Here is a 144,179-nt window from a genome sequence, read left to right as displayed (position 1 = left end):
CTTTGGTAAAACGTTATACTAACAAACAAAAACTGACATAAATGGTTACTGAACTCATGACAAGAAGTGAGGAAATTTGTGTTTGAGCGATTATTTCCTTGATGTTGCAATGCTCCTAGGTAGTAAATCTTATACCATAGAAAAGCCTGTTAGAAGATGTGTGAACTGCCATTGCACAGGTACAGGACAGCACAGGTACATCCTGTGGGACGGCATCCCATTCTTCAACCAGCATTTGTCACAAGTCAGCCAATGTGGTTGTGTTGGTCACTCTTGCACCAACAGCATGCCCAAGCTGATCCCACAAGTGTTCAGTGGGATAAGTGGGATTCAATCCTCTTCACTCCCAAATTCTATAGGTAGTCTCTGATAAACCCCGGTCCCAGACTGTGGTGATATGGAATTGTCACTGGTTGCAGAATCTGCGCCTGATTTTTAGGACCTGGGGCCCGTTGCACAAAAGTAGGATTCAGACATCCAGGAAAAATGACTGAGCTGGGTTCAACGAATCCAAAACAAGAGTGTCCAGACTTAACTGGCTGCACAAAGACCAAGCCAGGATGAGCAGACACGGATTCATCAAGCCAGGTGAAACCAATCCTGGATTAGTGTGCACACGCAGCTTCCTCAAATAGACCCCACCATCGATCACAGATTCATAGATTCACCTTGACAAGAGCGGCGTACTTTCCCCCGTCAGAGGCAGAAATCCTTATGGAGGCTTAAGAGGAGGTAAAGGACCAAATAAAAAGGAAAGACAACACTGCAACATTTATAAAACAACGAGAAAGCATGGCAAAGTATTGCAGAGTGCCTGAATGCAGAAGTAGTGCGAAAATACACACTCACTGCTCCGCTGAAACCATCACAATTACAATCCAAATAGTCAATTAACATCTCCAAAAATGTAGTTGTACTCTGATTATGAATCATTTGAAATTGTAAGTGAAATTGACTGCAGATGTGAGTGAAATTGTGTAAATGTAACTCCATCAGATTGTAAAATCTTATCTTAGCTCCTCATGCTCCATGCTCCTCTGCTGTTTCATTAGCCTATATGTATGCAAGTGTGTTTGTGTGTGTGTATAGATTAAACATGACTGGGCCAAAACAGACATGGCAGCAAGTCAAGATTAAAGACAAGAACATCCTGCAGAATGGTAAGTGCGCTGACTAATACTTCACAATGCACAAGCGTGCATTGTACCCAGAGAGTGCCTGCTCACACATCGTCTGTACTGTTTTAGCAGTCAAAAAGAAAACCCACAGGCAAGGTACGGTGGTGGGTCACCAAAAGCTGACCTCACCCCAGCAGAGGACATAGCCTTGGCACAAAACAAAGGCAGGCCTGTGTTGGAGGGGATCCTTGGGGGGACAGACACGAACATATGTCCCTCCCAAGATGCCACCCGCTTCATACAAGGTACATTCTTCCATCTCTACATGGGACATAACCACATTCATATCGAATCCATTTGGGCTGTCTGATTTTGGTTTGCCTTGCAGTTTCTGGCAGCATCTTCACACTGCTGGAGTCACCAGCACCAGGGTCACCAACACAAACACCAGAAGATGCTGATCCAGTGAGTACTCCATAAAAGGCACACTGTAGGCTTGGCATGTCTGGTCTACTAGCTTCAATTTGAATCCCATTAAATGTTATAGGGTGAAGGCACCAGTGCAGCAGCAGCAGATGGTGGTGACGATGAGACCATCTCTCTGGATTCCAGAAGGCATGAAGTATCATGTCAAGCTTGTGGAGGTACTACTCAGTCTACAATTGTGAGAAGTCATCATTTGGTGCCCACACAAAATTTCATTTCTGTAACAGGACCCAGATGCTGTGCAGGGAGAAAGCCAGCCTGGAAACATAGTGAGTATTAATGGAAGGACATTCCCATTATGTAAAATTCCCGCTGTGCTAATTGTCATGTGTTTACAGAAGTCACAAGCTATCAGACAGCTGTATGCCAACCACCTACGGTGGCAAAATCACTTTTTAAGATGCCAGCAACTTCGCTCTTCGTATCTGCACATCTATGTGTAGCTCAGAGGATTAAATGGGCTCGCGCTGCACATATACAGCAGTTTTTGAGGTGACAAGAGACTTTTATTGCCTTTGCACCTCCTCTCACTGACTCCAACTTGAGGTCATCTGTAAGGTGAGTCACAACAGACCGATTAGGGACTGGATTCTGATGATTTACGCTTTTTTATTGAGGAAAAATGTGAATAAATTGCCACCCTGTTGAAAGAAGTTTAGTTTTTACGATGACGTCATAAAGCTGATATGATGCTCTGTCAGGTGTCCAAACGTGGTTGCGTTCACATCTCATCCGAACCGTGCCAGAGTCCACTTGAATTGCGCCTGAGACCCCCTCCCCAAGTGGGCCTGGGCCCGGTTAGTTTGCATTCACACTACCAAAACGAACCGAACTTTGGGCTCAAGTGCACTTGAATCTGGGACCGGGCCCCTAGTGTGAAAGAACCCTAAGAAAAAAAAAGATGGAAGACCTCACACTTGTTGAAAGACTGGCTGTAATATTAAGGCTAGAAAGGCACATAATGTACCCTACAATGCAATTTCCCAGATACTATATATCAAAACACCATATGGCAATAAAAAGTGAGTAGAGGAAATGGTTTAATTAATTATCTATTCTTTAAGGTAGTAGGAATCATGATGACTCAAAAAAGGTATCATTACTAAATAACCATTTGCAACTTATGCGGCGTGAGGGTGCGAAGGTGTTCCTCGTCATTCTAGAAGAAATCAGACACAGGAAACCTGGGGTCTCATTTAGAACGCTTGCTTACGCACAAAACAGGACTTGAAAGTGGCATACGCCACTTTCCATGCAAAGGTTACCGCGTCATCCCGGTGCGTATACAGGTGCTGACCACTCTGAGGTTTCTGGCAACCAGCTCCTTCCAGTGGAAATTAGCCGACAGGTATGTGTATGACATGATTATCAATATATAATTTCAGATTTTCTGTCTCAAGCTCCTTTGGGGTCTGATATAATACAGTTAAATTCTGTCCTTAGGTCTGGGATATCGCAGCCATCCCTCAGCACACTAATGCCAGCCGTTTTGGATGGCATTATAAACACGACCAGTCGATCGGGTTTTCTTACACTGTGGGTGAACAGGCCAACATTAAAAGGCAATTTGCAGCAATGTCCAGTATCCCAAATGTAATCTTAAATGTAATTTATTAGTGATGCCACGACTGTGACCACCAAATAAAATAATTTTTCTGGCCTCCACATCATCCACAAGCACCTCTATTTCGGTCTTTGTAAAATTCCTTTTCCTTGTTGTCTCTGCCATGATTGAGCGTAAAATGCTGTTGATCAGCAGGATTATTTATATGCAGAAACATTCATGAGGTACTTTGCATTGACCATACATGGTAAAATGTGGGTGTGAAGAGGGCGGGGTGTGAGATGAATCCACCTACGCAATCTTCCAGATGGACTGTGATTTATAAAGGGAAAAGTGCTTGCGGGTTTGTGTACATATGGTTTAAAGACCCATTTATACTCCCTTTACGTACTAAAATGTATAAGTCCTTTTCAAGCCATGTTACCGTGACTGCTCACTGGGGTTTGCACAACTTGAAAATGTTTAAAGTCGACTTTCATGTGATAAAAGTCAATTCGACTTCTACTAGTCATTGATGAAATCATGAATTATTGTATGAGAAGGGTATAGTTTAAAATAACCAACAATTTATATATTTTGAAAATCTTAATCCAGATTCTCCTTAGAGCAGGCAGCTAAACATTTTTTGGTACGAGTGAAACAACAAAAGGCTAATATGGTATATAACATACCAGAATAAAATAGGCCCTAAGACTAAATCTTGAGGCAAGCCTTTAGGACCTCCAGAGAGGAAGAGGTGGATCCAGCCATCTGAACATATTGCCAATCAAACAGTTGGCAAACCATGATGCTGCTTATGACATGCCAATGTAATGAAGCACATTTATCAGTAAAATGTGGTCTTCAGTGTCAAAAACCTTAGATAAATCAATTAAAAGGGTTACACATTAGGCATTGTAATTGCCTAATCTTGTGATGAGTGACTAGTAGACTTCAAGTAAAAAGAGTCATCACACAGCAGTAAAGTCAACTAGTCTATGCAGCCCCTACTGCTCACATACTTCCATGCAACCTTTACGTTGGCATGGATGTTAACCAATACATCCACCGGGGGGGCAGCCGGGAGTCAAAAGTTTATGACAACAACAAACTCAAAAACAAACATGGCGACTGTGGAGGAGGTATTGATCATGTACCTCTTGCATAAAAGACAAAAACGGAGGCAGCGTTTCTCACCAACTTGCACAACTTTTCCTCAAAAAGTTCTGCCATTGTTATTTCTTCTTCATGTCTCACTAGTGCTACGTATCGGGTAGAGACAGCAACACTGCCCCCACAGTTTCCGGTGGTACTGCTCCGTTTGGCCAGTATCCGTAAGCTTTATGGAAACGTGCAGAAATACAAACTAAATGAACGTGGAGCACGGACAGAAGGCTCCGTCCGTGCGTTCGTATTTAACATTGAGCATAAATGAGCCTTTATAAATCAGATTATTTTTTGGCGTATGCCATTTTCAGCTTTTGAGCGCACGTACACTTTTAGTATGGATCCTTCGCAATGTTTTATAAATGAGGCCTCTGGTATTTAACATAATCCTCACTTCTAGACTTCAACACACAAACACTAGCTTGAGATCAGCAGTCTGCCGTCATATAACTGGCTCTTCTTCAACACCATGGTGTATGGGATTGATTAACAGCCAGAAATGTCAGTCCTCAGGCTTGGAAAAAGCAGGCCAGAGGGTACAGGGGAATTCTGCCTGGCCTCTGATCAGTTCCCTGCTGATCCATGATGAATGGCCTGCATGAATCATTGAGATGGGATGCCTGTGAAATAGTGCATGAAGGTGTGTCAAAGCAAATGGGGGTTTAAATCAATAGTTTGAGGTAGAAAGAGTATTATTTCATTGACGTATGCAGTGTCACCAATAAGTCAGACTGATAAGAATGTCCTGTCCCTTTTCTGTGCCTTCTTATATGGCATTGGTTCTCAATGTTGGGGTCAGGGCCCCCATGGGGGTCGTTTGACACTGAGAGGGGGTCGCAAGATGCCCTAAAAAAACTAAGAATATTTTTTTAAATTACAGTGTTGCCACTTTACACCAATTTTGCCAATTTTAACACATTTTTGCCTCTTAAACCCCTTTTTTTTCCCATTTCAAACCCTTTCTAACACTTTTTCTTCCTGTTTATGACACTTCTAAACAAAGTCTTGCCACTTCACACCTATTGTTGCCTCTGTTGGCACATTATTGCCCCATTTTTTGCCCAGTTTAACCCATTTCTGCCCATTTTTCTGTCTTTGTTAATTCTTTTGCTAGTTAATATTAATCTTCATCCCATTTCACCAGATTTTTTCCACCCATTTATGCCAATTTTAAGTCATTTCAGACACTTTTTAATTCCCCTTACCACAATCTATGCCCGTTTCTGCCACTTTAACCCATTTTTGCCACTTTTAAAATCCAATTTCACTTCCTTTTCCACCATTTTTTGCCATTATTAACCCATTCTATAACTTTTTTTTACCCATTATATTTCTGTTTTTAACCAAACAGATTTGGACCCATTTTTAAGAAGACTATCACACAAATGAATAGAATTATTCTTTCTTCGTAAATATCTTCTAGTTCGTAGTGCCACTGATGGAGTACCCACAACAACCAATGAGAGCAAGCAGACCAGTTAGCATCACAGCCAGATCATACGTACTTTCACCACTCACAACCATGAACACAACTTTAACTTAATTTCAGCCAGGATTTCATCCTGAGTCTTTCCCTTCTATTATGATTGTTGCTGTAACTGTAACGTGTGCCAGGACAGCCTGTTGTGGAGAGACAGCAAGACGGTATCAACAGACACCCGTGTTTTGTTTTGTTTTCCTGAAGTCACGTGATCACGCAAGGTTGTAGGCAGGTCGGCAGGTGTGTGGTCTCCAGTGATCTGACAGTCTGGCTGAGTCGTCTAGTGTGTGCGTTCACAGGATGAAAGATGAAAACTCTTTGGAAATTGTCCTGAAGTCTGTGGTCTCCCACGGTTTAAAAACTGGTCCAGATTAAAAAAATCGTCTAGTGTGTGGCCAGCCTAAGATTGTGGCTCTTGCAGAGGTAATTTCCAATAATTTGTCTCTTTGGTTGAGCAGGGTTGGGTAACGCTGTCCTGGAGGCTGTACTGTTGGGAGCTTTTTCACTAGTTATGATGTTGGAAGACTCCACATGAGTGTAAACAAATGTTATACCTTTTACATTTATTACCGAAAATTAACATGACAGATGAATCAACACATGTAGGACACATGCATTTTATGAGCGAGAAAGTCGGTCTAGCAACATGTAAACTGTATCAGGTGTAAATTGTGTCAGGTGTAAAGCCTGTGCATTTTCCAGGGAGCTGTCAGAGGCTCTTTTCTGTATCTTTCTTTGGAAGTGTGTGTGAGTGTGTGTGTGTGACTGAAGTGGGCCAGGACTAGACTGTTTGGTGTGCAGAGAGAGCCATGACCTGCTAAGGCGACCTAATATCACAAATTGAGGCACGAATTGATTTTGGAGGATGGATTTTGGAAGGACATTTTTATCAAGCAGGCTTGCATATATTTCGTGCAACCTTAACCCCCCCAGGTAGAAAAACCAGAATGGCAATCCATGACCTATAAATCTAAACTGACAAATGCCAAGTGCAGAGGAAAATAGTCCTCAACCTCCAAACTCCAGAGCATTGCTTCACAGTGATGCAAAAGGAGAATGCAATCCCTACAAACTGCAAATAAAATCATCCCAGGATATATAAAAAGTCTTTCAGAGCAAAGTCATGATAAGAATGATGGCAGAGTTGACATGGTAATTCTGTGACTGCAGAGATTCATTTCAGAATGTGCCAATAACAAAGAGCAAACATCTGAACTAGTGGTGTAAGTCCTGACAGGGCTACCCAGGGGTCTTTGATTTTTCATGGTTTTTCACTTCAGAGCACAGATAAAGAGTCTCATGCTGAGCTTTGGCCTGCGACCTCATAGCCCTCGTCTGTCTTCCATAGAGGTCTGTCAGTTATAGGACTATTAAAGACCCTTTAAAGTGAAACCCAAAGTTTGTCTTCACACTCTAGATATGTTGGAATATGGTTGCCGTAAACATGTGACAACATGGAGCTACATGTGACTGAATTCTGAATTTGGACTGTTAGAAAGTTTTTCACCTCTTGGTTTAATGTAGGCGGGGCCAATATGTGGACTCATGATGTCATGAGACCACAGCAGGGAATGGCCCCGCCCCTCTAATGCTACAATTTAAAATCACAAAGCAGTTCATCTCAGTCCAGTCTGTTGTTAGCTGATGTCACTGCCTTTATTGAAAGTTAACAGTCATTTAAATACTGTTTTTTTGTTCATTGTGAGGTAAATTTACCAAATCTATCAGCCACAGTGGTCTATGGATCATTTAAAGCATCAGAACAGAGATTTGAGCCAGAAAACAGACTTTGTCTCTTCTCTGGCACAGAGACAGCAGCTGCATTCTGCTCACAGGGTCTACATTCAGATTGTAGCGTTTTTTAAATCTGAGAGGATCGTATTTCTCCTGAGTGGGCGTGGCCTCAGCTTATTCAACAGACACACCCACACCATCCTGGAGCATATTTACTGCCTCATTTTTCATGATTTTGAAGCTTAATTGTATAAATTTAGAGATGTTTTAGTTGACTGAAATTTGACTTAGAGGTTCATAACACTGTGACCTGTTAAAACAAACCTAAATACAGATTAATTTTCACTCTATAGGATCTTTAAAGCCATATTGAAACAGCTGGACCTCACAACATGACAAACTGACCACATGTGGCCAACAATATCCTGATGTGCAATCACTTGGACTATGAGGAAAATCTATCATATCCTCCCTGAGCTCACTGTGCCAATCACAAACTAAAATATGCAGTCAGAAAAAAGGAATATCAGCAAACTCACTGACAGATGCAGACCTTTTCTATTTTGCAGACATAGCCCATCATGTAGGTTATTAAATCTATTTTAAACATATTCCTCTCATAGCCTGCGGGCTCTATCACTGACTCTGACACCGTGGTGAAAGAGCGTCGGTCTCCTTCCTGAATGTTCACGGCAAAGCTGCTGAAGACGTCTGAGTGCGTCACAGAGAGATTCGGCTGCCGTTGTCAGAGTGCAGAGTTTTAAACAGTTGAGTACTTTACATAAACTGTAGACACGGTCTCATAATTGGTGGCTTTAATTTTGGCTGGCGCAGAAGTTTCTCATAACTCTTCCCCTCTGACACTGTCCAATTTCAGTACCTTCTCAGAAAACATCAGACCCACAGCCCACAGACTAACATTTGATGAGTTTTTACATGTTTTGTTCAATAAAAACATGAAAACATAATTTTTTGTGCGGTATTAGTTTAAGCAGACTGTGTTTGTTTATTGTTGTGACTTAGATGAAGATCAGAACACATTTTATGACCAATTTATGCAGAAATCAAATAAATCCCAAAGGGTTCACATACTTTTTCTTGCACCTGTATGTATACATTTAATTTCCTGTATATTTTTTCTATGATAGCTGAGCTGTGAAAGCAGCACATCACATTAATGGTTCTTTTAATTTTTATTTTGCATTCTTGAGTAGCAGCTGGCTGCATTCACTCACCATCATATCAATGAAAATACAGTTGAATGCATACAATTGCAATATGATAATGGACAAAAGGTAAGGTGTTTGCACTGAGTGATGTTTTCATAACGTGTTTCTGAGTCAGTAATCTGACGAAAGTGTCACACAATCAGACCTTAATCTCTGAGTCTCATGTATTTTGATTGTATTCACTGTGAAACTTCGTGGTAAATGTTTTCACACTGGAAAGACAAAAATGTGTGATAATTTCTTGCCTCCTTGAAAAAACAAGCTGGGTCCATTCTCCCTGATGGAAAGCTTCATAGCAGTGTGAAGTATTGAATCCAAAAAAAAAAAAAAAAAAAATGGAAAGATACATCAATACATATTTTTTTATGGCAGTCTTTACTGGAGGGTAGTTTTTACTGGTAGGGACACGGGTGTCACACTTTTTATACAATCAGACACTACACAAATATTACAATTTGTTAAAAATCAATCTTGATGGCGCGCCGGTAGTCAAGTGGTTAAGGCGCACGCCATATACGCAGGCGACCCAGACTCTATCCACTGTCCTATCAAATAAAGGCGAAAAGGTCAAAAATAAATCTTAAAAAAAACTCAATCTTGATGCCAATCTTTGATACTCCAGGGCTCAGATAATTCCACTCCAAAAAACTAATTTTGCATGTATGTGATGGAAAGTAATTCACTTTTTGTGTTTTTTGTTAAAAAAAAATCAAGTTCTCTTCACAAAAGCTGACATTTAAGGGGTTAAATTTCTGAAACAGATACTTTTCATCACATGGTGAGGACTAATGTCACCAAGTATTTATGCAAAAAAAAATTGTAATGATACATAAAGGCAGTCTTTATTGGAGGGTATTTTTTACCCTTAGGGACATGGATGTCACACTTTTTTAGGGATGCAGGAGGGTTAAACTGTGACATCAGCCTGGTAGCTCAGTGAGTGTGAGTCAATCAGTGCACGGCCAGGTGTGTGTGTGGCTGATTGCCTCTGATTGGGGCCAGGTGTGGCAAACTTATACACCTGGGCTGCAGCACTCTGTGCTGGTTTATTATCTCACCTTCAGAGATACTGAGAGCATCTCTCAGGGTTTTCTAGTGTGTGTTTTCATGAAAGAGTTTCATAAGCATTTCCAAAACTTTCAATAAGATTTCTTGGTTTACTAGTCCCCAGAAAATCACTGTGTGTCAGTGCTGAGGGTTATAACTCAGCCATTTTGGTTTCCTTTTTTTAAAAGGGTCTGGTGGCATTTGCATTTAATTTGTAAGTTTTCTCACTCTCCCATGTTGTTTCAGTTTGTTGTCAGCTGCTTGGCAGCAGTGGTTTAGTTTCCTCATCATCTAGAACGGGAGCTTTTGTGTTCTTATTTACCAACATATAGTTGTGGGTTTCTTTACCTCTCCCTATTGATTGTTGGCGATTTTAGTGGTTATCCTTTTTTGGATAACTTTTAGAGAGCTGTTGTCTGCAACATGGATTCATCAGTGAGACACAAGGAAAGGGGCGTATCCATCTGCTTTGCAAGGTTACCTTTGGCCATGTTTTGCCCACTGTTGCCCCCTTTTAAAATCACTTTTAACCCATTTTTACCACCTTTTTACAACATTTAATCCTTTTGGGCCAATTGTAACGTCTTTTGCCACTATTTTGACACTTTCAACAAGTTTTTTGCCAATTTCAACTCATTGTTTGGCCACTTTTTTTTTTTTCTTACCAATTTTCACCCATTTCTGGCTTTGTTTAGCCACTTTTTGCCCAATTTTGCCATGTTTTTCATCACCTTTAACCCATTTTTGCCACCTTTTGCTCACTTTAGCCATCTCCATAATCCCCCAGTTGTCTGGGCCCCAGAAAGCTTTCCCCTTTATCTCCCCTTATAGGCCACCTTGACTGTAACATTATTTAAAAAGTCTATTTTATATCAACTTTAACATGGTGTGCCTTGAGATTTTGGCTTAACCTTAGGTGTGCCTTGGGCGAAAAAAGTTTGAAAATGACTGATCGACAATAAGTGAAAAGGTGCAATCACCTTTAGTGTAACATTTTGTACATGTGACTAACTTTGGCCAGTAAAACCCAGGTATTAAATAAGATACTGTGCAGAAATAGGCAAGTTCAGGTTTTATTTTTAATGTGAAACTCAAACCCAAAATGACAAAGTAAAACAAACAACAAAAATACTTTTACACATTAAAATAATCATGCTCACGAAAGGGAAGGGGAAACTGGTTTGGGGCCGACACTTGTGCTGCAGTCTGTCCCTACGATGCTGACCTCCATTTTCATGTCCATGGTGGGCGTTGAAACTGGCCTCTCACAGGTTCCCAGTATGGTATGTGATGAGGGTCACCGGCACATCCAGGCATGGATAACCACCATCCTCAACAATGAAGTAGCCAGCTGGTTGGTAAGAGCTGCTGACAAGTACAGGACTATTTCTCAGCACCCTGGTGTCATGCACTGAGCCAGGGTAGCCGACGAATACGTCCAGGAATTTGCCAGCGCTCTCACATATGGGAGCTGCACAGAATAGAAGGACTTCCTATTAAGCTTGTCCTGTGCATGTGGGCCATGCAGAGCCTTGATCCTCACATGACACCCATCAATGGCTCCGACGCAGTGGCCAAAGGCAAAGCTGTTTGCCAGAATAGGAAGCCTTGGCCTAGTTTGGAGGATGACCAGTGTGAGCAGGGTCAAGATGGCATGTTTGATGGACAATGTTGAAAACAGTTGTCTTTGGCATGTCAAAACCCTGGAGACAGCTGAGTAGGACAATCCATGTGCCGGCCAGTTAACAACCAGTAGGACCTCCAAACACTGGCTCCAGCCATGGTTCTTGTCCCTCCTGAAGGGTAGCATCAGGGCTTCCATGGACTGCCTGGACAAATGGAAGTCGAGCATTGTCTTTGGAGGCATCCAGATATGTCTGAAAGACAGGGACATGCTCGTTGATGCTGTCACATATGGTCTCTGTATCCTGTCAAAAACAGAAGTATAAATATAATACAGTTCATAAATTCTGTTCCCATTCTTTTTCATGTTGTTCCTTTAAAACCTTGGGATGCACTAACATGGTTTAAGCACAACACTATATCCAGTTGTACACAAAACCCATAAATTATGTAGGACGACTGGCTTTAATAGATGTCAAATCACAACATAATCAGTTAACAACCTCTTACCATTTGTGAACATGATGCCATGGCCCTCCGCAGTCGTTCTCTCCTCCTCTTCTGGATGAAGCGTCTGTTCCTCTGCAGGGTGAGATACACAGAAACGGCAACAAGTTCAGTGTCATCCACACTCCAAAGCTGCCTTTTTAAAGCTGATTGGTTATAAACTCATCACAGCTTGGTGGATAGGTTTGGGCCTTTATTGGCTGCAGCAGAATTTGGCTTGTGATGATGTCATAGGTACACTATATTGCCAAAAGTATTCACTCACCCATCCAAATAATGTAAATCAGGTGTTCCAGTCACTTCCATGGCCATAGGTGTATAAAATCATCACCTAGGCATGCAGACTGTTTCTACAAACATTGATGAAAGAATGGCTCGCTCTCAGGAGCTCAGTGAATTCCAGCATGGTACTGTGATAGGATGCCACCTGTGCAACAAGTCCAGTGGTGAAATTTCCTGGCTCCTAAATATTCCACAGTCAACTGTCAGTGGTATTATAACAAAGTGGAAGTGATTGGGAACGACAGCAACTCAGCCACCAAGTGGTAGGCCACGTAAAATGACGGAGCGGGGTCAGAGTGCACAGAGGTCGCCAACTTTCTGCAGTCAATGGCTACAACCTCCAAATTTCATTTGGCCTTCAGATTAGCTCAACAACATTATGGTAATCACATTATCTATCTCTATACATATATTTATACATACAAACATATATATATATATATATATGAAATGAGAATAAAAGATAATAAAAGGTAATACATTACAGTCCATTAAATTGCTAGTACATTTACATTATCATACATTGTATAAAGAGCATTTTGACCTATTTTAATACTGTAAAATTCAGTGGCTGGCTCTTGTTGGACATGGAGGCTTTTATTTTGAAGTGTTCACCTTTCCCAATGGTCACATGATTTCCTTTTTCTCAAGTATTTCATTGAATGAAGGAAACAAAATAATGGAATTGAAATTGACCCCTTTTTTGTTTTTCCATTTTTGCGACCAAAATGAAAAGAAAAAGAAAAAACAGCTTGTTTTCCGATTTTTTTTTCCATATTTATACAAAAACGGAGGGGGAAAAAACAGAATAACGAGAGTTTCTCCTGATTTTTGAGTCTGGTTTCCACCAGGAAATGGATCTGTCAGAAAATACACTGACCCTTACGCCATTAAAAGCCGCCGTCACATGAATGCGTCACTTACCGTAAGTCGGATTCTCTCGGAGGTTTTCCTTTCCTAAATCCTTCCAATTTTTCCCAACATCTTTCCTTGACCCTGTGACCACGTTTTTCACCGGAGGTAAGGAAAAGTGAATAGGAAACTTAGGAGGTAATTTTTGGACTTTTCTAACAGACCCCCAGCCTTCTAGTTGGTAGCTCGACAGGCAGACGCAACCTATCTATCTGTCAATCAAATGAGACACGCCAATCAGTCCACAGTGAGGATTTTCCTAAATATAATCTAAAGCATTATGGTACCAAAAAATTAACCCTTGGTTCAGTGAGAGCACATGGACATTAGCTAATGAGACATGTTTCTTTTTTTTTTTTTGAACCAGGCTGTAAACCAGTTTATTTCTAAGTAAAAACCTACTTTTTAACGGGTGTTGTGTACGTGACTCTCGGTGTTCCTGCAGCCAGACTCAAGTGGACACTCGCCGTATTGCAGTTTTTTGCACTTCTGCATTGGCTTCATTTTTCAGGACCGGCGTTTGCCGCTTGGCTAAACCCAAGGAAAAAGAAGGCGTGAAAGTAATGCTCACAGGTTACCAAGGCGATCACACACAGAAGGAAGGGAGTGAGGGGTTTAGATACACAAGGAAGACAAAGCCCAGACAATGACCACCAGGTGAGAGGAATCAGTCAGTGATGGTGGGAAAACCACACACATGCAGGGAGGGGCAGGAAGTAGGACCTGAAACAGGACACTAAGGTAAGTATGACAAAATAAAACAGGAAATGACAAAACTGAAGGAAAAACAGAAATTACTTATCTTAAACCGGGGATGTGACAGTTCTTTGAGGAGGCTGTCATGCTAGTTTATGATTAGTCCAACATTTGGTGTTTTATACGTGGCATTAGTGCTCTCTCTCACTTTTTCAGTCACTGGAAAAGTGTTGGTTTAAATGGGAGCCTTAGCCTTGAAGATGGGAGTCCTGCACACACTGGAATGGTGCACGTGCTTATTAGGAAGTTTCCCCCTGAATATGACCCTCTCTCTGCTGAACACAATACCTAACTGTCTGGATCAGCGATACTGAACAAGGGCATTGGTGCTTTACCTCCTACCAGTGAGGTTTCTCTGAAGTACAGGCCGGCATGTTGAGGTAGAACCAGCTTTGCTTAAAACCCTCAGTAGCCCAGTCATTCGATTAATGGCTCACAGGCCAGAGAGCACCTGGACCAATCATCTGTCTCCTACCACATAACTGACCCTTTAAAATGCTGAGAGAGCTGGAAGGCAGAGCGAACGTCTGACTGTACTGCATGCCTTTAATGGATGGTTGGAGGGAGGTATCTTTAAAGTGTACGATAGCGTGAAAAATTGTGGGAGGACACAGAGGGACTCTTGCCAATCCTGGAGGTCGTACAGTACAGAAGACACCTCGATAGCCCCAACCCCCACAGTAAGTGCTTCATCAGTATTCTAGGAAGCTCTCCATCTCCTCAGTAGGTGTAAACGGGGTTGTACATTACTGTTGTTTTCTGTAATTGGAGTGCGCTCACTGAGGATTTACTGCTGTGTCAATAGTGGACGGCTGGAGATAGATCAGGGCTGGCACAGCAGCAGCAAATTGTTGTTGTGCCACGGTGACAGAGCAGTTTGTTATCAGCTGACCAGCAGCCAAAGCTGGCCTGCTGCCGGTACGAGGACTCCAGCGAAGGAGGCGTCAGCAACCGTGATGAAGGAGTAAAACATGAAATAAAAAGAAAGGAGAGTACTGTTAAGTCTTTGAAATAAAAAGTATGTTTTAGATTGTCAGCCAGGTCTGGTTCGGTTTTGCAAATGCATAAAGAAAACATGTCTGCTGGTGTTTTTCTCACAAGAAGGAGCCACCAGAGTGAAAACCACCAGGGCAGCGCAGCACAGAAGCCTCTCTGCTGTTGGCAGCAAAAACTGACACGTAGCACTCCAGCCATAAAAGACCTACGAGTAAAGTGCTTAATGTTTGCTAATGAGCTTGATGTCAGGAGAACGGTAAACAGATGCTTGCAGGCTTCAGCCCTCTATCTTTAAAATAGTCAATGTCAGGTATCAGCAGGTGCACTGGTATTTAAATGAAATGTTGGAGCACTGACGAGCTTTCTCAAAAGTGAAGATTCATATGAAACTCTGCCTTCATTTAACTCTTTTAACTATCATGAACAAGACAGAGGACGTTTCTACTTAAATAACCTATTTCTCATTATATCTGATTGACCAGCACAAAACATCTAGGACAGCGTTACTCAACCCTGCACAACCAAAGAGCCAAACTGTTGAAAAATACCCTTGCAAGAGCCACAATGTAAGTGGTGAAAAGTGGCAAAAACAGCTTGAAGTAGCAATAAAAATAAGTTAAAGGTGGCTAAAATGGTCAAAAAGCAGCAGAAAATGGGTGAGAAGTGACAACAAATAAGTTACAGGTGGCAAAAAATGGTCCAAAAGTGGCAAAAATGTGGCAATAAAAAGCATGAGTGAAAAGTGACTAAAATGGGCAAAAAGCAGTCAAGAGTGGCAAAAATGGGCAAAAATATGGAAACAAGTGGTATTTAATGGCAAAGGTAGCTTAAATGAGCAAAAAGTGGCAACAAACTGTGAAAAGGGGCAAAATTGGTTAAAAAAAAATAAATTGGCAAAAAATTATAGGAAACAAGTGGTATTTAAAGTTTAAAAGGTAGCCTAAATGGGCAAAAAGTGGCAAAAAAATTTTTAAAAAAGGGCAAAAATGGGGAAAAGGTGGCAAAAAGAAGTGACATAAACAGGCAAAACAATAAAGGAAACAAGTAGTATTTAATGGCACAAGGTAGCTTGAGCAAAAAGTGGTGGAAAGAGCAAAAATGGTCCAAAAGTGGCAAAAAGAAACAAAAAGCATGAGTGAAAAGTGACTAAAATTGGCAAAAAGCAGTCAAGAGTGGCAAAAATGGGCATGAAATAGTAAACGAGTGGTATTTGATGGCAAAGCATAGCTTAAATGGGTGAAAAGTGGCAAAAATGGTGAAAAAGGGCAAAAAAAATTCTTTTTTCTAAGGTTTTCTGGGGGAGTAATATTCAAAATGAAGACATAAAAAGCCTCAAATAATCAGGAAAGAGCCACATGTGGCTCCAGAGCCTCACGCTGAGTGTCACTGATCCCTAAAATTAACATTCATGAATTTTTAATGTAATCAGTGCAGCTCAGTCTTAAATCTTAGTTTTGTATGTCTGACCTCGAAGCGGGACTTTAAAATGATGATGTCATCCTGGACAGGATCCATGGGTAGTGAATAACAGGATGACTGGAAGGACAGCAGCTGTAGAGACTTTAGTAGGGCACTCGGACACGTTTAGAATCGTCTGTCACTACCTCAGGATATTAAAGAGGGTTAAAAGTGTGGCTGAGGCATAAAAATGTCCTCATGCATTGATTAACAGTGTCGTATCGTTGTCATAGTGATTAAAAAGAGCATCACTTCAGCCAACCGAACGAACCTGAAAGCACAAAAACATTCCCAATGAGGTCCGTATGCCTGAAGCCCCAACCTCAGATTTGATCGGTACTTTTGGCCAAGTCTAGGGCTGAGTAGGGCCATCATGGCAAAAATGATCATCACCATTAATCAAACTTTTTACCTCGATTAAAGACCGATTATTCCACCCCAACTCAGTGTGTGCTGTAAATATCTGTGTAATTTTAAAACAAATGACTGGCATTTTGTATATTTCAGAGTGTAATGCATGGATTTTGTGTGCTGTGAAAACAAAATGATGTGGCTAAATTTATACAAATGTTCTATTGAAACAATTTTGTGCCCTTGTGCAACCTCATGGCAGGGTAGGTTGTGTGCCTGAATGAGTGCGTACACACAAACACACACACACACACACACACCCCCACACACACACACGGATGGTTCTAACACTTTTTAATGTTATTTTTCTAGATCACTATGAATATTCATTATTATGTTTTTTATTCTGTTTTCCCTCTTTCAGTCTTGTTGAAAGTTGTTCCCCTAAGGCGGCTGTTCTTTTAAATTAGAGAGTCGTGTTTGGATGGGGATCAACAAAGTGCCGCGCACGAGCAAAGCCTGTGAGAGGAATGAGATGTGTGTTAAAGAGATTGGGCCTGCCCTTGTTGCAGGCAACTTTTAATGAGGAGGAAAACATCAAGAAAGAGGAAAAGAAAATCCCCAAATCCCAAAGCCTGTTTTTCACAGCAGCAGTACTTCCTAACTGGTGGCTCAGAGATCCCCTAGAGCTTTGGTTTTGAACAGTTTCAAGGGGTTTGCCAGACCATCTAAGATCCACGGGGTTTCAGCCAGGCGTGAGGTGACTGAGGAGGTGAAGAGAGCAATTATCAGCTAAACTTTCCATCTATATGGCATCAAGAGAGAGATCTTTAAACTCCTAACACCCTTTCATTTTCTATCAGTGCCAACGAGGATACTGGCTGGCTATGAAGCTATGTGGTGCCACTGCAAACATGATACCAAAGCTAAAGGGCACACCCTGAGCTGAGTGTCCTACAGCCGACAAATCCTATCAACCAAATACCGTTAGACCAGTGATACTCAGCGCTTTTGTGATTATATGTGCCTCTGTTTGTCTTAATTTTAAATATTATTCCCCAGAAAACCTTAAAAAGAGAAGGTTTTTGCCCTTTTCACAATTTTTGCCACTTTTCACCATTTAAGCTACCTTTTGCCATTAAAATAACCCTTTTGTTTTTTTGTTTTAGATTTTTTGGGCCATTTTGCTACTTCTTTTTGTCACTTCTTCCCCTTTTCTTCCACTTTTTCCCAATTTTCCACTATTATCCCATTTCTTGTCACTCCTCTCTTTTTTTTTTTTTAACCTTTTTTCACTTTTTTTCCATTTAAGCGTTACAATTAATACCACTTTTTTCCTTATTTCCCATTTTTTGCTTCTTCTTTTTGCCACTTTTTCCCATTTTTTTCACAATTTTTTGGGGCATTTTTCACCCATTAAAGCTTCCTTTTGCCATTAAACATCTCTTTTGTTCCAATTTTTTTGCCCATTTTTGGTCTTTTTGACACTTTTTCCCAATTTTTGCCAATTGTATCCCATTTCTTGTAACTCCTTTTTTTTTTTTTTACCTTTTTTGCCACTTTTTGTCCTTTTAAGCTACCCTGCACCGTTAGCACTGTTTTTCCTTATTTCCCAATTTTTGCCTCTTTTCCTTTTGCCACGTTTTTTCCCATTTTTCTACTTTTTTCACAATTTTCTTGCCACTTTTTGCCCATTTAAGCTACCTTTTGCCATTTCATACCTCATTTCCTATTTTTGCCCATTTTTACCGCTCTTGACAGCTTTTTGCCCATTTCAGTCACTTTTCACTCATTTTTTTGTCACTTCTCACCCATTTTGGCTACTTTCTGACTATCTTTCCACTTTTCCTCCCCATTTTCGCCCCTTTTCACACATTTTTCGATGCGTTTAGACCTTTTTTGCCACCTTTTACCTAATTGTATTGCTGTTTAAGCTGTTTTGCCACATTTCACCTCTTAGATTGTGGCTCTTGCAAAGGTATTTTTTCCACAACTTGGCTCTTTGGTTGAGCAGGGATGAGTAACACCGTGGTAAACAGATAAACCTCAGGTCTAAAACCAGCATTCACAACAACTAAAGTCTGGAATCTGAACAAACAAACCAGACAGAATATGCACACAGCAGTGCTTTAAGAGAAAAAAAATAAGTGCCGGTCCTCTACCTAATCACACAATCAAGGAACTAATTTTGCCGATTAGCTGTAATACAATCCCTGATTTATATTTGGATATCTGCAAAAAAACACAAAACAGTCACTCCATGTCAAATCCTTGTGGATCAGATGTTTCGTGAAGAAATTTTGCAAAGAATTCTGTACTTTACAAAGTTGTGTGTTACCAGAGCTAAAACTGGAGCGTAGAATTCTCAGTGTTAAATATGTCAGTGTTGATTTTAACTCTCAAAGTGTAGTTTTAACTCCAGACAGAGTAAGTTCTCTTCAGTGTTGGAGTTATCTGACCGTGTTGATCTATTCAGTGTTGATCTACAGGAAAATCTGGGGAGTAAAATAAAAGTATTTTACTCAAAAACAGTCAAATATACTTTTTTTGGAGTATTTTTATTACCAGCCACCACAAGAGTTGGAGTAAAAACACAAAGTAAATTCTGCTGGATTAAAATTTTAACCACACCCACTTAAGTTTCAGCTCAGCTGGCGTCACTCATGGACGGTCACGGCTGCAGCTCGTTAGCGGTCCCAGCTGCAGATAATCCTTGGCAATCAACATCTCCTCACCCGGCGATGAACCTTCAGACACCTGTGTACTACAGCCTCTTGTAAAGTGGGGCACACAAATACGGATTTTCTAAATTTTAAGACATTTTTTATCTGTTAGAGAAAAAGCAGACTGTACAAAGGCAGAGCCACGCCTAGGGATACTACGGTCTCCACTGGAGGCAGACCTGGAAGATCTGCTAACATGCTCCATACGAGGTTTAATAAAGCTCTTCAGTGGTGGAGGAGCCACATTATTGATTATTTTGTACACGAATCAAACATCTGAATAGAGGATGAAATTATCTGCATGTGTGTGATCATTCTTCACTGATTGGCTGATTCCCCTCACCTGGCGATCATTGGGCTTTGTCTTCCCCACTCCTGTGTTTCTCAAAGCCGAGGAAGGATCCACGAACGGCCGTTTCTGAAGGATGTCATCGACGGCCATCGAAGGACTGTTTCAATATCAGGGATCCTCCAAATTTTTCCAAGGACTGAGTCCTTCAAACAGAGCATTTCTAAGGATGCACATCTGTATCCTCCGCTTTGAGGAATTACCCACAATCCAATGCGCATTGTTTCCCTTCTCTTTAAAAATAAATAATTAATGTAATATCAGGAGAAAGCCAGGCCCTCGAGTGCTCAATACATTTTAAAATTTCCAATATAAATATGTTGTCATTATTTCATTTCATCAAATTAAAGCTGGACGGCTAAAAGTAGCACCATATAACATGATTATATTATATAACTATATTATATGGTTAAATTAAATGATCAATATGATTATATGGCCAGATTATTTTATATATGATGATTATACGATGATGTGATAGCTTATTTGACGGTGCAGCGTAAAACTACCCTCACATTTTGGTTTCTGCCGCCGCCATGTATATGGGCGTGACCCTTCCTATGATGTAATCACGCACATTCACCAGCCTGTTCCAAATGTGTGGTCAAGAGTTGCTGGGGAGGACTCTGGTCTCGCCTCCAAGGGTCCTGACTCAGGTGGACCTCCCACAGAGTAAGGATCCTGGACTTTGAGAAACAGCTCTTGTTTTTGTTAGAGTCCTCACTCCCTTCCTTCTGTGTGTGACCTTGTGAACCCCACTGAGCCTTACTGTGTGTGTGTGCTAGTCAGCTAGCTGCTAAACCTTAGTTTTAGTCCCCCTTTATATTCTTTTACAGGTAGGATCAGCATCCACCAGTCCTTTCAGTTACCTCTTGTTTTACACATTTTGTAAAACAGTTTTACCTCTTTTGTAATTAAATAACTTTTGGTTCAACCAATTCATTCTGGTTTTGTTACTTCCCTTTTTTCCCCACAAGCCGGGCCGTAACAACATGATTGCAACTTTCTATTCAAAAAATTTGCTTTTTAAAAGTTATTTTGACACAGTTTCCTGTTTTGACCGTTTGAAAAATAAGTTTGACGTTTATCTCCTGTTTGTTGTTATCATTTTGACTTTAATGTTAAAATCCCTTATCATCAGTGCTAGGGTTTTCCTCCCATGGTTTATTACTGGTGAAGATGAGGTTGACAGTTAGAACGACGCTGTAAAGTGAGAAAGTAAGGAAAAGGCAACCTCTCGCCAGCTGGATGCACACAGCGACGACATTTGAGAGACGGACTTTTCCGACCCAGACTCTGAGGAATGGCTGCTGAGTGGGCAGAGCCGATCTTGTTCTCCGTCCCAGAGCGATGGAGGTAAGTTAACGTTAGGAACCCACTGATTATTCAGCCAGATTTATGAATGAAACCATCACTCATGCTCCTGTGATTTCATGCAGTTCTACAACACCATCAGTTGGCAGAAAAAGAGGTAAGAACAAAAAAAATTCTATATTATAGATTATATATATATATATATATAATATATAAAACATATTACATATTATATTACTTCTATAATTTACAGACAGTGCCAGGGGACACACAAGCAGGAGAGGACGTGGCCGTATAGGGAGGTCCCATGGAGGCCGTCCAGTTCCAGAGTGTGAATGACAGTGACTGGAAGCATTGTTTTTTATTTTACAATAAAATAACATTTGTAATACAATTTTCAGATGTCTTTTATGTCATTGAAGGCAAAATTATAACATTTAAATCACTGTTTTGCTTAACAAACTCTTTCACAAAAATGCATTTTTCTCAGCTTTCTAAAAAAAGAAGAGGTCTTCTTGGTGAAACTAGCCTCTACTCAACTTCAGATAAATCAAGAATGGAACAAGCTCTAAACAAACTTTTTCTTCCATGATGAAATGGAGAGTTTTTTCTTTCATTTGAGCTATTTGGTGTTTTCATAGCACAAAATATTCTGTGGGTCTTGAAAGATGACCCAAAATGGCCAAAAACGCTGGCACAAGCCACTTTCCATTTTATTAAAGAGCTGGCACTCAATGAGATAACCTTTTTTGACCTTGGAAGCAGAGGAAAAAGTCATTTTTTTCTGGCTCAAATCTCTGTTAGGATGCTTTCAATGATCCATAGACCACTGTGGCTGATAGATTTGGTAAATTTACCTCACAATGAACAAAAAAAAAAAAAAAAAAAACAGCATTTAACTGACTCTTTACTTTCAAAAAAGGCAGTGACATCAGCTAACAACAGACTGGACTGAGATGAACTGCTCTGTGATTTTATATTGAAGTGTTAGAAGGGCGGGGTCATTCCTCACTGTGGGCTCATGACATCATGAGCCCACATGTTGGCCCCGCCCACATTAAACCAAGCCAGAAAAGAGTAGAAAAACTTTCTAATGGCCAAAATCCAAAATTCAGTCACATGTAGATCTCAGAGTTTTCACGTTTACAGCAACCAGATTCCAACATATCTAGAGTGTGAAGACAAAAACTTTGTATTTCACTTTACAGGGTCTTTAACAGTCAGTTAAATGCTGTTTTTTGGTTCATTGTGAGGTAAATTTACCAAATCTATCAGCCACAGTGGTCTATGGATCATTTAAAGCACCATAACAGAGATTTGAGCCAGAAAACTGACTTTGTCTCTTCTTCTAAGGTCAACAAAAGGTCAAGAGACAGGATAATAGCATAAGTGCTTTTCTTAATTCAGATTGAAACCATTTTAAAATTTGAGAGGATCGTATTTCTCCTGAGTGGGCGTGGCTACAGCTCATTTAACAGACGCCCACACCGTCCTGGAGCAGATTTTACGGACTCATTTTTCATGATTTTGAAGCTGAATTTTATAAACTCTGAATATCTAAGTTTCTAGTATTTAAGTTTATATGCATTTATTGTTGGTGACATTAACCCCTTAAAGCCTGTTAACTCAAATAATAGAAAATTCTCTTTTTTTGTGACTGAAATCTTTATTTTACTTTCTCAAAAAGAAAAAAAAGAAAAAATTGCCGTAAAATTACACACATATATTTTTGTTTCACATTTGATACATTAGGGTGTTTTTGGCAAACTTTAATCCACTGTAGAGATTTTTTTATAATTTATCTGCCTGTATTAAAAAGATATTGAAGTAATTTATTGATCATTTTGAATAGGCAGAGTTCCCATAAAAGTGTGTATCAAATATGATACAACAGGCATTTAGGGGTTAACACTGCATCAGCTTTGGTATTGCTAATGTGATGGTTACGATTTTGGAATAACGTCTTCTTTGCCTTGAAAATTCAGAAATGTCCATTTAACCTTGTAAATTGTTTATTTTCAGTCATTTGTATTTATGTATCTTACAACAATCCTCAATGCCTAAAGTCAAACATGAAGCAGCAAACTGAGGAAAGGCAAACATTTTTATTGACAAATTAAAGCACAATGTGCATGACGAAGAGTGAAATGAAAATCTGTTTTGCCTGAGTCTACTCCATCCTCCTCCCTTGGGCAGCCGCGTGGACGTCCTGGACAGACGTCTGGAGCCCCGTAAACATGTTATGTAGGGAACAGGCACCCATGATGATCATGACCACCAAATACAAGCGGGTGTTCTGCACATCCCTTAAACGCCTCCATTTGCACTTCAGTCTCCAAAAAGCCTGCTCTACAACAACCCTCCCCCGGCTGATCTGTGCATTTTGCTCCTGCTCTGCGTTGGTGAGTGCCTCATTATCATGTTTAGGCGTCCTGATGACTTGGAATGCCTGGCCAATGTAGGAACTGTCCCCAACAGCCCCCATCTTCTCCTGCCATTCTGTGTAGAATGTGGAGGACCCCGGCATTCTGGCATCATGTACTCTGCCTGGTGGTCCAGCTACGATATCGAGACAGCGGCCACTCTCATCAACAATTCCCTGATGGAGGACAGAGTAGAAGGATTTTCTGTTCATGTAGTCTGCTCCTTGAATAGATGGCCTCTGGAGCCTGATGTGACATCCGTCAACTGCCTCAATGACCCCATCCAGACCAGAGTCATCTGAACGGAGCGGCAGGCGCAGCTTTCTCACAAGCAGTTGGCCACGAGACGAAGGTTGTCCCAGTTGTTGACATGATGGTAAGAACCAAGCGGCAACCTCCGGTCCTGAAAAATGAAGCTAATGCAGAAGTGCAAAAAATTGCAATACAGCGAGTGTCCACTTGAGGCTGGCTGCAGGAACACCAGAAGTCCAGTCTGAACACACATTAAAAAGCAGTTTTTTACACTAGAAATAAACTGGTTTACAGCCTGGTTAAAAAAAAAACAAACGTGTCTCATTAGCTAGTGTCTTATAGTGCTCTCACTGTACGGGGGGCTGAACTTTTTTGTACCGCAAGCGTTTAGATTATATTTAGGAAAAACCTCACTGTGCACTGATTGGCGCATCTCATTTGCTCGACAGGCAGAAGCTACGTTTCTGCTTGCTAGCTAGCTGACAGGAAGTAGAGCCTAGTGGGCAGGCCATTAGGTTGATCCAAAGTTCGGTTAAAACCGCGATTTCAATATGGACGCCGCTGCGGATTGGCTTCAAGAGCTGTTTGAGTCCGTCTACTGTAAGCAGACGGCTGACGTCTCACAGGGTTTGTCCAATTTTCTCTACAGCCTCTTGTTTGAACCTGATGGATAATTCGATGTGCTGGCGACTGTGAAACATCTGATTTGTCTGACATCTCTCTGACGGCATTCCCAACAGCCATATACCAAATGAACATGAGGACCTTCTTGGTAACAGGTACCAAGGTCCGTCCTTGTATGGGGTCACTGTTAACACCAACATCCGAGGTAAACGGAACATCCCATTACAGGTCAGCAGTCGGACAGAGGATTGCAGAGGTAACTGGAAAAAACAGAGATGGAAAATCTTTTAAAAAACGAGGTTGTTCAAAGGTTGTTCTGCTTGCACATCAATGAATCAACTTAAATCACTCACTACTCACCTAGAGGGCAATCCACCTCCTGGAGGAACTGAGCCAACTGTTTCACACTCAGCTTCAAACCTTAACCCCGTCTGCACCTTATGAAAAGAATCGGTGACCTGGGACTGCTGTGGCAGAGGTCAACAAGCACAGGGAACATGTCTAACTTTGTGCTGAGAATGCACACACAGTTCTCTCTTTGGTCATAAAGGGACCCGGTGCCTCATGGCAACAGCCCCAGGAACCCATGTTCTGGCAGTTTTTCTCACGAGATCTCCTTGGGGACCCAATCATTAGCCTTTTCCATGCCTACAAAACAGACTGGATGATCAAGAGGTGCTGTGAGGGCTGGTCTACTGTCCCAGGGTCAGGATGGAGTATCCATTAATCCTCCTGTGTGTGAGGATTGACAATTTGCTTGGGCCACCTTTCCAGCTGGAATTAACTTTACCTGTGGGGCTGGATAGTGACAGCCTGCTAGTTGGAGCACATCTCTCAGTCTGCATTTTTAAAAGATGGGAACAACAGCCTGGTCTTCCATCCCATCCAAGACCTCCTTAACTTTGAAGAGGCCACAACAGCCCAACAATGTCCAGAGTCTTCAGCATCTTCAGCAGTCAGTGCCAAGGATAAAGATGAGGTGAGGCTTCGACGATATCCACCTGAAACTGCTAGAGATTCTCTGAAAGAAATGAATGACACACAATGATAAAGGCCAAGGGAATATCTCCATATGTGGATTTAAATTTACTCTGTAATATAAGGGGCTAATTCCTTAGAGAGCTAAAACACTGAGTGGTTGAGGCCTTTTTCTCCTGAGTAACTCTTACTTGAATGCAGTTTTGAGCTCATCTGGCATTGTTAATGCTGCGAATTGGACATGACAGAGTTAAATCATATTTAATGAAACACAAAGCTAATTTGGCATCCTCAGCAGGGGAGAACAAAACTGGATTAATTACCGCTATAGCTCTGAGAAAATGTGTCATGTCGTCTCAAAGGAATGTCATGGAGAGGACACGGAGATCCCCTGGGTGTACTGAACATACATGCTCACACACACACACACACACAGACCTCCCTGCTAATGGCAGTGTGATTGCATTATATTCACACACTCACAAACACACGCACACACACACATGAAGCCCACAGGCTTGGCGCCAGGATAACTTTGGATGGGCCTGTTAATGTCAAAACTGTCCGACAGACTTCTATTTTCTATTGTGTTGTTATTATTTTGAAGAGAGTTCTCGATGTGCAGCAGATTGGACGAAACAACTACAACCCTGGCAATTCACTCAACGTCCCACAACACAAACTGACCATCTGGCCAGGCCGCACCACCACCATCCTGCATTATGAGTCGTCCATCACGATGTGTACAGATGTGAGCCACAAGCTGCTGTGCAGTGAGACAGTCCTGGACTTTATGATCAACCTGAAGCTGCAATGTGATCACAGGGAAGCTCATAGCCTTCAGAATTACTACAAGAGTCAATATGGCCTGGACTAGAACTGGGTGATGTGGCCTAAAATTGATATCCCAATATATTTTTGCTATATCCCAATATAAATCACGATATTTTGAAATGACCCCTCTGCAGCTGTATTTAACTCGACCCCAAAATGACATTAGTTTGGTGATTAAAATAGACCGCTCTATTAGATTTTCAATAAAATTGTTTGCAGAAAGGGTAAAAATCAATAAAAAGTCAAATGTAGCAGTTTTATTTTGAATAACACTTAATTAAATCTTTTACTAATAAATCAAAAATACATAAATCATGAAATACTCAGTAATTTACAGTGTATGGAAAGTCCTGAAATGTTTTCTATGTTATGTTTACTATTGATGATTATAAAATGATTATTTTATCATTAAGGGTGAAGCAAACCTACATAACTCATTAATCCTGCATGCAGCCAAAGGCCAAAATCCTGCAGTCTAGTCCACCATTCAGGCTAAAATTCTGCAGTCTAGTCCACCATTCAGGCTAAAACTCTGCAGTCTAGTCCTCCATTCAGGCTCACGGCTGTGATTATATTAGTCAGTTATCTGCACTGATGAGCGCTGGACCAGTTTCTGTCAAGTTCCCAAGAGGTTCTGGCTGCAGACCTCGACAAAACCTCTATGCTGGGGCGTTCAGCCCCTGACCTGTATGCTAGGGCGGACCTCTACGCTGGGGCGTGCAGCGTGTTAGCATGACTACACGGCTGACTCTTACTAGACCTTAGCATAGCCCCGTATGCTGGGGCGTGCAGCAGCAGACCCCAACCCCTACACGCCAGCATATGGGTCTACGCTGAGCCATGCAGAAGCAGACCCCGACGTTATTAAAACCTGAGTGGTTCAGTTTAGGAATTAAAACCCCAGTGGTTAGATTTAGGGTAAGCCAGTGGGCAAGTGGCTACAGCAGAAAATTCGGCTCGGGTAATATACGTCATCGCCCCAGCGTAGAGGTCCGCCGCAGCGTGCAGGTCTGCGGCTGAACGCCCCAGCGTAGAGGTTTGCTTGAGGTCTGCAGCCAGATGCCTCTCCAAGTTCCTGACATGAGAGCGTCTTTAGACCTTATTCAAGGAACTCTCCTGTGTGATCATGGGGGGAAAAACGCTTGTCTGGAGGCGGGAATATGGGCTGAGATTTGTGCCACCAGGAACTGAATTTGAATAATGATACTGAATTTGAATAGCATGATTTGAATTTGAATTTAATGTTTTGAAACTGAATATAATGTTTTGAAATTGATTTTTTTCTTTGAAACTGAATTTACTTTCTTGGAAATTGAATTTTTTGCTTTGAAATTGAATTTGTTTGCTTTGAAATTGTATTTTAATCATTTGAGCATTCAACTTTATATATTCCTTAAATTCAAAAATAAAAAATTCAATTTTAGTTCATTCAATACAAATTCAGTTCAACAGTTCAGTCAGTTCAGCGTGGCACACTGTTTACGTCATCCACTTCCGTGAGGAAGAGTAATCGAGCACAGATTCTCAACTGAGTGGGACTGCTGAAAATAGAAGAAGAAGAACTGAGTGGAGCTGGCGTCTTTTCCATGATGTCTCAAGACCAGGGACGCACTAATCAGGTTTTTATTAAACTTAAAATTATTTATATTTATTATCGTTTACAGGAAAAAAAAATGTAATGTAAGGGGCCCTGCTTTGCTGACTTTATTTGACTGACAGTGAAATGACTTTCAAATCATGAAGGACTTGAGAATAATTATAATAATTGTTATTAGATTATTATTATTATTTCATTTATTTATTTTTATCATTATTATTTCTTTAGTGTGGGTTTGTTTCCAGAGTCCTTCTGCCTTTGAGGATATAAAAAGCCTCTGCTGGCATTTAAATAGGAAAAAAGGAACATTCACAGCCAGATGCCTCTGCTCCAGGGCTTAACCTGGCAGGTCTTGAGGCTTCCCTGTCCCCCATACTGCGCTCCCTTTCACTGTCCTGCTGGCCGCTGTCACACCCCCACTGCCACAAGCTCCTGTCTGTCCCTGCTGCAATTACAGACTGCCTGATTAGGCAAATGAACAATGCAATCAAGAGTGTGAGTTAGCGGCTGGACTCAGCTGGAAAGGGCACAGGAGAGGTTCCTTATTAGACCCCATGTGAGGGACTTTATGTAACCCTTGCAGGTCTAAGCTTCATGTAGTAGAGACATTATTTATCATTTATTCCCAGGGCTTCTATAATAAAGCACACATTCGTGTTTTATTCATACTGGCTAACATTATGTTATCCAGGGATTTGTCTCTTAGCTAAAAATAAATAAATATTATCCAGTAAGTGGCTTAAACAGGTATATGCTCTCAGAGGCAATAAATCTCTGTTTAGCAGGGAAAGAGTGCTTTTTAAGTATTTCCCTGGTTTTGCAGAGCCCAGGGAACAAATATCTGTGTTTATAGAAGAATATTAGACAGGAAGTGATGCACTGATTGTGGAAATCAGGGCATAACTTCACAAGCTTGGCTGATAACAGTGTTTTTATTCATCAACAGTTGTTACTTGTTTGATTTTTGCTATTGTTAACTTTTGTCATAGAGGTCAGGGACCCAAATTATTTTTTATTGTTGGACGATGAAGAATATGATTATTTTTACTGCATTACGGCCTCTTTAGCCTTTAAAATCCCTTCTTATTTTATTTAAAGTCAACATGAATTATATTGTTTTAAACAATCATGTTTAAACCTATGTCTCATTTAAAAAAACAGAGATGTTGTAAAAAATATTCTTAATTCTTTATAAGATGCAGATTTATTGCCCAGCCCTACCTCAACATCTACTTCTTGGTTTGATGCATTTTTTTTCTCAACAAAGAAGAATCTCTGCCTTATTGCAGCTAAGTCTGTTTTATCTTCTCATTAAGGATTTGAGAAGTAACCCTTTTCCAGGACATCAATCAGTTGTGCACCAAGCTATGCTTGTGCATTTTGTTAAACTTCTCCATCTTAGTAATAGCTCTTGTGCCGAGGCTCTAGTGCAGAGGTCATCGACTACATTTGTACAAGGGGCAGCTTTTTCCTAAACAGTCACTTTGGGGGCCGAACTTTCTAATAAACTAAAGAAATTTTCATAAAAGTCTAATTTACATATTTTTGTTTTCTTTCAAATGTACACATTTTTTTTGGCTCCATCAGTGCGATCAGTACCTATATCACAGCCAGCCACAAGGGGGCGACTGAGATATTCTGCCTAAATATTTCTGTGGCTGGCATGGTATCATGGTGTTGTTTTAATAGCTGTAGGGATTTTATTTAGAAAACAAAATATAAATAAATAAACGTTCCCAAAATACAACAACTTTTTTCCTCAGCACATATTTTGAATTTGATCATGTTCTGGGTGCCGGAGGGAAAAAATGGGGGCCCTGATGTGGCCCCCAGGCTGCCAGTTGATGATCAGTGGTCTAGTGGATCAGCAAAGCAGAAAAGTGAATAGACCAGAATTTGTTTGAATCTCTTGCCGACATAGTATTTGTCTTTTTAACTCCACTGTCAGTGGCTGCCTAAAGGGGACATATTTACTCTTCTAAGTAAAGTTTATATTGGTCTCAATTCCCTAAAACATGTCTGTGAAGTCTGTTGCTGAAAAAAACAACCTAATATTGGATTTTTGCATGTCTAAAAACCCCTCTGTTTCAGCCCTGCTTAGACAAGCTGTTTCTGTGTCTGTGGCTTTAAATGTTACTGAGCCGTCTGACTCCGCCCCCTGACTCCACCCTTCCCAGGAAATGGATGTGGCTCTCCCATAGACGTAAGAAACGTCCATAAACAAATACAAGTATATGAGGGATGAAGGGTTTTCTGATTTAAAAAACACACGTTTATATTTAAGTGATGTTAATAAGTCGTTTGTATGTAAAGTTGTAAAGATATCCTCACATCTATCCTGTCTTACTGTCTTACTGGGGGCGGGGCTAACTCCCTGCATGACATCATGAGGGGAAAATCTGAGAACGGCTTCTTTCAGCATAACCTGCCATGCCAAGCTTCAATAGGAAACGTTTGAAAAAAGGCAGAGGCTTTGAAAAAAAACTCGGTGTGTGATTGGATGAACATTTTGTCTGTCACATCTCTACGGGCCAGTAAGAGCAACAAAACACGTGACGTAGCAGCTATCAAGCTGCACGTGGGCAGCTACAGAGAAGTAACGTGAAACATGGCGACTATAGACATCTAAGTACTTGACTTTAGTTGTTTTTGAAAAGAAACCAACTCACTGCTGTTCTTTGTTCTTCTTTTAACGAAGAATTGTTGTCAAGTTCTGCTAAAACTTACCCTTTAGCAGCGTCCACGCTAAACTCTTCCGCCATAATTGTGGACAGACCAGGGGAACATATTTCAGTTAGAAAAACCTGAAATAGTGATTTTTGCACTATATGTCCCCTTTAGGACCTTTTGGGCTCTTACCAAGGAGATCACATCAGCAGATGATGACTCCAATGTGCTGTTCAAACGGAGAAAGAACTGTGATGAAGTTTTCAAACTAACTGCTGTGCAGTCAAAGTTACAGGGGGATTGTAGTCTTCTAAAATGTACTATTCCACCAGGCTGAGACGTCCTGCTGCAGTATTTTTGGCTTCTCTCCCGACTGCACCTGCAACACCAGGCATGAGAAGAAAACAGAGGAATATTTGAAGTGTCCTTTTTTTAGGCCAAATGTGATCACATTAAAGATGCTGCAAACTTGGCTGATCTGGACAGACAGCTGGAGGGTGTGCACAGTGAAAACTCATCAGACTGCTGTCTGTCCTCATTTTTGTCATATTTTAGCATTATCTCTCACAACAGCATGCACTTTAGATATGTCTGTTTTCCTTATCCGACACACATCTGCCACCGGCACACGTCACATTATTTATTGATGGGCCAATGGCGGTTTACATGAAGGAGATATTCTAACCAGGCCAGACCTCCGTCCTCACATCTATCCTGTCTTACTGCAGATGAAAGTGCATGCATCCATGCTTGAGCACACATCCGTGCATTTACAGGCACACTGTCGATAATACAGTGCAAAGACAGATGTGGAAGGGTTCATGTCCAGCTGGAACCACAGCTCTATCTCTTAAGATTTCTCCAAAACAACAAGTGTAAAGGCTGGCCCAGACTACACAAATTCAGCCAGATTTAAGACTGACTGCAACGTCCCACTCGTCATCAAAACTCGGGCCCGATTTAGAATGTTGGGGACGACAAACGGTCTTGTAGTGCGACATAAGTAACTACGCGTCCAAGATGCCCCAGGACCACGATTTACCAAGACTAGCTTGTCAGGATTTTTCGTACGTTGTCGTCTAGTTTGACACCCTGACCTGACATTAATGACGTGAATCCTGACGTCTACAGGAGTGTTTGCTCCTTATCTTTGCATCATCATTTACAAGATTCACCACTTTATCCCCCAAAGCTAATGTGTAAATTTTATTTTATTTACGTTGTTAAATGCATACCTTTAGTACAATCTTAATGAGAGCCAGTCTGTGTTGTCCTCCCCCTGACATGTCCATAATGATTATCCATAATCCAATCCATAATTGTTTCTTATTTTCCTTTTCTACGAACACTTCGACCTGTGGACTCGCACTCAGCTGCGTAGACAGTAGTGACGTCAGCATACGGCAAACGTCAGGATCATTTTTGTAGTGTGGTCAAGTGTGGTTGTCAGCCAAGACAGGACGAGATTTTTGTCGCCTAGTCTGACATGATGCTGTTGTGAACAACCAAAAAAATTGTGTAGTCTGAGACGGCCTTAAGAGGTTAGACCCTATTTCAATGGATGCAAGAATAGTGAAGGTGATATCAAAGAAGGGCTCCCATGTTAACATGGAACTTGGCCTGTTAAAGTGGGGGTATTATGCCTTTTTTCAAGGCTTTACGCCATCTCTCTGATACCCATGTAGTGGCTTCACATGGTTTACAGCTCAAAAAACTCCTCGTTTCTCACACTGGCATCCTGGAAAATCCTTATTTTAACCTCCGTCTGAAACGCTTTGTTTTCGTTGCTGTCTTTTTGACACCCTCCCGCTCCATGGACCTGCTTTCCTCCTATTGGCCGATTTTCCAGAGGCTGGCCAGCAGCAGGACTCAATGTTTTGTGCCTGCCCCCTCCATTGTGGCTAATGTTGTTGTGCTAGTAGTTGTAAACTTTGAATGAACCGGTCCGACTGAGTAAAATATGGCAAATTTTGATATACGTCCGTACATGTTAGACCCAGAGTCTGATCCTGATAGTTTGGAGAGAGAGGGGGAAGAAAACCAGCAGCAGCGAAGGATAGAGCAGGACGTATCTGTTTGGTGTTTAATTACTGTGTTAATAAATGGCTAAATGGCTAAAAGGCCTTGTGGGGGCGGTCTGTTCCGCTTTGCCGGCAGCACGGACGAACCAGCCAGGAGATCCTATTGCGATGACCTCATCATTTTGCTCCATCGAAGCCACATCTCGGGAGAATATCAGAGATTTACACGCTAATTCCAAGATTACTGCCGCATACGTTTATCTTGCTGTTTGAAAATTTGCATATGTGAAGTCTGGACACCCAACATTGTGACTTTATATTTATGTTTTAACAATCGGAAAAGTATAATACTCCCTCTTTAAGATGTTTTTGATTGAAATAGCTTTGATTTCAGTAAATATGACCTCCCCAATGCTGCAAATTAAACAAATGTCCAGTTTTAGGTATTTACAACCTAAAAAATGTTTTGAAACTCTGTTGTGCATAATAATGTGGAACAGTGAATTCTGAGTTTTTTATTTGAAAAAAATAATTATCATTGGGAGGTTTGATAAAGTTTGAATTGTGCTCTAACGGTTGATGACATGAAAATTAGACTGTCATTTACATCAACTATTGAGGAAAATCAGAAAAATATCATTTGCATAATAATTTGGAACACAGCGTTAAGTCAAGACTTCAGTGAGGCATCAACATGAAAAAGGCAAACTGTTTTTATAAAATGACTCTTTATCAAACCGAAGTATCTGTGTTCTACAGTATACTGTGTCATCTGTTAACACCTCAAATTAAAAAAGCTTTGTGTTCAACTATATGACTCAGAATTCAAAGCCGGCTCTAGTGAGTAGAGGAGAGCCATGAACAAACAAGCACACACTCAGCAGACTGACAGAGCAGCAGGTGCATGGGTTCAGCTGATGTTCACTTTCCAGCAGCTCTCTTCCTCTGTACTCCCCAGGGTCGAGTGAGGTAGAGTGCTACCGCTGCAGCTTCCACAGCAAACGCTGGTGGGAAGCTGACAGGGCAGAGGAGCTGAAGAGTGCTCAAACAGTCATCTTAAAACCCTGTATCTCTAAAATATTGTTTATCTATAAAGTACACATACCCGTGATGATGCAGTTTTAATCATTTTTTTAAAAAAGCATCTCCAGACTATCAAACATTCCAACATTTTATTCTATGATTGATAAAATTACCCGGCACTGTCTAAAACTAAATGTTGAGGGGGATTTTAGTATTTTTCTAGTTGGGTTGTTAAAGGTACTTGGCAATAGTAGTGGATACACAGTCCTGTAGCAGGTACAATAGCTCTGCACTTTTTAGCTAATCTGACACGCCAGATAGATGTGTTTCACACATCCATTGGGAAAACCTTCAATACTAAGTGTTTGGGAAAGGGCAGGGGATTTGAATTAAAAACTCAGAGTGTGATTGCATGAATGTTCTGTCTGTCACATCTTTACAGGCCAAACAGAGCAACAAAACACGTGACGTAGCCGCGACCGAGGTGCACGTGTGCAGCTACCGAGGAATAACGCAAACCATGGCGACTGTAGTCATGTCAGTACACAACTTTTGCTGTTTTTGAAAAGAAAACAACTCACTGCTGTTCTTTGTTCTTCTTTTGACGAAGAAATGTCGTTGAGTCCTGAAAAAACTGGCGCTTGAGCAGCATCCACGCTAATGTCTTCCGCCATAACTGCATCGGCCGTGCCTGAAAGTACTACCCCTCGTCACTGATTGGTCCTGTCACTTTCTAACCGTGCTCAAACAGTTCAGATGGGAGCTTTGCAAGATGGATTCGCCAGTGAGAAGAAAACAGACGTGTCCATCTGCTTTGCAAGATTAATTTTAGCTAGTTTCAAGTGAAAACGGGCCAAAAACAATGCTGGCTCAATTGTACACTATATTGAAAATTTTTATTTTTCTCCCAGAATGCCCCTGTCTTTGGCACTATTCTGCAATGCAAGCTTTGGCTACCAGCCATGTGTTCTTCCGCCTGAGCATGAAAAAATAAAAAACAGGGAAATAATCCACATAGAAACACTGTGAGAAAGGCATATGTACTGACAAGACAGAATTGATAGGAGCACAGAGACTTAAACCACTTTGGGACGGTCAGACACAGATGAGACTTGTTACACAATGACAGTGGAGAGAAACAAGTAAATCAGACGAGGGAAAAATAGGAAACTATGAATAAGAAACGAGACATTAACTCATTGAGTGCCGTTGACGTATATATACGTCAAAGTGTTTTTTTGGTGGCTGGCACAAGGAGGCGCTCTCACGCTCCCTGTGAGTAATTTTGGGGCTTCTGGGATACGTAGTCAGATGTCTATGGTTGGAGTACAGAAGATACAGTAGATCAAAGCCACAGAGATCAGAGGTGGAGACCCTGGGTTCAAAGAGCAGAGCGATCGTTACGGAGGTAATCTAAGCTAAAAGTTCTAAAATAGACGCTGGAGGAAACTTTAAACTTTTCCCTGAGAAATCACTTACTCACTGAAACCGACACTGAACTTAACGACAGCGAATCCAGGGATCAGCGCAGCCATTCATCTGCCTATGCCAGCCAAGAGGCCAAAGAATGCCGCGAGGTCTCCCCCGTACATCGGAGAAAAAAAGGTAGCCGCTCGCCAACTGGATGCATACAGTGACGACACTTCAGAGACAGACTTTTCCAACCCAGACTCTGAGGAATGGCTGCCGAGTGAGCGGAGCGGATCTTGTTCTCTGTCCCAGAGTGATGGAGGTAAGTTAACGTTAGGAACCCACTGATTATTCAGCTAGATTTATGAATGAAACCATCACTCATACTCCTGTGATTTCAGAAGCAGACTTGAGAGAAGTGCCCCATGCAGTTCTACAACACCATTTGTTGGCAGAAAAAGAGGTAAGAACAAAAAAATTCTATATTATAGATCATATATATATAAAACATATTTTATAGCTATTATATTACTTCTATAATTTACAGGCAGTGCCAGGGGACATTCAAGCAGGAGAGGACGTGGGTGTATAGGGGGGTCACGTGGAGGCCGTCCAGTTCCAGAGTGTAAATGACAGTGACTGGAAGCATTGTTATTAAATTTACAATAATAACATTTGTAATACAATTTTCAGATGTCTTTTATGTCATTGAAGGCAAAATTATTACATTTTGTTTTGCTTGACAGACTCTCTTTCACATAAAATGCAGTAAAAAGTATAAAGTGCAAACAAAGCCAACAAACTTCTTTTTCCATGAAGAAATAGAGAGTTTCTTCTTTCATTTGAGCTATTTGGTGTTTTCAGAGTCATAGTAAAAAATATTCTGTGGGTCTTGAAAGATGACTCAAAATGTCCAAAAACGCTGGCACAAGCCACTTTCCATTTTATAAAAGGGCTGGCACTCAATGAGTTAAGGGGAAATATTATGCAAAAATCACTTTTTCAGGCTTTTCTAACAAAAATAAGCACCCCTGGCCTGTCCACTATCCCCTCAAGTACCAGAAAAATCCATTCCCTTCCTCTTGTCTTTCTCCACCTTTCAGAAAATGTGTGTTAAAACAAACCTTTCTCAGATTTTGCTTCATTTATCCGTGCTACATGTAGGCCTTATAAACTGGAAATCAGTTCTTTATGGCTGCCTGAAAACACTGCACACATGAACTGCAGTTTTTAGAGCAGTGAAGAATAACCACATGTATTCTCTTTAAGAGAATAAAGTGGAGAAAGGACCCACTGCAGCAGCAAAATTTCCAGGCAGCATGACAGTCGTTATTTTCTGTATGTACAGTGTTGTTAAACATGACAAGAAGTGACAGGTTTTTAAAAGTTAAATAACTTTTAAACCGTATTGTGTACGTAGTGTCAGCCGTAAGCCCTCCTAAAGAGAGGCGTTCCTTTCCAAAATCATGTCCATTCAGTGTATTTGGACTCCAGTCAAGGTGTTCAATTATCTCAGCAAGGTTTGAGAGAAATGCTAAATCTACTGTTTCTTCAAAGGGTCTGAAAACTGAAGTCAATGTGATATTTCAGTTTTTTGTTTTTCAAAATTTTGCAAACAAATCTAGAATTCTATTTCCACTCTGTCATGATGGGATACTGAGAAGATTAGTGAGAATTAAAAGTAATTTTTCTGATCAGGCTGAATTACCCATTAACTTTTTTTTTTAAAGGTGAGCTGACAACCCAAACCCAAAGTGAGAGACAGTCCAGAGATGAAGATCTCTAAATGACAATATTACAGACATGTCTGTTTCATGAAGGCCTTCTTATGCTTTTGTTTCTATTAAAGATGTCTACCTCAAACTAGTAGCCCTCAACACAATGCGCCGTAGTGGGCGGTGACCAACAAGTGTTTGACATCGCCCACTGTTGAGGATTGGGCACTGCCCACTTTCAAGCTGTCGTCCAATCAGCTGTTTGGTCAACGTCATTACTTCATCATCACCATTGATCGACGTCATCACGTCCGCTTTCAAGAAACAGGAAGCAAACAGTTCACTATGAAAATGATTCCGAATGGAAATTACTTGTTTAAATAAAACATTTGGATATACGTTTCTTTACATATATGGATCAGGACTGTCGCGATATACCGATATTGGCGATAATCGTGATATTAAAAAATAAAATTTCAATATCGTGTTAAAAATGTGCGTATGATAATATCGTGTAAATGATCCAGTGCCACTTGAACACAGTTTGGAAACAGAATAGAAACAGAAAAAGAAAAATATGCCAGGGATTGTTCAGTAGACACTGGATTATTCCAGTTGTCATTCTTCAGTTGCACACAAATGCTGCGTCCTCTGCTATCCACAAATGATTTTGTTCAGTTAATATTGTAGTTATAGCAGATGTTGCACCTTGTGGATTTTCTGTTTATCAGTTCATCTGGTTACCTTTTAACTAGCTATCGAGTGTAATTGCACTTTTATACGCAGTTGTACAGTTACTGTTTTCATATTGTCTCAGTACCTCCTTAGACAGGTAATTTGAGTTTAATTGATCTGCCAAAAGAGAGAACACAACATAAATAAAGTTAAAGATAAATTTGATTGTCCCATTATTATTTAAATTTTTATTGATATTGTGATAACATTGTTATCGTGACAGCCCTAATATGGATATAATTCATGTTTTAGTTGCTGTCATCTCCACATACGGCATCAACATGTTTCAAGTTTAAACATGCATTTTCTTTTTTTCTAATCATTGTCTTCTCTTCAGGATAACTAGCAGGCTAACCAGCTAATGCCGTGAGATGACTTCTACAAATGAACACAAACATTTACTGAAGTTTTAATCAATATCTTCAAAAATCTATTACACTATAGTTTATAATATATAGAGTGTAACACACTCACAGATGGATTAAACTATTTCTAATATTCAATAATTAATACGTTTTGTGTCACATAAAATTGAACTGTCAATCTGTTCCACTTATTTTGTTAAGTCCTCCAATATGATGGTTTTTGTCAGATACTCATTGTTCCATTTAGCACCTCTAAGTATTGTTTTATTGGTGGTTTGCAAATCATCTTTTTTTGGTGCTATTTTCCTCATACCCCACAGGATTTACAGGAAGGGTAAGGCAGCATTGAGCCCAACGTTGAGCATCGCCCACATTAGGCTCCGCCCCCTATTGCACACTGCATTGAGGGGCTTCTCACCTCAACAGCCAACCCTTTTATTGAAACAACCTTTCACTAAACAGCTGTGAATCATGCTTCATAGTCTATCTAGTCATTATGCTGCTGGATATGGTGATCCTGGCGTATCTGCCTGCTGCCATTTTGACCAAGACTCACAGTTTTTCATGTTATTGAACTGTAATATTGACCAGTAATTATGCTTTTCATGCCATTTCCAAAAATCAATACCCTGCCTTGGGACAAACTTGTCAAAATGGATTTTTTTTTAAATTGTATTGATTCTTTTGTTTTTCCTTATTAAAGAAGAGTCACAGCAGAATAATCCTGTCTGTTTATTGTAAATATTTCATAACTTAGTCTCAGTGTTGTTGTTTTTAAAAACTAGGAGAAATATAGCCATTGTAGAGATGTAGTTGTCTTTTTTCTTAATCCGAAGCTCTGTTGTTCCAGTTTTCCTTCAAATAGATTCAAGCATAAATCTGCAGTGGTGATCTATAGTCTACACTGGTAATCTCTCTTTCCTCTAAAAATGCAGTATGGTGAGCAGACCCCAGCTCTAAAGTATCACTATCAGAAATTCAATAAGAAGACAACCAACAGGCAGTGTAGAACTTTGTTTTATTGAGAAAAAAAGCCTTTGAAACAATCATTTTTCTCATAGCTATTCACCAACATCACACAATGCCAAAACACGTACATAGGTCAAAGCTTTGTTCAGACTACCGGCCAATCAGATCTGTTTCTCACATGTGTGTAAGCTGTTGTGTTGTTTAAATAAAGTACGGATGCCCTTGACGCAGCGTTTCCATGAGGAAATATTATATTATATTATATTACAGGCCTGCTCAGACACTCTGGATGAGACGATTCATTGATGTGTAACTTTGTCTGTGACTCAAAGACAATCTCAAATTTGATGTAAGCGTCAGGAGCAGTGAGTATGAGACACAAAAATTCAAATCAGTAGAGAACTGGATTTCAAAAATGTGGCTAGGACATGATCAACATATTTGAACTCTATCTGGATACAGTCCTGACTGAGGTGGGCACAGTTTGTTAGAATTAACTCCAGTAACAGTTAATTTGTTAACTAAGACTTTAACTTTAATAACAGTCATAATTATCAGACGTGAGAATAATTTTAGTGTCAAATCCCTTTAAGAGTGGGACAGTTTACTCGGGTAGGTCGGTATATTTCCTCCTGTTATCATGATGTGTTTAAGTTTTATAGCAGACATCTCTACAGAGTTAGGATTACTCTGACCTACAGGATCCATCCATGCATCCATCCATCCAACCATCCATCCATCCATCCATGCATCCATCCAACCATCCATCCATCCATCCATCCATGCATGCATGCATCCAACATCCATCCATCCATCCATCCATGCATGCATGCATCCAACCATCCATCCTAACATCCATCCATGCATGCATGCATCCATCCATGCATGCATGCATCCATCCATCCATACATCCATGCATCCATCCATCCATCCCAGCAAAAAACCCAAGAAATTATATTTAATAAACTTTTATCATTCACTGTAGTTGAGCTCCAAAAGTATACATCAGCTGTAGGTAATGTCAGAATAAAAGTGCCTAGGGCCTTTTGTCAGGTCTATAATGTTATTTTGAAATGTATTTCCATGTTAGAAACATGTGCCCAGCAGTTAATCTGGATTTATGGAAACATACCGAGGCCAGAAGTCTGATCAAGGCTAGGTGTGGCTTCCTTGGATTACAGCTTCATATGAATTTTTTTCCACATTTCAACATCCATCCTACTCTCAGGAGGAACCTAAAACTCATGAAAGCTACTAAAATGAACCTTTTAACTAGTATCAAAATCACAAGATATACAATAATGTTAATTGCTATTATTACTCTTAGATAACATGACATGAGAATGGTATACCTGTTTTCTCAGTCTATTTGTGACATCTACAAATCCCACAGTTTCTACTGTGTGTTAGTCTAAGAAAGCTATTCAGAAAAAGTTATTCATAGTTAAATGACTTAGAAGTTGACACAAAGTGAAACAGACACAACATAAACACATTATTTTTCACTCTTCTAAAAATACAATCACAGCCCGACTGGAGGTGTCAGGGCAATCAGAGCAGCATCAATCCATCACTCTCATCAAACTCGAGCACGCTGGAAATCTTTGTGGAGAGTGGCAAGAGCAGCAGGGAGGGCACAATGAGGCTTTTATTAACTAGGTCTGTGGAAAATGCCCTCTGTAGTGGTGACGCCTTAGAAAACAAGAGCACAGGGGAGGTGTTCATGATGTGGGTCATTTTGTTCTAAGAGAATGGAGCCGTCTGGTACAAATGTGCACTGGTCTCTTACTGAACACCAGCTAATGAGCGCTTCCTCAACAAAAAAGTCTAAACATGCAACTGCTTGCAAACATCTGAAAGCCAGTCAGTTTGTACTGCTGCAAGTTTCATGCCCGTCTTGCAGCTGAATAAAACTTCTATTGTACGACATAGGTGAGGGCAGTGACCGCAACTTCCTACAGTTGAAATTCGGCTTTTGTCAAAAAAGGCAAAACTATTTTAAAAAGTCAAAGGATCAAGATTATTATTATGGATCCCTAATGCTGTGAGCTTGAGGTCAGAGAAATCCCTTCTTTCATTTCTTCCAGCAGTTTTATTGTTTAGGAAGCAAAAGGAATGAAAAGGTGATTGATGAATCTCTCTCTGCCATCACAGCTGACTGTTTGCAGCGTTACAACATGACCAGCTGACTCTCTGGGCTGTGAGGCTCTGATTGGCTGTCTAAAACCAGCTGATGGGGACATAAAAACCAAATCAGCCTGATTGGCCATGGCTCTGCTCACACAGATGCAGCTGTGCTCTGCTATGTTCTAAAATGCTCTTGATAGGCTGAAAATCTTCTGTCTGAAAGTTACCCCCTCTAAGCCAGGGTTTCTCTGCTTAAAGTTGCCACTTCCAAAAAGATTAACCAGAATATCATCGATGTGTTAAACCTGCTTTCTCTAATGCTCGTACTTTGTTCACTACAGATCTGTTCATAGCTTCAAATTGAAAAAATACTCTTCAGTATGATTGTATGCATTTGCAAGCACCTGAGACTGTACAGAGTAATGTAATGTGTGGTATTGCTGTATTCACTTAGAGACCTACTTTAACTCTACAATGAGGAACAAACACATCTAGCATGAATGAAAGAAGTCCTCCAACTTCAGACATGGTTAAACACCTTAGGGGGACATATTAGGGATAAATGATTAAAAAACCCACTCACTATTATAAGAGCCCCCTACAGCAGGGGTCTCAAACTCAAGGCCCGGGGGCCAAATCTGGCCCGTGATACAGTTACACCCGGCCCGCAAGACCACATTATATTATTATTATAACTGACCCTAAAACACCAGGTCTGCAGATTTCTTAAACCATAAACTTAACCTTGAAGATATCAAACATCCTTAAAAATGTGGAAAAAAAAAAAAATTAATTAAATATAATTAGACAAAAAGAAATATGAGAAAATAAATCATTTGTATTTTTCATTTCATATTTTAAAATTGTCAATGCACAATTATGAATTCAATCTATTATTTGGACTTTTATTTCATATTTTGACCTTTTACATTCACAATTATGAATTTTGTCTTATATTTTGCCCTTTTCAACTTATAATTTTGGCTTTGTATCTCATATTTTGACTGTCGATTTACTATTTTCCCATTTTTATTCAATATTTTGACCATTTCAATTTATTATTTTGACCATTATCTCATATTTTAGTTAGTTAGTTAGTGAAGTTTATTTCGAACATGTAAAAAAACAAAATCAAAAAACATGAAAATAAAAACATAGTCATGTACCTTCTATTCTTCTATTTTGATCTTTTAGTTGCACCTTTTTAAATTTAAAGTCATATTTTTGCATTAAAAACACAATTGTGACTTTTTTTATACATTTGCCTTTCAAAGCGTTATTTTAATATCTAATTTCATGTTTTGACCTTTTCAATTTATTATTTGGACTTTTTATCTTATATTTTGACCTTTTTAATTTATTATTTGGACTTTTTATCTTATATTTTGACCTTTTTAATTTATTATTTGGACTTTTTATCTTATATTTTGACCTTTTTAATTTTTTTATTTGGACTTTTATGTCATATTTTGACCTTTTAGGTGCCTAGTTTAAATTTAAAGTGATATATTTTTGCATTAAAACACGATTGTGAATTTCTTTTTTATATATTTGCCTTTTAAAGTATTATTTTAATATGTTATTTCATGTTTTGACCTTTTGCACTAAAAACTTTGACTTTTTTCTCATACTTTGACCTTTTAGGTTCCTAGTTTTAAATTTTTAGTCATATTTTTGCCTTAAAACATGATTGTGACTTTCTTTTTTATATATTTGCTTTTTGAAAGCATTATTTTAACATCTTATTTTATGTTTTAACCTTTCGAACTAATAAGTTTGACTTTTTATCTCAGATTTTGAGACTTTAAGCTTATCATTGGCCTTTTTAAATCTCAAAATCATCTATCATCAGTGCTAATTTTCCCCCCATAATTTATTACTGGCGAAAAATGAGGTTGACAGTTTGGTTAAATGTGGACCTTATTAGACCCTCAGGTTAGACCTTAATTCAGAATCCAGCCCCTTCTGTGATTGAGTTTGACACCCCTTGGGTGTCTCTCCATGACAAAGGGAAGAGTGAGTAATCTAAATCATTGGTCCCATCCTAGGGTCCAGGACCTGCCAAAGATCTTGAAGGGGGCACGAGGCTTCGTCTGCTCTGAGGCTGCCAAAATCAGATTGGCAAATATTGACTAAAACCATGATAAACAGTAATTTGGTCGTTTATACAAAGGCATTTTTTGTGGGGTCTTAACAGTAAAACTATTCAAATCTGTGTTGATATTTGGAGACAGTGTGTCACTCCGCTTTTCTTGGGTACATTGGTACGCAGATTTGGCCCCCGGGCCTTGAGTTTGACACCCCTGACTTAGAGTATGGCCGTCACTGCAAATGCAAGGTTTTTAAATAAGCTCTGCACACTATGAGTAGCAGTAGTGCTCTGACTGTTTTTTCACTTCCAACATTGGTTGTTTGTTGAGAACGGATGTGTGATCTCTGTACAGCCTTAGGGAGAATCTGCTGAGTCCAATAGTCAATAATAGACCTCAAGTACAGAAAGCAAGGCTTTCCATTTTTAAATAAATTAAATCAATCAAGCTCATCTCAGTTCTGAGTGTAAGTAAATTTGCAAATTAACCCAACACAGCAGGCAGATTAGATATATTGACTGGAGCTGCGGTTACAACGATTGAACATCTATAATCTCTCTGGGTGTTTGGCTTTTACTTAAGCTCTGAGCAGAAGAGAAAGCAGAGACTGGAATGTTAAGAGCTGAGTTTTCCCTACATTTCCCCTTCAGTAATGGAATTCATTCATCGTTAGGGTCTGTGGATTAGTGACTAACACAATACCTTGAACAGTGTGTCCTGTCTTGACATTTTACAAATTTAAATTACAATAAAGTAATATTCTCACACAGAATATTGCTACAGAAGAAAGGCTGGAACAGCAGGTGATGTTGGATAAAAACATATCATTATGATGCAAAACCATGAATGCACACCAAGGTCAGATCCTCCTTTTAGCATAAGAGCTGCACAGACAGCTGAGGCCGTAACATTCAGGCTCATATGATGAACAAAAAGCAGTAAGGATCTGGTGTTGGAGGAATGTAAATTACAGTGATCATGTGCAAAAGCTAACATTTCTTATATGTTCATAGAACTTCATAGGAAAGTATATTACATTTATTTTTAGATTTGCATTTATACTGTAAACAATCAAGAGTCTGTCAGAACTTTCTGGACCCTCAGAATAATAATGCCGAGGAACTAAAAGGGAGACAACTTTAAAATAAAAGAAGGTATTCAATCAGAAACAAAACCTGAAATAAAAGCTGAGTGTTGAAAAACGGGGGAGGCATGGAACAAGCTCAGTGAGACTTAAAAAGTTATTTTAATGTAAATGTACAAGTAAAATTAGGATGGATAAATAAAATACTCTCAACAAATAGTATTTTACCAGTGAGCATAACTTTAACATGTTTAATATTTGGATTTCTATGACGTTGTCATGGTTACAGTGTTTTGGTGAGAAACATGAAACTTTCTTGGCTTGATTTTGAAGCTAATTTTATAAACTTAGGTCGTATTCACACCTGATAGTCCGGGGGACTCGGTCCGTTTTGGAACGGAAATTGCAACATTGTTGCACTTTCCTTTGGTTTGGTTTGCATTCACACTGCTCTTGGTCAAACAGACCAAACCGTCTGAACAACTACAACCTCTGCCCGTTAGGGGCGCTGTCGCCACAAACAAACGGCAACCAAGAAAAAAGTCGGCGTAGAAGAAGATGAAGCGGGGAAATCCAGCTCCTTCTGCCGGTCTTTTTTCCACATAAACAATGAAAAAACACAGAATTAACGCTGTCTTAGGGTTTCTGCTTTTGCATTGGGGTATTATGCGCAGCCAGTGAGGTGGTGAGCTGTCCAACATGTTGTTCTTAACATGAGACTAATAAATAAGCACGTACTACGACATGTTGCTATGGTACCGACATGTATTTGAGTGTTTTAAATCACATATAAATCTGTATATCATTACGCTTTATGCCACTTCCTGCCTTTGGTTCCTAAGTTGGTCAGCTTTGCTTTCACACTTCAAACGAACCACACCAGGGTTCGTTTAGAAGCGGACCGAGACCCTCTGTTTTCAAGCGGACCAGAGTCTGCTTGTTTGGTCTGCACCAGACTTCGTGTGAGCTTTCACACCACTCCAAACGAACCGAACTATCCGGGAAAAGTTCGTTCGAGCAGAGTTCGTTTAAAGCAGACCAAACAGCTGTGGTGTGAATGCGCCCTTAGAGATGTTTTATTTGACTGAAATTTATCCTGGGGGTTCATAACAGTAACATGTCATAACATAACATAACCAGTCATACAACAAACCTGAATATAGATTAATTTTCACTTTACAGAGTCTTTAACTGAGTTAATACTCTGAGACTTCTTGGCTGTTAGTTGTTAGACTATTTACAGTATTAGCCGATTGAATAGATGTAATATTTCCCAGTCTGTTGATAATTATATAAATTCACATAAATTAGCACATGTAATGGATTAATTATAACATCGCTTAATTCAGTTGCTAAACATTTTATTTGTCCTTAAGAGATGAATTAAAGCATGTCAGAATAAGGATGACTTCTGCTCCTTTAATCATGTTATGCTGCCACCTACTGGAGGTCTCAATACACTACAAAGCTAAGTGGGCTGACCACCCTCTAAACCAGCTGATGCTTCCAAACACAAATCGAAAAAATCTAAATGGAGCATCCCATTTTTTTAGTTAGCATTGATTCAATTTAGCATCTCAAATTATAAACTCTTCAGACTACTCCTGTGAGGAATTTGAAGGGGAAATGTTGCTTTAATGCAGCCATGTCTGCAGCGTATAATCCATGAGGTGTAAAAAGATCTAAAACCTGGAGGCCATCAAGTTCTGACATTGATCACTACTTTAAACCATGGCAGCAGAGAGAGTTCATCTGGTTTTAATGACTGTAGCCTTTAAAGGTCTTGGTTGTTTACAGTATTTACAGTAAAATATCACAGAAATAGACAGTGATTTCATGACACATGCTACATTGTGGCATAAAGACTTTAAATTACAGTATGAATGTAGGCGTTTTAACACAACAAAGACAAAAATCATAATTTACAATAAGAGGAAATATCAATCCAATCAGTAATATGAACCACTGGGTGCAAAGGACAGTATCAGTGCTTCAAGAAAAAACTCAAAAGTAGATGATTTGTCCTTCACAAAGGGCTCGAGTCCAAAAGCCTTTTAAGCCATTTATAAAAACAGTTATTCTTGTCATTGGACAAATCCAAAGCAGTAGTTATTGCCATCTTAAAAAAGCATTTATACTATAAAACAGTGCTCTTTAGCTCTAACAACCCTCTCTAGCATCTAAAAAATGTTTGACATCCTCACTTGGCAGGAGTGATTTTAAATGTCCCATATGACCTGAGCTCTCTCTGTAAGCTCCTATCTCGTCATAGATGCATTAAGATGGATTCTGTTGGCATCAGAAAACCCTCCCATCTTGATCTTACAAGCTATTCAAACATCACAATGCACTGCACTCTTCCTCCAGCTCTGCACGGATCAGGAAGCAGCAACAACACGAGACATGTATGTTCATATTAAGCATAGAAAAAGGCTCAGTCAGCCATGGCCATCACGCACACACTTACATGGATATAAAGTTAGTAATATGGATTAGTTTCACAAACAGTAGAGCTATAAATCTCTCCTCAAACATCAAAATCTAAAATCGTATTTTGATCCAGCAAACATGTTAGTGTAGAAACCAGGAGCTCGAAACCATCGTAATGGATTCTCTCCATGCTTTTCATTGTGTGAGGATGCTGGTCTGCACAAAAGATCAAGAGTTTTATCAAAAGATGAAGCTGTGCACTAGCAGTTAGATACACTGGAGGACATGGAGCGATACAAACGTCACATCCTATCACTTATTAAAGATACGAGCAATCACACAGTTCCATATAGTAAAACTGAACTGTCCCCTTAATCTTTTATTGTTAGTCTGAAGCTTTATGCTCTAGTTAGTTCCTTACCAGAATAAAGTTTAGTATTCAGCACAATGGGGTAAGGCGTTGCTTTAAAAAAATAGAATTACCTTTTTAAAAAATACAGATAAGGTCCATACTGCAGCATCAGTCCATGTCATAAACTGGCTTAGAATAGTTGATCTAATGTAGGAAATATTTAAATGAAATTTGCCTGGTAAAGTCTTTTCTAAAGTGAAGAAAGTAACGCTGATGCCATAGTGTCAAATGATGTATTTAGACTGTCTCTGGTTAGGATATAGGACCAAAAGGTCATAATGGAAGTCTACAAAGTAGCATTTAGCTCAAAGAACACCACATTTATCTTCCAAAGAACAAACAGTGAAATTACACACTGGGAAAAAGTTGCTTTTCTCTAGGTCAGTGTTACTCAACCCTGCAAAAAGCCAAATAGTTGAAAGATACATTTGCAAGAGTCACAATTTAAGTGGTGAAAAGTGGCAATTAAAATAAGTTTAAGTTGGCAAAAGTGGTCAAACAGTGGCAAACACTGGGAGAAAAGTAGCATATATAGTCCAAAAGTGGCAAAAACATGGCGAAAATGAGTGCAAAGTGACAAAAATGGGCAAAAATCAGACAAAATGGGCAAAAAAATTGGCATTTAATTGCAAACGGCAGCTTAAATGTACAAGACATGGCAACAACGGGCAAAAAAATTTGCAAAAAGTAAGTAAAAGTGTCAAGAATGGGTGAAAAGTGACACAAAGAAATGGCTCAAATGGGGTAAAAGCGGCAAAAACTGGGAGAAAAGTGGTAAACAAGGGCAGAAAGTGGCAAAAAAAAAAAAAGACTTACAGGTGGCAAAAATTAACTAAAAGCGGCAAATACTGGGAGAAAAGTGGGAAAATGGGAAGGAAAAATTGGCAAAAAAGGGCAGAAAGTGCCAAAAATGTTCCAAATGTGGAAAAAAAAGTGGCAATAAGTGGGAAAAAAGTGGCATTAAAATTGCAAAAGGCAGCTTAAATTGGTGAGAAGTGGCAAAAATGGGGAGAAAGGGGCAAAATGGGTGAAAAGGGACAAAATTGGCAAAAGAAATTGCAAAAAGCGGGATAAAAGTGTAAAAAAATGGTAAAAACTGACAAAAAGAAGTGGCATTAATGGGCTTAAAGCGGCAAACACTGGGAGAAAAGTGACAAAAAAAGTGCAGAAAGTGGCAAAAAATGAGATACAGGTGGCAAAAATGTTCCAAAAGCAGCAAAAATATGGCAAAAAAAATGAGCGAAAGTGACTGAAATGGGCAAAAATCAGCAGAAATAAGTGGCATTTAATTGCAAAAGGCAGCTTAGATGGGTGAGAAGTGGCAAAAATGCAAAAGAGGGGCAAAAAGTGGCGAAAAGCAGGATAAAAGTTTTAAAAAATGGGCTAAGAGCAGTAAAAATGATATAAAATTAGCAACAAAGTGAAAATAAGAGCAATGGAAATATACAGACTAAAAATAAAGGTTGACAGTTAAATTTGACAATGAAAGTCTACTGTGTAAGCGTGGGGGAAAAAACTGATTAATGCGATTTGCCATGGATAATTTCTGAGGTCAGATGTTCCTTTTTAAGTTTTCTGGGGGAATAATATTTAAAATTAAGACAAAAATGAGCCACATGTGGCTCCAGAGCAACGCGTTGAGTATCACTGCTCTAGGTAAAAGTCTTGAGTTTAGATTTGCTATCATTTTTAATCCAAACCTTCTGGAAGCGCAACACTAAAGTGCTGAACATTTGATTTCATCAATGCAAAGTAACGATCATTTCAACTCTAGCAAATATTTATTCTATTGTGTATTTCTGCCACAAACGAACAGGACTGTAGCCTATACTGAACAACTTCACTAGAGCTATGGTTTCAGGATTATACTAACACAGAAACCACAATTTAGTGGTGAGGAGAACAAAAACAATTCAGAAAGTATCGCCTCTACCACTCCATTGCTACTTTGATTCAAGTCACGTGTTCCAGAGGAAATCCTAACTAAGTCTATCATACGTCAGTAAATTAAGTGGTGAAATAACGCGCAATATAAACACGATAGAAAACATCAGCACCCGTGAGCCATCAGCTCAAGAAAGAACAGCTAATGATGGCTCATCTAGGTCAAATAAAGCTGTCATGGTATGAAACATGCAGATACATCTTTGTGTGTTGGCTACAGTTCACATGAAAGTCAACAAAAATGTAGAGAACCTCACACGATAAGATCCCTGACGGTCATAACCTTCTGCTGAACATGGCTCTGTCGGGAGGCCTCAAATTCACATCTACAGTATGATTACCAGCGCTGATGGATGGGTTCAACCTGAGTTAATACAACAGTCCATACAAAATACAAGTACATTTACTATACCTTAGAAAACTGTTAATTTTATTAAGACTAATTAAATATCCAGGTTTTTGCTTAGATATTATGGATAGAGATGCTGTAATACTATTCTCTAATGCTCCAGTAAGCACTTTGTTAATTTACATATAAGCTCTACTTCTTTTACAGTTCACTTTTACATCTGACAAAGAAAATATTTCCACCCTTGAAAGAACCATATATTCTCCATCTTATAAGGGGAAAAAATCAACCTCTAAACTCCAAGAAGAGTGTTTCTTTTTGTTTCCTGCTGTCACTCTTTAATCTAACATCCTCTCTGAACTCAGGAATCTAACTCTAGTTAGACTCTTCTGACACATTTAGGCTAGGATGATGAGTCCCTTGTTTCTCCTCCCTTTTCTTGTCCCTCTCTGTGTCTGTTCTCCGAGAGACAGGAAGAAAGTGAAAATGGATAAGGAGAAAAGTACACCACTGTGTGAATGTACAGGGTCACCCTGTCACCTCAGAGGGGGGAAAGAAGACTCAGCTGCATTGCTCTTTCACAGAGCCAGTCTAGGAGCCTCTCAGGGGCCCCTTCAACCAAAAACGCTGTGGCCTCACAGCAGGCTCAGAAGAGCTGGTTAAGCAGCCAACAGGCCAAAAGAAGGTGGGCCAAGTCACAGGAGGTCATCGTAGTCCAACATCTTGGAATGCTGACGGCTTTTCCACAGGCGGTACAGACGGAAGTCAAAGTACATCTCGATCATCTCCTTGCCTGCGTGCCGGAGAAAACGGAGAGAGAGAGCACATTTTTAAAATGACAAAATCAAGACACAAAACATCTGAAATACACTAAGGTCACTCCCAACATTTCTGACACAGACTGTGCTTTATTGTTGCCATTGTTGGGCTGCAAATGAGCGAATAAGTGGCAGATGTTTTTCAGCATGTTCTCCTAATCAAATAACTTCCTGGTAGAATCGCTGCTGATTGATTGGGTAGTGCAGAAGCATCTAAAAAGGGCATCTGTGACAGGGTCACTCGCTGAGTGAATCAGTCACTGCAGTGCCAGGTGTGTGGCTGACTGACTGAAACCAGGTGTGATAAGCTTATATTGGGTGCAGGCAGGACTGCTGACTCACTAGCTGTTTCTCAAAGTCCAGGATCCTCCATCCATTTTCTATACCACTTATCTCCTTGTGGGTCACAGGGGGCTGGAGCCTATCCCAGCTGTTATTGGGTGAAAGGCGAGGTACACCCTGGACTGGTTGCCAGTCAATCGCAAGGCTGACGTATAGAGAAAGACAATCAGGCATGCTCACACTCATACCTACGGCCAATTTAGAGTCACCAGTTAACCTAACAAGCATGTTTTTGGTGGGTGGAGGAAGCTATAATATATAATCATATTCTATGGCTAGGCTATTCAGTTGGAGGCCCTGGGACCAGATCAGGCCCCCAAGGTCATTTTCAGTGGCCCCTTAAAGATCCAGGATGTAGAATTTCTCCCATGAAAATCTATATTAATTTAAAAAGTGAACATTTCTATATAATATATTTTTTAACTGAGGTCTTATAGTATCTTAGACATTTCCTAAACCTCCTTCTCTATTCTAGTTTTGAGCATTGCTCCTTTAATGCGGGACTCGCTGGTTGTACCAGCCAGGAGGTTAGGCTATACAGCGTAACAGATGGGTAAATTGTCTCCCCGGAATTGAGCACGTTTTTGGTAAAAATGGACCACAAAATGATGTTGCCTCAAATTAAAGCACTATCAGTTTTTTTTTTTCAAATGTCATGAGAGCCACATCCATTAAGCCACATCCATTTCCTGAGAGGGGTGGAGTCATGGGTGAAGTCAGGCTGGTCATTAAGGGTTTCTGAGCTGACCTGTTGCATTAGAACATTTTTAAATCTTTTTCCATATCTTTTTCTGTGCAGTCTAGTCTGATTATAGAGCTGGTTGGCACTGAATGCTTCTCTGTGCTGCAGGAGAATAGAAGGAAAGGTGCCAACAGAGCAGATTATAGTTGGTCAATAGACAATAAAAACACACATGTAATAATCATGGCATCAGTACGTGTCAAGAAGATATGATGAAGCCTGCTTTAAAAGATCAGCTGAGTTCCCACCGGTGTGTTTGCTCACTCTCACTAATGTGCTTTCTTTGTTGCCGGGCAGCTTACTGGCATTGATTAATGGCCACTATTAATACTCAGTGAGTGTACCAGTGTGGCGGATGATGGGATATCAAAACAATGTGCGTATCATGGTGCATTCAGCACTTTGGGCACAGTTGGAACAGACATGTCACCATTTTTAAAACAGCAGAAAAAAAATCCAGAGTGTGTTAACAATAATTTGCCAATGTGTGTGTGTGTCGTGTTCTCACCCTGTGCAGACAGCTCGAGTGGTGACTTGAATTCAACCGAGGAGGGTCTCATCAGCCTCTTCAGAGTCTGAATCAGCTAAAGGGAAGGAGGGAGAGAGACACATGGAAGAGTTTGAGAGAAATAATGCTGGATTCTGAATGCCACCAGGCATGTTCAAATAAAAACAAACAAAGCCGCGCTGATGCAGAGATATGACTGTGCTCAGAGAGCAGAAGGACGCCCTGCAGCTGACAGTATGTGAAAAGGTCAAAGTGCCACTTAAAACTTGCAATAGCTGAGTGTAAGTGAAAAGCCCTTCTGGTGAAAACTTTCTGTCCATGTAGACACAACTGTCAGAGTGCATCTGCAGAGAGCTGCAGAATTACATTTAAACCCACATTAACAAATTATACCTTCAGGGGTTAAATATGAAAATGTGTTTATTCTTTTTAAGCTTCTTATTATTGTCATCTCTTGTAAGATGTTCATAATACTGGGATAGGAATTTAAAATACTTAATTCTGTTGAATATGCAATGTAAAGGAATAAATTTTTTACTGATTATCCCACAGAAAAAGTTTGCTATATCCAGAATACTGATGAGACATATGATGGCAGTACTGCAAACACACTGCAGGAGACCTAACACTATTGAAAATGTACCGTGTTTATTTTGTATTGTGTGGCTGTGTGGTTTACATCATTGGTTCCCAACCTGGGGTCCAGGACCCCCCCGGGGGGGTGCCAAAGATCTTGGGGGGGCATGAGGCTTTGTCTGGTTTGAGGCTGCCAGGTTTTTGATAACAAAAGCATGCTCAGGTCTTTTTTAGTGTTTTAGCACTGAAACAATAAAAATCTATGTTGATTTTTGATGGAAGCGTATCCCTTTTTCTTCTTTTTTTGGGTCCTGGGGGGGCCCACTTCTCTTAGGTACATGTAGGGGGGGTTCCAAGGAAAAATGGTTGGGAAACACTGGTTTACATCACTGGCTTTGTTACAGGAGACTGGGGGCTCAAATCCCAATCAGGGCACAAGTATCCAGCATCGACCCTTGGGCAAGGTCCTTAAAACCAGGAACACCAGGAACACCAGGAACACCAGGAACACCAGTCCCAGATGTGTGTCGCTTTGGACAAAAGCATCTGCTAAGTGACATCCTAACATTGTACGTGCTAGGCTACATAACAAGATAGATCAGATGGATGGGAATTGGCACACTTTTTAGCCACTTTTCTCCTTTGTTAGGTTATAGTCTTGCATTAAAACGACTCCTAGGACCAATGAGAGCTGGAGGACCACAGTCAGCTGTATCATAACAATCACTGCAGGCTAAAAGATAGTAGATGCTTGAACGAAACACTGTGGGCTTTATTGGAATTTGCAGCACAGGAGGACAGTCAAACCAGGAAAACAATCTGTGATTTTCCCCCCAATATTCCGATTTCATGGGTGATTATTTCCTAAGTTCCCCATCTGTGACAGGACCAATCAGCAATGAGGGCTAGTACTTTCAGACACGGCAGAGTCATGAAGTAAGCAAGCAGCAACAAGAGGCCGGTGCAATTATGGAGGAAGAGATTAGCCTGGATGCTGCTAAAGCGCCAGTTTTATCAGAACTTAATATAATAATAATAATAATACATCACACTTATATAGCGCTTTTTTGGACACTCAAAGACGCTTCACAAACAAAAACAAAACTTGACATCATTTCTTCATTAAAAGAAGAACAAAGAACAGCAGTGAGTTGTTTTCTTTTCAAAAACGACAAAACTCCTGTACTGACATGTCTACAGTCGCCATGGTTCACGTTATGCATTTCTCTATGGAGTGTACTCCTCAGTAGCGGCTACGACGTCACGTGTTTTGTTGCTCTGATTGGCACGTAAAGATGTGACAGACAGAACGTTCATCCAATCACCCTCCAAGTTTTTTTTTAAAAGGCTCTGCGTCTTTCAAACTCTATAAACTCCAAAACTTTCAATAGAAACACCCAAAAATGCTGCTGGGATTGAAGTCACTCATGTCTGCCATCTCCTGGTGTAAAGTGGTAACAGCACGGACCTCCACCATTAGCCCTATCTCCCAATAGTAAAGAATCCATTAAAAAATTCCGGTTCCAGACAGTGATTCGGATCACTCCCAAAGTCTAATCAGTTTTTCCTTTTGCCATTTCTGACATTTTCTGAAAATTTCATCAAAATCCATCCACAACTTTTCGAGTTATGTTGCTAACAAACAAACAAACAAACAAACAAACAAACCCACACGATCACATAACCTCCTCGGCGGAGGCAAATATATAAACAATTTAGAATGCAGAATGCATCCGTGTGAGAGTCATAGTTTCATTATTGGAACATTTTTTTTAGATTTCCTGCTGCCTCACTCATCATGAAGACAGCACCAGTGAATCAGTTTTCATTCAGTATATTCCAGTTTGATTCTATTACTGAATAACTTTCTAGATATCTGAACTTTTAGATTGCTCCTAACTTTATACCAAAGGATGTACACCTGTTGAACTGAAATGGTAAATGATGACTGGAGGTTGTTATGGAGATGGCTATCAGTATTAGCTAATCCTGTGTGTTTGTACTCATTTACACGCCACTGCTGGAGCAGTGGGAGCAAATTAGGGTTAAGTGCCCAAGAACACATCAAACGTGAAGGCAGAAGCTGGGGATCAAACCAACAACCTTCATGCTGCAGGACACTACCCACCTACCTATAATTAAAATGAAATGATGCATGTCACAGATCCTTGAAATGCTACCACTGTATGACAGGAAACGATTATCTTTACCTTGTACTTATTAGGGATTGGATCTTTTGAAAATGATTCACTTGGAAAGACACCAGATGAACCATCAACCTGTCTTTAGAGCACACCTTGCGTGTGTCTACGACACGTGTTCTTTTGTGCATCTGGAGGACTGTCAGACTAGATGACACTCCTGCCTTTGGCACTCTCCACACTTTTACTGCCTTCTTGTTCCAGCTCGCTCTCCCCACCCCTCCTCTCGCTCCCTGGGGTCTGGTCCAGTGCCAGCTGGTGTGCCATCTCACATCGAGCCCAGCAGCCAAGTGACATTCACAGGATTTCCTCCAGGCTTTGCTGTGCATTAGTCAGTTCAAAGATGATTGGTTTGTGATGCTTCTGGGTTGTCTCCTTCAGGAAAAATAATTGAGTTTGCAGAGTCCAAAAGGACGGTTTCCTCTATTGCCAACTGTGCCATTTGTCTGTAAGCATTAAGGACATGTCACAGGTTTGATTTTATCATTGAAACATGGGGAAGATGGTTTCTTTCTTCCATACTCCACAGAACGATAATATTTAAATGAATTTATGCACAATGTGATCTAATCAGGGGTGTCAAACTAAATCACAGAAGGGACCCGATTCTGAACTAAGGTCTAACCTGAGTGCCTAACAGGGTCCACATTTAACCAAACTGTCAACCTTATTTTTGCCATTTATAAATTATGGGGAGAAAAAATTATCACTGATGAGTTTGAGATTTAAAATCTGAGATAAAAAGTCAAACTTATAAGTTCAAAAGGTCAAAACACTAAATAAGATGTTTTAAAAAATGCTTTTAAAAGGCAAATATATAAAAAAGAAAGTCACAATCATGTTTGAAGGCAAAAATATGACTCAAAATTTAAAACTAGGAACCTAAAAGGTAAAAATATGAGATAAAAGTCCAAATAATAACATTGAAAAGGTCAAAATATGAGACAAAAAGTCAAATTTATTAGTGCCAAAGGTCAAAACATGAAATCAGATATTAAAATAATGCTTTAAAAGGCAAATATATATATAAAAATATATATATATCTATATAAATCGTGTTTTAAACGCAAAATGAAGACTTTAAACTTAAAAAGGTGCACAAAAAGGTTAAAAAAAATAGGAGCTAATGGTCAAAATAATAAATTGAAAAGGTCAAAATATTGAATAAAATGGGAAAATAATAATTTGACAGTCAAAATATCAGATACAAAGTCAAAATAAAAATTGAAAAGGCCAAAATATTCGATAGAGTCAAAATTGTGAATGTAAAAGGTCAAAATATGAAATAAAAGTCCAAATAATAGATTGAAGTCATAATTGTGCAATAAAAATTTTAAAATATGAAATGAAAAACACAAATTAATTTATTCTCCCATATTTCTTTTTATCTAATTATTTTTTTATTTTTTATTTCCTTCACATTTTTATGACTTAAGAGTATTTGATATTATCAATGTTAAGTTTACATTTTTATACTGGAGGAAATCTGCAGGCCTCATGTTTTAGGGACAGTTATAATAAGAATATGATATGATCTTGCGGACCGGATGTAACTGTACCACAGGCCAGATTTGGCCCCCGAGCCTTGAGTTTGACACCCCTGATCTACATGAACTAAAGTTATTTATTAGTATAAGCGGCTACTTTCTTCTGATATTTATGATGGATTGGTCGACTTGAACATCTGCAGTATGTTTGAATAAGTCTGTGGAGTTTGAATCAACAGACCTTCATCAGCTAAAGTCTTTGTCATCCTCATTCCTTAAACCTTAAAGTGCACCTTCAGGACTAAATTTAGTGTCTTTGTTCATTGTTAAACTTTAAGTCTGTTTTAAGATCCGACATTTTAGGTCTGAACTACATTTATACATTAGTATTGACATTGGTATCGGCTAAAATTAATTTGCAAATATCAGTAAAAATCAAATTCCATGCATCTCTACCTATAATGTTACCCTTTATTAATTTATACCTAATGATTAAACATTTTTAGAGAGCTAATTTTAACTCACACGGTAGGGGCAGGAAGCAAGCAAAAATGTGAAATAAGTGTCTTTTATGAGAAATAAACCCAGGCAGGGTGACCCGAGTCTTAGGGGTCGGTGAAAGCAGAGTTAGTCTAGCACAAACACTTCCTGGAGTCATGTGTCATGGCGAGGTTTGCTGCAGGTGCCTGTCTGTTTTCATTTTCTATCTCTTGCCATAAGGAGGATGAAAAAGGTTCTCGCCATAAATAAACAAGTGGAAGAGGAAAAAGTGACAGGCGAGAGCCTTTTCTGCCTGAGTGTGTCTGTCAGAATATCACTGGCTGTTTCTCCATTGATAATTTTCAGGTTATACCACAGGAAGACATTTGGATGAGTGCAGGATTCAAGGAAAGTTTTCCTGATTTGTAACCAGTGACTCTCAACATGGGGGGACACTGAGGAGGGGTTTCCAGATGCCTTAACTCTTAGGGGTCCACGACAATGCCATCGTGCCACATTTTGCATTGAGATTTCTTCGTGTGGAAAGCATGATCTTTGAGCTTTCTTTCAGTTTTTATTTGATGTCAATAGGCCAAGTAAAACAGCAAATATGATCATTTTAATTTGATATAAAAATGAATGTCACACATAGGGAACCAAAGGACTGGCACTGGTATTTTTTCATAATTTCAGCATGTTGTAATTTCTCTCTAAAAATGACAATATGTTGTTTTAAATAACTATTTTTTGGGGGTGTTGTGTTTTTTGGAGGCGTTATTTCTAATAAAGTAAATCAAACTTTAAAAAAACATATGTTTTTCATTTTATAAAGATGAGGTTGTGCCAAAAAAGATTTGACCAAACATAAACATGGTTTACATTTTCTGAGTGGTTTATTTTATAAAAATAAAAACGGCAAAATAGCCAGTGGACTTCAAAGCTAAAAATATTTTTTAAAATGACACGTTTGCCATTTTACACCAATTTTGCCCAGCACTTTATTTTATTTATTACTAAAAGAAATGAGTGTACTTACATGTTTTAGCTGTTTGGTCTTTAGTGCTTTCATGTTTTTTAAATGTAAGGATATGATAGGGAATGTTAGGTATGGAGAATCATTACACCCTTAACTCATATGTTGGAGTTAGTAGAAGGAAGTGATGCTGGGTGGGACAGAACATCATGTGAAGGTAGCTCTGTCAGTCAGTCTATTAATAGAGACTCTCCAGCTGAGCTAGCAGGAGCACACACAGGCTGTAGCAGTGGGATGTTTGTTAAATGCAGTGGATAAGCCCTTCTCTGTTCATTCCCCTCCTCGTGTGACTTGTACTGAATTACTGAGGGGAAGAAGCCAAATGTCAAAGCCACAATCACAGATAGAACTTTTGAGTACCAAGAAGGTTCAGGCCCAATAATAAAGGCTGATTATTAATATTTTCTTTATAATTATGCTTTATTTGATTTATACATAACATATTTTATCATTTCTGCTGTCATATTATGGTATTATCTATCCATATATTTAGAAAATATAATATATTATATTATATTATATTATATTATATTATATTATATTATATTATATTATATGTCCATCTCACAACATTTTAACATCTTGTGGCAAAAACACAGCAGTTTTTGAAGCCAACATGTCTTAACATAGCTTCATAGCTTCATAGCTTCACACTCCATTGAGCATGTTCTATATAAGCACTGAGGTCAAGAGGTACACAGACATGCATAATCCATAAACTAACCCTGCAGATAGATGTGATGATTTAGTGTTACACTTCATGTTTCTGTAACTCAGACATCTTCGTGTAGCTGTGTGAAGCAGCGCTTCAAGAGTTTTTTACCAACAAAGTGAAGAACAATGATCGCTTTTGCAGAAAACAACCATAAGCATTTGTTCTGGTTGTACAAGATGATGCACGTGAGAGTATGAGCATTGTGGTGTGTGGGCATGTTCATGCGCATATGATGTGTGTGTCTGCATATAGCTAGAGTGCATCTTTCTCTGCGGGGGTGGAAGGGTCGTTGTAGGGGTGCAGGAGAATCAGCCAGTAAAAGTGAGCCTTATTTTATCAGTCAAGCACAAAAACTGCCTGATTGTTCATTATTACACCATGCATATGCAGAAAGTGCCCTCGCATCACCTCCTCAGACACTGCAAGACACTAGAACAGTACAAGACAAAGCCAGCAGATTGTCCAAATCTGCATGGTGCTATGAGAGCATATGGCTTTGAGCATCTGTGTGCATATTTGTGATTATGAGTTAGCTGCTTAAACACGCCGACATTCTGAATAAACGTTTGCACTTATGATGTTGTGTGGATGAGTGTAATTTGTTTCTAAGGCTTTCAGTGACTACAAATAAAACCATATCTACCTTTTCACCATTAGCGCTCCCCAGCACGTAGCAGCCCATGATGTGGATCAGGTTGGGCTCGGGGTTCAGTTTACTCATCATCTTACTGAGCCGTCGCCAGAACCTTCACACACAGGAGAGACAGGAGGTTTAAAACATAGCAGTAATAGCTGTGGGAGAAAAGATGAGGAAGAAGAAGAGAGGTGGAAAGTGATTCTGAAAAAAAGGTCAAAGTAAAGATTAAGTGATGGTTTTATGACAGCATGAAAAAGCAAAAGCGAGGCAGTTTTCATTCTGAAACAATTTAGAGGCACTTTGTGTTTAGAGATTTCTATTTCATGCTTTTATGGAACCAATCATTCTGTAATCCCTGATCTTTGAGAGTAAAAGGAAAGCTGCATCCTTGAAACAATCATCCATAGGTTTTCTCTTTATCTGCCAAACGTGGGATTCTCACAGCTGCTCAGTAAAAAACACATGAACATATGAACTGATGACACTGCGCTCAGAGGTGACAACCTTTGTTGTTGCTGACAGTATTATCACATTGATCACAATAAAAAAGTAAGGTCTAAACCAGGGGTTTTCAAAGTGTGGAAGAGTGAGAAATTATTCATTTGGTGGACCCCCACCCACAAAAAGGATTCAACCTGAAAAAAAATTAAACAACACCATTTCAAACATTTATGTCTAATCTTTAAACATTTTTAACATTAATATATTTTGGATATTTTTTGGTTTGCAAATGTCCTTAAACATCTGCCTTTCCCTCTTATTCAGTTATGATGCCATTAAATACCCCTTTTCATATATTTCATTTTACAACTTCTTTGTGCCTCTTTTTCCCCATTTTTTCCACTTTTATCCAATTTTTATCCTTTTTCACCTTTTTGCCCATTTAAGCTACCTTTCATCATTAAGTTTCCCCCCCTTTTTTTTTTTTAATTTCTTTGCTCATTTTTGCTTCATCTTTATGTCACTTTTTCCCAATTTTTGCCACTTTTCTCCCATTTTTTGCCACTTTTTGCCCATTTAAACTACCCTGTGCTACTACATACCACTTGTTTCCTCTTTTTTGCCCATTTTTGCCACTCTTGACTGCTTTTTGTCCATTAAAGTCACTTTCCACTCACTTTTTAGTCATTCTTTTGTCACCCATTTCTGCTACTTTCTGACCATTTTCCACTTCTTCTCACCATTTTCACCCATTTTTTGCTGCTTTTTGACCATTTTGCCACCTTTAACCTTTTTTTGTTGATACTCCCAGCTGCTTTTGCCACTTTTCACCTCTTAGATTGTGGCTCTTGCAAAGGTATTTTTCCAAAATTTGGCTCTTTGGTTGAGTAGAGTCGAGTAACACTGAAATAAATGATTTCCTCACACATCAGCAGAATGATTTCAGCCTTACTGTATCATGTCATCTTCTTTCTCAACCTTTGCAAACGTGGCCACTTTATTCTTCAGCAGGTACAGATGTCCTGGACCTCCCTGTGGACAAAAGTAGGTGGTTCTAGTAAGAATGAAGACCATCCTGTTGTACCAACCAAATCTTTAAAGCTCAACTGCAGGGATGTCCAAACTATGGCCAAATGCAGACCTTGAATCATTTTGACTTCCCAATCAGTAAATTCTAAAACATGAATGAAAAATGGCCCAAAAATTGGAACATGAAGCTTGTGCTAGACTATATTTTATCTGTTTTCTTATTAACAGAAGAGTTCAGTTTTGTGTTACTTGGGGGCTCATCCGGGAAGGTAACACAAAACTTTACTCGTCTGTGGATAAGAAAGCGCCGATAAAATTATAGTTTGTGAGGACAGTATGAATTTATTTTGATTAGTGTTTATTTTAGTCTCAGCACAAGGCAGTGCTACTATGCTAACGCTACTGTAAACCACGGGTGTCAAACTCAAGGCCCTGGGGCCAAATCCGGCCCATGGAACACTTAAATCCGGCCCGCAAGATGATCTATTATTTCTGCTATAACTGTCCCATCAGTATGAGGTCTGCAGATTTCCTCAAGTATAAAAATGTAAACTTATCCTTGATGATTTAGGATATCCTTGTTAAGTCATAAAATCTGAAAAAGTAAGGAGTAAAAATATTTAGATAAGAAGTGAGGAATGTTGGAAAAGAAATAATTGTGTTTTAATTTCACATTTTCAATTTAGCATCTCACAATTAGGACTCAAACTTCAGAATTTGACTTTTTATTTCATACTTTAAGCATTCAACTCATAATTTTGACTTCTTATATAATATTTTGAGATTTAAGATTCATAATTCTAATTTTTTAGGCATATTTTGACATTTTTAACTAATTTTTTTGAATTTCATCTCATATTTTTGTCTCAAACTTTGATGTCATAATCCCATAGTTTGACCTTTTAGACCAACAATTTAAAATTTGTTATTTTTGACTTTTAATTTCAAAATTACATATTTTATTTCATTTTTTGACCTTTTAAACTCATGATTTTGACATTCTTTCTAATATATTTGCCTTTAAAAAAATACTTTTTTTCAATTTCAATTTCATGTTTGACCTTTTTGAACTAATAAATTTACTTTTCTCAGATTGTGAGCCTTTAAACTTATCTTTTTAACTTTTTAAAGGTCAAAATACTTTATCATTAGTGCTTCATTTTTTTTTTTCATATTTTATTACTGGTGAAACAAGGTTGACAGTTTATGGTTAACCCCTTAAAGCCTGATATATCGATTTTGTTATTTACTTTTATGATACCTCTGTCTTATCAATATGATCAATAAATTACAAAAAAAACTTCTAAATTCAATCTGAGAAATGATTAAAAAAATGCCCTCAAGTGGATTATCAGTTACCAAAAACACCTAATGTATCAAATGAGACACAAAAAATATATATACTCAATTTTATGGAAATTTGGATTTTTTTGGATTTTAGTAGAAAGTTAAATAATCATTTTATTCCCAAAAAATAGATTTTTCTGGCTATAATTTGTGTTATCATGCTTTAAGGGGTTAAAAAGGTGAAGCTGTTAGGCCCTCAGGTTAGTCCTGAATCCAGAATCCGGCCCTGCTGTGACTGAGTTTGACACCCCTGCTGTAAACAAACATTTTGACAGGACAATTCACATGGAGCGTCCTCCTCATTCTGACCAGGGCAGAGCCTATGATAGCCTGGGCCAACCAGGGCAACCCAGAAATCTTGAAATGAATGATTTTTCTACCTGTCAGCTAGCTATCACATCCAGTCACTAAACACATCTTTACCTAGACTTCAGTATCATAAAGGGGAGGTGTATAAAATTTTCCGTATGTGGCCCTCAGTGGAGAAAGTTTGGACACCCCTGCTCTACTGAACTGATAATCACATGCAAACAAACAGGGTCAATCTCTGACACAATATTTCAGTAAGATGTCCCATTAAAAATATAATCTCTGCACATTTTAAGCAAAATAATCCTTTGGTGTTTTAGGGGGGTGTGTCTATCTCAAACTATATTAAACATGCCGTGTCATTTGTAGTTCAAGCAAAAACCACATTAACTTTTTAATGTCATCTTTGATTCATGGAGCTCGTACCAATACAGACTGGATAGGTTTAAGCTTTAGTCTACTAAATACCCTCATCAATACTGTAAGATTGCAAAAGGCACACGTTTTTACATTTCTTTTTTTCTCATTTTATATTCCCAAGCCTTCATTAGCTGGCATGCCTCAGTCTAATCCTGATGGGTAGAAACTATACGAGGATGGCTTCATGTGTCCAAACACTGATTTAAGGAAAAATGAGAAACAGTGCCACAATATTTCACTGTCACAAATGACACTCACCTGGCAAAAAATGAGCATGTTCCAGATTTTACAGCCTTTTCTGTAAGCAGTCAGCTTCTTCTCTATCTCCCCTGGGTGAGAGATGGTCAAAATGTGAGTGTGTGTGAGTGGGGGTGTGTGTGAGAGAGGGAGAGAGAGAGAGAGAGAGAGAGAGAGAGAGAGAGAGGTGTCACTTTACCACTCAGCTGTAATGGTGAGACACATAAATTGGCTGTCCCTTCAGAGATGCTCACACACACACACTCACACACACACACACACAAACATGAGCAAAAACAATGAGTCATTTTTGCTCTCCAGCAGGCTGAAACTTATTCCACCCTCATCGTTTCCACATTTACACCATGGGATTAATTTTCACCTGAGATGTTAAATCTGACACATGCGTCACACTCACCAAGTATGTCATCAAACGTGGCGTGTTCGTGGTCCTAAAAATGGAAGTTTGAAAAATAAACTGTCATTAAGCTGTAAAGATTTTCCATTTTCAGGATTTGATGAAATCAAAATTTGTAAAACATTCTCCCAGGAGTGTTGATATTACTCATTACGCTAACAGTCAATCATCAACATTATGAATTGGCACTTTGATTCATATAGTCCTGATTCATACTCAGTACTAACCTCACACAGCAGATTAACTCTTTCATACATCACTTTTCACCTTCATCTGAGAAACCTCCCGTACAAAAGTGTTTGGGAAGGGCAGTCTCTCTAGAACATTCTCTGAAGGAGAGACAATGTTCTGTCTGTCAAGTTTATTATGGGCCAATCAGGAGAGGAGCAGAACACATCTTTTCTACTACGAAAAGCTTTACATGCAGTTCTTTGGTCTTTTTTAATCAATAAATGTGGTTTACTTTTGATAAAACTGCTGCTACACAAATGGAGTGTTGGCAAATGAAAAATTCATTTTTGCCTTTTTTTTTTTTTTGTTGCAATTTTAGCGTATAGTGTATATCCCATAGAAATAATGCAGTTGAAGTCCAAAACCTCCAGCAGGCCCAAGCACCACATTTTGACATTACCTCTTTCAACTTTCATGCCACTAGAGGGTTATCAGGACAAAATAAGAGAGATTTTAGTAAAAACTAGAAAAGCACTCGGCAAGCACAGACCTCCACCATTAGCCCTATCTCCCAACAGTAAAGAATCCTTTAAAAAAATTCCTGGATCCAGACAGTGATCCGGATCCCTCCCAAAATCGAATCACTTCTTTCTTATGCCATTTCTGACATTTCCTGAAAATTTCATCAAAATCCATCCATAACTTTTTGAGCTATGTTGCTAACAAACTAACTAAAAAACCCTGCCGATCACATATAATAATAATAATAATAACCTTTATTTATAAAGCACTTTTCAAAACAGACGTTACAAAGTGCTTTACAGCAGACAAGCACAGCAGAACAGATTACAACGACAACAACAACAACAAAAACAATTTTGTTTATGCACTAGGTAGGTGCATAAACCCCAACTAAAAGCAAAGACAAGCTGATAGTATCCAAACTAGTTACATTCAACCCCTACAAAAGTCAGGACAAGCCCTCCGGTAGAAATGTGTTTTTAAAAGTGACTTAAAGGAGAGTACAGAGTTAGCCGACCTGATTTCCTCAGGCAGCTCATTCCAGAGCTTTGGTGCCCGGACTGAAAATAACCTCCTTGACGGAGGTAAACAGTGTCCAAAACTAACACTCGTCACTCACCAATTACAGGTAGATTTTGTCTCCTGCTGGTAAATTTTTAAGACAACTCGCCACTCTGGCGAGTTATTTTTTTACCAGCGAAAAAATCATTTTTTTGTTACGGGAGAACGATGCTGGTATCGGCTGGTTTCCTGGCAGAGTAATGTGTATTTCAGCTGAGACGATCTTTGGTCACGTAAGTGCGTCAGTCATGACGTCATTCACAACGCGCTGAGGTGCATAGCTGGTTGTTACTGTACCCATACCTCCTTGCAGCGTTGCCAACTTAGCGACTTTATTTAGCGAGTTTTCAGACCCCTCTAGCGACTCTTTTTCAAAAAAGCGACTAGCGACAAATCTAGCGACTTTTTCTGGTGTTACTGGAGACTTTTGAAGACTCTGACATGAAAGCACGTATCTTTGTAGCGCCTCTCAGTGAGCAGCGGTTGCTGCCGTGGGCCCCTCCCCGTCCCAAAGCACTGACAGGCAGCCCACTCCTCATGCAGCAGTCCCTCTCAGCTGCGGTCAGAGTAGGAGATGCTCACGCCTCCATGTCCAGACAGATTAACCATGCTGTGAAGGCGCCTTGACAGTTTTTTCTATTGTCTCTTTTTGGTCCATTTAGATTGTTAATGAAGACTATATACAAAAAAAAAAAAACACAATTTGTTGTAGGCCCTTAAGTGGACCATAAGGTTCAAAACTAAACCAAACGTAAGAAAACTAAACTTCTAAGAAAAATAGAATAATAAATAAGTGATAAACCAAAAAATAAAATTTAAAGTAAGTGAAAAAGTTCGTTTTGGACCCTGGAGGTAAATATCCAGGCAAAATCCCCTCTTGTGCTAACCTTGCAAAGCAGATGGATATGCCCGTTTCCTTGTTTTTCACTGGTGAATCCATCTTGCAAAGCTCCCGTCTGAACCGCTTGGGCCCGGTTAGAAAGTGACAGGACCAATCAGCAACAAGGGGGCAGTACTTTCAGGCGCAGCAGAGTCGTGACGTAAATAAGCAGCAACAAGAGGCCGGTGCAATTACAGCGGAAGAGAGCTTAGCGTGGATGCTGCTAAAGCACCAGTTTTATCTATCGTTAAAAAAAGAACAAAGAACAGCAGTGAGTTGTTTTCTTTTCAAAAATGACAAAAGTCGAGTACTGACATGTCTAGAGTCGCCATGGTTCATGTTATTCCTCAGTAGCTATGTGCGCACTTTGATAGTGGCTACATCACGTGTTTTGTTGCTGTGATTGGCCCGTAAAGTTGTGACAGACAGAACGTTCATCCAATCACACTCCGAGTTTCTTTCAAATCCTCATCCCTTTCCCAAACACTTAGTACTGAAGGTTTTCCAGATGTATGTGTGAAACACATCCATTTGGCGTGTCAGGTTACAATTGGGCACAGTTTGGCACGATTTGGCACTACCTCTGCTATTTGAAAAATCTCAGGTATCAAACTTTTTTTACTCATATGCCATTATGGGTGGTCACTGCATCATGGAATTCTTTTTTTTCTCCCTCAACTCACCCTGACCTCCACATAGTTACCTTTCAAAGGAAGTGTTACAAAGAAACCAAAGTTTGACACCAAGAGGAGCAGATTTATTTTCAATGGCACAAAAAACAACACAAATAAAGTGCAGAAAACTAAAAGAAACAGTTGAAACAAATGGAAAGTGCACAAACATGACTAGAATTATCACTAGAGGCTGGGCTTTCAATTGAGACAATGTTTGTGTCTGTAGTACCAGGCACCATCCCATAGGGGGCGTAAGTGTCTGGCTACATAGCACTATGGCCACTTTGGAATGTGGTCATTGATTTGAGTCCTTTTTGAGTTGGATGTGGTGTAGGTAAACATGGTTTATTTGGGCTTGTAGCTGAGCTTCTGTTTAATTTAATGTGTAACATGACTGTTGTTGTGCAGAAAGAGTGCACAGAGCAAGTTTGTTTGGATCAAGCTAGCAGGACCAAATTTGGTCCCGCTAGGCGTAAGAGGTTTTGTTGGGCCCTAACTGGTGTCTGAAGCCTTGAGAGATAATAATTAGGATTTAGTTGTTTTAGCCTTAGAGGCATTATTTTTTGCAGTTACAGAAACACTGAACAAAAATCTACAAATGCAAAGATGGTGTGAAGTGTTCATGACTGCTACTCACATAAAGAATGGGGATAATGGAGGGGTCATCCCTACGAATGATGTTGGGAACGTATTCAGCCTTAGGGACTTTGGAGGATATCAGCTGTGGAATAAAGGGAACGTGTCAACACACCACAACACCTTCGAGAAGTCCATGCAGTCAGAGAGAAAGCTGATGGTCACTCACCATGATTTTAGGTGGAATGAAGTCGTCTCCCTCACAGGCGGCTCTCTCCATCTCCCTTTCATCCCCCCAGTCTGCGTCCTCATTCAGCCCCTCATCTAGTGTCCCTGAAGAGGACTGGAGCTCACCACCTGGCCCACACAGGCACAACACAGGAACAAAGGGAGAGATGAAAGGATAACCAACAAACAAGATTAGCCAGGAGGGTGCTTCACTGCAAAAGAGATGCACCTGTTCCTTTTTTTGTTCTGTTACAGGGGGAAGACGGAGATAAAATCAGACAGCACTAAACGATAACACAATAATGCTCTCTTTATGTGCCCAGCCACACACACATGGCTATGACACAGCAACAGCTCCATAATCAACAGGTGGAAAGATTAGAGATGATGTGGGGTTGGAATGGGAATAGAGATTACACAAAAGTGGGCTGAAAGTGGCAGCACTGGGGAGTATTTTTTGGATTTTATCTGTCATTGTTTTGGGTTGTTGTCATGTACAAACATTTTATTTGTCTTTATCTGCAGAAAGAAAGCATTTTTGTCTTCTTATATGTTGATAAAGGTATTTAAATCTTGAGAAATATTCTTGTATGGTGCATTTTGATCAGATAAAAATGGTGCTGTTAATTTGCAAATAATCACAAGTTAATGCAAGTTGTGAGATGAATTGCAAATCAAAAATTTCAATACGTTGACAGCCGTAATACATATGCCTGAAAAATGTTTTATTCTTCCTTTTACAGGTGGAAAGGCAGCGGAAAGATAATTATCTATTGAGATGAATATATTTCTATATAAAACAGAAGATTAATCTATTTAGGAAAGATAAAGACTTACTTAAAGCATTACCCATGTCAACATGAAGATAAAAACAGCTCTATAGGATATGGAAAACAGCTCTGAAAGACTGTAATGAAATGGCTCTGTGATAAATAAACTAGTCTGTGTTATGTATAACTCTGCATTGAATGCATTTGACATGTAGGACATAATTTAGAGTCAAATAAAAACACTTTTTAGAGTAAAAATAAATCTGAAAAACCTACTGTATAGACTGGGAACAAATGTATTGGTCAGAGTAAAGTTTCACTCATTTTGAGTTAAATTTACTCAAACTGAGAGCTTTGTGTGTGCACACAAACTGCAGAATTTTGCAAAAATACAGTGTATTCAGAGTTTTGTGTTGAAAGTTTTTTGTGTTTAAAGACTGAGAGTGTTAACTCACTGTCTCTGGAGTCGTGATATGAATCAGTCTTGACGGGGGTGGGGTCGCTCCATGAGCGGCTGAAACTCTTGGCTCGGCGGTCGGCGAAGGCTGATGCAGTGAGATAAAAGAAAGAATTACACATCACATCACACACTCCTCAAAGATTTATCATCCATGCACCGGTGGTTTGTTAGTAATGGAGTTCTGCATCCAACCAGCACCAACAAATACAGTCTACTTTAACATGTTTAACATAAATACATTAGATCAGTGGTTCTCAAATAGTGTGGCAAGGCACACTAGTGGGCCTTGAGACAAGTCTAGGTGTGCCTTGGAAATCTGGCTGGACCCCTGAATAAACCCAGAGAATGGACCCTCCCCAGTTGTGATTTATTGATGAGTGTGTGTGTTGGATCAGTAGCATTGGTGCTAGCATCCTGGCTAACAGTTACCTCATTTGGCAAGCTATTATTGAGTTGAAATTGGTGTTGAAATTAACATTATTTATGCTACTTTTAACCAAGTTAACCAATTTTTCTACCCATTTTGCCACTAATTTTGTCAACTTAAACCATTTTTGCTTCTTTTTTGCAATTTTGCAAATTTAAAAAAGGATCTGACCCATTTTTTTGCTACTGTTTTAGAACTTATTGCCACATTTAAGCCATTTTGCTACCTTTTTAATGATTGTTGCCTACTTTTGCTATTATTTAGACATTTTTTGCCAAATTTTTCATCACTTTTTACCATGTTTTAGTAGCTTAAACCCTTTTTTTGCCACTTTTCTGCCACTTGTAACCTATTTTTTGTCACCTTTTGACACTTTAAACCCATTTTGCCACCTTCTTGCTAATTTTCACTCACCTTGCCTTTGTTTGGCCACTTTTTTGCCTAATTTTACCCATTTTCTAATCACTTTCAAACCATTTTAACCACCTTTTTAAAACATTTAACCCTTTTGGCCACTTGTAACCCATTTTTGTCACTTTTTTGACACTTTCAAAATGTTTTGCAACTATTAACCAATTTTTTGGTGCCTTATGCCAATTGTTAACCATTTTGGACTTTGTCTTGCCACTTTTTACCCAATTTTGCCATGTTTTATCATCACTTTAACCAATTTTTGCCACCTTTCAGGCACCTTTAACCCCCAGTTGTCTGGGCCCCAGAAACCACTCCCCTTTATCCCCCCTTATGGGCCCCCTTGACTGTTACATTATTTAAAAAGTCTATTTTGCATTGATATGAATATGGTGTGCCTTGAGATTCTGACTTAACCTTAGGTGTGCCTTGGGCGAAAACAAGTCTGAAAACCATTGCATTAGATCATGGATGCAGAGCTGTAAGCATTCATGCATACTGGCTCAAAATTCTACTGTTTAAAGAGTGTAATGCATATCCACCTTTTGCATGATGTTATCCCACCCCATCACAAACTACAGTAATCTACATATTCAACCATGGTTATCTCCTGCTGAGTGGTGGGGTTTACTTGCAGGCAAGGCTAATACAGTCCTGCACTGTGTGCCAAAAGACATGGAAAGAAGGCAGAAAGGGGTCACAGCCTAGACCTGAAGAACTGTTATCAAAGAATACCCCATCATGATGAAAGCTATCTACCTCCTTCAACTGTTGCCTAGCAACTTCAGTGAGGATTCTTTCTTATTGGTTGATAGTGGAAATGTTTTTTTTAAGACTATTACTAACATCTCTTAACTTCATGACAATCTACTTAAAGGGAATTAAATAAATTAACCCACAAGCTTTGCAGGAAAATCAAATCAAATGTCAGAGATACAGCAAACACACTTGAGTGATGACGCTCATTCAATTCATCAGTGTTAGATACAAATGATTTTCAGAAAACAATCAATAAAACGAGAAGGACACAGGCATTTTTCTCATGCAGATGTGCAAATTCAAAGGCACTCTCATACATCAACACAGACTCATAATGACCCGACTACTGACATCACATAAGACATCACCATCAACATGGATTTATGCCCAGTATTACTGTCATGCACTGTTCACTACAAATGCAACAAACACAACATACAGTAAGCACACATGCACACAAACTGAAGGATAGACTTACTCTGGACCTTCACTCTGCGACTGCCCACCATCCTGAGGTGTTTGCGGAAATTTCTACCGTTTCAGGGGGAAGACAGAGACATCAAGAATGAGGAGCAGAACAATTTAACAGAGCCAGAGAACAAAAAAAAAAACACATCAAAATTCAACACATATACGAATAAATTTACTTTTAAGTACACACTAGTGCTGTCCAGACAAGAAAGAATCACAGAAATAGAGTATCGCCTGTTGGATTGTACTCTGCTTTTAACCCTGATAAATCTCAGTTTAGTCCAGGTTCACACAAACAGTATAAATCTACACAACATCTGAGGAGCCAGATGCAGTAAATTCTTATAGACACAATGGAAAAATTAGGAAACCTCCATTGGAGACAAAAGAGCAGGCACTGTGTACCTCTGATTGAATTTAGGTGAACAACGTCAGCATAGAAAATTCTGAAACTTCCATGCACTGTTGAGTCAAGTTAAGGTTATAATTCTATTAGGCTCTAGTTCAGTGTTACTCAACCCTGCTCAACCAAAGAGCCAAACTGTTGAAAAATACTGTTGCAAGAGCCACAATCTAGGTGGTGAAAAGTGGGTTAAAGGGGCAATTAAAATAAGTTAAAGCTAGCAAAATAGGTGAAAAACCTGAAAAAAGTGGCCAAAAATGGGTGAACAGGGGTGAAATAGGCAGAAAATGGCAAAAACTGGGTGAAAAGTAACAAAAAAATGCGGGAAAAAAATGGCAGAAATGAGTGAGACATGACAAAAAATGACTTACAGGTGGATATAATGGTAAAAAAGCAGCAAAAAGGTGGCAAGTGAAGTAAAAAGTGACTAAAATTGGCACAAAGCATTAAAAAGGTGGGGGCAAATGAATGTAAAGTGATTAAAAGTTGCAATGACATAAAAATTCAAAACCATAACTTTAAGTCATAATTGTGAGATGTAAATTAGAAAACATGAAATGAAAACATGAATTTCTTTTTCCACATTCCTAGCTTTATATTAAATTATTTTAACTCTTTACTCTTCCTAATTCTTATGACTTCACAAAGATATTTTCAATCATCAAGGTTAAGTTTACATTTTTCTACTGGAGGAAATCTGCAGACCTCATACTGGTGGGCCAGTTCTAATAAAAATATGATCTTGTGGGCCGGGTATATCTGCACTATGGGCCAGATTTGGCCCCCGGGCCTTGAGTTTGACACCCCTGGGTTAAAGGAATGGCACAAATGAATCTAACTGCAAAAAGCGCACAGACTTTTTTTTTATAAATGTAAATATTTTGAAAACCATAAGTCAAAGAAGATTGATTTTTTTTTTCACTTTTTTTGTCCCCAAGAGATGGGAGAACAAGTCTGTGCAGAGAAAAGGCTTCGTCACTATTGTTTACTGTATGTTATCGACAAAAATCTCAGAGTTTCAAATTCCGATTTCCTTTTCCTTTGTCTTTAGAGTCCTAAAACTTTTTTCAAAATTCAAGTGGCATTACTGTAGTAGATGTATTCTTAAAGCCCAGGTTGTCCTGAAAAAAAAGATGTTTAGAGCTTGACTGTGCACCACAGGGCTGATGTTTTATCCGCTTTTTAAGACAAAAAGTTCAGATGAGACGTGATGGTGAAAAAAATAGCTGTGAGCTCTAAGGGTTAAACGTGAACCTTATATAATGTGTATTTATTATATATTTAAAATGAGAGAATACAAAATTAAACATCCTCACTCTTGAAAGTCTCCCTAGTAAAGGTGCCAAACAACAGCCATCAAACTGCCTCACACTACAGTGGAGGTTTTAGATTGTCGGTAAAATTCAAACTGCCTCCTATTTATTAGTCTTCCTCCTTTTTTAAATACCCAACTCTTTCTAACGAATAATGCATTCAAAAAAAGGATAAAAATGTGACATGTTGACACTGATTGCAGATCTGTGAAGGCGGAGCCTAAAACAGAGGGATGACTCAGAAGGAGGCAGATCCTTCAGTCAGCAGGGTTTTATTTCCATTCTGAGTGACGAGAGCTTTTAATATCTCTGAAAACCCACACAGTAAGGTTCATCAAGTGTGTGTGTGATAAGGAGTGTGTGCTATCTCACCGACCCTTGCACTCTTGCTGTGACCTTTCCAAACTGTTTGCAAAAGAAACGTCCCGCTCATTCAGACATGAATAATTCAATTTGTGAAACTAACTGAGGTGTGGCGTTCTCTCAAAGGCTTGCTTTCTAAAAGTGTGTGACATCCATCTTTGTTCACGAATACACACACTAAATTATACTCCCACTCACACAAACTCTTTCAAACATCACATGGCGTATCTGAGCTTTGTTGAAAGGGAGTTCTACTGCCAAATATCGATCGCTCTGTTGACTTTAAGCACCTGCTGCAGGGCGTTGTGATTCTGGCATGTACTGATGGACCCCACTTTTAAACGTCAGTGTTCAGTATGAAACATTGATTACGCCTGAGGGCCACGGCCTCTGGACGTCAAACACACCCTCAACCAAGTGATGGCGATGACCGTTCTGCCAGCAGGAGCATGGCAACTATTTATGACCCGTGTAGAAACATAAATCAGTTTCCAATTATGTAAGAGGGAAGCCCTGAGAGGCGAATCAGAACAAAAACTACTGAAATGATAGTCATATAATTTTACTTTTTTCCCCTTTGAAAGATAGGAATACAGTTTTCCTCATTCCTATTCTCTAAACCAGGGGTCCTCAACCATTTCAGCCCACAACCCCCAAAATAAAGGTACCAGAGACCGGGACCACCCCCCCGTACCTGGAGTTGGTTGAACACAGCCATGCATATTCAAGAATAGTGAAGACATGAGGGGGAATAAAGGGGGAGGTTTCTGGGACCCAGCTAAACTGGGTTCCCATTGGGTCAGCAAAATCAGGGTCCATTGTAAAGTTAAGCTGTGGCATCCATAATTTATATCTAACCAGAAAAAATAACCACTCTTCTCAAAGAAATAAATATCTTTGCAATCATTTGTGTAGTAAATAAAATGGGTTAATAATGGCAAAAAAAAATGTCGGAAAAGGTGGTGAAATTGGATTTTAAAAGAAGCAGAAATTGGTTAAAAGTAGCAATTACTAGATAAAAATGGAAAAATGGGCATATATAGTGGAAAAGGGAGTTATAAAGTGTCTAAAATGGCTTTAAATTGGCAAAAATGGGTGGAAATTAGGTGAAATAGGATGTAAATTTGATATAAACGGCAAAAAAGTTGACTGAGAAAGAAGAAGTATGCAGATATTGGCAGAAATTGGTGAAACTGGCAAATATGGGCATATCAGATCGTGAGATGTGGTTAGAGTGGGAAAAATTGAGTGTAGAAACTGGTAAAAAAGGGTTAATAGTGGCAATAATGGACAAACAGAGGCAACATTAGGCTTAAGTGGCAAGAATTGGTTTAGAAGTGGCAAAAACAGGCAGAAAAAGTGGTGGAAAGGGTTTAAAATTGACGAAAATAGGTGTTAAAATTGGTGGAGAAAATGATGAAAAGGGTTAGAATTTGGCTAAATTGGTGTTAGGTGGCAACAGTGTAATTTAAAAAATATTCTTAGTTTTTTCAGGGATTCTGGAGACCCCCCTTTCAGTGATCACTGAGAGGGGGTCTCCGGATGCCTTTAAAAAAACTAAGAATATTTTTGCATTACACTGTTGCCACTTACACCAACTTTTCCCAATTTTAACCCATTTTCATCACTTTTTTCCCACTAATTTGACCAAGTTTAACACATTTTTGCAACTTAAAAGCCATTTTTTGTTCATTGTAAACCCTTTCCACCACTTTTTTCTGCCTGTTTTTGTCACTTCTAAACCCATTCTTGCCACTCTGCCTATTTTTGGCAGATTATTGCCAATATTAACCCCTCTTTATCACTTTTTACACCAAATTTCACAATTTCATATGCCAATTTTTGCCATTTTAACCAATTTCTGCCTCAGCAGACCCTTTTTTGCCACTTTGACCCATTTTGCAGTTTTTTGGTCATTTTTTGCCACTTTTATTTGATTTTTGGCTCTTCTAACCCATTTCTGATACTTTTAAAATCCAGTTTAACCACCTTTCCCGTCTTTTTTTGTGAATATTAAACCCTTTTTTGCGATTTTTAATGTATTTTAAATTCTGTTTTTAACAAAAGGATTACCATTTTAAGAGGGCTACTACTGCACAAATGAATGAAAAAGATATTTGTTTCTTTGATAAGAGTGGTTATGATTCAGGTTAAATATGAAATACCACAGCTTAACTTTATAATGGACCATGATTTTGCTGGTCCCCAGAAACCTCCCCCTTATCCCCCTCATGTCTGTACATGACTATTCTTGAATGTGCATGGCTGTGATCAGCCACCTTCAGGTACAGCAGGGTCCCCGGTCTCTGGCACCTTTATTTTAGGGGGTCGCGGGCTGAAAAATTTGAGGACCACTGGTTTAGACGAGTAGCATTACTAACACTGTAACACATAGGATAATCTCACCATCATGCACTTATTCCACGAGTGCATGATGATGCTGGTTATCACACAGGGGTTGCGTTGCTGTGTGATTAGGAAATTGCACAGGGGGAGGGTTTAGCACCGCACAGGACAGGACACGACAGGCTGGGGAATGATACCTCTCCATCATGGTGGCTGCATCCTGCTCTCTTTTCCGCCTCTTTCTTTCAGCAATGCCTCGAAAAGCCCTGCCAGGACGTCAAAGCATTTAGTGGTTTTGTGGGGAAGTAGATTTTTTTCTTTCAGTGGTACCTGAACTAACACAGAAATTTACTGTCTGAACCCAAACTGACCTAAGGGGTAAAATCACACAAATACTGTATCTGAAGTAGAGGTTCAGCATAGAGCTGCAGATTTATCCAGAGGGATCAAAACCATGGTAGTTGTTGTCATTGCTTACTTGTGCTGGTTGAATATTTCTTTTTGATCTGCAATTAATATTCATGAAATTCCCTGGTGGCCAAACTGAATTCAGTAAAAGGATCTAACTTGCTTTTGCCTCACAGACACAAGAATAAATTCAGACTTCTTATGAATCTGCATCATGATGCTATTCTATTTATCCTGTTACCATGTTTACTGCTATCTAACAAAACAAAACTGTGTTTAATGTCGCCACTGCCAGAGATTCTCACACCTTCAGTCTAAGAAGCTGTGGGAGCCTAAACTAGCCAAAGCTGGGCGTGCACTATGTGATTTCAAGCAGACTCTTTCACAGGCATGGTGGGGTGTGTGTGTGTGTGTGTGTGTGTGAAATTCAGCTCACACCGCGTGACCGAATGGTTAACGACACACCAGTGTTCAGGGTTTATGTGCTCAGACTGTACAGTCTGACAATCCTGAGTGCTCACACTGTACGAGTGAAGCTGGGATGAACTGTGACAAATGTCAGTGAGGTTTCCTTTAAAGCAGTAATACTCAACGCATGGCTCTTTTTGTGATGATTTGTGGCTCTTTTACATCTGAATTTGAAATATCTGTCCCCTAGAAAATCTTAAAGGGAAACGTTGACCTTTGAAATTAATTTTTTTGTCACCTCTCACCAATTTCTGCCAGTTTTCTCCCCATTTTTATCACTTTTCACCACATTTTTGCTCTCTAATGCCCCTATTCACCCTTTTTTTTTGCCACTTTTTGACCATTTAAGCTACCTTTTGCCATCAAATGCCAATTTTTTTCCCATTTTTTCCACCCATTGCTACTTTGTGCCCATTTTAGTCACATTTCACTCATTTTTTTGGCCACATTTTTGCCACTTTTTATTTAGCTGTTACTCATTTTTTGTCACTTCCCATCAATTTTTGCCACTTTTTTTTTTTTTCAAATTATTGCTCTTTAATGCCCCTGTTCACCCATTTTTGCCACTTTTTGACCATTTAAACTACCTTTTGCCATCAAATGCCAATTTTTTCCCATTTCTGCCACCCATTGTTGCTTTGTGCCCGTTTTAGTTACTCTTCACCCATTTTTTTGCCACATTTTTGGCCACTTTTTGACCGCTTTTGCCAACTGTAACCCATTTTTTGTCACTTCTCACCAGTTTCTACCAGTGTTCTCCCCATGTTTATCACTTTCACCCAATTTTTCACCCACCCATTTTTTAACACTTTTTGACCATTTTTGCCAGCTTTAACTTATTTTTATTGCCACTTTGAAGACCCTGTGAAGTGAAAATAAATCTGTATTTAGGTTTGCTGTATGAAAGGTCACTGTGTTATGAACCCCTAAATCAAATTTCAGTCAAATAAAAACATCTCTGAGTTTACAAAATTAAGCTGAAAATGAGGCAGTAAATCCGCTCCAGGATGGTGTGGGTGTGTCTGTTGAATGAGATAAAGCCACGCCCACTCAGGATAAATAAGATACCCTCAGATTTAAAAAAAATGTTACGATCTGAATGTTGACCTTATGATTAGAGCACAGCTGCCTGGATCTGTGCCAGAGAAGAGACAAAGTCCATTTTCTGGCTCAAATCTCTGCTCTGGTGCTTTAAATGATCCATAGACCACTGTGGCTGATAGATTTGGTAAATTTACCTCACAATGAACAGAAAAACTGCATTTAACTGACTGTTAACTTTCAATAAAAGCAGTGACATCAGCTAACAACAGACTGGACTGAGATGAACTGCTCTGTGATTTTATATTGTAGTGTTGGAGGGGCGGGGTCATTCTCTACTGTGGGCCTGTGATGTCATGAGCCCACATATTGGCCCCGCCCACATTAAACCAAACCAGGAAAGAGGTGAAAAACTTTGTAACGGTCCAAATCAAGAATTCAGTCACATGTAGATCTAGCAACAGAAACACTCTTGCAAACACTCCCACACACACACACACACACACACACACACCCACACACAGTGCAACCAGCAAACACGAATAGTAGCTAAGTAACTTATAAATGATGGGAAGACCAGCGCAGTGATCTTTTGGTTCAGCAGTAAGAACCTCCTGCTCTTAGCCCCCAAACAGCTCTTCATCTGTCTTTTATAAATAATACAGCAATGTTTTGACCTAAAGCTGAAAGCATTATTCATCAGTACTAGGGCTGGGCAATAAATCTCAAATTAGATGAAACTGCAATATGGCCTGCTGCAATTTACAAATCGCAGAAGTTGCAGTATTTCTTTAACTTGAAATGTGTAAAAAAAGCAGTTTAATAAATCACAGTTTTGCAGCAACAGAGTTTTTATGCACATTATGCAAACATTCAGGTGTCCATTTTTATAAAGGTTTACATAAATCCTCCTTTTTGTGTTTTATGTATGTTTTTCTTAATCAGAATAAGTGACATAAAAATGATAATGCTAATAATAATGCTAAAGCTCATTCTAAATAAAACTGATGAAGCCAAGTGTTACTTCATGAAAGTCATACCGCCGCTGGGATCAGCTGGTAGCCAGCCTCACCTCCCCCACCCCAGCTGCCTCCTTTATAGCTTAAAGCTTGTTGCACCCCCATATTCAGATTCATGCTACCACAGATTAATTGCTTCTTAAATATTTTTATTGTTTTCAATACACATGGTCTTATTTATGAAATTATTTATTGCTTGAATTTGTCGAAAAATACATGATTTTAACGTAAGAATAATCGCATATTAAATCGCAATATTGGGGGGAAAAAATTGCAATTAGATTATTTTTACACATGGTTCAGCCCCAATCACAACCAAGCCAAACCGTAGATTTCCCAAAACAAAACTTCATTTGCAAGATGTTTGGAATAAAACAGTGTTTTACAGTGTATGAAGTGTGGAGAAAAGATCATCCTTTAATTCTGAGATGTATTTAATAATAGTGAACAGAGGATGAAGGAAAAACAGCTCCCATTGTTCACATAAAAATAGAAGACTCTTAGACCTCGCTTGTTTATGAACAACACTTCTTTCCTGTCTGCTGGAGGTCCACAGATGCCCTTTTATATATTTAATGACAGGAGGGTAAAGCATGTCAAATAGGCTTGCTTGTGGTAAATTCAGATGCTCTCTAATGTGTAACAAAGGAAAAAAGGACCTGAATTTGGGGGACTCATAGCTTTGCTAGTCTGCTTTCACTGTGCAAGTGTGTGTAGCAGTAAATTAAAAGATCAAACATGCCAGAAATCCATCCCACCAGTTGGAAGCAGCCATCATGTCCTGCTGTACAGTGCGCAACAAACAATGCAAAATCAGGCTGATAATTCACTAACTTCCTAGTGAGTCATCCAACTCTAAATTGGCTTGAAATTGCACAGTGTACACCTGGCTTTAAAGTCATCAGGCTGGTCCTAAATCCTGATCCTAAAGCAGCTGGAAGCAGAAGTAGATGGTAGAAGTCAACGCCAGGCACCGTGGCTATTTACCTGGTAAATTTAACCAACACCAGTAAACACCAGAGATCCCAATAGTCATGGATGTCTAAATCTATAGCATCTCTTTGGATGGCATAGAAAGTTTACAGTGAGGAAGGCTGAAGAAACTTTATCCCCTTTAGCTTAGTTGGGTTCAGGCATGATTCTAATGTTCCAGCCTTTGTTGAACGAGGTTTAAGGTGTAAACTGTTCGTAAGGGTTAGTTAGGGGGTTTGCTGAGCTGAGCTGTTAGTGGTAGCAACAGTTAGCAGGGACATTATAGCCACAAAAGGCAGGAGACAATGTGGATATTACCAACGGGTTTGCACACACACACACACACACACAGGCACACATGGACTACAATCAACAAGGGATCAACAAGAAGAGACACTGAGGTGTGATAACAAGTACTGGTCCACTATCAAACATGGGTTTACTACATCTTAACTTCTGCAGTGTTATCCTAACAAGTCCTAATATTAATCTATATTAAGAATGTCACTATAAAAATAAATGTTAAGTTCTAGTTATTGTCTCTGCCTGTCTGAATGTCCATTATTTCTCTCCCAGTGTATATGCTGGTCAGTATGGGTGTTTGTCTCCCATACAGTGATGGCTCGGACAAAATGTCAGACATAATGAGAATCATCTGTGACAACGTATGTCAGAAATGAAGTCATGCCCAGCAGCTCGGTTTGGACTGACAAATAGACGGACAGCTGATGAGCTGTGGGATGACACAGAGAGGGCTAAAGTCACCGCAGTCTGCACGGTGATTAGTATCAGCAGTAGCTCAGCCTCTGCACTGCTACTGGACTACATCCATTTATTTCCCCTCAGCAACTCCATTTCTTTCTGTTTCTTTTCCCAGAAAAACTTGAAAATGTTTGAAGTGACTCAGCCTGTAAGTCCACCATCTGCCATCTTCAGATATTCAGAGAGTTTAGACCTCATTTCTGAGTTTAGGACATAAAGAAGCCTAGTGGATCTCCTGCAGATTTCAAACAAAATTCAACAAGAACAACAATAATACAATTGTATTATTGTACAACTATAATAATAATAATAATAATGATAATAATAATAATAATAATGATATAATAATAATACTAATAAAAACAAAAAAATAATAACAACAATAATAACAATAATAATACTACTACTAATAATAAAATAATAGTATTAATAATTATAATATCAATAAAAAACAATAAAAGTAATTATTATTATTATTATTATTATTATTATTACAATAATAATAAAAATAAAAATGATAATATAATAATAACTTAAGATGATAACCTATACTTGCTTATCTTATTATCATCTATTGTATTTTATCATATTGTGTCATATATGTCATATTATACGATATAATTGATATCTAATATGTGAAATACAAATGCATTGATGTGCTCTGATATCGTTTTTAACCAAACAATACTGATTCTGCTCAAGCTGTCATTTTGAAAAAGTAACTACACTACATTATTAATAAGGACATTTATAAATCACAGATGAAAATTTGGGTCTGTCAGATTAGTTTGAGTCCCAGACAGCTGTCCTGTTATGCAGAAATACAGATCTTTTTCCACCGGCCCCTTTTGAAGTAGAGTTTAAATTAGGCCAAAAACATCCAACTTGACTCTAATGGAGCCAGTGTGAATTCTCCCTGAACTTTGCCCTGCCAGCGTTTGAGTGTTTGGATGGTAGAAATCTGGTCAGGTAAGATGTTATCAAGAATAACATGGAAAAAGGTAGACAAATCCAGCCTGTTAATAGTTTACAATGAGCAGATGCTCCAGACATCTATGCATGCTGGATGCACTGTGTTTTATGGAGAGAGTTAATCTGGTAACAGACTACAGCCTGCAGTGTTTCTGTTGTTCACACACCTGATTGGTGACTGACTAACATTACAATAGAGACCAGTCCAGCCCTCTGCCTCTCTCTTGCTTGTCCATGTTCTGTTTTACCATGTGCTTGTGGAATAGGCCAGGCTGGCAGAGACACCTTTTAACAGCTTTGATTTTCAGTGGTCCAAAAATAATTCATAAATAAACAGTGAGATAATGTTCGGTTAACAAACTGCTTGGAGTCTTATTTTTATTGAAACGGCGTCTCAGTTCAAGACAGGTGAGACGCAAATCTGGACGACATGTACGTTTATTATTTGTGCAGTGGGTCTGCACTGTTGTTCTGAAGTTATTACAGGAATCACAGACTAAAACTCTAAAACGTGGGGTAAAATATGCTTACCCTGCCATGTCTGACAGGATAATCGGATGTCTTTGATTCCCCTTGAGCCCAACCCAGTCCCAGCTCAGGCAGAGAACAGAACCACTAATCTGAAGGTCTGTATTACATTTTCTAATGAATGTTGTTAGCTATTTTAAAACCAAGATTAATTTGCTTTATATCTCTGGAATGAAATATGGAATGTTTCAAAAACTTGCATTACTTTACGCTTACTTTAGGTGACACATAAAATATTTAAGTAACATTTTAATAACTCACGCCTGTAATTTTACCTATTAGCTAAGCACAAGTTACAATGATAATATTAATGAATGAATAATTATTCATAAATCATTCATTAGGCAGTATTTCTATATTAAAACAATTGGTGTATGGATAAAAAAAAAATTAAAAGTCTTTGCTAGTAAGTGATGAATTTGTCAGCCATGTTAAATGAATACACTATATTGCCAAAAGTAATCGCTCATCTACCCTGACTCGCTTGTAAACTTCAGTGACATCCCATTCTTAATCCATAGGGTTTAATATGACGGTCCACCCTTTGCAGCTATAACAGCTTCAGCTCTTCTGGAAAGGTTTTTCACAAGGTTTAGGAATGTGTTTAGGGGAATTTTTGACCATTCTTTCTGAAGCGCATTTGTGAGGTCACACACTGATGTTGGACGAGAAGGCCTGGCTCTCAGTCTCTGCTCTAATTCATCTCAAAGGTGTTCTGTGGGGTTGAGGTCAGGACTCTGTGAAGGCCAGTCAAGTCCATCCACACCAAGCTCTCTCATCCACGTCTTTATGGACCTTGCTTTGTGCACTGGTGCAGTCATGTTGGAACAGGAAGGGACCATCCCAAAACTGGTCCCACAAAGTTGGGAGCATGGAATTGTCCAGAATCTCTTGGTACGCTGAAGCATTCAGAGTTCCTTTCACTGGAACTAAGGGGCCAAGCCCAGCTCCTGAAAAACAAGCCCACACCATAATCCCCCCTCCACCAAACTTTACACTTGGCACAATGCAGTCAGACAAGTACCGTTCTCCTGGCAATCACCAAACCCAGACTCATCCATCAGATTGTCAGATGGAGCAGCGCAAATTGGTCACTCCAGAGAAGGTGTCTTCACTGCTCTAGAGTCCAGTGGCGGCGTGCTTTACACCTCTGCATCCCATGCTTTGCATTGCACTTGGTGATGTATGGCTTGGATGCAGCTGCTCGGCCATGGAAACCCATTCCATGAAGCTCTCTACCGCTGTTCTTGAGCTAATCTGAAGGCCACATGAAGCGTGGAGATCTGTAGCCATTGACTCTGCAGAAAGTTGGCCACCTCTGTGCACTATGCGCCTCAGCATCCGCTGACCCCACCCCATCATTTTACGTGGCCTACCACTTGGTGGCTGAGTCGCTGTCGTTCCTAATCACTTCCACTTTGTTATAATACCACTGACAGTTGACTGTGGAATATTTAGGAGCCAGGAAATTTCACCACTGGACTTGTTGCACAGGTGGCATCCTATCACAGTACCACGCTGGAATTCACTGAGCTCCTGAGAGCGAGCCATTCTTTCACAAATGTTTGTAGAAACAGTCTGCATGCCTAGGTGCTTGATTTTATACACCTGTGGCCATGGAAGTGATTGGAACACCTGATTTACATTATTTGGATGGGTGAGTAATTACTTTTGGCAATATAGTGTATCTTAGTCCAGTGGTTTTCAAGTGGTGTGGCAAGGCACACTGGTGTGTAGGTGTGCTGTGGGAATATGTAAACCATATTTTATTACTTAAACTTATACTCTTTATACCTGAAGATACTTTAACATATTACAAAGAGGGTATTTTACTTGGATATGAATGTTGTGTACCTTGAGATGTTGGCTTGATTTTAGGTTTAGGGCAAATAAAGCATGAAAACCAGAGTTTAAGTCTCTATTTTTCAAAAGTAATAAAAGTATGTGAAAAGACATTGATGAATTATTTTTAAGAGATTCTAACCCTACTTTGAAAGACAGTCTTTCTTAATGAGCCTACCTGTGAAACTCATGAAGTATTGTGCAAAATTGATAATTTTCTCTTTATTCCATAAATAAACTACCTGCCCTGCTCTTCGGTTTAATGTATTTTCAAACACCCAGATCAGCAGACACCGAGGTTTAAGGGGGTTAAGGACACAGCAGACTGCATAGCACAAAGCCACAGGAGGAAAAAGGTTTGAGACATGTTATCTAACGGATACAGTGAGAAAAGAAGAGCAACAAGTCAGAACAGTGGAGGCGGTTGAAAGAGTTACTCACGATATTCTACAGTCGTGGTTTGGAAAGCGGCCACACACAGAAGAGAAGAAGGAGGAGAGGGAGCAAAATAAAAGAGAAGTTAGCATCAGGGCCAGCCAAATACTAACCACAAACACATCAGGGACTGCTTTGTGCTGCAGCCCTCACGTTCACTGAGGAATAAACAAGCTGAGAAATTCACCTACAGATTAGCAGTCATTACTATGAACTCACATCAGTCAGCAAAAGGATGGAGTAAACAGTTTTATCTTACCTACTAACCAACTGATTTATCCATCACTTTACAATTAGGTACGGAAAGGTGGCACAGATACTAAGAATGAACAGGCAAACATTAAAATGATGAGCTTTTAGTTAACCAGGGAGTGAACGAAGACCTAACTGCTGCTTAACCACCAGCTGACATGTAGACTGTGATTTACTCTTTACTAAATATTTCAGATACTTCCAGATCACTCAATCGATAAAGACTGTGAAGGTGCTCAAAATGTTGTAGTTTAGAGCAGGGGTTCTCAACCCTTTCAGCCCGCAACCCCCAAAAATAAAGGTTCCAGAGACGGCGGACCCCCCCGGGACCTGAAGGTGGCTGAACACAGTCATGCACAATTGAGAATAGTCATGTGGAGACAAGGCCGTCCATAAGGGGGAAAAATTGGGAGAGCTTTCTGGAGCCCAGCCAACTGGGGCCTTCAAAATCATGGCCTATTGTAAAGTTAAGTTGTGGTGTATGCTTGTCAAAGAAACAAAAATCTTTTAAATTCATTTGTGTACAAAGTAGCCCTTTTAAAAATGTAATTCCTTTAATAAAAACATAATTAAAATGCTTTAAAATAGCTAATATGGGTGAATAATGGAAAAAAATAGTGGAAACGTGGTGAAATTGGATTTTAAAAGTAGCAGAAATGGGTTAGCAGTGTCAAAAATTACATAAAAGTGGCGAAAATAACCAAAAAAACAGCAAAAATGGGTCAAAGTGACAAAAAAAATTGAGTGGTAAAAAGGGATTAAAAGTGGTGGTGTTACGGTGTCAAAAACTTGGTGAAATGGGATGAAAAGTTGATATAAACTGCCAAAAAAGGGTTAACTAAGGCAGAATATGGAAGAAATGGGTGAAACTTGCAGAAATGGGCATATCAAATTGTGAAATGTGGCACAGAGGGGTTAATAGGCAGGCAGAAAAAAAGTGGTGGAAAGGGTTTGAAATTAACAAAAACAGGTTTTAAGTGGCAAAAAAGTGTTAAAAACTTGGCAAAATTGGTGTAAAGTGGCAACAGTGTCATTTAAAAAAATATTCGTTTTTTAAGGCATCTGGAGACCCCATCTCAGTGTCTTGTGACCCCCAATGGTGTCTTGACCCAAATGTTGAGAACCCCTGGTTTAGAAAAAAGTGAGGGGCTAACTGCTGATTAACCATTGGTTAACTGGTAGACAGCAAAATTTCATTGGGATCATTGTACTGAGAAGTTAATTACTACTTCATGACTCATTTTGTGTCCCCTACTGTAACCCCCCATTTCCACATACTCTGTCTGCAGCACAATCCACTACCACAGTGCACTGCAGCGCAAAGCACTCCTTTTCAATCCAGTCAGTCTTTGCAAGTACATTGCACATGCTCAGACACATCTCAGAAGCACTGCTATGCTGTGCTAGATCTACTTCGAGTATCGACTGGTGAAAAACAGTGCAAATACAGATAGGCATGGACCCCTGATAGTAAATCATTGCTATGAAAACATTATGACTCATCCTATTAAGAAAAAAAAAAAAAAAAAAAGTCACCAGTCGGTCAGTGGGTGACAGAGATGCTACTGACAAAGAAAAGTTAACTTTTGAGGAAGAAAACCAGAGAATGTAAATAAAAATGCACATGCTTTTTCAGAAACATAAATGCAGTGAATGCAGAGCAGGTGTAGTATGTGGATTTTAGGGGTTAAGTTATCATAGTGGGTAGTTATTTAGTATCTTACCACCAATTCATAAGTTAGTACCATTTACATCTTCTGTAGTAGTTCTCCTGCAGTCAGGCTCTTACTCGCTCCCTGGTTAACTAGCACTTTGCCTCTCACTAATAATCATATCAACTTTCATGTAAGTTAACCAGCGGCTGGTCATGAATTCTTCCCTGTTAACTAGCAGGTACTTACTCAGTTGTTTTCTGGTTAACTGGCAGTAAAGTGCTCATCTTTAACTTTGTAACTTTTCCCACTTTTGTGTACCTTATTGTAAAGTGTTACCAATCTCTGTTTGTAAGGCACTTAATCATAAAATAATGTTATCTCAGCACACAGAAGACAGAAAGCACGTCTAGGCCTTTGGACCCTGATGGAGACATAGGCAGATAGAAATATAAAGGTGCTGCTGTAAGAGTAGAGAGGTGCAAGTGTTGGAGAGAGGAGGAAGATCATTGTGGGTGAGCATTGTGTGTCTGAAGGTAGTAATTACAAGATCTGGGTGAGAGGTGATCATTAAGGGGTCATTGAGAAAATCTCCAAGGGAACAAAGTTTCTGTCAATTGTAATGTGTTTAACTCTCAATAAAGTTTCAATGCGATCTCTATTTCTATTATTTCAAATCAAAATTACACATTTTACCATCTTTTTATCATCTGTATTAGAAAAGCCATGCAATAAATACATTATATATCAAACAGAAATGATGATTTAATGGATTTTTTTCAGCATAATGTAATATCAAACATACATATGAAGATTCTAACTTACTTTTAAAGACTATATTTTAAGTCTAATTTATTGAGATGCACCTCTACAACAAAGACCATTACTACTGCTACTTATAATAATTATTATAATAGTAATAATAATCCAAAGTAGCTTTATTATTATAATTATTATATTTTTTAATATTATTATCATTATAATGAAAATCATAATGATTATGATTATAAAAAACAATATTTTCTATTACAAAAAATAATTGTAATATAATTATAATAACAATAATAATAATAATAATAATAATAATAATAATAATAATAATAATAATAATTATGGTCATATACACATTTCAGGTCCTTTATATTTTACATGGAAATGCATTGAAATAACATTTTGTCCTTGTTTAAATTGTGTCCGAGCAGAGCATGGAAACCGTGTGAGAGCTCATTCAGACGTTGTATGAGAACACGCTGTGCTGGAAAGTGTTGGAAAGAAAAGGCTGGGCCATGTTCTGCCAGCACTGTGGCGGTGCAGCATAATTGTGTGATGTACGGAGTGGGAGTGAAGGTGGATTTCCATGTCATACTCACGCCTGCATGGTGGTGGTGGCTGTCTGAAAGCTGAACATATTCTCTTTGGGGAACCAGCTATTAGGATTGTCCTCTGCAAACACAGAAAACAAAAGGAAGTCGTGGTATCAGCGAGCTGACAACCAAAAACAGGTCTATAATTAGTGTAGGAGATTATCTCACTGATGATTACTAGGGTGTAATGTGACACATCTAATGGTGAAGGAAAAGAAATACACTGTTTTTCATTGTTATCTATCCCCAGCCTGCCATTGACCCTTGGTTGGCCCTCTGGTTAGTCCGATAATCCAACAACCAAAGAGTAAGGTTGCAAGTTTATGGTGCAGCTCTTTGCTCTTGTTTAATTACAGAAATGTGGCACAATTCTAAATACACTGGCACTTTTCTACTGCTAATCCCTTCAGCGCTAGCAGCTATTGTGTACATCGGTTTACAGTAGAACTCAACCTCCCATGTTACGATTGCAAAGCCATGCTAAAGAAGGCTGGGAAAAGCAAGAGAACATCTTTTCGCCTTGTAAAACTTTTGGTGTGGCCTTATGCTCTTGTTTTCATGGAGAAATGAGGTCAAATTCCGATAAAAATACCACCGTGGCTACATCCGAGCTAACTGCTCCACCAGCAGCCATACCAACTACATCCAGTATCCTGTTGCTCCTTAATGCATGAAGAAATTTGGTGTTATTCTGATAAAACTGCTGCTACATTAGACGCAGCCATTGCTATTGGCTTCCAGTACAACTAAACCCCGCCCATGGCTACTTTCTATCTAGGTGTTGATAAAACTCTACACCTGATACTTTTCAAACTGAAGTCACAGATAAACCAAAAAGGTTTTTGTATGGTATGATTTAAAAAATGCACTGTCTTTAATTTAATCTGTGTTTTTTTTTTACCTTTGTCGTCTGAAGACCCTCTGTCCTCGCTGTACATTCTCTCCAGTTTCTTGCGGGGCTTCCCTCCATCCCGGGGTGACGTGTCCAGGTCGAGGGAACGCTGCTTTTGACATGGAGCCCGGATGCAGGCCACACAGTCTGGGGTGTAGTCCTCCCTTGACCCTCCTCTCCTGATCCCCCAGTCACGGATGTTGTTGGCACTCCCAGAGCTCTGAAGAGGCTGAGATGATGATGGTGCACCTCCTTGCTGCTGGTGGCTATGGTGATGGTTGCTGCGGTGATGGCTGCTACGGTGATGGCTACCGCGGGCGGCGGTTGCAGATGGCTGGCTGGTGCAGGAGGGGTTTTGAGTTACAGAGGTAGGGGCCTGCAACAGAGGTTGCTCCCGTGAGCCCCTCATCACCTCAAGCTCTAGGCTCTCCTCACTGCTCCGGTTCCCAAGGGTCATCCCTGCTTCCCTAGTGATTGTGTACACCCTGGCTGGCTTCACCAACACACTCGCCTCTGGGCCTCTGGTGCTTGTTGCGTCCTCTGTGGAAAGGCTGCGCTCACTAGAAAGTCTACGTTTGCAGGGGCCAACTGGTGCCTCAGCTTGGAGGGTGTTGGCTGGGGGCTGAGGAGGGTTAGCGGTGGGATTGGATTGGCAGGGCTGATGAGTTTTAGCAATGGGCAGATTGTCGCTCAGACTGTTTTTGTGCAAGTGGCTGACGTCTGGAGAGTCACAGTCCTGTCCCAGGAAGGTGTTAGACAATAGATGATCTGAATGTAGAGGGGGAAAAATAGATAAGATTGGTGAAAGCGATTAGAAAGCAAAGGCCAAAGATATATCATATCTTAACTGATGCAGCTTTTGCCAATGAGTATCAAATAAGACCTAGAGTTAGTCCTGAAGGTGGAGGAGGATGCTACTTTTTACTGATGAAGCAGCTGCAGTCTTATCAGTTTGTGTTTACTCATGCAATCTGTGCTGTAGATAAACAAATGTGGGGCAGAGCTGCTACAGAGTGATAAACTGAGCAGAAAGCTACTGTATATAATTTTCCCTTTGCAACACCTTCTATTTTTAGAAATGTTGCAGTGGCATTTTCACTTTCATTGCCTTGTCTGGTTAAAAAATAGACTTTGGTTTTTTAATGACCCACTTCCTTGGTTTCAAAAATGAATCCAATGCAGCAATGCCTTAAACATCCATCCAGCCATGCATCCATTCATGCATCCATCCATCCATCCATCCATGCATCCATCTATCCTTCCTTTAATGTCAACCATCCATTAAAAAAATTATATCCAAATCATATACATTCTCTCAAAATATTTCAATTTTTGGATCAAAAATACAAGATAAAAATGGCCAAAACGTAAAACAAGGGACTTCAAAAACTGCACTTTAAAAATCAGTGGGTGAAACTGCTGCGGCTGTGTGCGCCACAAGGTGGCAGTACAAAGTTCATCATTTTGTCCTCGAAAATCTAAATATGTCGTGAGCTTCGTGCAGATTTTATGCAACTTTTATCTCAGCTAAAACAGATTCCTCACATTTTTTTTCTCTGGCGCCTTGGTTTAATGAAGAACCTATCGACTGTTTGCTCACCACTTTTAAATGCCACAAGAAAAAGAGAGCATTGCTGTCAAGTGAAACAGCTGTAGAGATTCAAAAACAATGAAATAGGATTGTTTAATTCCTTAATTTACATCTAGATCAATTCTTAAGTGCGATACTAAATGTGATACTGAATCTGAAGTGGTACATACTGATCCATCTGAGGTTTTCATTTAGGCATTAATCTGACTGATATTTCATAATGCATAGGTCATATATCTGGCTTTTTTCTTCAACACTTCCGTTTTTAATACTCTGCTGTTAAACTTATGCATGTTGGTGCATCTCACCTCTTGGTGCTATATCCTGGTACATTCTCACCTTTTAGTGTTTTTAAGGCTAATAAAGGGGACGGAGCCCATGTTTATCATTGATATATGACACAGGAAAGTGAGGGGGAGGTGGGAGTGGGCGTTTAAACTATTTGGATAATTCCCAGTGACTTTGAAATCATAACTTTGCTTGGAATGATCATCACTAAAATCTGCACGGTGTCTACCTGTGCAATAAGTAGCTCGGAATTTTTCAGTCAAATCAAGTCAACTTGAATTTATCAAAACGATCTGCGTACATTGCACTTTCTTACTAAAAGTTTTTCTCCTGTTTTGTTTACGTTCTTAATTATCCTAGACTAACTTTAATAACTTAAAAAAGGTATGAATGCATAAACTCCAAAGTCTTCCTTGTTGCAGTTCACTGTTACCGTATGGGATTTTATTTTCTCCATGTCACCAACCTGCTCCGTTGTGATTCTCAGTGTTATTGTTGGACAGGTAATCTCCGAATGCTCTGGCTGCTCTGTGGAAACATAACAAGAAAAAAAAAGTTAAGTTCAAACATTTACCCACAACTGTGCCAAAAGAAAAGACAGTCACAGAGTCAGAGTTTCACAGAATTCTCCTCACAGGTTGTCTGTCCTTTTCTAAGTCATTTAAAATCTGTCACCTCTTGTCATTGGTGATCATCACTAAAGCAAGCATGCCCACTACACAAGAGAAGATAACAGCGTGTTCTCATACTTCAAACAGCTCTGAAGCTTCAGCTGGTTCTGGCCAATAGGGACGGTGATACTGCGTTAGACAGCCATAAAGCTAGGAAATACATGTCAGCATGTTTATGTGATAATTCATCAGGACAAGAGAGGAAGTGGCATGTTGTAATGAATATCAATGACATGATCTTTCCTCTCAGCGTTACCATCTCCTTCTCTGACAGCAACAAAACAAGGATTCATTTATGTGAGACTAAAACCCAACCAAAAAAAGATAAATGGTGACACCTCTCATCCACACGGCCTTCATGGCTCACGTTCAAACAATCCAACTCAGCAAACTCTGGACCGAACACTGATGAAACTTTTATAAACCAACAGACTGTTTCATGCAACTTTTTTGGTAAGGAGAGTCTTTAAAGTTTTAGAGTGGAGCTATCAAGGACAAAAACATGACAAGCTGAATAATTACCAACAGTCTCAGAACCTCCTGAATGATGAATTAACCCTTCACCAAGAGGTCGTTAAAGATTACCTCACAGTGTGTCTGAAGGGGTCATGCAGCCACTACAGTGAGTTCAACCTGTTTCTAGGAAATCCATTTGTTTTAAATGTAACAAATTTATTTATTTCTCATAATTTATTAGGGCTGGGCAATTAATCGCAAATTAGATTAAATTGCGATATAGCATGCTGCATTTAAAAAATCACATTCCATTGCTTTTACTTGAAATTATTTGCCCATTTTCCCCGTTTCCCTCCTTTAATCCATTTGAGCTGCTTTTAACCCATTTTTGCAAATTCTTTTTGCCACGTCCCACCAATTTTTGCCACTTTTATCACATTTTTGCCGTTTTTCACCACTTTTTTTGCCCATTTAAGCTGCCTTTTGCCATTAAATGTCACTTCGTTTCCCATTTTTGCCACCCATTGTTGCTTTTTGCCCATTTTAGTCACTTTTAACTCATTTTTTGCCATATTTTTGGACGCTTTTTGACCATTTTTGCCAACTGTAACTCATAATTTGTCACTTCTCACTTGCCACTTTTTCTCCCCATTTTTATCACTTTTCAACCAATTTAGGTTCTTTAATGCCTATTTTGCCCCTATTCACCCATTTTTTGCCACATTTTTGCCGACTGTAACTCGTTTTTTGTCATTTCTCACCAATATTTGCAACTTTTTCTCCCCAGTCTATCTACTTTGCAAGGTTAAGGGTCAAACTTACTTTAAAGGGGACACATTATGCAAAAATCAGTTTTAAGGCTTTTCTAACAAAAATGTGTGACCCTGGCCTGTTCACAATCCCCTCAAGTACTAGAAAAATCCATTACCTACTCCCCTTTCTTTTTCCACTCTTCAGAAAATGTGTGCTAAAACAAGCTGTTCTGAGATTTTCCCCTCATGATGTCATGTTGGGACTTAGCCCCGCCCCCAGGTTCAGTTGGCCCTCCCTGCTTGGAAGAAAGTTCTACCCCTCTCTCCTGATCCAGAGGAGAATCAGGAGAGCCACATCCATTGAGCCACATCGATTTCCTGAGAGGGGCGGAGTCAGACAGCTCAGTAACATTTAAAGCCACAGACACAGAAACAGCTCATTCTGAAACAGAGGAGGTTTTAGACATGCGAAAAAATCCGAAACTGGAGCGTTTCTTCAGCAACAAACTTCACAGGCATGTTTTGGGGACCTCTGAGACCGATATAAACCTGTCTTTAAAGGGTAAAATATGTGACCTTAAGGTAAAACATGCCATTTATGTCTGCTACGTTTGGTGTGCTCTTCCTGATGGGAAGAACACAGGAAAAAAAGAGTTTAATCTTTAATATGGACATCTTAATCTAGGGTTCAGACTTAAATAATGGGAGGCAATAGAAAACTAGACAGTAATTTGCTCTGATAACTATTCTAAACCTTCCACATGACTGGGAACACATTGTTTCACTGTAGTTTATAGCTATGTAAAATCTACTAGCATGTCTAATGGTTAGTTTTATAGTCAGATACAGATTTCTCCTGCTGAAACACCCACACACTCACAACACATAAAAGATATAGGCCACACACATGCACACACACACACACACACCTATATAGAAAGAGTAAAGCCTATCATCACTCTCCACCCACTCACTCCGACCCGGCACACTCACACACACAGACAGAGTGCCTCATCACCAGAGTGTGTATGTGGAGCAGCATGTAGAAAAATAAACAGGCTACAAACATACATGCACACAGCAAGCTTACCACATGGCTAGATCTCAGGGGGGATCTGCAGTGAAATGGAATTGCTGTGTTGTTGCTATAGCATATATGCCATCCTGCTACGACACTCTAAGTAATTAAATATGAGGCGGCACGTGCAGCCGTGGCGCTCCCCGTGAAAACTCCCCTTCCAGCCTGAAACACGAGAGAGGAGGAGGAGGAGGAGGGAGGGTGCAAGAAAAAAATGCAATCATCTCTGATCTATCTGCCTGACTCTGTTCACTTCCTCCAATAAAAATTCCATATGCTATGCTGGGAGAAAAAGGGTGCCAAAACACGTTGCAGCTCGCAGAAGACAAGTGCAGCAGTCTTGCGAGATAACACGGACTAAACTGGCATTTTAATCTTAACCAATCTTCAGCAGCATCCCTGCTCTACTCATGTTGAAATGTTTACAAGATCAAGATTACACTCCACGTATTTGACACCAGACGGTAAAGTTGATCAGTTTTGCAGAATATCAGAACTAACAGGTAAGGCTGGCAACCCATCCAGATTTTGGGACCCGACCCCTGCCCCCGTTGATCAGGGGGGTGTGGCCCAATTTGCAGCTCAGTAGTAGAAGTAGTCATCATCTTACAACCAGAAGGTCATGTGTTTGATCCCCAGCTCCAACAGTCACACTGATGCATCCTTGGGCACTTAACCCCTATTTGTCTGCACTGCTGCATCAGAGGTGTGTGAATTATATGGTTCGTATGAATGGAATTAGCTTCTACTTAGCCGCCTCTGAATGGGTGACCTGCGGTGTAAAAAGCACTATGAGTAGTCAGAGGTAAAGAAAAGCCCTATACAAGTTCAGGTCCATTTACCGTGAAGCCATTATGGCTGACCACGACCACAGTCCAGTAGGAGCCTTGCTGATCTTGAAACACAAATATCAAGGATGTTTATATTTAAGTACAGTTATGTACTTTCACAGCTCACAAGCATAGAAATGAACAAAAACACAACTGTGCCCCAAGCCAAGTTAAATGCTTTAAAAAGCTTGTGTAATATTGGCAACAAATGGATGCCTTTGTGTACAGTGCCATGAAAAAGTATTTCCCCCCCTTTCTGATTCCTGATTCTTTTGCATATTTATCACACTTAAATGTTTCGGATCATCAAACCAATTTTAATATCTCACAAAGACAACTCAAGTAAAGACAAAATGCAGTTTCTGAATGATGATTTTATTTAGTAAGGGAAGAAAGTCCAAATCTATCTGTCCCTGTGTGAAAAAGTAATCGCCCCCTGAACCTAATAACTGCTTTTTCCACCCTTGGCAGCAATAACTGAAATCAAGCATTTGTGATAACTGGTGATTAGTCTGTTTTATCGCTGTGGAGGAATGTTGTCCCACTCTTCTTCCCAGAATTGTTTCAACTCAGCCATACTGGAGGGTTTCCAGCATGAACTGTCTGTTTAAGGTCCCACCACAGCATCTCAGTTGGATTTAAGTCCAGACTTTGACTTGGTCACTGCAAACCTTCATTTAGTTTTTTTTTTGAGCCATCCAGAGGTGGACTTGCTGGTATGTTTGGGGTCGTTGTCCTGCTGCATTACCCGAGAGCGCTTGAGCTTGAGGTCATGAACTGATGGCCAGACGTTGGCCTTCAGGATTTTCTGGTAGACAGCAGAATTCATTGTTCCTTCAATCACAGCAAGTGGTCCAGGTCCTGAAGCAGCAAAGCAGCCCCAGACCATCACACTGACACCACCATGTTTGACTGTTGGCTGATGTTCTTTTTATCAAATGCTGTGTTATTTTTACTCCAGATGTAACGGGACGCACACCTTCCAGAAAGTTCCACTTTTGTCTCGTCAGTCCACAGAATATTTCTCCAAAAGTCTTGGGGATCAAGACAAATGTGAGACGAGCCTTTGTGTTCTTTTTGTCAGCAGTGGTTTTAGTGATGCCATTGTTGCCCAGTGTCTTTCTCATGGTTGAGTCATGAACTCTGACCTTAACTGAGGCCAGTGAGGCCTGCAGGTCTTTGGATATGGTTCTGGGTTCTTTTGGGACCTCCTGGATGAGTCGTCGTTGCACTCTTGGAGTCGTTTTGGTCGGCCGACCACTCCTGGGAAGGTTCATGGTTTTCTCCATTTGTGGATAATGGCTCTCACCGTGGTTTGCTGGAGTCCCAAAGCCTTGGAAGTGGCTTTGTAACCTTTTCCAGACTGATAGATTCTCACTAGTTCATTGGTTCTTTCTTTGGATGGTGGCATGATGCGTTTCTTTCTGAGATCTTGTAGCCTACTTCACTTTGTCTGACAGCTTCTATTTAAGTGATTTCTTCATTCAACAAATCTGGCGGTAATCAAGCCTGGGTGTGGCCAGTGAAACTGAACTCAGCTTTCTAAGAACTGTGGTTAATCACAGTTAACTCATGATTTAACAAGGGGGAAAAATTACTTGTCCACACAGGGACAGATAGATTTGGATTTTCTTCCCTTAATAAAATCATCACTCAGAAACTGCATTTTGTATTTACTTGGGTTGTCTTTGTGAGATATTAAAATTGGTTTGATGATCCGAAACATTTAAGTGTGAAAAGATTTAGGAATCAGAAAGGGGGCAAATACTTTTTCATGGCACTGTTTATGTGTATGTTTTGTTTATGTATGTATGCAACACAAACCACAATTGCACCAACAAGGAAACAAGGTGTTCTGTCCACATTGTCTAGTATATGTGCTTTCTGAGGGATTATAATAATAAACTCAGTAGAAACTGTCCTTGTATCCACAGTCTCAGATACTTTAAAAGCCATTTAAGATTTGAGAATTATCTAGTGTGCAGCCAGCCAAAGCAAAAGGCACACATTCTCCTTCTGGTTCTGGCTAAGCATCTCCACAGGCAGAGCGAAGGCTGGACATGCTTAGGAAACGTGCTTAACATGAAAAATGTCTCCTCTGACGATTCAAAATGTATTCAACGTTTCACCACTACTGGCTCTGAAACACAAAAACATGTCACACTTGTTTGTCTGATACCTTTAATGCATTTATTATACATGACAGTACGTTCCTGCAGAGCATCGTTCGCTGCTCTCGCCTTAGCCCCACACAGACGCTGCTCCAGCAGCTTCTCCCAGTGTTTTGGGGGGGATTTATCATACAGCATGTTTTCAGCCATGTGACATGAGGATGGGGAGGAGACAGAAGAAAAAGCACAGCAACAGGAGGGAGATGTGTTTATGAGACAAAAATAGAAAGTAAGAAAGGAGTGGAAACTGGGATGAAGAAGGAATGCATAACAGCTGAGAAAATAGAGCTGAATAACGGGTTAAAGGGGGGCGGAGAGAAGGTATATCATCTAAAAATAAGATGATATTATGCCCTCATGAGCTGGTCACTATGCCAGTTTCCGCCTTCTTCTTCCACACTTAACGTGTGAAGGTGTGGGATGAGTTTACAGTACTGTATGCATGTGGCACATAAAGATGCTCCAGAGCAGAGCAGCCTCGAGGCACATTTGGACTGTAGTGAACGCTATAGAGCTCAGAGGAGCAAACAAAGGAGCCACAGAAGCACACATAATAACAGCTATGCTGACAGCTTGGCTAAGAGTGTACTGTATTTATATATATCCATCCATCCATTTTCTATACTGCTTATCCCGTTGGGAGCTGCGGAGGCTGGAGCCAATCCCAGCTGTCATTGAGCGAGAGGCAGGTTACACCCTGGACTGATCACTAGTCAATCACAGAGCTGACATGCAGAGACAAACAACCAGGCATGCTCACACTCACACCTAAGGCCAATTTAGTGTCACCAGTACTCCTAATGAGGATGTTTTTGGTGGTGGGAGGAAGCCAGAGGAATGGCAGGTTAAGGAATCAGATCCTGCCCCAAGTGGAGGAGTCCAAGTATCTCGGGGTGTTGTTCACGAGTGCAGGAAGAATGAAGCGGGAGATTGACAGGCCGATCGGTGTGACGTTGGCAGTGATGCAGTCTCTGCATCGGTCTGTTGTGGTGAAGAAAAGGCTGAGTCAAAAGGTTAAGCTCTCGATTTACCGTTCGATCTAGGTTTCTACCCTCACCTATGGTCATGAGCTGTGGGTTGTGACCGAAAGAATGAGATCGCTGATATGGGTGGCTGAAATCAGTTTCCTCCGCTCTCCCTTAGAGATAGGGTGAGAAGCTCAGCCATCCCAGAGGGACTCGGAGTAGAGCCACTGCTCCTCCGCGTCGAGAGGAGCCAGATGAGGTGGCTCGGGCATCTGGTCCGGATGCCTCCTGGATGCCACCCTGGCAGGTCCCACTGGGAGGAGGCCCCAGAGAAGACTCAGGACACGCTGGAGAGACTATGTCTCTTGGCTGGCCTGGGAACACCTTGGGATCCCCTGGGAAGAGCTGGATGAAGTGGCCGGGGTTAGGGAAGTCTGGGCTTCCTTGCTTAGGCTGCTGCCCTGCGGCCTGACCTCAGATAAGTGGAAGAAGATGGATGGATGGAAGCCAGAGAACCTGGAGAGAACCCACGCATGCACGGAGAGAACATGCAAACTCCACACAGAAAAGCCCTGACTGGGATGCGAACCAGCAACCTTCTTGCTGTGAGGCAACAGCGCTAACCCATGTTTGCAGTTACTCAAGAACTTCTATGGTTAATGATAACCAGGGATCAAAAATGGTCTGGAACAGTCATCAGCTCCATTCTTCATCCTCATGCTTCCCTGAGACTGTGAAGCATGGGGACCCAGTTGCTCTGCTCATGGAGGAAGCTGGCACTGAAATAAACCCTGATTAAGTTCTGATCATCTTCATGTGAAAATGTCTGGAGCGCTGCTCCATGCAGAGTAAAGGTGTAGATTCCATGTCTACATTCAGACACAAACAATAGCACAACAACTTTAAAAAAACGTTAAAAATGCGCTACGCTCTGTTAAAAGAACCCTGAGATGGAGAAGATAGTGGGACATGGGTTGATTTTCAGTAAAAGAAGACCTTATCAGTCTCCCTGCTGTGCCCTCTGGTTCCATCCGCTCAGTAGGAGATAATCATTCATGCAGGCCATCATTAGCCGGATCAATGAGGAGACTGCCTGCAGTCTTCCTGCTCAACTTCCTGTGTCAATTTTCTTATCTGAACAATAAATCCTGATCTCCTTCATAGCCTTTTCCAAGTCAATGGAAGATGGATTCATGGTCAGGACAGCCATAAAGGTATCCTCTTCAATATATTCTCACTTTCTGCATCTCTCCTTTCTCTTCTCCCCCATCTCCACCTGAAACTGACACGCCGGATGGATTTGTTTCACACATCCATCTGGGAAACCTCCAATAGACGGTGTTTGGGAAAGGGCAGAGCCTTTGAAAAAAACTTGGAGGGTGATTGGATGAATGTTCTGTCTGTCACATCTTTGCGGGCCAATCAGAGCAACAAAACCCGTGACATCGTAGCTGCTACTGAGGAGTACACGCCATAGAGAACTGCATAACATGAACCATGGTGACTGTAGACATGTCAGTACACGATTTTTGTCGTTTTTGAAAAGGAAACAACTCACTGCTGTTCTTTGTTCTTCTTATAATAAACTAAAGTTGTCAAGTTCTGATAAAACTAGTGCTTCAGCAGCATCCATGCTAATGTCTTCCCCCATAATTGCACCAGCCGCTTCTCGCTGCTCGCTTACATCACATCTCCACTGCCCCTCGATGGTGATTGGTCCTGTCACTCTCTGACCGGGCCCATTTGCTTTGCGAGGTTACCTCCACCTCTCTCTCTCTGCAGCCTTTATTTTGAGACCTAAACACAGCTTCAGACATGAGTCTGGCTGTGCCGGAGGTTTCTGCCTGTTTAAGGGATCCTTGCCTCTGTAACGCTGCTAAAGGCTGCTTAGCTTTAGGTAGGTGAATGTAGGTCGATATGACAGAATATGGTCTGGACCCGCCCTCTTTGAGAGATGTCTTAAAATAACTTTGATTATGAATTGGCTCTATACAAACTTTCTTCTACAAAGTAGCAAGCCAAATCCACCGTATGGGCTATCATTGCTTTCCAGAACACACTGAGAGGTTTGTAAAAGGCTGATGACTTCATTAAGAGGTGTTTGCTCCACTGCACTCCACTGACAACAAAGGCCATGAGTCAAGTAATTACCCTTATCTCCCAAGAGACAGTAAGAGAATTCATCGATAGGCGCTGTGGGAGCAGAAGACACGTGTGGAGACTCAAATATGTAAAGAGACAAAAGGCAGGATAGCTCAGACCCCTGAAACGCTGCATGAAATGTGCTCGACTGATGAGGGGTAATAACTGAGGCGCTAAATCAGTGTTTCTCAACATTGGGGTCGGGACCCCATCAGGGGTAACGAGACATTGAGAGGGGGTCTCCTGGTTCCTTAACAAAACTAAGAATATTTTTAAAGTGACACTGTTGCCACTTTACACCAATCTTGCCAAAGTTTTCATCACATTTTCCACCAATTTTAACTCATTTTTGCCACCTCAAACCCATTTTTGTCCATTTTAAACCCTTTCCACCACTTTTTTTCTGCATGTTTTTTGCCACTTCTAAACCAAATCTTGCCACTCTCTGCCTAGTGTGGGCTCTGTTGACCCACTATTGCCACAATTAACCCCTCTTTATCACTTTTTACACCAAACTTCACAATTAGATATGCCCAAGTTTAACCCATTCTGCCTATTTCTGCCTCAGCTTACCCATTTTTTGCCACTTTTTAACGCCATTCAGCCACTTTTGAATCCCCTTTTACCACTTAATGTGCTATTTTTTTGCCACTTTAACTCATTTTGCCATTTTTTTGGTCATTTTTTTGCCACTTTTATCTGATTTTTGGCACTTCTAATCCATTTCTGCTACTTTTGAAATCCGATTTCACCACCTTTCCCAGCATTTGTTGCCATTATTATCCCATTTAAGTGATTTTTAACGTATTTTAATTCTGTTTTAACAAAAGGATTTACATTTTAAGAGGACTACAAACTGCAGAAATAAATTAGATAGATAGATAGATAGATAGATAGATAGATAGATAGATAGATAGATAGATAGATACTTTATTTATCCCCTCGGAGAAATTCGGGTATCCAATAGCTCGCATAATAAATAAAATTGGAAAAATTGGTCTGAAAGTAGCAAAAATGGGTGAGAAGTGACTAAATCAGAGTTACAGGTGGCGAAAAAATGGTCCAAAAGTGGCAAAAATATGGCAAAAAAATGAGTGAAAAGTGACTAAAATCGACTGAAAGCAGTCAAGATTGGCAAAAAATGAGCAAAAATAGGAAACAAGTGGTATTAAATGTCAAAAGGTAGCTTAAATGGGCAAAAAATGGTGAAAAAGGACAAAAAATTGGCAAAAAGTAGCTAAAAGAAGAGGCAAAAATTTGGGAAAAAGGAAACAAGTGGAATGTAATGGCAAAAGGGGGCTTATCTGAACAAAAAGTGGCAAAAAATGGAAAAAAGGGGCAAAAATGGGAAATAATAGGAAAAAAGGGGTATTTCATGGCAAAAGGTAGCTTAAATGGGCAAAAAGTGGTGAAAAGTGCAAAAAATGGGCAAAAGAGTGGCTTAAAGAAAAGGCAAAAATTTGGGAAAAGGGAAACAATTGGAATGTAATGGTAAAAGTTAACTTATGTGAACAAACAATGGCAAAATATGTTTAAAAAAGGGACAAGAATGGGCAATAAATAGGAAAAAAGGGGTATTTAATGGTTAAAGGTAGCTTAAATGGGCAAAAAATTGTGAAAAAGGGCAAAAAAGTGGCTTAAAGAAGGCAAAAAATTTGGGAAAAAGGAAACAAGTGGTATGTAATGGCAAAAGGTAGCTTAAATGGGCAAAAAGTGGCACAAAAATGGTTAAAAAGGGCAAAAATGGGATAAAAGTGAATACAAATGGAGAAAAGGTGGCAAAAAGAAGGTGCAAAATGGCCAAAAAATAGGAAAAAAAGAGGTGTTTAATAGCAAAAGAAAAGGCAAAAATGGTAAAAATGGCAAAAATGTTCCCTTCTTGAGAATTTCTGGGGGAATAATATTTAAAACTAAGACATAAAATCACTGCTTTATGTCAAAGGTTCACCTGTCTGTGAGATTTTAATACTACTAGGAAAAATTTACAAAACTCCATGTATGCAATGAAAAAACAACAAAAATGCACTCTTTATTATTGTTTGACATCAACTAGTCCATTCTTATGAGATTCAACCATCAGTTTGATGTAAACTACACGTTAAGATCCATTAGCTCAAAGGGCCAGACTTGTTAAAATAGTTCTTCTCATCATGGATGAAGGTCAGCAGGGGCGGTGGATGACTTATGATCCTTCTTAGACGAGCTATATTTCTGTCCACTTTTGTCTCAGGGAGCTTTTTATTACCATAACATGTCTAATGTTTGATAAAGCATAAAAATGCCTACAGTGTCATGTAAAGCAGCTGCTGTAAAAATGACTCACCCTGTTAAAGCGGGAGGCTTAGTGCGCTCTTACAGCTCGTCCTAGCACGTGAGTGTCAGACATCACTTTGCATTGTGCAGCATTGGACGCCTGATGTCCACACTGCATCCATTAAATATTCAATTCTCTGCCCTGGAAATGTGTTTTTTTTACCTAGACATTATGACTGAAGTTTGATGCTTTGTAGCGATGACAACAGCCTTCTGTGTTGACACAAGTACCATTTAACAGAATATGGGTGTTATAAATGCACCATTATCTCCACTCTGCAGCATGCCCTGTAACCTGAAAATTATAAAGATTTTTTTAAATGCTCCTGAAGGACATTCTCTCTATGTGCTCAGTCTCCCTCGCTCCTCATTCCAAATCCATGTGACAGAAAGTAAAACAGAAGTGGGGCGTCAAGGTGAAAGCCACTGCATTGCCAAATGTTCAACTTCGTCATTACTAGACCATAACAAACAGAATAACAGATGTAAATCTTTGTTGGGACACAACACCTCTGATCTCTTGAATTATTGCTGAATATTGCACAAGCCCTTCCACCGCCCTGAGCTACAAGCACTTAAGTGGAAAGTCACATTAAAAAGAGCACACAAGCAGCACTTTAATATTAATCCGATCAGCTCCACTCTGTCACAGCGTCACCGTCCTCAGAGGAAACAGTCTTGTCAGCAGCACAGCTCTCCAGGGGCCGAAGGGACAGGTGTACAAAACGTGTCTGGGAGGGCTGTGTTACAGCAAAAATGGGTTAGAGAAATGTACATTTTAACTACATGGATTACCTAAAATTATCTAAGATTAAAGGTTTTTCCTTTCTTATTCATCCTTTTTTTTATTGAACAGGCCATTGTGAAGGACCCATCAAGTCTTTTCAAACCTCAATTTATTACAGTGTAATCTTGTGTGTATAACATGTAGCATTTGGAAATAAAACATATTTGTTCTTATTCAGGTTATGAATCTCTTTATGCCCCAGTTTAGGGAGTGGGGGGCAAACTGAGCTCCAAACAGGGACTAAAACCATCTTCTGTAAAGCCGGCCTGTTTAAAGTCTTCACTCAGAGCTACAGATGTGCTTTCCATCAATGACTCTGATAGGTTTATGTTCTGACGAGGTGTTTCCTTGCTACAAGCAACCCTGGACCATAGCTGGAGTGAATCAGTGTGGTTATTAGTGTTAATTTTAGCAGCTATTTTTAATTTCAGTCTTAGCTTTAGTCTTTAAATGAAATGACTTTTAGTTTTAGTCACATTTTAGTCATTTCTACCCTTTTAGTTTTATAATGAAAAGTCAAAACATTTTAGTCTAGTTTTAGTCCATAAAAGTCCTCACATTTAAGTCTTTACTTTTAGTCCAAGCATTTATTTTCTTGTCTAAATCTGGTACCAAATCATGGTAGTGTGCTCTCTGCACTCTGTCTAAGCTGGGGTCCCTGCTTTCTACAGCTGAGAGGCAGAATAGCTACAGATGCATTGTTTTTTGACAGATTTACCCACAGTGGAGAAATATCATGGATTTTGAATGTCTGACAAAAACTGCATTACATTTTAGTCTAGTTTTAGTGCTCTTGAAGAAAACTAAACTTAGTTTTTGTCAGTTTTAGTCATCACAGATCTATTTTTGTTAGTCTTAGTCTAGTTTTTGTCATGGAAAAAAGGCTGTTGACAAATTGTTTTAGTCGTAGTTTTAGGCCGGTCACACACTACAGGATTTTAAGCCAGATTGTAGGCAAGATTTACCCCCCTGATGATTGTGGGGGCGTATACTGACTGGAGCCCCGTCACAAATGATTATTTGTCTTGGTAGTCTGCATGTGTGTGGTGTCATCACGATTAATTTACTGCCCCAAATCGCATCATAGCCTCCCAAACCCTGAATAGTAAATATCAAACATGTTTGATATTTATGATTCTAGGTTGTAGTGCCCACAACAACCAATGAGAGCGAGCATACCGGGTAGCGTCACCAGACGGATCATACGTACTTTCACAGCTCACAACCATAAACACAACGGTACCTTAATTCCAGCCAGGATTTTGTCCTGAGTCTTTCCCTTGTTTTATGATTTTTACTGCACCTGTAACACACGCCAGGACAGTCTGTTGTGGAGAGACAGCAAGACAGTATCGACAGACATCCGTTTTTTTTCTGAAGACATGTGATCACGCAAGGTTGTAGGCAGGTCAGCAGGTGTGTGGTCTCCAGTGATCTGACAGTCTGGCTGAGTCGTCTAGGGTGTGCATTCAGAGGACTGAAGATGAAAAATCTTTGGAAATTAACCAACAGTTTTAAAATCGTTTCAGATTTAAAAATCATCTAGTGTGTGGCCGGCCTTAGTCGACGAAATTAACACTGGCAGTTATGAGGACAGAACTGCTGCAGGACACAGTCATGATGGAAAGGTGCCATGAAATCTCCGACCAAGAGAGAACTGCCTGAGAAATGTTGTGCTGTGCAATGTGCTCCAAACATTGTTGAAGTATTAACGATGCTAGCTCCTAAGTGCTGTAATTTTGTCTACTGAGTGTGGAGTGATGACAGAGCGACCTGGTTTTAGTGTGCTTTTCTAAGATTGTCCTTAATGGAACAACATGGCAGTTTGGCTGTCAGGACTTTAGCCGCAGTGTGTGGACAAACATTAATTTGACAATAACAACTTTGTAGGTAAAATTACATTTAAGACCACAACATATGACAGTGAATCCAACTTATGGGAGTCAAAAACTTGTCCATCTTTGACAAAGTTTTGCCAAATCCCTGCTGTGTTTTAGAGAGCTCCAGTCCCAGGACGGTTCATAAATGACTGTAACAGTAACGGGGAATCGTCTTCCAATCACAGCAGATGCCTTTTTATTTAGATCTTTAAGCTGAATCCTGTCCTCTCTGTTCACTGATCAACTCTGACAGCAGACTGGCACAGAAACAAACGTGATCATAATTTTCATACATCGATCATGAGCCAACAGAAAGTTTATAAACTAAAGATGATCTTTAAATATCATTCAACACTCAAAAATGTATTTGTGTGTTAGCCCCAACTGTTTAGAGCAGTGGTCCTCAACCTTTTCAGCCCCCAAAATAAAGGCGTCAGAGACTGGGAACTCCCACTGTACCTGAAGGTGGCTAAACACAGCCATGCACATCCAAGAACAGTCATGTGGAGACAAGGCCGCACATTAGGGAGGGAAATGGCCAGCAAAATCATGGTCTATTGTAAAGTTAAGCTGTGGTATTTTATATTTAACCTAAATCATAACCACTCTTATTTAAGAAACAAATATCTTTGGTTCATTTGTGCAGCAAGTAGCCCTCCTAAAAATGTTAATCCCTTTGTTTAAAACAGAATGAAAATACATTAAAAAATAGCTTAAATGTGTTTATAATTGCAAAAAATGCTGGGAAAGGTGGTGAGATTGGAGTTTTAAAGTAGCAGAAATGGGTTAGAAGTGCCAAAAATTGGATTAAAGTGGCAGAAAAAGCACAAAAAAAAGGCAAAAATGGGTTAAAGTGGCAAAAATGAACATATTAAGTGGTAAAAGGGGATTAAAAGAGTGGCTGAAATGGCATCAAAGTAGCAAAAACAGGTTGGAAATTTAGTGAAATGGGATGAAAAATTGATAAAGACTCACATAAAAGGGTTAGCTGAGGCAGAAATAGGCAGAAATGGGTTAAACTGGCAAAAATTGGCATATCAAATAGTGAAATGTGGCCTAAAATGTGATAAAGAGGGGTTAATAGTGGCAATAATGGGTCAACAGAGCCAACAATAGGCAGAGTGGCAAGATTTGGGTTAGAAGTGGCAAAAACAGGTAGAAAAAAGTGGTGGAAAGGGTTTGAAACTGACAAAAAATGGGTTTTAAGTGGCGAAAATTTGTTAAAGTTGAAAAAATTGGTGGGAAAAAAGTGAAGACAACGGGTTGAAGTCTGGCAGAATTGGTGCAAAGTGACAACAGTGTAAATGAAAAAATATTCCTAGTTTTTTTAAGGTATCAGGGGACCCCCTCTCAGTGTCTCGTGACCTCCAATGGGGTCCCAACCCCCCACGTTGAGAACCACAGGTTTACTGGTTTAGGTTTGATCTTACTATGATTTCATAAGCGATTTAGTTCCACCGCTCATGTATTTATCTTCCAAACACAAGCAATAAGTAATTATATATTATAACCAACACAACATAAGATTTAACAATTTTGAAAAATATCTAATGTGATAATTTTGACTGATATTTCAGATTGGATATTAATTGCTGTATTGTAAGGAGTAATCATTTTTCTGTCATTCTCATATTAAATAAGTGGAAAGTACCAAAATGAAGAAAATTAGATTTTTGTAGAGTATTCTTAAATAAAGGCAAGTAAATTATTGTGTAACATCTCTGCTGCAAAAACAAACAAAAAAAAAAACATGTAAACTGGTATTTTGACACAAATTTGACACTAGTTAAAGAAATATTGCAGCTGTTGCCAGTTGAAAATTGCAGCAGGCCATTTCGCAATTTAATCTTGGCCAGCCCTCACACTTATGCAAGCTAGTTTTATTTGTAGAAGGGAGGAAATTATACTGGAATAAAGTGAAACTGCTATTTTTTTTATGTGGAGGACATTCATTGTGATAAACAGAAGCTTATTCCAAACATTCATTATCTATAATTTACTCCTTCTGGACATTAAGTCTGTATCTATCTTACACCCACACTGTATGAGAAAAAAATGTAATGTTTGATAATATAATAATGATATGAGGTGTGATACATAAACTTGCACTTCAGAATCTTTTAGCTTTAGCAGTAACTGTTTGCAGCATGTTTCACACCATTCCAAATAACACAAAGTCTTTCTTTCACAGCTAAATGTTCAACAGTGACTCTAAGAGCAGCTGATAGTTTGCTCAAGTCTCATGAGACTACATGAAAACTTAAGAGCATGTAAAGCGTGCACATAATAATTTTTCTTCCATGGCAAAAACTAGACATATAGGTTGTTTCCACCAAGCGGTCCAGATCAGTTTAGTGCAGAACGGCACGCATTTTTTTGCATTTCCTTAGAGCAAAAGTTGGAAAGGGTCCCATAATACAGACCCGTACTGTCCCACTTTTCGGGTACCAATCTTACCTATCCGTCCCAAAAAGGTGGAGCTACACACACAAAAGGGGCTGCACTGATGTCAAGTCAGCACGCACACGGCTGCTCAGCTGCTCATCTCCAGGCTGCAAAACAAGGAAGTCTGCTCTGTGAGGAGCGGGCGAAAACGGGAGAAAAACGGACTAATGTCTGCTTAAATCTGAGATATTTGGACTCAATGGAGATCCAAACTGTTTCCTAGTCTATGGATATTGGCATCTGGCCACAAATCAAGTTTCCTGACGTTTATCTGGACCTGATTTTAAGAACACAAAGCAGAGCCTGAAGGCTCACATCAGCCTGGTCTATCCGCGATAGATGTGAAACTAAATTCATGCTGAAGTTTTGTGAACACTAAGCCTTAGAACAGCTGATTCTCTGTACTGTAACTAGTTATTAATCTACTTCTTACTTTAGGTAACCTGTGAAAACATCACTCTGTGGTTGTTGAACGTGCTCATAAAACTTTGGGCTGCAGACTATTTAAAACAACATCAGCGACCCAGGATTTCTGACTTAATCTAGTTTGATTTAACACCAGCTGAACTTTTACTTTATTTTTAATGTGGCAAATTCTCACAGTACAGCTCTGAACTTTTATATTTTGTTGTATAAACTGTTCTAGACCAGACATATTCACTTATTAATGTGCAGTTATGATGCAAACCGTCTCTGTACATGTTTTCCATCAGCTGAGGAGCTGCACTGACAGCGGTTAACATCATTAAAATGTAGTTTTTTTAAAAAAAGCACTTTCAGCTGAAATAAAGCCATTCAATGGTTATTCCCTACTGATTTCTGTCACTCATCCTTTCTATAACTCTGCAGCTGGACCAGCAGACTTGCGCTGCATGTGACGTTACATGCATAGCTAGGGACCCCAGGTTTGGCAGGGTGCAGAGAACATACTACCATGATTTGGTACCAGATTTAGGCAAGAAAATAAATGCTTGGACTAAAAGAAAGACTAAAATGTGAGGACTTTTTATGGACTAAAACTAGATTAAAATGTTTTGACTTTTCATTATAAAACTAAAAAGGGTAGAAATGACTAAAATGTGACTAAAACTAAAAGTCATTTCATTTAAAGACTAAAACTACAACTAAAATTAAAAATAGCTGCCAAAATTAACAGTGCCTTCAAGAGGATATGGATACAACAGGAAAAAAAAGACATTCAACATTGTTTTTAAATGTCAAAAGGTAATCTCACTGCTTTCAAATGAAGAATCTGGTGATGAGGAAGTTTCGGGATTAGCAATCACAATTTCGGGATCATCTTCCAACAGTAATCTAGTTTTCCTTCTGTGGTTAATAAGCTATATGTCAGTGGTTAATTAACAGTCCCTGATCAATGCTATTTATGAAAATCGAGGCACTTTAATGACAGGTAAATTTGACCCGTTGGCTGTTTTAGGTATATAGAGATCCACGGCGGTTAAAGAAATGCTGTAGACCATAACCGCTACACCATCAGCACTTCTAACTGATGGATCCGCCTGATAGTAGACACAGAAGGACCAATCCAACGGCTCTGCTAGGGTATTGTTTTTCATCAGTTTTATCATACTTTAAAAGGTTTCATTGTCACTCTCCTGTTTTTCTCCTGTTATTTTCAACATGAGCTTCCTCTGGCCTGTGTCTGTGTCTCCATGTCTACTTCAGCGACTATGAAAAAATACTGTCCGTGTACTCTCCAAAGTATATCCTCATTATCCACGTAGGTTGTATCAATGTCCTCTTTTCAGAATATTAACTAGTCCAACCGCACCCAGCTCTGCCAACAAGATGCTCTCTGTTCAGCCAAATGAATGTCACAAAAGTAGAAAATGAAAGAAATCTGCCAGGAAGCAAAAAGTTAAACCTGATTCCTGATTATATGAGCCCATAGTGGATGCCAAGACAAAATCACATCTTGTCAGTAGAGAAACTTAGTTTAATATTCCAAAAATGAATATCTTCATAAATACACACAAATCCTCCAAGGTGTTGTGAATACACACTTCACAGCACACTCATGTTTGCAAACCTTGCTGGTGTGTGAGATTCATTCTACCACAGGATAGACGAGGACGGAACAAGGGAAGCTTTCTTTCTGCTCTTCGAACAATAATGCACAGAATACATGTGATTACCTCAGGTATGAACAGGTATTCCAAGCAAATAAAGGTCTTTTTACCCTTTGCATCACAGTGAGAACAGTGAAACCATCAGCCAACATTACGGTGACACGTCTTTCCCAGCTATATTAAAATAGGCATAAATGTCTGTGTGCTTCTATGGAAACTGCTAATGGTGTCATCATTTATTTTGTCCAGCAGGGGGCACACAGGTACTATTGTGAGAGACTCTCTGAGCACTGTCTGCAGCACATGTAGCATCACAGCTGAGCAAGGAAATGTGTTTATGATCTACAATATTTTAGGATCTACAATTATGTATTTGGCCACTAAAATGTTACATTCAGACCAACACTAGGGCTGGGCAAATAATCTCAAATTAGATTAAATCGCAATATGACCTGCTGCAGATTACAAATCACACAAGTTGCAATATTTCTTTAACTTGAAATGTGTCAAAATACCAGTTTAATAAAGCCTTATTTTGCAGCAGCAAAGATTTTATGCACATTATGCAAACATTTAAGTGTCTTTTTATAATGGTTCACAAAAATCCTCCTTTTTGTGTTTTATGTATATTTTTCTTAATCAAAATGGGTGACATAAAAACGATAATGCCCTTAAACAAAGCAAATGGCATCACATTTGCAATACGAGTGAGAGTACTCAGCTCATTCTATCTAAAACTGAAAAAGCCTAGACACAGAGACAAAAAGCCAGACTGGAGTTTGCAAAAACGTACCTGAGTAAGCCTAAATCCTTCTGGGAGAACATTTTGAGGACAGATGAGACTAAGGTAGAGCTTTTTTGGAAAAGCACATCATTCTACTGTTTACAGAAAACAGAATGAGGTCTACAAAGAAAAGAACACAGTACCTACAGTCAAACATGGTGGAGGTTCAAGGATGTTTTGGGGTTGTTTTGCTGCCTCTGGCACTGGGTGCCCTGACTGTGTGCAAGGAATCATGAAATCTGGAGACAATCAAAACATTTTGGGTCACAATGTAGGGCCTAGTGTTAGAAAGCTGGGTCTGCGTCAGAGGTCATGGGTGCTCCAGCAGGACAATGACCCCAAACATACCTCAAAAAGCACCAAGAAATGGTTGGAGACAAAGCTGGAGAGTTCTGAAGTGGCCAGTAATGAGTCTGGATCTAAATCCCATTGAACACCTATGGAGAGATCTCAAAACTGCTGTTGCAGGAAGCACCCTTAAAATCTGAAGGGAGCAGTTTGCAAAAGGACAGTGGTCCAAAATTCCAGTTGAGAGGTGTAAGAAGCTTGTTTGTTATAGGAAGCGATTGGTTTCAGTTATTTTTTCCCAAGCGTGTGCAACCAAATATTAAGTTGAGGGTGCAAACACATTTTTTGAGTTTTGTGTAAAATTGTCAATTTTGGCTTTTTTGTTCTGCTTTTTTGTATTGTTCCAATGCTTTTAAGAGAAATGGTGTATTTTCTGGAAAATTCATGGGTGCCAATACTTTCATCCATGACTGTATTTTCCTCTGTGCATGGACAGTTCCGCTGTAATGGTTCAACGAGTGACCGTGCTAACTTGTGACAATGGCTGTAGAAGATGAAAAAAACGTCCCTGCATTTTTAATTTCATTAGTTTGTCAAAATATATGATCAGCTTTTAATGAACATTAAACTAATACAAACACAGCCAGGAATGCACTTCACTGACATCACTCATTTACAGAGGAACTTGTTGTGAATCTCTAAAACAGAAATGATCTGATAGTTGCACAGACATTTTTGTGGCTGTGCAGTGACAATGACACATCGCACAGATGTGGATGGTTCTGATAAATCTAAAACTTCCTGTCATTGTTGTTCCCACTATGACTTCACTCACATCCCCTCTCACTACACTACTCCTACCGGTCACGTTTAAACTGGATCTTGTCCATTAATTTTTAAGGACATGCACAGCCAATGTGCCAAACTGACGCAGAGGACGTGTGACAGCTGTCATGCGTAAGCGTATGCAGAGTTAACAGCAAGTATATCTCTGGCCATACACTGTCATCCAGTTTTAGTGTGAGCCGCCTGCTGTTCAGCTGTGACGGTGATTAGGGTAGTGTAAACAATGAAAACCTCATCTGCTCAGAACCTGCATGAGAACGGCATTCTGAGTCACTTGAAAGCACTGATGTGTGAGGCACATGGTCCACAGAAGAGTAATACATTATAATTCCTCCACTGTGTGCCAGTCACACTCACCCAAAGACAAAAACCTTTCACTGGATGCACGAAGAACAGATGACACCACAATGCACCAGCAGATAAACTCCGATCCTCCAGCCTCCTGAGTCTCAACAGCACAATCATAGACAGGCTTACTGTCTATGATGGTACTATATTTATTCGAAGCTATTAAGATCCCAGTTAAATGAAGTGTGGCCAACCAGCAGTAAGAAGTCCTCGTGCCAGTTTGGTTGCTGGCTGCAATCTGTAAGATTTATGGAGAGTTAGACATGAGGTGTGAAAAAGCATGCAGGCGAGGAAGTGGGCGATAAGCAGATCAACAGAAAAAGAAAGACAGAGACGAATAGAGTTGGAGAATGTGTGCATAAGTGAGTAAGGCAGTGGCTGTGTAAGTAGATGAGAAGGTCATATGCTGTGTGCTTTTGCAGTTGTGCGTTTGTTTAACTGCACAGAAGCTGTGCACAAGATCATGCATTCAGGGAAGAAAGTGGGTGTAAGCACATGACCGAGAGCACTGGTGCTTCATTCGTCTGCATTCTGCTTTCTGAGGTCAGCAAGTGGGCGATTCAGACTGCATCTCCTACCACTGAATATTAGTCATCCTGCTGCCCTCGGACCGAGAACACTCTGATCTGACACCCATGACACAAAGACCTTTCATGGCATGACTCATATATCCAGAGTTAAATGTCACGAGAATAAATCTCAAGTCAAGCTAGTCCAGCTTCATTTTTGTTAATGTCACTTAACAAGGAGGTTCACAGCGTTTGCATTCACAGCATGCAAGTGAAGCATGGACAGGTAAACCCCTTAATAAGGGTGGGACAATCAACGAACCAAAAATCCCATCTCCAACAGCTTCCTGAACTTTGATACATGATAAATGTCTTTATATTCTAAGAAATAAATAGAAAAGCACTCAGAGATCGCAGACCTCCGCCATTAGCCCTATCTCCCAATAGTAAAGAATCCTTTAAAAAACTCCTGGATTCGTCCCCATGTGCCCCCCACCACGGCATTCGCCGATTACTCCCTCCCCAGTGGGGTGGAAACACAGTGAGGCAAAGCATTGGCTTCGCTACGGGTGCCAACAAATGCACTGACAGTCTCACCCATGGTCTCACCAGACGACTGGAAGTCATGGCAGAGGGTGAATATTCCTCTATTCCTCCCAGCATTGTGAGTAATCTCGCTACAATTCGCTGTCTTTCTCTCTGTTCCGCTCCAACTCGTCTCCTTGACCGGGCGTGCATCTTTCAAACTCTATAAACTCCAAAACTTTGAAGGTAACACACCCAGAATGCTGCTGGGATTGAAGTTACTCATGTCCACCATCTCCTGGTGTAAAGTGGTAACAGCACAGACCTCTGCCATTAGCCCTATCTCCCAGTAGTAAAGAATCCTTTAAAGAATTCCTGGATCCAGATGGTGATCTGGATCCTTCCCAAAATCTAATCAGTTCTTTCTTATGCCATTGGAGACATTTCCTGACAATTTCATCAAAATCCATCCACAACTTTTTGAGTTATGTAGCTGACAAACAAACCCACTGGATCACATAACCTCATTGATGGAGGTAATTAAAAAGTCAAATTCAAATGGTGCAAATGACAAAATTCTCACAATGTGTGAGCATATATTTAACTCACATTGCACTTAATCTTTTGTCTGTTTCTCCAAAAAGCTCTCTCTCCTTGAAACGCCCTGGGGTCCAGGTGAATCCTGCTCACTAGCTGCGCTGTTATCATCAAGCATAAGCGCTCAGTGAGTACTATAGCTCTGTAGGAGCATGCCGCTGTTCAAATGATAAAATTAGGACAAAAATCGGGAATCAGGATCTAACAGAAGCCTGCACTCTTCTCCACAGTTCTCAGTTTTCTTTAAAACAGAGAACTGACTTGTCTGAAAATCACTAGTAACATAGCCAGTCAGGTCTCCACTGTAAATAACTGCTTGGTCTCTACAAAATTATTCAGTGCTCTGGAGAGTTCTGGGAGAGAATTTCAAACCACTCATCTGCAAAATGTTAAAAAAAACACAAGAGCATCCAGAAAAGCCAGAAAACTCCATCACCTTAAGTTACCTTAAACTCAAATATCGCAGCGAGTCTCTGCTGTGTTTAAAGACCTTCATCCTGCCTCTCACTCACTGTTCATCCTGTTAAGGCTAAATCAGATTTGATGCATTCAATTGAAGCACAATGGACTTATTACATTTATGCACACTAAGTTGTTCATATGGCACGCTGTGTGTAAAATTATCGTAGTAAACCTAATCAAACCTTCACAGCTATAAAGTTATTTCATTGCAAATCTTGTGCATAGATTTTGTGTTCTTAAATTCTCCTTATTGATACATTTCTTTATTTTATCATTCTCATACATTAACTGACCTGTCAGCGGCTGTTCTTATAGCTATTCTTCCTCTTCTCTTCTGTTAACTCTTTTGCACCACAAAACTGAGTCGGTAACCATTATGCATAAATGTGCTTGGCTATTAAACCCAGTGAGATTTACACAGGAAAATCAGAATTCATCTTAGATTTAACAAAGTGTATATTCACCACAAAATACTCTAACTCAGGGGTGTCAAACCCGTGGAACAGTTAAATCAAGCCCGCATCATGATCTCATATTTCTGTTATAACTGGTCCATCAGTCTGAGGTCTGCAGATTTCCTCAAGTATAAAAATGTGAACTTATCTTGATGATTTAAGAAATCCTTGTTAAGTCACTTAATCTACAAAAGGAGTAAAAATCATTTGATAAGAAGTCAGGAATGTGAGAAAATAAATCAATTTGTGTTTTAATTTCATATTATCAATTTAGCATCTCACAATCAGGACTCAAACTTAGAATTTTTACTTTTAATTTCTTATTTTAACAATTTAAACTCATAATTTTGACTTTTCATATAATATCTTTAACTTTAAGATTCATAATTCTAATGTTTAAGTCATATTTTGGACCTTTTTAGCCAGTTATTTTGTATTTTATCTCACATTTTCAACTCCAAACTTTGACATAATCCCATAGTTTGACCTTTTAGACTCACAATTCGAAATTTTGAATTATATTTTGACTTTTAATTTCATGATAACAAAATTCATTTCATATTTTGACCTTTGAAACCCATTATTTTGACTTTCTTTCTAATATATTTGCTATTAAAAAACATTATTTTTCAATTTCAATTTCATGTTTTGACATGAAGTAATACAGATCTCAGATTGTGAGCCTTTAAACTTATCTTCTTAATTTTTAAAATGTCAAAATCATTTATCATCAGTGCTGAGGGTTTTTTCTTTTTTTTGTATTATATTACTGGTTAAATGAGGTTGATAGTTTACGGTTAAAAACGTGACCGCTGTTAGGCCCTCAGGTTAGACCTGAATCCAGAATCCGGCCCCTGCTGTGATTTGGTTTGACATCCCTGATCAAACTGATCACTTTATTAGGTACACCTGTTCAGCTGTTCCATCTCATCAGTCAGTCACATGGCAGCAACCACTGAAGCATGTGGTCAAAATAATCTGCTGAAGTTCAAACTGAGCATCAGAAGGAGGAAGAAAGGTTTTTAAGGAGATTTTGATCATGCCACGGTTGGTAAATCAAATTCTGACTCAAATGTTTCCTTCGTTTCACCAACAGGAGTGGCAGCAAGTGTGGTCGCGTCCATCTGCTTCATGGTTTCACACAGCAAGTTACAAACATTCAGACAAGCTCTTCTGCACAATTTAGACACGTCTGTAGCCGATATGAGGTTATTGTTGCCTTTTAATCAACAAGAAAACTGCTGCTCACTGGATAATTTCTGTTTTCCATACTTTTCTCTGTAAACTCTGGGTTTGGTTGTGTGAAAATCCCTGTAGATCAGTGGTCTGTCAAATACTCACACCAGCCTGGCTGGCATTAACTACAGTGATGCGTTCAAAGTCACTTAAATCACCTTTCTTCTCTGTTACAATGCATTGGCTGCTGCCAGGAAATAGACTGACTGCATATAGTAGAAGTCTGAGCAGGAGTAACTTAAAAAAGAATTAAGCAGTTGAACGGTGAGGACATCATCTTCATAGTTGATTACTGAGGTTACAGTAAAAGAAGTGAGGTCAAACTTTAACAGAGCTCTCATATCCGGACTTTTAGTGAGTCTAAACTTTCAGAGATGAACACTTCATTCCCTGTCTGGTGGATTTATCACATAAGAAGTCACCGTCTGTGTTCAAATCTCACAGAAATAAAAGACCATTAGAAGAGTGAACTCAAACTGACTTTAGCATCCTACGCGTTTCCTCCACGGAGGCTCAAAGCTCTCTGAGACACTTCCACATCCACGGACACTCACCGAACTTTTGCTGCCACGGAAGATATCGCATCACTCCTCAGATTCTTCCTTTTGGACACCGCAGTTCCCATGCTGAAGTGGAAACGACTCAGGAGAGAAAACGCGGACCATTCCACAGACTGACAGGCGAGGGAAACAAACAGGAGAGAAAAATACCACGAGGGGAAGTAAAAACACGTAAAGCCTGCTAAACGGCGGGTTTTTCTTTAACTAGATCATGTTCTTCGCTCTCCTTACTCTGAGATTTAAAAAATCGGAATGCTCCAGAAGGATGTAGGCTGAACGAGGAGCGCAGCCTCAACGTGGTGTGGTGCTCTGAGCTCTGCTGTCTCTGCTCTCCTCATCCAAGTGATTCTTCCATGGGAGGAAACAGACCATAAAAGGAGCAGCTGCCCTCCTCCAGCCTGCACGCGCTGTACAGGTGCAGGATGGAAAAAACGGGATAAGATTCCCTATATATCCTTTAAATGTTGATTAAAGAGATATGGGCACTTAGGATGATAGCAGTAGTCTCGCAGGCCTATTCATCCTTGTTCATTTAGTTTAACTACAATCAGCAGCCTTAAATTTCATCTCAGCATCAAATAACAAGGCCACCAGGGGCAGGGGTAGGGATCGTGAGCCCCCAGAGAGAAAATTATGTAGCCCAACCCCCCCAGCTGGCCAGCTAAGAGAAAAATGTTACTTCATTGTATGTATATTCTTGCATTTTAATGCATTTTTGAGATATATTCTAGTGCATCTCAAAAAATTAGAATATCATGAAAAAGTTCAATTTTTTTGTCACTAAAGGCTTGAAATATTTCACTCTGTGTCTAATGAGTCTATATAATATATGGGTTTCACTTTCAGAAACAACTGACAAAAAATATTGAACTTTTTCAGATTTTAAGTTGAGGGTGCCAATAACTTTGTCCTTACATTTTTTTGAGTTTTGTGTAAAATTATGTCAATTTTGGCTTTTTTTCCTCAGATTTTTTGTGTTGTTTCAATGCACATAAAGGAAATAAACATGTGTTTACCAAAAACATTTGCAATTGCAACAATTTCTGGGAGAAATGGTGTATTTTCTGCAAAAATTCCAGGGGTGCCAATACTTTAATCCATGTCTGTAGATAGATAGATAGATAGATAGATAAATAGATAGATAGATAGATAGATAGATAGATAAATAGATAAATAGATAGATAGATAGATAGATAGATAGATAGATAGACAGACAGATCAAGGTCCAAAAATAAAACCACAATAGGAGAATACACCACATGTGTATTGTTGCCATGGAAACGCTTGATGTTACCTCAAAGACTGTCACATAAGGAAGTGGGAACTAATGCAAGCTGTTGTTTCATGCTGCATCACGTTCATGTTTGCACTGCATGTGAATATTTTGTACAGCACGTTCTGTCACTGTCCTTTCCACCAGTAATCTCTGACTTCTCAAATTCTGCTCAGCACCGCCATTTGGTCCTCCTGGACCCCACTGTGCTCTCAAACTATTCTCAAACCCATACAACCCGATAACAAATCAGCAGTGACCAACCCACTGTGAGTGTTTGGTTGGAGAATGTCTGACTGGGAGTGTCTTTCAGTCATTCACAGTGATGAAGAATGCTGAACCCTCACTGTACTGGAGAACAGCCAGTGTGTCTGCTACATGTACAGTAATAATCAGATGTATGTTTGGACGTCACCATCAGAGGACAAACAATGTGTTTTTCTGTGTCACTGAGCTTTTTATTCATTTAAGTGTGAACGTATTTGTCAGTATTTTCCTCTTTTTTTTTGTTTGACAATATTTAGGCATAAATCACAACAGAGACCAGAGAAAAACCTCCATCACTGTGGGCCAGTCACTGCTGCAAGCTTGACTTTTCTGAGGACTGTTGATTCAGTCCTCACTAAAACTAAACTAAAACTAACACTAAAACTAATAAAAACTAAACTAAAACTAACACTAAAACTAATAAAAACTAAAATAAAACTAAACTAAAACTAACACTAAAACTAATAAAAACTAAAATAAAACTAACACTAAAACTAATAAAAACTAAACTAAAACTAACACTAAAACTAATAAAAACTAAACTAAAACTAACACTAAAACTAATAAAAACTAAAATAAAACTAACATTAAACTAATAAAAACTAAAATAAAACTAACACTAAAACTAATAAAAACTAAACTAAAACTAACACTAAAACTAATAAAAACTAAAATAAAACTAACACTAAAACTAATAAAAACTAAACTAAAACTAACACTAAAACTAATAAAAACTAAACTAAAACTAACACTAAAACTAATAAAAACTAAAATAAAACTAACACTAAAACTAATAAAAACTAAAATAAAACTAACACTAAAACTAGTAAAAATTAATAAAATATCAAACTGAAATCAAACACAGAAAGTGAAAATGAAATAAAAATAAAAACAAATGAAAAATTCAAAACTATTTTAATCTTGTTGGAGACTCATATTCTGTGGCTGTTTTGAAAGATAATATTTCACATTTTAACCCCGCAGCGCCAATATCAAAAGTAATTACGTATTACTCCTTTAAATACTCCGTAAATGAATTAGTTTTTAAGTTTACTGGAGTACATTCACAGACCAGTTATTTTACCTCTATTTGAGTAAATTTGATTCAAAGACACTTCACTTTTAGCTCAGTATATTCTTTCAGTCGTTCCTCCCCTTAAACCAGAAATAAAAATGGCAAAGTGAGCACGGTTCAAACAAAAATATTTGTCAACTGTCCCTTTATACAGGTGCATCTCAAAAAATTAGAATATCATGAAAAAGTTCAATATGTTTTGTCACTCATTTCAGAAAGGTAAACCCATATATTATAAAGACTCATTACACATAGAGTGAAATATTTCAAGCCTTTATTTCTTGAAATGTTGATTATGGCTTACAGATAATGAAAACCCAAAATTCAGTGTCTCAGAAAATTAGAATATTACATAAGATCAATTAAAAAGGATATTTAAACAGAAATTTCAGGCTTCTGAAAAGTATGTTCATTTCTATGCTCTCAGTACTTGGTCAGGCCTCCTTTTGCATGATTTACTGCATCAGTGTGGCGTGGCATGGAGGCGATCAGCCTGTGGCACTGCTCAGGTGTAATGGAAGCCCAGGTTGCTTTGATAGCGGCCTTCAGGTCATCTGCATTGTTGGGTCTGGTGTCTCTCATCTTCCTCTTGACAATAACCCTTAGATTCTCTATGGGGCTCAGGTCTGAATCAAGCACAGTAACACCATGGTCATTGAACCAGCTTTTGGTACCTTTGGCAGTGTGGGCAGGTGCCGAGTCCTGCTGGAGAATGAAATCAGCATCTCCATAAAGCTTGTCAGCAGAAGGAATCATGAAGGTCTCTAAAATGTCCTGGTAGATGGCTGCGTTGACTGTGGACTTCAGGAAACACAGTGGACCAACACCAGCAGATGCCATGGCAGCAGTAGCGTAACATCATTGTGATAGGCCATATGCAAATATTTTTTGTGCCCCCACCCTAAACACAAGCGCACGCACACACACACGTTTGGACACACACACACGCACAGCCACTCGAGAGAACTGCTATTGTCACCATGTAGGCTAACGTTACAGGTGACTGGCCACACACTCATCCTGGAAACCAGCCTTTCAGCACCATGGACAGCGGCCGAAGCTCCCTATCAACACTTCTCTAACAGCCTGCCCTGACCTGGGCTCAAACTACCAACCTGATGATTTCTCTTTTCTTCCTCTTTTGTGCGCCGCATTTTTTGTTTGGGCTTGCTAAACATGATGATGCTACCTTTTCTCGTCAACTTTGATCCACTTGCTTTTTTTCCTTACTGAAAGGAGAAACAACTCACGTCACGTCATCCCAAATCATGACTGACAGGTATCAAGGTGATTGGACAAATTATCATTTCCTCCTCCCATACCAGCCACTCAGCATTACCTTACCGACCTGCCCCGATCTGTTCCATTCAATTCTGGACAGCTGCTTTTTTTTCCTCCTTCATGGGCCCCTGACGGCATCTGGGCCCCGGTGCAGCTGCACCAGTTGCACTGTCGATATTTACGCCACTGCATGGCAGCCCAAATCATCACTGACTGTGGAAACGTCACACTGGACTTCGAGCAACATGGATTCTGTGCCTCTCCACTCATCCTCCAGACTCTAGGATCTTGATTTCCAAATGACATGCAAAATCTACTTTCATCTGAAAAGAGGACTTTGGACCACTGAGCAACAGCCCAGTTCTTTTTCTCCACAGTCCAGGTAAGATGCTTCTGATGTTGTCTCTGGTTCAGGAGTGGCTTGACACGAGGAATGCCACATTTATAGTCCATGTCTAGGATTCATCTGTGTGTAGTGGCTCTTGATGCGCTGACTCCAGTCTCAGTCCACTCCTTGTGAAGCTCCCCCAAATTCTTGAATGGATTTTGCTTGACAATCCTCTCAAGGTTGCAGTTCTCCCTTATGCTGCTGCACCTTTTCCTACCACACTTTTTCCTTCTGCTCAACTTTCTATGAATATGCTTGGAAACAGCACTCTGTGAACAAGCAGCTTCTTTAGCAATGACCTTTTGTGGCTTACCCTCCTTATGGAGGGTGTCAGTAACTGTCTTCTGGACATCTGTCAAGCCTGCAGTCCTTCTCATGATTGTGTAGCCTTCTGACCCAGACTGAGAGACCATCTAAAGGCTCAGGAAACTTTTATTTTTTAACATAATTCATTTGTTATAAATGATCCATTAAAATCCATGCAATCTCTTCGTTTGATTCCGAAATCTTGCACAGTCCTTGTCTACTGTATTGAATGACGTGGCAACTTTCCTTTGGCAACATGGCAGCGACGCTGACGTCTGGCCTGCCAGTCTCCCGTCTCATATTATGTTGGTGCTCAGTGATACATAAATTTTGATTATAAATCGATTCGTTAAAATTAATGTGAAGTTATCGCTGTGCTTGTTAACCCGAAAACTCGCAAATTTTTCCTTAATTACTTGGAGGACCCCCACTGTACCTGAAGGTGGCTGAACAGCCAGGAACATTCAAGAATAGTCGTGTGCAGAGATGGCTGTCCATAAGGAGGGATAAAGGGGGAGGTTTTTGAGACCCAGCCAAACTGGGGGTCCATGGAGGTCAGCAAAACCATGGTCTATTGTGAAGTTAAGCTGTGAAAAACATATTTTATATTTGACCTGAATAAAAACCACTCTTTTCAAAAAACAAATATCCTTTTTTATGTATGTGTATAGTAAATGACCTTCTTTGAATGAAAATAACTCCTGTTAAAAACATAATTAAAATGCTAACATTGGTTATTAATGGCAAAAAATGGTGTAGAAGATGTTGAAATTGGATTTTTAAAGAACATAAGTGGGTTTAAAGTGGCAAAAAATGGATACAAGTGGTAAAAACAACCAAATAAGGGTTAAAATGGCAAAAACAGGCACAAAAAGTGGTAAAAGGAGAAAAGTGGCTAAAATGGCTTTTAACTTCAAAACTTTTTTTAAGGCATCTGGTGACCCCCTCTCAGTGTCTGAAACCCCTTCTTCCTGATGATCTCCACTCTCTTGATTCGCTCTGCCTCAGAGTGTGATTGGACGGACTGATGGATGTCACTGACGGCTTTCTGATGTGGGGTTTCGACCAAGAACAACCTGACCACAGACTGAGACAGATTCCTGACAGAATAAGGAGCATCGATCACCGGCCAAACAAAGGAAATAAAAGATTGGGATGACAGACGTGCCGTACATCAGAAATAGTCTGAGTGCAGAGTCTGACAGAGGAGTAATGGACGTGTCACAACAGGATGACAGACCTGCACTGATGACAGTCTAAGGCAGAGTGAAGTACCTCTCTAAAGGACAAACTCATTCACCAAATCTTCTTTCAAAGATTCTTTTCATTTAAACCTTCTTATAAAGAAAATGTTGTCATTTACTGAACACTGGTCAATGGAAATAAAACAGAATGCAATGATTTAAATAATCCCATATTTTACTCACAGTAGAATATACAGAAACATTTTACCATTTCATGAAAAATATTGGCTCATTTTGATTTTGATGTCAGCAACAAATGTAAAAAAAAACAGGGACAGAGAAACAAAAGGCTGGAAAAGTAAGAAACTAATATGTGAAGTGGCAACAAGTCAGAGGCAGAGTCTCTCAGAGGTAAAAATAGACAGATGTTCACTAATGTGTATTAATCGTATCTTGGCGACCAGTAATGACAGAATTAACCCTTTTGCTCCTGAACAACATGGCATTCTGTTATTCTGTTAATAGGCAAGAGTCTCCACTCTCTAAACTCCAAATACTGAGCTGAAGTAGACAAGCTAAATGTGGACATTTCAGTCCAACTTCTCTCTCTGTTGATTTATTACGATATGTTTGACGGTACAATCACCAACTAGGGCCTCCATCTCTGATGTCCATCTAACGTTTTACTTCATGTAATGTTTCCATGGCGGTCTTTGATGTACTTCCTCCTTCAGTCAGCTTACTTGCTGATTGGCTATTGTTTCATTCCATGCATAGATCTACCTCGTACCGGCTTTGGTGTCCTCAGTGTTCCCCCAAACAAAACATTTACATGTAGAACCAGTTAACTGTTTGCGATCTCAAGTCAGAGCAGCTCTGATCATCTTCTAAGCAAACGGGAAGTGGAAAAATATCTCTGAACACACCTCACCCCACAGGAAAGTCTGTTAAGATACCCACAGAACCATCCAATAGGACAGTGGTTCTCAACCTTTTCAGCCCGGGACCCCCAAAATAAAGGTGAGAGAGACCGGGGACCCCCACTGTACCTGAAGGTGGCTGAACACTGCCATGTACAATCAAGAATAGTTATGTGGAGCCAAGGCCCCCCATAAGGAGGGATAAAGGGGGAAGGTTTCTGGGACCCAGCCAAACAAGGGGGCCCATGGAGGTCAGCAAAACCATGGTCCATTGGAAAGTTAAGCTGTGATATCCATATTTTATATTTGACCTGAGTAATAACCACTCTTATTGAAGAAACTAATATCTCGTTCTATTCATTTGTGTAGTAAATAGCCTTCTTTAAACGAAAATAAGTTTTGTTAAATATGTATTTAAAATGGGTGAAAAATTGCTTAAATTAGTGAATAATGGCAAAAAATGGTGGAAAAGATGTTGAAATTGGATTTTTAAAGAATATAAATGGGTTAAGAGTGGTCAAAAAATAACCAAAAATGTATTAAATTGGCAAGAATGGGCATACAAAGTGGTAAAAATGGATTAAAAAGTGGCTGAAATGGCTTTAAAGTGCAAAAAAATGAGGGAAATTAGGTGGACTGGGATGAAAAATTGATATAAACCAGCAAAAATGGGATAATTGTGGTTAAAAATTGGCAAAAAGGGGTGTAAAAAGTGGTTCATAGTGGCAATAATGAGGCAAAAACAGGCAAAAAGGGGCAAGAATTGGTTTAAAATTGACAAATCAGGCAGAAGAAAGTGGTGGAAAGGGTATAAAACAGACACAAATGGGTTTTAAGTAGCAAAAATGTGCTAAAATTGGCAAAATTGATGTTTCAAAGTGATGGAAAGGGTTAAAATTTGGTGAAATTGCTGTAAAGTGGCAACAGTGCAATTTAAAAAAAAATATTCTTAGTTTCTTTTTAAGGCATCTGGTGACCCCCTTTCAGTGTCTCGCCACCCCCAGTGGGGTCCCGACCCCAAGGTTGAGAACCACTGCAGCAGGGCCTTTGCTGGCTTTGGTCCATAGCAGGGAACCAGGCTGAAATCAGCACTGTTATGATGTAGAATGTGCAAGGCTAGAATGGTTTTAGTTGGACTAACATGTAAACACTTAATGGACAAAAGTAATTGGCCGCCTGACCATTGCACCAACAGGGACTGTGATGACACTGTAATCAAATACATGTACTTTAATATGGAGTTGGGAATACGTGCTCATACATTCTGTAGAGCAGTGAAACTCGACGTTCCCACACTTTTATAGTCTGCTTAAATTGTCAAACTTATTTATCAACTTTTTTTTGTCTGTATATTTCCATTTCTCTTACTTGTAGTTTTTTTTGTCACTTTTATCCAGTTTTTGACACTTTTATCCTGCTGTTTGCTATTTGCAGTCTTTTCCCCTTTGTTGCCTTTTTTTCCCACTTTTCACTTTTTCAACTAGTGTCTTTGAATTTCATCTCATTTTTTGAACTATAAAACTCATGATTTTGAATTTTATTTCATATTTTGAGATTTAAAACTCATGATTTTGAATTTTATCTCATATTTTGAGCAACAAAACTCAAAACAGCTGTGAATTTTGTCTAATATTTTGATCTTTTACATTCATGGTTTTGACTTTCAGTCTCATTTTTCTGCCTTATATATTATATTTTCAATTCTGTTTTTCTTTTATTTTATGTTGTGATCTTTTAACCTATTAAGTTTTTTACTTCAGCTTTTGAGCGTTTAAACTGATCATTTTGACTTTTTTATGTTGATGTTTATGGTGTTTATCATCAGAGCTAAGTTGTTTTTTACGTCCCATATTTCATCACTAGTAAAAAATGAGGTTGACAGTTTTGGGTTAAATGTTGACCCTGTTGGGCCCTCAGGTTAGACCTAAGTCTAGATTCTTGCCCCCGCTGGGACTGAGTCTGACACCTCTGCCCTAACACAATTAATCTTTTTTCCAACCCCATGTAAACTGAGTGTCAATGGGTGACAGTGTCCGACTCAAATCATAAGAGAAAAGCAGAATAGTTGTGATGTTTCCTGTCAGCTCAGCCATAAAAAAAGAAAAATAACACACAAACAAGCGACTACAGACACACTCAGAGAGCATATGCATATTTTCTGCATCTATAGTGTGCACGCGTTACTTATACAGATCTTGAACTGTCAAAACTGTGCGAGGGGCTTTTTAGAGTGATGAGAATCTTATCTCCAACAAAATGAATCACTTCGATCTTACAGGAACCCAAAGAATGTCGTCATTGAGTTCTTCCTGATTTAATTACAGCGAGAAACTGACAGCGAGATAAGAATAGAACTGCAGTGTTACCAAGCAGTCTGTCATCACAGCCATGAAAATAAGATCTGTCTCCCTGGATTACACTTCAGAGACATTATACCTGCCTCATTACTGCAGACATACATGATACAGGGGTGGGTGGTGACAAGAATTCAGTCAGAGGGTTTGCATTGCATGTTGTGTTGTTTTGCTGTGTCGGCATGTCGATGGCGGTGAACCTCTTATCAAGTTTGCTCATCTTTTGAATCAGGCAGCTCATAATCTCAGCAAAAAATATTTCTTTAAGCAGATGAGGAAAAGTTGTTCTTTAATGTCGTCCCCTGACCTGCAGTTTGGTTCAGTTTAGGGCTTAGATCAGCGTTAATCAAACCTGCTCAACCAAAGAGCCAAAGTGTTGAAAAATATCATTGCAAGAGCCACAATCTAAGCGGTGAGAAGTGGGTTAAAGTGGCAATAAAAATAAATTAAAACTGGCAAAATAGGTAAAAAAGCTGCAAAAAAGTGGCCGAAATAGGTGAACAGGTAAAATAGGCAGAAAATGGCAAAACCAGAAAAGTGACAAAAAATGTGGAGAAAAAGGTGGCAGAAATGGGGCAATGATGGTTAAAAAAGAAAAAAAAAAGCGGCAAATGATGTGGCAGAAAAATGAGTGAAAAGTCAGTAAAATTGGCAAAAAACAGCAAAAGATAGGGGAAATTGAGTGAAAAAAACTAAAATTGGCAAAAAGCAGCAAAAAGGTGGGAAAAAAAAAGAGTGAAAAATAACTAAAATTGGCAAAAAGCACCAAAAGATGGGAAAAAATGAGTGAAAAGTGACTAAAATTGGCAAGTAGCAGCAAAAAGGTGGGGGACAATGGGAAAAAGTGACATGTAAGTTTGAGTGTATTTATCTGAATTTTTCTCCATTCTTCCAGAAGCACATCTGTGAGGTCACACACTGATGTTGGATGGGAAGGCCTGGCTCTCAGTCTCTGCTCTAATTCATCCCAAAGGTGTTCTATCAGGTTGAGGTCAGGACTCTGTGCAGGCCAGTCAAGTCCATCCACACCAAACTCTCTCATCCACGTCTTTATGGACCTTGCTTTGTGCACTGGTGCACAGTCATGTTGGAACAGGAAGGGGCCATCCCCAAACTGTTACACAAAGTTGGGAGCATGGAATTGTCCAAAATCTCTTGGTATGTGGAAGCATTCAGAGTTCCTTTCACTGGAACTAAGGGGCCAAGCCCAGCTCCTGCAAAACAAGCCCACACCATAATCTCCCCTCCACCAAACTTTACACTTGGCACAATGCAGTCAGACAAGTACCGTTCTCCTGGCAACCGCCAAACCCAAACTTGTTCATCAGATTGGCACATGGAGATGTGCGATTGGTCATTCCAGAGAAGGCGTCTCCACTGCTTTAGAGTCCAGTGGCGGCGTGCTTAACACCACTGCATCTGATGCTTTGCATTGCACTTGGTGATGTATGGCTTGGATGCAGCTGCTCGGCCATGGAAACCCATTCCATGAAGCTCTCTACCACTGTTCTTGAGCTAATCTGAAGGCCACATGAAGTTTGGAGGTTTGTAGAGATTGACTCTGCAGAAAGTTGGTGACCTCTGTGCACTATGACCTCAGCATCCCCCGCTCCGTCATTTTACGTGGCCTACCACTTGGTGGCTGAGTTGCTGTCATTCCCAATGGCTTCCACTTTATTATAATACCACTGACAGTTGACTGTGGAATATTTAGGAGTGAGGAAATTTCACCACTGGACTTGTTGCACAGGTGGCATCCTATCACAGTACCACGCTGGAATTCACTGAGCTCCTGAGAGCGAGCCACTCTTTCACAAATGTTTGTAGAAACAGTCTGCATGCCTAGGTGTTTGATTTTATACACCTGTGGCCATGGAAGTGATTGGAACACCTGATTTCAGTTATTAGGATGGCAATATAGTGTATCTCAGTATAGTTCTCAGACACAAATGGGGCAGACTCACAAGGAAAAGTTTCATGTTTCATAAAAATAAGGGTATCCAGAGATCCAGATTTTGGATCTGTTTGAGAGGCTGCTACATAAAAGGATCATTTCTTTTTAATCAAACATTAAAGTGCAGCGCTGTAGATCTGAATTCATTAGATTTCTAGTCACAGCTGAGGAGGTCAGACAGCAGCAGGCACCACTGAATAAGACATGTCTGCTTGGCAGATATCAAACAAGATCTACACAACATCAGTTCTGGAGGAGAGTTTTGCACCCCGATAAAAACAGAAAATACAGACCAATGAGCTGACAAAGGATGCACGTATCTGTGGCTGTACTTTGAAGTTTCTTGTTCTGTCTGCTGCCTGTAGCTTGGAAAGGATTTACTGAATATCAATGTGTTGTCATCACGTGAGGAAGAAGACACGCAGACGGAGGAATTTTGAAAAGCAGCCAATCTGACCTCCATGAAGCAGGGTTATTTCAAGTTCTCACTATATGGATGTATGCATGTGAGATACCATATTTGTCAGTCCCTCATCCAACACTTGTCCCCTCCCTCTTCATTTTCTCGCCTTCTTCTCCTCTTGGCTCTTCCTCTCCTCCTCCTCTTCCCCCTCCTTCTCCTCCGCCTCCAGCACGTGAGGCCAGTCTGGCAGCAGTGAGCAGAGCACGTTTACAAATCGACTGTATGAATATTTAAGCAGCCATCTGTTTTTTTTTCTTCTTTTTTTTGTGCTGCTAGTGTGCTGCTCCCACACCCATCCTCTTCTCTACCCATGCGCGAGCAATCACACACAAACACACGAGCAGCATCTTCTTTGCTCCTAGGGGTGTGCCTAATGTAGAGGATAGTGAGAGGAGAATTTTACTTACATGATTGTAGCAGCCTATGAAATAGCACTGTGTAATTATGCTTCCTTTAAAAAACGCAGTCTGAAGCATGCTACTGCACAAACCTGTCAGCAGAAATACACATAAGATGGTTTAGAGTCCTAAGGGGTACGTTTTTTTTGTTGTTGTTGTTGGGTGCATGGAGTGCCGATGAGTGGCAAACATGCCTGATCGTTGAAGTTCACAGCACTTCACAGTTAAGCCTTTGTTGAATGGTAGTATAACAATCACCACCCACATGCAGGTGGAGTAATGAGGAGAGAGAAGTGAGGCAGACAGTCTGGCTCAGGAGACTTCTTATGTGGAGCAACACAGACATCCAAGGATGGAGAAATGGGGGAGGGGGGGTCCAAAAAGCACTTTGTAGCTTGAGGTTGTGAAGGGGGCAGGAAGCAGTCTGAATTTAGTCCTGCTGAGGAGAGGCATCCAGCTGCAGCTCCACACAGGCAGAAGTGATGCACATAATGAGCATTTTCAGAAGTTCTCCTGTGCTATGTCAATCCTTCAAATGTTATCTAAAAGTACAATAAAAAACTGGAGCTGCACAGTGGAGCAGTGGCTAGCAGTGGTGTGCACGGGGCACAGGGGGTTGTCACCCCCCCTCATGACCCAGTTGTTGAAAAACGCACACTAAAGTGCCCTCTCTGGAGCCAAAACATGTGCTAAAGTGCCCTCGAGAGCCAAAACACGTGCTAAAGTGCCCTCTTTGGAGCCAAAACATGCTAAAGTTCCCTCCTGGGAGCCAAAATGTGTGTTGAAGTGCCCTCTTAGGAGCCAAAACACATGCTAAAGTGCCCTCAAGAGCCAAAGCATGTGCTAAAGTGCCATCTTTGGGACCAAAACACACACTAAAGTGCCCTCTTGGGAGCCAAAAGGTGTGTTAAAGTGCCCTCTTTGGAGCCAAAACACATGCTAAAGTGCCCTCTTGAGAGCCAAAACACTAAAGTACCCTCGAGAGCAAAAACACGTGCTTAAGTGCCCTCTTTGGAGCCAAAACACACACTAAAGCGCCCTCTTTGGAGCCAGAAGGTGGGTTAAAGTGCCGTCTTTGGAGCCTAAACACACGCTAAAGTGCTCTCTTGAGAGCCAAAACGCTTGCTAAAGTGCCCTCAAGAGATAAAATATGTGCTAATGTGCACTCGAGAGACAAAACACTTGCTAATGTGCCATCTTTGGAGCCAAAACATGTGCTAAAGTGCTCTCTTGAGAGCCAAAATACTTGCTAAAATGCCCTCCAGACCCAAAACATGTGCTTAAGTGCCCTCGAGAGACAAAACACACACTAAAGTGCCCTCTTGGGAGCCAAAAGATGTGTTAAAGTGCCCTCTTTGGAGCCTAAACACACACTAAAGTGCTGTCTTGAGAGCCAAAACACATGCCAAAGCGCCCTCGAGAGACAAAACAGGTGCTAAAGTGCCCTCTTTGGGAGCCAAAAGGTGTGTTAAAGTGCCCTCTTGGGAGCCAAAACACATGCTAAAGTGCCCTTTTGGGAGCCAAAATGTGTGTTAAAGTGCCCTCTTGGGAGCCAAAACACATGAAAAAGTGCCCTTTTGGGAGCCAAAATGTGTGTTAAAGTGCCCTCTTGGGAGCCAAAACAAATGCAAAATTGCCCCTGCGAGCCAAAACACACACTAAAGTGCCCTCTTGGAGCCAAAACGCATGCTAAAGTGCCCTCCTGGTTGGCAAAACTCACAAAACTGCCCCCTTGGCTGGTTAAAAAATGATAAACTGCTCACTTCGTTGGCAAAAAGGCATGTTTAAGTACCCTCCTCATTGGCAAAACACACTAAAATGCCCTCTTGGCTGAACCCCCCCCCCACACGGACCTGCTCTCCTCCGATTGGCCAATTTTCCAGAGGCTGGCCGGCAGCAGGATTGTGCCTGCCCCCTCCAATGTGGCTAATTTGCTATGCTAGTAGTTGTAAACTTTGAATGAACCGGTCCGACTGAGTGGCGAATTATGATATACGTCCGTACGTGTTAGACCCGGAGTCTGACGCTGATAGTTTGGAGAGAGAGGGGGAAGAAAGCCAGCAGCAGCGAAGGATAGAGCAGGACGTATCTGTTTGGTAAGTGTTACTAATTACTGTGTTACTAAATGGCTAATGGCCAAAAGGCCTTGTGGGGGCGGTCTGTTCTGTTTTACCGGCAGCACGGAGGAACCAGTCAGGAGATCTTATTGTGATGACCTCATCAGTTCACTCCATCGAAATCTCGTCTCGGAAAGATCTGGGAGAGATTCCCAACAAACCGTTTTCATCAGTTTACACTCTAATTCCAAGATCTCTGCCACATATGTTTATCTTGTGGTTTGAAAATTTGCCTACGTGAAGTATGGACACCCAACATTGTGACTTAAACTTAGGTTTTAAAAAAAGGAAAAGTATAATACCCCCTCTTTAAAACAAGTGGATTTATTTGAACAAGCCTACCAAGAAAGAAGGTTTCACTGGTGTAATATACTCTGCTCTGACTTCTCATGTGCACAGCCTATACATTCACACTTTCATTACTGTCCTGTCTCCTGAGCACTGCATTTTACAGCTCTGTATACCTCCCACAGCAGCAATATCACAGCTATAAACTTGTTTTATCTCTGGACAGAGTTCCTTATGGCCAAACAGTGCAGGCATGTTATTGCTGACTCCCATATACCCATTTCCATGAACATATATTTCTCTTTTCTTGGAGTTAACCCATGCTTTACTGCATTAAAGAATCCATTTAAATAAAATTATTTGCAAATAAAGCAGCATGCATGTTTTACTGTGTCGTTCCAAACAAAAAGCTTGCAGACTGCCTTCTTAAGAACATCCCAGAGCATCGTCATGGACCATGGGCATTTAATTTAACTCCAGTTAACCTGGAGCACTGGACTTTGGTGGGTGGGTGTTGACACTGTAACAGTTTGAGAAAGAGACAACAGCGAAAACAAAGCGTTTCAGACGGAGGTTAAAATAAGGGTTTTCAGGACGCCAGTGTGAGAAACATGAGGAGTTTTTTGAGCTGTAAACCATGTGAAGCCACTACATGGGTATCAGAGAGATGTGTAAAGCTTTGAAAAAAGGCATAATATCCCCACTTTAAGAAAAATCCCAAGGCACACCATAAGCCTATAACGTCACAAAAAACACATTGCAAGTTCAGCGACTAAGTAGGTAGCTTTGAGAGCTCTCAGACAACTTATAGAGCTTATAATAGACAATAAATGGACACAACATTACATTACAATCAGCCGGCACCATCATCATAAACTGACATCACGTCACGTGACGCTGCGGAGGGAAGGACGTCTCATGGGCCATTAAACATCGGTCTTGGTTTCAGTCCTCAGCTTTGACGAATTCAGGAGTGTTCACAAAAGTTTTTCGTCGTATCGCCGTTTCATCCACACAGAAACAGCGTTTTGGGCGACTGTAAACAATACTTTTCAAAAACAGGTCCCAGAGTGCATGAATCCGTAAATGACAACCGTTTCGTCTCCATGTGAACGGCCAATTGCATCCTTCTTGAAACGATTACGTCACACATAGCGTAGCTCTCTTAAGACGCTTGCTCGGATCCGGCCAAAACAACAATTGTAGATTACAGGATTGTGTTCCTGAAACGCATACACCATATGTACTAAAATCCAACTAGGATTACAGGATTACTGGGCAACTAGGAGAAAGTTTGTGTCAGTTTTCTGTGATCTCCTTCTCTCTTTAGGTGCATTTCTGTGGCAGCAATACAGCGCCACGTACAGGCTTGGCATATGCACTACAGCGTTTTCAGTGGTTTCGTGCTTACGATATTTCCTTAATCCCGTCTTTACGTATAACTTTTTCAAAATGAAACTGCGATATATCGTTTTCGCCTCCATGTGGATGGGGCCCCAGTCTCTCCATGAGTCTCTGGTGGGAGGGACCAGGACTCAAAGAAAAGACTCAAACCAGAGACCCAAGCCATATAACAGTCAAAGTGACTGTTATATATACATCTGCTATATCACAGATGTGCACCACTTTGGACAACAGCCTCGGCTGAATGACAATTGAACATTATAGCACACTGCCCCCAAAATTGGCCTCAGTACTGCAGAGTAAGGACAGAGATCTTTATCAGTTTTAAAGATTGAGCATAAATGAGCCTTATCACTGCTAACATGTTGACCTGTCCCTTGTTAATTCTGCGGTCTAGTAATACTGGAACAGCCAGCTCTGGGGAACTGACACATCCACAGATGACAATGGAGCTGGTCAACATTATTTTAAAGGGGACCTCAGCTGTAGGATTGTTTTAAAGAAGTTTTATGCTTAAATTAAAACTCAAAAGCATCATGACCATTATAAACTAGACACATGTGAGCACACTGCCACAGCCTGATTAAATCTCTCCCAATCTGACAGTTTCAGTCATAAATCAACTGTTTTCTTATTCATGGTTGTAAATGGCCACATCATACTCTTGAAAGAAAAAAAAACATCATAGAAATGCTATACATTAGAGATTTTCTACACTTTCCCCAATTACAACTGTGAAATTCAACCAAACTTGCTGTTTCTTTTTTCTTTAGATTCCACACTCCGTGTTTCTTTCACCCCAGTGATATCACGAAGAAGAAGAGGAAGATGATTCCCTGTCATGCGAAAGGATTGATGTTAGTGCTGCCCAGCTGTCTTTGATCAGCACATTAAAGGGGCTTTCAAATCTGAGTCATTACAATTCTGACCCTCCTCAAGGACACACTTTCCAATCCAATTTCTATAAGTCAGTAGCTTGGAGGTGAACGTTATGAGCAGTCATTTAAGTCCAAGCCCCCATCCTATTCCCTTTCCCCCGACTCCTCCTCAACCACCATCTCTGCCCCCACTTGAGCCAACACCTCCTAGTGATGGATTGGGCCCCATTGACTTCCCTCACACTCCCAGAGCTGTTGTCATTTAACAGTCGCTGCAAGCCGTTAGAATGGAGCATGGAGATGGCAAGATGGGAGGGGATTGGTGAAGGGCGGCTGAGGTTGGGTGGGAGAGGACTCATGAGTGTGCAGGAGGGAAGCATACGCTTACCTGAGATGCTCCCCAGTGGTGGGTAGAGTACACAGGTACAGTACTCAAGTAAAAGCACTGTTACTTAACAACAATAATTACTCAAGTACAAGTAAAAGTACTCATAAAAATAAATACTTGAGTAAGAGTAAATAAGTATCTTAGACTACTCAAGTAGTGAGTAACTTCATTTTGTGCAATTTATTAAAACGTATTGCATTACAACATATTGTATTATTCAGGGGTTGTAATGTAAACTTCACATTGTCATAAATAAAGTTGCAGGACTTGCCAAAAGTAAAAGAAATTTAAAAAAAAAATTACTTAATGCATAAAGCAGCAGTCAAGTTATGTTTGTTAATCACAGTTATGCATCCGAGTGCTTTTCTAGTTTTATCATGTGTTAATAACTTTTGGCTCATATTTATGAAAATAATCTTATGAACTGGCCTCATTTCTGACTTTTTGCCCTTTTTTTTAAATTTTTTACTTTTTAGCTCCAATTTATGAATTTTTATCCTGATTATCACTCAACAAATTTGGCAAGCCAAAATGAAATGTATTAATACCAAAGACAACTTTGGCCCACTAGTCCCACGTTATAACCATGTTAGGTATAATCACTGATATCAGCGATATCCCAGACGCACATGATGATAGTATCATCTATGACATAACGTTAAACAGGGATGGTTGGACACGTGGCGTCATTTATCACTGACACAGCTGTGTCTGTACAGTCTGTGAGTTAAAACGGAGATTTGAACATATACGTTAGCTAACTAGCTGTGCAGTCGTTAGCTTGTTTAGCTTACTTACCATAACGTTGGTCAGTCGTGTAACCTCTTGGGGTGTGGATCTCTTCCTTCTCAAGATGGTTTGTTTTGAATCTCGATTCATAAGCTACGTTTTAAATCACAGAGGATTGATTAAAATAGAGAACAATTAGGTCTAATCCAATTTGATCCGGTTTGGTCCAGTTCTATCTGGTATAATATGATCATGGAATCAAAATAACTTTTGACTTTAACAAAAATGAGAAAAATGGGCCATGTTGTAATTTGATTGGTGTGGAGACAGGTGGAAGCCTGAGGCTAGCTTCCCTTGGCAGAGTCCTGAATAAAATGGAAAGGACGCTACTGTTGCAGAAGTTAAGTTGGGATGCAATAAAAGCATGAATTAAGAGTTCAGCAGCAGATAAAGACAGCAACAGATGAGGTGAGCTACGTTTTTAGGTGAAAGGTGGCAGTTCTTTTGAGCTGAGTTATGAGTTGATCAAAAGAGGAATGATTCAAAAATGATACTGATATTGTAAGGGGAGGGGATTGGGTGCATTTGTCAGTTTTGGAGAAGTTTTGAATGGGTTTAAATAGTTAACATGGGGCTTATGATTCTGACGTTGGATTTATTGTAATTTAGTGAGATGACACTGGCATCCACCTGTGTTTTGTTTCAGAGAGGCAGTATAAATCGAAGAATAGAGCTTTTAGAAAAAATAGATCTCCAAAAAGAATGGATTAGATTAAATAGTGAGTTATAACTTTAAAGAGAGAGAGGTAGAACAAGAGTATAAAAAAACTACATATTTTTCTGGTGACAGTTTATTAAAAGGCAGGCTGGGATTGTTAGAAAGAATGAACAGACCTCTTGGCACATTGATCGAGTTTCCTGTAGGGAAACGTGCATTGTCTGCACATGCATGATTTCTATGGGGGGGCAATTGACAGACAAGCGACATGAACAGTACACAGTCATGTGCCGAAGCCAGGGGGACTTACAGGCTCAGCTGTGCAATGACCTACCTACCTGTGTGACCTGCTTCGGTTTATATAAAAATGAATGACCCAGAAGCTCAAAGAAACCTGGAAAAAAGGGGAGGTGCTTTGGTGGTAAAGGTGAAGAACAACAGAGAAGTCGTTTGCAAAAGAGAGCTGCTAACGGATGAAATCAATAATATCTGAAGGGGGGAAATGACATACTTTTACACTACATCACATTCACCTATTCACACAGTAAGCATGCATACTAAAGTACAGCTATCAGGCAGTTTGACTGGGCTATTGTTCTTGTCCCTGCATGTACAGTAGCAGAATCAATTTATCCACAGGAATATGTCTCCACTGTCTTAGGGGGGTGGTTAGCCTGCACTCAAAAATCAATACGGCAATATATTGTCACATGCACCTTGCTGATATGCATATCAATACAGATTTTACAAAATCAATATGGCCATATATGCTGTGACAACAGTTTAATGAAATATACAGTGCTTAGCACATTTATTAGACCACCACCCAAAGTAAGGTTTATGCCACAGCTGCCCTAAATTAACAGCATTGGTAATTAACGAAATCATTTTTTTATGTTTCTGCAATGGTTAATACACCAATATGTAGAAGCTCTTTAACCCAAATGATATTTTTAATGCTAAAATATAATTTATTATTGTTATCCATGAATTTTCGAATTTAGTGATTTACCAAAAAACTGAAAAAATAGTAAAGCACATTAATATTTCTGGATTAATGTCAAATTATAGTTATTTACTTGCATTCCTGAACAGAAAAATGAGTTTTAGTTGTTGAATGTTATGCTTGATTCATTTCTGACTTCTCAGAGAAGCCCAGTGAGCCGGCTCAAATTTGGGTATAAAAAGGCGAATTCAGTTTGAAATTCCTCATATTCAAAATGGTAAAACGTGGAGAGCTCGCTGAAAATGAAAGAGTCTGCATTAAAACATTTAATGATGCTGGATGGTCTCTAAGACAATTATGACAGATGGTCTAATAAATTTGTTAAGCACTTATATATTATATCCCCCATGGTGCAGTTAACAAAAAAGCAGCAGCACTCTAATTAGCAGTTAGCAAAAACTGCTATTGAACGGTTTCAATAGGAAAGGATGAATCCTAAAACGCTGAAGTGAGTTAGAGTTTTACCACTTCCTGTTCCCTCGTCTGAAGGTCGCTGGGATTTTTGAATGACTTTTAGGGTAAATGCCTGAAGTAAGGTCTGTGGTGAACACAAGCTCAAGAGAGTTTAACGTTTTATCCTACAGCATAAAATACATCTGAAACGTGCCCCACCTTTGAATTGTGTATCTTTTCATGTCTTAATAAAGGCGGTTGCTAAAGGACAGCTAACAAGGACTTCAGCGTTTATCGGAAGGACTATACATCATCATCCAGAGCGCGGCGACTGAGCCTGCTGCTCACATGTATCCGCGGGTGATGACATTAAATTCAGTTGACCGTGTTGTAGTTCAGTATAGCATGACGTTAGCTTTTTACTTTCGTCAGTTAGATTAACGAACCGGATACGATGCTTGTATTATCGGTCTATGAATATCATATTTATGAACAAAACGTGTAAGTTTCATAAACTTTTATTGGACACAGAGCTTATTTTCAGCAATAACCCAAAAACCTACGGAAAAATCCCATAGGCTCGATGCCGAGGGTAATCAACAAACGGAAGTGTGTTTGCATTATGTTGTCAGGAATTCTTTTTCTTTTAAGGCTTTTGGAGATGAATGTCCATTTTTACTTGCATATGAGGAGCTAAAGGGTTTGGGGGATCACAGACACATTGGGATACGATGAGGATCAGCTGTACGAGAACTCATTGCTCACCCAAGTAAGCTCACTTTCTCGATCTGTCTGTCTCTCACATTTACTTTGATTTACACTGAGAGAAACATCTTCATGATTTTGCTCTTCACTAAAGGTGTGATCATGTTCATGATGTAAAGATCTGATGGGGGACTAATGGGTAGAAATAGTGCAGGCCTGGAACTGACTAAAACATGGTGGCATCCCAGTGGGTTGACTTGAATTTTAATTTCAGATTTTCTCAGTAAGCAGATATCTAGTGAGTTTTTACGTTCAATTTACAAATGAGATACAAATATTTTTCCTTTATGGTGAGTATATCTAATCATGCAGGTTTTCTTCATTATAAATGTGCCCTTGGTCTTTGCTTGTTACAGCTATAATGTTCTACTGAGTGCCTTATCCGTGGGATACTGCTGTCTTAAATATCTTTTGGATTCTAAAATATCCTCAGGAAGTTTCCTGCCTTTGAAGAGCACCTGTTGAAGCTGCTGTGTTTCAGCAGAAGTGAAACACTGCCCTCTGCTGTGTGGAGTACAACAAAACAAACAAAGGCAGTGCTTGGTACATAGACACCGAGCACTGGTGTGAACTGGTGGTTCTCTACTTTATACGGCCCCAAACGATAAATGATCAAGTTTGCTTTAGTAATGTGTCAATTACTTAAGACAAAAAGAAAATTGATGCTTAGATAATTTTTCAGTGATTAAACATCCATCAACCTTTCCATGCAAACAACCAAAAAACAAATCACTTTTTACAGAATTTTTGTTCTTTCGCAATCTGACATCAGTGTTGACTGTAGAAAGAGGTTGTAGTTAAAGCCTGCTTCACTGAAAACTATTGACATTATCTTGGGTAGAGTGTTAAATGTTTGTGAGTTAAGGGGGTTTAAAAATAGGGCATAGATGGCAGTTCTTTCAACGTTCAGTATGTTAACTGAGTGAACAGCTGTGGAGCAATTATTGTTGCAAAACTATTTTCAAATGCGTACAGAGATTTGTACATAAATCTGCAAACACATATATAGATTTGCAGAAATCCACAACTGATTTGTTCAGATCTGCACGCCTGAGTGGTTATCCTTTTCTGGTCCCAATCTCTCTCACCTTGAACATGTCCGTACCTGTCCGGGCCTTATACTGGGCTTTAGGCTCATTTGAATGCTTTATGTGACCACGGCTCTGGTGGAGCTGAGCGGACAATGGCAGGGGCATTCAGGAGCCTTTTTTCTCCCAGTCTGACATCTGGTTGAGATTCCGCCACAGGTGACGATGGGAGACCATCAAGAAGTCCATAAGTCTCCCAGAGTGGCAAATGTAGCCTTTTGGAGCTCTGTATAGGTCTCCATAGTGACCTCACCTTCCAGGACACACAGGAGGCAGGCCTGGTAAGCTTGCAGGAAGGTCATGCTATTCGTCAGGCTTTGGACGGAAGCTTAGGCTTGCAGGATAAGGAGGAGAGGTGGGAGGCCACAGACACCTCCAGTGCTGATGTTTACTGGTAGCCCAACTCTGGTTCCCAGACAAACAGAGGACCACCCCGTAAAAGCTTGGATGGGGGCTCTTGTTTGGTAGTGGTTGAGCCAGAGGAGATGGTGTGACTCGAAATTTTGGCTCGGTCTTGGGTGTTCCTTTGGCAAATAAAGTGTGAAAACCACTGATTTGATGGACTATGTTAATATCAGGTGGAAAATAAATTAGTATGAATAAGCCTGGACAGCTTGGGGTATTTGTAAGAGTCCCATTTTCAATTTATGATCGTGTTGTTTGGTGGAAAGGTTTATTTAATATTGGGTGTAAAAAATAAATAAGTAAATAAATAAATAAATGACCAGAGAGGTAAACAATCAGTTTAACAGGTAAATGTTGGCTTATGAGCCAGAAGGCATTTAAACAGACTCACACTGCCATCTACTGGTGGCTTCACCAGCCTGCCCTCTTCTGTCTGTGCGACTAAAGGGATGAAAGAGTCAGTGGAAAATAAATAAAATACCATTCCTGTCATAAATTTTATCCATTCTGAAACAGCCATCACCATCATCATACTACTGTATATACACATGTTTTTGTTAACAAATAGAAATGTGCCTGGATGACGTCTCAGTGTCTTCCTTTTTTCAGATTTATTTTGGGGCTTTTTAGCATTTATTGGAGAGATAGGACAGACGATAGAGCCAGAAACAGGGATGACAGGGATAATAATGGTTATATTTGACCAGTGTCTATCATTAACATTATAATAATGACTAATGATTAAAGACTATTCCCTATTATCATAAAGACCATTGTTCCATACACTGTTGTGATCCATACACTCCTCTGCCTGTTGTTTGTTTTTCTCTCTGATTATTTATTTGTTTACTTCTGTTTTTTACACACAATAATAAATAACCCTTTTCACCTAATAATACAATCATGAATTAAAAATTAAATTCTTGTGTTCATGGATGAATACCCCAAGCTGTCAAGGCTTATTTATGTATATTAAGTCATTACCTCCGCCAAGGAGGTTATGTGATCAGGTGGTTTTGTTCGTTTTTTTTTTGTTGTTGTTGTTGTTAGTTTGTTAGCAACATAACTCGAAAAGTCATGGATGGATTTTCATGAAATTTTCAGGAAATGTCAGAAATGGCATAAGAAAGAACTGATTAGATTTTGGGACTGATCCAGATCACCGTCTGTTGTTTTGTGTGACACCAGTACGCCGAGCGGAGTCTGCGCGGTCCTAAAATTTGAGCTTTGCACACGGGCCTTGCGGACGTCTGTTCTCTGTACGTTCCGCCCGAGTATGTTTGGGCCTTAACAGAAAGAAAGACAGCGAATGGTAGCGAGAATACTCACAATGCTGGGAGGAATAGAGGAATATTCACCCTCTGCCATGACTTCCAGTCATCCGGTGTGACCATGGGTGCTTCTGCCATGACAGTCCACATGTAGTGAAGCCAATGCTTTGCCTCACCGTGTCTCCACCCCACCTGGGAGGGAGTAATCGGCAAATTAGATTTTGGGAGTGATCCGGATCACCATCTGGATCCAGGAATGTTTTTAAAGGATTCTTCACTAGGGCCAATGATAGGGCCAATGGCGGAGGTCTGCGCTCTCTGAGTGCTTTTCTAATTTCCTCCTAATATTAATATAATTCATTAAATCACCAGTCCTTTTACCATTGATATTATTTTAATTCATTCTATAAAGCAAATAGGCCTGTTAATATGGCATAAAACAGTGGATGGCTCTGTGGGATTTAATTTTGACATGAGGGCTTTTATTTTGAAATGTTAATCTTTCCCATGGAGTCACATGATTTCCTTTTTCTCAAGTATTTTACTAAAACAGGAAAACAATTGAAAAACAAACCAAAATTCGAGCCACTTATTGAATTTTTTTCTTGTTTTATCCACATCAGCCGCTGCTGTATGGTAGAGTTTGCCTGTCAAGTTAACGCTATTTGTGGAGCTACACGTGCTGAAACCCTAATTCTGTCTTGTTGCTCTGATTGGCTTGTCATGAATGTGACAGACACGTTTGTCCAATCACCTTTAGGGGAGTTTTTTTAAAAGTCCCGTCCTTCCCAAATGTTCTCTGTCTATCATGTTTTCTCAAGATGGAAAACTGGAAAACTGGCTCCATTTTTACTTTTCTAAAATCATTTTAAGTAAAAAAAAAAAAAAAAAAAACAGGGATTGGAACTGACAAAAAATAACAATGACCCTTATCCACGTCACTTGTCAGAATCCAAACAAACGACTGCCCTCACTCGCTCTTCTGTCCCTCGCTCTGTTCCTGTTAGAGAGCCCCCTACAGGCCGGAGCTTTTTCTAGTGTCTGGTTCTGAAAAATGTTTAGGGTTAGGATGGTTTTGGACTTTTGACTGGATTTCTAAAGTTGAAGCATTCCTCTTATTGAAGCCATTTTGTTTCAGTTGAAATCTGTCTGTTTGCCCTCCTCAGCCACTGTGAGTTCCTGCTGTTGAGCTGCTCAGATATAGTTTGATGTTTTTTTTTCATTTACTCATCATAAACATTCCAGTGCATATTCATTTTCCATATAAAAGTGGAACTGTGGAGGGAGGTGGAGAAGGACAGGATAAATTCCTTATACTGCTGACAGTTTTCTGTCTCACTACTGAAAAGCTGTGAGTTCATTTCTCCCTCAGGTTTCCTGCTTTACTTCCATTCACTTCACATATCAGCTGGAATATTTGCACTGAAGATTCACGCACATTATCATGCGTGCTCTTGCCATTTCTGCTGCTCCAAACACACACACTTTCACACCCACACACACACAAACACACAGTTAAAATTTTACTTCATTCCAGTTTTGGCCACTAAGTGAGGAGGCTGTCAAACATCTTATCCTGGCACTACAGAGGGTGTTTTTCTGAGTGTTATCACCAAATTCGTTCATAAACAGATCCTGTAAAGGCCCCATATCAGACCCTAACACAACCAACTGCCCCGACACAGCCCCCTGCTCATTATCAACCCCAGCATGCTGACACACTTGGTTAGAGGTCCCATTTTCACAGCAAGAGCTATATCATAGTACAGAAGAATAGGAAGGCCTGGTATAACCAGGCTTGGAGCTTAAGAATACAAAAGAAAAAAAGATGCTTTTAGAATATAATTCTTATTGATTTAGCGTAACAGAGAAAAACAGCTTGATTATAAAATATCATGCTGTAAAAACACCAACAGTTCTTCTTGGGTCATCAACACTTTCTGTACAGATGAGGACAAAATTAAAAGCCCCTCCATGAAAATGTCAGTTTTTAAAGTGTTTCCTAAGTGATGCTAAACACAGCAAGGAATTTCAGATTTTCCAAACATCCTAGTTTTATTTTGGATGTGTACATTATTTTACTTTGCACACAGAAACAGAATTATATCATTAAAATCAAAAACTACTAGGGTCTAAATTTTAGAACCCTTTAGAACTGACCTTTTAGTTAAAGCATAGCTCAACCCACTGTTGTTCAGTGATAGTCTTTAACGTTGTAATGCTCAAACAGTTTCAACTGAGGGTATCTTCTAATTTACACACAGTATAATAATTGATGCTCCAAAGGGAGGAGAGAGTATACAAAGTTATCACAGCATCCAAGAGTCAAGAACTGGAGCAAGAAGGATCATAAAACAAAGAGAGCAACAGAGTCCAGACCAAGTCTGGCAGAGGTAGGAAGAAAAAGATTTCAAGGAGTCTGGAAAGAAAACTAGTGAGAGATGTGTCTAAAGATCCCAGAACAACCCCAAGATGAAGGACTTAGCCAAATCAGGAATGGTAGTCTCAAAGAAGACCATCACTAGAGTCTGCACAGGAATGGACCAAGAAAAAGTCTGCAGAAGAGATCCCTTCAAGCCAGACTGAAGTCCGCTAAAGACAACCTGGAGAAAGATTCTGATACTAGAAGCATGTACTTTAGTCAGATGAGACCAAACTAGAGCTCTTTGAGACATGGATCAGCTTTAGAGAAAGAAGGGATGACCCAAAGAACACCGTCCCCACAGTGAAACACGGCGGTGGGAGGATTAAGCTGTAGGGATGCTTCTGGAACTGGGAATCTGGTAGAAGTAGAAGGAATCATGACGAAAGAAGAATATGTGAAGATTTATAAAAGAAACCTCAAGCAGTCAGCAGCTAAACTGGGTCTGGGTCATGGCTTTTTAAATAATGTACAACTAAAAGACCTACTGCTTGTTGAAAACCTTTCCTTTATAACATATATTAGTTCTTAAACTGCTGCGTACATTCTGATCTCGTCTTCCTGACTATGACTATAAACCAGCACAGCAGACAGTGTGGATTTGAAATAACTTCTAAAAGGAAATGTTGAGCCAACATATCGAGGCTGGGATGGAACAGTTGATCCTCCAGATTAAGACTGATCACATAACATGCTCTCATGTGTTTGTAGTTGAAAGTCATCTAGGAAATCTAAATGTAATCCAAAACAATTACTCAGACATTATAGATTAAAATAGTTTCAGATGCCTTTGGAGACCCTCTATGTCTATCGTAAACATTTGTCCCTGTTTAAAGAGTTCTTCTATTGCCTCCTAGTGCACCCTTAAGCCTGATTTATGCTTCGGCGTCGTATCGACGGCGTCCATTTGAAGTTCTGCGTGGAGGGAATGTGCCACTCTGCAATTCAGCGCCATGCCACTAGGGGGGTGTGTGTCTGTGTGTGTGTGTGTGTGTGTGGTTTTAGAGGGGTCACATCCAAATTCTTGTTTATCTTCCGGTCGACGAACAAATTCTTTGTTGCAAATGTTAAAGCGCAGGTAACAGGAAAGACGTTTATGGAGGCGGTCTGTACGACCACTAAACGAGTCAAGGGTGAGAACGGGTGAATTTACCACACTGGATCACCCACTGAGGGATCTGGATGAAGAAATGCACTTTCACTTCTTCTGAATGTCAACGGGCCGATTTGACCATGACGTTTTGAGTTTTTGCCCATTTTCACACCATTTCAGCCACTTTCGAATCTCCTTTTACCACTTAACATGCCCATTTTTGCCATTTTTTGGTAATTTTTGGCATTTCTAAGCCATTTTTGCAACTTTTAACATCTAATTTCACCATTTTCCCATCATATTTTTGCCGTTATTAACCAATTTCAGCTATTTTTAACAGATTTTAATTCTGTTTTTAACAGAAGCATTTTAAGAGGGCTACTTAGTACACAAATGAATTAAAATTTGCTCCTTTGATAAGAGTGGTTATTATTCAGGTTAAATATAAAATACCACAGCTTAACTTTGCAATAGGCCATGATTTTGCTGGCCCCCAGTTTGGCTGGGCCCCAGAAAGCGCTCCCATTTTCTCCCCTCATGTGCGGCCTTATCTGACTATTCAAGAATGGTCATGGCTGTGTTCAACCTCCTTCAGATACAGTGGGGGTCCCCGGTCTCTGGCAGCTTTATTTTGGGGGTCACAGGCTGCAAAGGTTGAGAACCCCTGCCTTAAAGTACCATTAAATCCTAGTTTGGTGCTTCTCACTTTGATATACATAACTGTTGGTTAAGCTCCATTCAGTCTTTTAGTTGAAACCTCCTTTTCAGACTGCACTGAGCATTATACAAGAGTAATATTTACAATATATTAACTTAAGAGCAGAGGAAGTGCTGTTCATCTGCTTTCAAAATGCATTTCTTATCTTGGAAAAACTGTCTCAGACATTTTAACCACTGGGCGTTATCATTAAAAACATGCACCCTGCAGGAATACCGGGGGCAGGGGTAAACTGTGCACTGACTTTTCAAATACAGTTTGAACGACTGACTAAAAGGCGACTTGCAGTGCAACCTGAATCCAGTCTTGACAGTTTGTTCAGCACATCAGGTGGCTTTTGCCATCAAAACTCTGACACCATGCTTACGACCGCTCCATGTTTGCTTAATATCAGAAGAAAGAGACTGAAACTTCAACATCACGACTAACCGAACACAGCCCGCTCCAGGATGTGCTGTTGTAGTCATTCTTTCCTGTCAGGCTGCATATCTGTGAGCTGCAGACAACGAATAATTCGATCAGGTTTAACTGCAGAACACTGGAGAATGAGGCTAGTGTCATTTTATGGTATTATACCTATCAGCAGGGGGAGAGGAGCCAGTTACAACACTTACTTTAGCTCTAAAAAGGCCCTTTTTCTGTTCCCATTCAGTTAATTATAAAGTGATGTAAAACGTGTAACAATAGAGGACGTATTCCCTTTTTCAGAGCAACACTAGGCTAATTGTGGTAGGAAGGAACTTTTTAGTTAGTGTTATAAAGTGTTAGTGTAAACTACTAGAGCAAAAAACTTCAATTCAATGAGTCAGATCAAAATTAAATCAACTTTTAAAGGAGGTTTAGGTGTTGGAGTAGCTGAATCTCTATACAGGTGCATCTCAAGAAATTATACTATCATGAAAAAGTTCATGTGATTCACTTAACCAAGTTAAACTTCCATATATTCTGCATGTATCTTATAGAAATCTAAATATTTCTAGACTTATTTTTGTTTTAAATTACAGCTTATAGCTCACAAACATCAAAAATCCACTACCTCAAACTATCTGATTATTTTGGAAAAATCCAAATTGCAAAGGTTTCATGAGCCTTCAGTCTCTCACTCTGGTTCAGTACACACAACCATGATCATGGAGAAGACTGCTGACTTGACAAAAGTCCAGAAGATTATCACTGACACCCTTCACAAGGAGGTAAGCCACAGAAGGTCACTGCTGAACGGGCAGACTATTCTCAGAGGCTGTATCAAAGCAGAGTCGTGGAAAGTTGACTGGAAGGGAAAAGTAAGAAAAGGAGCACAAGCAACAGGGATGAGCTCAGCCTCCAGAAGACTGTTACACCAATCAGAGAGCTCCACGCGGAGTGGACTTAGGCTGGGGTCAGAAGATCAGGAGTCAGAAACACAGACTGGTCCAGGAATTCGACTAAAAGTGTCAAGTTCTTGGACGCTCAGTGGACCAAAGTCCTGTTTGCAGATGCAAGTCAATTTTGAGTTGAAAAGAGTGAGGTTATTCTCCTGGAAGAAGTCCTTTGTCAGGCGGCCATTGTGAACCGCAGCGTTGTCCTGTTGAAAAACCCAGTCATTAGCACACAGACGAGGGCCCTCAGTCATGAGGGATGCCGCTGCAACATCTCACATTGCCAGCTGCCGTTTGACGCCCCTGCACAACCTGAAGCTCCACTGCTCCATTGAAGGAAAAAGCCGCCCAGATCATGATGGCGCCCCCTCCACTGTGCCATGAAGAAAACATCTCAAGTGGGATCTCCTTGTCATGCCAGTAACGCTGGAAACCATCAGGACCGTCAAGGTGACATTTTTCTCATCAGAGAATAAAACTTTCTTCCACCTTTCAGTGTCCCATGTTGTTGGTGCTCCCTTGCAAAGTCCAAATGGGCGATTTCATGGTGTTGAAGGAGATGAGGCTTTTACAGACATTTTTCGTTTTTGAAGCCCCACCCTCGCAGATGCCGTCTGATGGTTATTGGGCTGCAGTCGGCACCAGTAACGGCCTTAATTTGGGTCAGGGATCATCCAGAGCCTTGACGGACAGCCAAACAGATCCTCCGGCTCACGCCGGTGAAATTTTTTGGGGTCTACCACTTGGACTTTTTTGTTCCATAGCCCTCAGGATCTTTGAAGAAATTCAAAATAACTTTCTTACTGCGTCCAACCTCAGCAGCGATGGCGCGTTGCGAGAGGCCTTGCTTATGCTGCTCAACAATCCGACCACGTTCAAAGACAGGAAGCTTTTTCGCCTTCGCTATCAGGAGGTCATGGCAGCGTGAATACCTGACAGAAAATCCACATTTTTATGCAGATTTTGGCTTTTAAAGGCTGTGGTCTTAAACTTTTGATCAGCTGATGAACAGCTTATTTCAGTTGAACCCTTGTGCCCTCCTCAAATTTACTACCCTCTGGACACCTTCGAGGCAAAAATGTACACGCACAGAAAAACTCCTATGAAATCCCCATACATCAATATTTTTCTACTTTTTTTTTCATAAATCTCTTTAACAACTTCAGACTTGCTCAAAACTATTATTGAATGTTTGGTAGTATTTATGGGAAAAAAGTAGAAAAAATATTGATGAATGGTGATTTAATGGCAGTTTTTTGTACGTGTACATTTTTGCCTCAAAGGTGTCCAGAGGCTACAAAATGCATCAACAAAGTATAAATGACATGTAAGAGTAAAACATGTTGGATTTCAAAGATTTAACAAGATAGAAAAGTTCCTGTAAAAGTTCATGCCACAAG

The 144,179-nt window shown here is 39.8% G+C and overlaps 2 protein-coding genes across 3 annotated transcripts in view; one reads left to right on the top strand and one right to left on the bottom strand.

Moving 5' to 3' along the window:
• Positions 1–49,681: 49,681 nt before the first annotated feature.
• On the bottom strand, positions 49,682–113,979 carry nsmfb (NMDA receptor synaptonuclear signaling and neuronal migration factor b). Its single transcript, XM_041788165.1, has 15 exons — positions 113,870–113,979; positions 89,152–89,213; positions 86,816–87,574; positions 85,921–85,993; positions 82,653–82,658; positions 69,782–69,834; positions 67,702–67,791; positions 66,478–66,605; positions 66,310–66,393; positions 62,865–62,898; positions 62,468–62,538; positions 60,057–60,136; positions 58,670–58,772; positions 51,535–51,610; positions 49,682–49,917 (listed from the first exon to the last, which is right to left on the bottom strand). Exons 1-15 carry the CDS (start codon positions 113,938–113,940, stop codon positions 49,820–49,822), a joined length of 1,788 nt encoding a protein of 595 aa, XP_041644099.1. The 5' UTR covers positions 113,941–113,979; the 3' UTR covers positions 49,682–49,819.
• Positions 113,980–144,164: 30,185 nt separating this feature from the next.
• The window catches only part of hdr (hematopoietic death receptor), an 11,433-nt gene continuing 11,418 nt past the window's right edge, over positions 144,165–144,179 (top strand). Inside the window, exon 1 of one of the 2 annotated variants that reach the window (XM_041788313.1) lies at positions 144,165–144,179. This exon is cut by the window's right edge and continues 539 nt beyond it. The gene's annotated coding sequence lies outside the window, so the exon portion shown is untranslated. The other variant, XM_041788314.1, reaches the window with a different exon arrangement.

The sequence above is a fragment of the Cheilinus undulatus genome, linkage group 5 (assembly GCF_018320785.1).
Source record: "Cheilinus undulatus linkage group 5, ASM1832078v1, whole genome shotgun sequence".
Classification (NCBI taxonomy): Eukaryota; Metazoa; Chordata; class Actinopteri; order Labriformes; family Labridae; genus Cheilinus; species Cheilinus undulatus.
The sequence above is the reverse complement of the archived record's forward strand: the minus strand, read 5'-3'. Positions and strand labels throughout refer to the sequence as shown.

Bases quoted from the DNA above. Each gene is read 5' to 3' on its own strand.
- nsmfb (XM_041788165.1), bottom strand. From the start codon at position 113,940: ATGGGAACTGCGGTGTCCAAAAGGAAGAATCTGAGGAGTGATGCGATA. The intron at 66,606-67,701 runs GTGAGTTAACAC...TGTGTGGGCCAG, and splicing joins ATATCACGACTCCAGAGACA to GTGGTGAGCTCCAGTCCTCT. The intron at 51,611-58,669 runs GTAGATATGGTT...CCTTCCCTTTAG, and splicing joins GGAGCGCTAATGGTGAAAAG to CTGATTCAGACTCTGAAGAG.